Source organism: Blennius ocellaris (genome assembly GCF_963422515.1).
Source record: "Blennius ocellaris genome assembly, chromosome: 10".
NCBI classification, from domain to species: domain Eukaryota; kingdom Metazoa; phylum Chordata; class Actinopteri; order Blenniiformes; family Blenniidae; genus Blennius; species Blennius ocellaris.
In genome coordinates, this window is record NC_137659.1 from 12065750 (window position 1) to 12209928 (window position 144179).

Sequence of the window (144179 nt, forward strand, 5' to 3'; positions counted from 1 at the left end):
TCAGTATTAACCCCCAATATGCTTTACTGCTTTCACACCAGTAAAATAAAAGAGGTGATACCCCTTTAAAACTTTTTTTTTTCTTCAGCATTACCATACCAGTGAGGAATGTTTTACACTTTTCCCCTCCAGGTTGTTTTGATTTAGGTTGAAAGCTCACCTCAGGTAGTCATGGCGTTGACATGTTAAGGGCTTTGAAAAGCCTGGTCACATTGTTACAGTGTGCTGCAGTGGTTGTTATGTTTGTGTCCCCCTTTTGTCATTGGCTCGCAGAACAAGATGGAGCGTCAACCCCTTATTAACTTCCAATAAAATTGTAGTACATGGCAAAAGGAAACATTTCAATGAATATAAATTGTCGAGAGTACAAAATGTCTCTCACATCGACAATTACAATGAAGTACAAGGAAAATCTTCACTCTCCGGACCCTTAAAACAGGCGTTATACTTCATCCACCCCCATATCCTACCTCTGTGTATTGCTCTATTCAGTAGAAAACATGGTCCTGGTAAGTAAGTTGATTAAAAAAAAGAAAAGAAGTCACATAAATGGCTTTGCAAGTACATGCTCATATCACAAGATTTTTAATATATAATCCACAACATATATTATATTATATCTACAATTCACGAGATGCTGAGCATTCCTGTCAAGGCGGTGGCAACCCGTCTTCATGACAAATGCACAAACATCTTTCAGTGACTGGTCGTCATAAATCTGATGACAGGGATGGAAGTTCCTGAAAGTTGATGGAAAACTGAAGCAGAAGATTTGATCCCAGTGAGCAATAACAGCTTGTGTCTCTGGAGCACTGTGTGATTAAAGATAGACTTAAGGCAGTTGGAAATCTTTCCCACCTCTTCCTATGAATTTTCACCTGAAAGGTTGCAACACATGTTGTAATCACAAGGTTCTCCCACAATCAGAGGGCTTGGAGCTGCTGCGGTTGTCATTAGAGAATCACCGGTTGCAAATAAAAAGTGTCCTATCCCCTCTTTCTCTGCCTGGCCTGCTTCTTCTCTCCCTGCCTCTGACTTTTCTCTTGGCTCTGTATTTCACCCCCTCTAACCATATCCAGGATTTGATTTCCCCTTTCTGCTGAGGGACAAAAGGAGGGAGACTGTGTCCCTCTGTCACTCCTCACATCAACATTGGGCACCAATGAAATGACTAAACTACAGCCCTCAGGCTACCCCAACACCCAGGATGCAGCGCATGTGCTTGTCTGTGTATGCATGTTGTTGCATCTGCAAGATGTGATCGTGCGCTTGTTTTGTCTCCCCTTAGGCTATTTTCCTCTCTCTCTCTCTCTCTCTCTCTCTCTCTCTCTCTCTCTCTCTCTCTCTCTCTCTCTCTCTCTCTCTCTCTCTCTCTCTCTCTCTCTCTCTCTCTCTCTCTCTCTCTCTCTCTCTCTCTCTCTCTCTCTCTCTCTCAAATGGTCCTTCTTGACATCAGCACAATGCACTCTTATGTGTGTGTGTCTGCTGTTTGAAGGTCTCATGCATCAGTAATAGAACACACAGCTAACACTGAGGAAAAACCACTGATTTTGAAGCGCCACACTCTGAAGAAAAAGAGGGAGTTTTTTTTTTTTTTTTTTTTACTGAAGTTTGTGGCATGTACCGGGAATAAAATTCTGTTGGAACAATGTTTTTTTCCTCATTAGCAGATGTTTGGGCGCCAAGCTGGAAATATCCACATATTGCACATGAAAGGATGACGCTGGCTGACAAACGCAGGCTGCTGCAAATGCACACATGTGAAGATTGGACAGAAGCAATAAACTGAGGCACAGAATTAAAACAATTCATTGAAGGCTCACGTACCACACTGTTGGTGTTCACATGATCGGTGCTGCGCCCGTGTGCAAGTGCTTTGGGTGACACTTTGCAGGCGTTGAATGTTGATGTGACCATTTTTAAACTGTCGGTAGGAATTTTTAGGATTCTACCGAGACGTCGCCCCGTCTTTTCTCCCCTCTTGCTCATCTCCTCCTCACATGACCTCTTGCACTTTATATATTTCCTCAGACATCTTCTAGTCTCCTTCATCATAAAGATATCGCACTGCCTGCCTCCCTTGTGAGTATGTCACGCTTCTTCACTCCCTCCCTCGGAGTTAGAGAAGATTCATCTTTACAGTCTCTGCTGCGCTCCATTCTCCTCCCAAGAAAGCAGCTGTGTTTATTTGACACATGGCCCTGGCTCACACAGCACAAAGAGCGTTTCAATCGCTGTAAGACATTCTTTCACCTTGAATGGGGTCAGGAACCCCGTGGAAGGTAATAATATAAAGTGTTAGAGGGCATTAGCACAGGTATGCTTCAGTATCAGCATGTTTTCTAAGCCAAACAGTCTGTGGAGAAGAGGTCAGAAAGGATTGGCTCTGAATGTGAATATAAATGTGACATTTCCCAATGCCAGTCCTCTTACTGTTTCCCTCAATGTCACTTGTCCTTTAATAAAACCCTCACAGTAATTTGACCTGTGAAGAAGTAATTATTGCAGCATTCAGTCCCTCAGCAGTGAAAGTTAACACATGATAGTGTTCACATGGAATAAGAAGTGGTAGAGAAGCTTAGAGCATGTAAAATGGCACAAAAGAGCCTCTCTCTCTTTCTCTCTCTCGCTCTTGCTCTCTCTCTTTCTCTCTTCATAGTTTTTCATTCATTTGGTACAGTCAGGCTCACTTCTGTTTGCAGAACTGTGGAGTACTTGGGATTGATAAAGAACAATATTTCCTACGTTAGTGCAATATATATATATATATGTATATATATATATATATGTGTGTATATATATATATGTATATGTATATGTATATATATATATGTATATATATATATGTGTGTGTATATATATATATATATATATTATATAGTGACATCTAGTGGTGATAGCAATTATGACAGAAGCCACATAGGAATGCAGAAAATCAAGAGAAAAGCATGCTTAAGTTCTGCAAGACAAACAACACAGTTTGTAATTCAACAAGCGAATACATGCTCCTTTGATTCTTATTGTAATTCTTCTGTAATGTTAATGTTTGGTGCCAAATCAACCACAGCAAAAGTCTTTGACAGGACCATGTTTTTATAATTACAACCAGAGCAACAAACATTGTCTTTTATAAAACACAATACTGTTTTGGTAGTAAAGTGCAACCATATGATAATAGCTTCATTTGATTTAAAAATAGATGTCTGATACTCCCATTGCATATTTTTTCCATTCATTCATAAAAGTCATTAAGACCAGCAAAGCTCACTAGCAAGTGGAAGTGGATTATGTGGAATCTCATAATTTAATTGGAAATTGGGATTAGACAATGTTTTTTAAAAATGTTTTCCACATATTGCCTAATAGATGCACCAATAGTCCATATCTGTTCTCAAAATTAAACCCTTTCAACTTAATAGTCTGTTTAAAAAAAATGCTCTTGTGTTGTATTATTCTATTATTTATTTGAGAATTATTTACATTGGTTAGTCACCAGTCTGAGAACATTTTGATCACGGTGATGGAAGAAAATTTGAACAAGTGATCTTTCATTTCTTTCTGGAAATATTGAAATATCTTATTCTGGACCAAAACAGTGAACTGGACAATTGAGCGAGAGTATTGCCTTGACTGCATTGCCTTGGTTGTGCTGACCTGTTGTCTTCCTATTTATTTTTAGAGAGACACTGACATCCTTCGCCAGGCCACTAGAATGGAAACATATGTCAGGTGAGGAATTATATAGGTTTCTGCATTGCACCACACACATTGCGCTACGGTCCTGTCAGCGGTCCGGTTTTATTTCATGCCTGGGTGGGTGAAGAGGAGATAGTGAGCCTGAGACAGACCTGCACATGGGAATCCTTTGGAGCTAAGAAATACGAACCAAATGTTGGTACATTTTCTGCATTCCTTTTGGGAGAGTTTATTATGCTGAATGCATAAAGTATCAGAAACGGCCTTCTGATATTGATTTTCTTGTGATAAAAGTTTCTGTGACGCAGTTGTTTTGATGTTTAAAAAGCTGTGTTTGTCCACTGTGGCCCTCCCCCCTATCTCATGTCCTTCTCTGGGATCATTCCACATTTTAAAAAAAGTGAAGTAAATTATCTTTGTAGATGTAATCTGACATGCCTGTGTGCATGATAAAATTGTGTGTATTGCGAAAACCATTTTGTTGATCTGGAGGTATGGGGAACAGACTTTCAAAGAAGTTACTTAAGACCTCAAAAATGTTTCACATTAGATGGAAATGACTGTCATTATACCGTCTGGATGTTTTTCATTGAGTCCCGATGAATTTCATGGTGTAGCTGTTGACCTAGTTGACCTCGGAGTCTTACTCTTTTTAATCATCTGTCATTTTACATGTTCACGGAGCTGCTGTTTCATTCAGGCATTTAAAATACTTGATTGTCTGTAAAAACTCATATGTTTTGCTCTAAGCACTATGCTCATGAAAAAGAAAAGAAGACTTGAATATTTTGTCTTGGAGTCATCTTCCACTTCAACCTGTTATTTTTTTGTTTTGTTACTATTTCACCATGATTACCAAGGCACTCCTCCAATTATCCAGTTATAACCTGTTTGCTATTTGTTGGTCTGGTTAACTAAAGTAATGCCAATCATTTACTTGACCTTATGTTTTACTTTGTTCCTGCAATCATGATCATGGCTACTGGGATGCGAAACCACAAAGACATGTGGGAAAAAAAACAAAAAAAACTTGCTTGCCAAAATAGTCACAAAACCAGAGTCCGTCTCCAGACTTCATATTTATTGGGCAGATTTTGGCCTGATCACAGAGCCAGATAAAGAGTGAAAGGATCACCAGAGTCAGCTGGATGTCATGCTTGTACCACAACTATCTTTATAAAATGTCATGGCAGTCTATCCTTCAAGCGTTGATGCCTGAAGCAACGCAATATGTTCCTGACTGACCAAGAGCTTTTAATTGCTGTGACTGTTTCTTCATTCTTGTTCTGTTTCTCTCCTCTACAATGTGCTCTTCTTGTGTATTACGCTCTGCAGCCTGGGAAAGTGAGGCTGTCAAATCCTGGATGTTTGAACAGGCAGTGTAGACCCTTTCACCGATGGGTTGCAGGTTAATCAGTGCATTAATGAAATCAATATTTAGATGTGACAAAATTTTCTACAACTAAACTGGGAAATAACTGAGATAGTTTGGGTTTGTTTTTTTTTACCTAAAAGAGCAAAGATCAAATGTTCACTTTAAATCCCTGACACCAAAGCCTGCATAACAAACCACAAGTCTGGATGTGATTAAGCCTAAATTCAAAAGCCACATATTGACAATGACTGAATGAACTTACTACCAGCTTTAGGTTATTTCAAGATTTAAAGGGTTTCTGTCTAAAGAAGATACAGAAAAATGTATTCATGCTTTCTTTTTTCAGCAAGCTGGACAATTGTAACACTGTCTTCTCTCATCTGAGTAGAAAAGAGCCATCAGATTCATGCCGAAAGCTGTTCCCAGGCTAGTATGACCAACACCAAGTAGAACACATTTCGCTAGTTCCTCATATTGAAAGTACTGGCTCCCTGTCAATAGTCTTGGGCTGAAACATTCTGGCTGACTGGTACATTATGGAGCCCAAACCTCAGATTATCTGGAACAGGTTGTCTGTCTCAAAACTAAGCAAAGCAAAGCAGCTTTTAGTTTCTCTGCTCTCCATGTGTTGAACAAACTTCTCCAATATGTGAGGTTGGCTGAATTCCTTACTACCTTTAAGTCCAATCAAGGCCTAAAACACTGTTTATTGCAGCTTTCAAACTGAATTAAATAAGTAACAACTTTTATTTTCATCTGAATCTATTATTTTTACATTTGTGTATTATATTTGTCTGCTTTCATGGATTTCTTTTGAGTTTGATTTCTGCTTATTTTTATTCACATTTTCTATGCAATTATCTGAAGCCTAATTCTGATGTTCCTTCAATGTTGCATCTTGTTGTATATCGAGTTACCCACTTCCTCAGTGATGTAATGCCAAATCACGATGATAATTGTTCATACTTACGTGCAAAACAGGTGCTATGGTTCAGGCTCTTAAGAAAATACAAATAGGACTTTGGTGTGTGTCTTTTCTCAGCAAAGTCTGTGTCACTCTGATCTGATCAGACTGCAAGCGGGAAATGATGAACAAACATTGGGTCTTTTAACACTGGAATGGAGTTTTAATACCAAGATTGGTGATGCATGCCTTCCATTACAGCTCCTCTCCACAGGGACAAGACAACACCATATGGGAGTGAATCTATGTGTTAGCAGTCCGTGTAATACTGATGTTGTGGGGACATCAATCTGTTTACACGCATAATGGGGAGGAGTTTTTTTTTTCGTCTGGGGTCTAAGAAGAAGGTCCTCATAACAAATATAAGTCAGGATTTTGAGTCATGCAAAGTTCATGCGATGTCGGCTAAATGAACAGTGAAGAAGATACAGAGCCAGCAGTGCGGTGAAGGAGTTTTATCAGTATTACTGGACCGATGCCTGCGTTTGTGTCTGTGTCTTGAATACAAAGTTGCAGGGGCAAAAACAAAATTAAAGCTGACCTTTGTCAGACTGTTTCAAGCCCTGAAGAGATTTCTTCCCTCCTAACTCAATGGAGTCTCCCAACCTCTGCTGCCTTAATGTTGTTTTTCTTATTTTCTCTATATCCCAGCTGTTGTGTGGACAGCGATTCCATGAATATTTAGTGTCTAAGCCAATAAAAAAGCATGTGCTCATGGAGACATCTTACATCAAACCCAGATTTTATGAAGATATGGAAAAAAATAAACAGATAATTTGCACTAAATGAAACATAAAATACCACATAGTTGTTTTCAGTTTAATAAAAAAAAAAAAATATACAGATAAAGAATAAAAATGTTCTTTTATCTAAATCCTGTTCGACTGAATGATACTGTTTTTAATCAGTCTCATCAAAGCAGAATTAAATTAGAGGCAGAACAGTGAAAGTTGAGATGTTTCCTATTTGTTCAAGGGTATAAAACAAGAACAGTGTAATCAGAAAACAGAGAATAAAGAATAAAGGGGAGTGTGAAACAAAAATATGGATGACATTTAAGATACATCACATTTACATTCACCGTGTGTTTGACCCACGTAAGCTGCTGGGCGGCTTTGGAATTTAAAGTTGGCGGTTCACTCTCCCCGTCTCACCCTGTTCATATTTGAAAGTGTCCTTGGTCAGTGAATCCCAAGTCGCACTTAATGGTGAGCAAGTACCTTGCATGGCAGCTGTCAGCATTGGTCTGTCAGTGATTCTGTGCGAACGGGTAAATGTGATGGATCATGTAAAATGCATTCAGACGGCTGCAACGCTAAAGTGCCGTTAATAAGTAAAGTCCATTTGCCATTTCTAAATGGAACCAACTGAGATTTGTTGCCTTAGCATCCCAATGCCATTAAATGACATTCAGTTTTTTTTCATCGTGAAGATTAAGATCAAGCTCATGTATTGCATACTAGTGATAAGTATGCAATACATTATCTTTTGGCTGCTATTGTAACATGTGAATTTCCCACATGTGGGATAAATAAACGTCTATTCTATTCTATTCAATAAGGGTTTTCAGAGAGGACGAAGTTGGTCCTACTAGTTTTTCACAGGCTTTTATCTGGTCTGATTCAATTTAATGTTGTTTTTTTTTTTTAAATATTGGTAGGTATTGTCAAAAAAAAAAAAAAAAAAAATAAGAATGAAAATAAAATTAAGGATTTCCCCACTAAATGTGTATTTGCTGGACTTGAAAAAGGTGATATGTTGTTACCTTGTCCATGTGTCTTCGAGCATAATACCAGTTAATCAAGCTCTGAAATGTAATTGGGACTTGTAGATGGTAATGATATTGTGCACAACTTGACAGACACACTGAGGTATACAAATCAGGGATTTCCTTTGGACCGAGTAACATAAGTTACGCTTCATTTAGCTTAGTATCCAGCTTAAACATTAACACATCACACACACTATCTAGGAATGTGTGTGTGTGTGTGTGTGTGTGTGTGTGTGTGTGTGTGTGTGTGTGTGTGTGTGTGTGTGTGTGTGTGTGTGTGTGTGTGTGTGTGTGTGTGTCTTTACAACTCAACCTTTTTGGCCAATACAGTGATCCCTCTGTGTGAGCAAAGATCAGACGACCGAGCTTGTTAAAGACATGCTCGTGCCTCTTTAATTGGTGTTGTGACCTTATTGGCAAAACAGTTTCAATAAATCTGATTGCTGTCTGCGTTTATGTGTTTCTGCATGAATTGAAGTGTCAAGAATTTAGGACTTTTTAATTCATTTTCATTGAAGGTCTTGTATGTTGTTGTTTTTTTTTGTGTGTGTGTGTGTGTGTTGTTTTTTTTTTTTTTTTTATAAAAATAAAAAATAAAATGTTATGTCGCTCCTACACATCAGATTGTCTATTTGTTGCATCAATTTCTTTTCCTTAGTTTGACATTACTGCTGGTATTTACACAGATAACACAGAGACACAAAGTCAGTGTGCAATAAGTAGGTTATCTGGAGTGTGATCACAATATGCTTTCCTGAGATCACACTTGGGCTCGTTCTTTGAAATGTGCGCTTCCTGTCACAGGTTGTGTCACACCGCACCTGTGGAGCAGAGCGAGCAGCACAGAGAGGGCGTGATGGGCCTCTCACCTCTGACAGTTTGCAACAACAGTAGTGTGATTGTTCCCTCAGCAGCATTACTGTGCGTGATAAAAAGCCTCATGCCCTCACAAGGCATGTGACTCTTATTTGGGCTGGAATAGGAAAAGAGTCACACAGTGTTTATATCCCCCCCCACCCCACTTTCGTCTCCACACTGTGTGTTATTACTGGAGCCCTATAGTGCCTCTCCTGTTGGGCTCATTTGACATGGTGAGGTGAACTCATGGTCATCTCTTATCAAGCTTTGCAAGGGTGAAATTTACCGCACAAATAAGCTCTGATACTCGTTGAAAAAGACAGCAGCTGATCCATGACAGCGTTTTTCTAGGAACGCGAGGTGACAGCAAAAGTGCAGTTTGAGTTGCACTTAAATGGAAATGAAAGGCTCTGATGGAAAATAAAGGCTTTCGTACCTCAACGTCTAAATCAAATCCTGTTTTGTGATGCGACTGTTGAGTCGGGAAGTAAAGGAGTTCGAGTTAAAGTGAGCATTCACTATGACCCTAGAGGTGGAAGATAAAAATAAGAGATTGTATTCATCCACAAGCACTTCACCTCGCTTGCGGCACACGGGTTAGTTTCTGTGATGCGCAAGGGTTAAGCAAATGTGCACGACTCCAGAGCCAAGTTATTGACTACTCTCTGCTCCTTATATCTATAGAACAGCTGTGACCACTCACATCGTTTTTAATTGCCTTCTGATTAATAGTCACTACAAGCAGTTGAGTGTAACATTGCTGCTTCTTTATATTCTAACCAATGTTAACTAGTATGTAAACAACAAAGAAAAGGAACATCAGTGCCGAGAAATGTGTTTTCTTCCATAAAACTACGTGATATCATCTCTGTTAACAATATAACTGAACTGAAGTGAAGGCATATATGCAAAGCAGCTGTTTGGCCACATGAACTTTTGGGCATGATAAAAGCAATTGACAGAGACGGTTATGGCTACTTAAAGAGAGAAAGTCCATCAGTATTTGTCAGTTGTCAGGATTTGTTCTTGGAAGAGTCCTTTGTGGAGGCGACATTGTCAAAATTTGCTGGAAAAACTAAAAAAATTTAGGAATCCTTCCAAGTGCCCTTCAGATAATCCACTCTGCATGTACGAGAATGTGCATATTCAGTAATTTATTCACAACACGGCCGAGGAAGTTAACAGTAATATATGGTTCCCTGCCCTTTGGATATTTTCCTCTTTTTAATTTTTAAATTTCTAAAGAGAATTATGGTCAATAAGTGTTCAAAGTGATCCCGGGTTTGCTTTTGACTGCGTTCCAGATGACAAGATATTCCTCATGCTGAATTAACTGACTGTAGAGCGAGAGTGTCACCGGTGGGTCCAAGAACTCAAACACTGCCCGCCAGGTAATTTTCACACTTCATGTTCGTGCACACTTTCTTCTTCTGTTGCCACTTTGTGCTCCACTCCACTCATCTCACTGGCCGGACAAACTCTCTGCAGCCATGTTTCATGTCTCTGTGTGGCCTCATCAGACCCAGCGTGATGCTACCTATTGAAGAGAGACCAATTAGTCAAACACTACACCTGTTATCAATTATGGTCTCTCTCTCTCTCTCTCTCTCTCTCTCTCTCTCTCTCTCTCTCTCTCTCTCTCTCTCTCTCTCTCTCTCTCTCTCTCTGGCTCTGTTCCATGAGAAGCTCCCTCGCTCACCTATCACAAAGAGGAAACCAGCTCCACATTACAGTCCCTCACTGCTAATACTGCTGGACTCTTCTGTTCTGTTCTGTTCTGTTCTGTTCTGTTCTGTTCTGTTCTGTTCTCCAGACTTTATCATTTTGTGGTTGTTCGGGGCTTAATGAGTTATGGGTCATGGTCACCAGCAGAAGTGGCTCTACCATGTAGATCTGTATGTGTCAGACTCACAGTCACCTCTTTTTTTTTATTTTGTTTTACCAATTAACAAAGTACTCTGCACAAAGAGAGTAATCACTGCTGTAATTATTGCCTTTTTTCTTTTGTTAGATTTTGATTTTGAATGTAAATATTCCTTTTGCAGGTAATTTCTGACTATTTAAAAAGAAAAAGAAAATCACTGAGTTTTTCAGACTGCTCTCTAGTCAAATAATATCAGAAGTAATAACCCTTTGTTTTGCAGCCCATTTGTATCTTGGGTCCTTGGCACTGCAGTTGACAACCACTGTCTAAAAGGCTTCATATGGATGATAATTGGAGCACAGCAGAGAATCGGGACATGTGCTGCGTCCTCTTACCGATCCCATTGCTCTTGTCATCTTCTATTCTCTTTCTTCGTGGATTCGTCCTTCCACGTCAGCTGAGTTCCAATAAAGTTCTGCACCACATATCCCTGTTGTCTTCATCCAACGTCTTATTCCATCAGTTTATTTTTATCCCTTTCCCCAACAGAGTATTTCACCTTTTCTTCTCACCCCATCCCACCTTATCCTCCATCCCCTCCACTGTTCTTTTTTTTTTTTTTAAAGGTGAGATCCTCGAGGTAAACAGAAGTGGAGAACAGCAGTTTCACACTTTTGAATGTATGTAAGAAAGCCTTCGGTGTTAGTGAGCAAGCCCACTAATGCCACCAGCACACATCAGAAGCCCCCTGTGTGTGTGTGTGTGTGTGTGTGTGTGTGTGTGTGTGTGTGTGTGTGTGTGTGTGTGTGTGTGTGTGTGTGTGTGTGTGTGTGTGTGTGTGTGTGTGTGTGTGTGTGTGTGTGTGTGTGTGTGTGGTGCATGCTGTGCCTGAGGGCAAGGAATTTCAAATCAGGCGTCCAAGGAAAAATGATACCACCGAATATTTGAATATTTTATTTCTTATCAGAAGCTGGGATATTAATGAGGGAGCTGTGACTGAGCGGGTTATGGAAAGGGAGGCAGAGTCTGGTGGTAGGGGACAGGCAGATGGTGTGTTTATGCCTCTGTCTGCATGTGCAATTGAGGGAATAAAGCTCAGGAGCTCTTCCTAGTGTTTATCCTCTGGAATTACATAAGACACAACACATCTGACATGGGGTTTGCTGATGTTCTGCTGACAGTTTCCCCTCCTTATTCAACGTTCAGCTTAATGTGAACCTGAGCCCAGTGTGTGATTGCACTTGTTTGAATTAAGACCTGACAATTGGCTGAGCCAAAGATGCAAATCCCTCCAAAACAGGGAAACATCTAATGTTCCATTGTTCTGCTTTTTATTGTGTTTTTTTGTTTTGGCTACATGTTACAGGTAGCCAGTACATCACAGGGTGGGAGCAGGCACACACACACACACACACACACACACACACACACACACACACACACACACACACACACACACACACACACACACACACACACACACACACACACACACACACACACACACACACACACACACACAGGGGGCTTCTGTTGTGTGCTGGTGGCATTAGTGGGATTGCTCACTAACACCGAAGAATATATATATATATATATATATATATATATATACTATACTCTATACTCTATATACTATACTCCAACTATATATAAATAGTTGGAGTGGTTTTTAATTCAAGTAAATCTTTGGTCTTTTCCACACCTGCATCCTCTGGTTTTCATCAGCATATTGAGCCAATGATCATCAGGGTGTATAGGAGGTCTATCGATTTTTCTATCGAACTCTCATGTCAAACAGCTCCCATCAAAACGACTGCAGATGTCAAAGTCAAGGAACGAGGCATCATAAGTGACACAACTTAACTTTTGTTGACTCTTCGAGCCAAAGAGTCAAAGAAATGCAGCGTGTGGAACAAATCTCCTCTCATTTTTATCTCCTTCAACATTCACTCTGTTGGCCTGTTCCCATCTTAATGGAACAATGGAGCAGCATTACCAGCGGCTCATCCTTGTGATCCTGTCTCCCTGGGGTCCCGGTCCCCTTCCAGTGGTGTGTAAATGTAGGTCGACTATACTGTGATTTGGAGGGCCTGTTGTTTGTTTGCATGAGGAGTTTTTAAGGCAGCGCGAATCGTCAGCTCAGGCACTTGAGCATGTTTATGAGTGTATCAGGCAACAACGGGAGGCACCTTTTTCTGCAAAGTTTGGGTTGATGCTAACTCTGAAAAATGTTCATGTACAGCAGAGGCATGTAATGATAATTTCTGCATGGTTTGTATTTCTTTTTCCAACATGTAAATGTATCATTGTTCAGGGACATAAAAAAAGCATTTGAAATGGATCGCAAACCACAGATCTCTTACACGTGATTGTCTAAAGCTCATTTCATTGACAACCTGTTGGATCTTCAGAGTGATGCCAAATTGACTGAAATTCATATTTCATGGAAATTAGAAGCCCTTAAATAAAAGCCCATAGAAGTGATTTGAATTTCCACATGCCAGGGTTTGAACAGCTTCATGTATCACACAATGTAAACCAATCAATTATTGTTTTATCACTGTTTTAACTTGCAGGTTATATCCTAAACTAACCAGTGTCTGGCCACAGCGGAATGTCATTATCATTTTCAAGGTTTCATTGAAGCAACTTTGAGAATTTTCGTCCATAATTATATTCTACAATTATACTTATTTTTTGTGGGGAAAGCAGTTATTTCAATATTATTTGGCACAATCTATTGGCTTCCCATGTTTGAAATCCTCACTTTGTCAGCTTGTTCTTAACAAGCCAGCCACAGCTGTGCAATTTATCAACAATATTCACTGCAGGCACAAGCTCAAATTACAGAGAGCTGCAGTTTGTTCTCCAGGAGAGGGATGTTTGAGACAGCCTCCTGAGCAAAGTATCTTGATATTGTGTCGAAGCTGCCGCCTGTAAACAATGTATTTCCAGGAGGGGATATCATTTATTTTACTCAAACTGAACATCCAGTCATTTTCTGGGCATCAAGAAAAACCTTTATGTTCCATATCACAACTGCAACTCGGGGGTTGGAAACGGGCCTGTGAATTCTTTCTTTGTCAGCACAGTAGAGCCCAGCACACGTCTTCCAAATGGATAGACAGACTACAATAAATTTGTCTCCTCGTCCACATTTCCATTTGTTTGTCCCATATCCATTCATTTACTCGCCTGTATGTTGCTGCATTTTCATCTGAGGAATGGATGAAAGAACAAATAAAAAATAAATAAAAAAAAGGATGCGAGAGAAAAGGGGTAGGGTGTTTGGAGCAGGGCAGAGCCTTATCCCTCTGACACAAGCTCACTCTGATCCCTGGAATACAATGGAAGCAGCCCTGGGCACCCTTGGGCCAGGCAGCAAATAATACCCATAATGTAGCATGTCTGTGACTGGTGGAATCCCCTGTGGTCATACTTGTCCAGCTTGTAGAGGACTGTGCCAGGGACGTGATGCCAGGCTGCTGACTGTATTGCCAATTTATAGATGCCAAATCCTGGCGCAAAGCCGCACATTATTCCTATTCCCATCTTTACCTCGTTGCCTTGTGGACACAGAGATGTATTCTCCCCTTGATTTGACACAGATGTCAACTGATTGTGCAAAAAACAGGCACCTGTCAGCTTTATTCCACACGTGCTGAGCACAAGTGAAAAGCAGCTCTTCTGTCACTGTATATGACATACTTTAGAGTTTTCTTCCATGCAGGACATACATAATAATAACGTACCAGAGCAACACATGGAGGCCTCTTAGATGAAGATACAGCATCCTCACACAAGTAATAAATCCCATGTTGATGCTCTCTAAATTAAACAGTGAGGCACAGATCCACACAGGCTCTGCCAGTTCACTGCATGCACTTCCCTCTTCCCTCCCTGGAGCTCCCATTGTCTTCTTCAACTGCTCTGATGAGGGAACACTGGGAATTTACCCACAGAAATAAAACGACTGCATCTCAACCCTCCCCTGAAAAATGTATTGGTTTGCGGTGTGCTGCACGAGTATGTCGGTTTGAAGAAAAACGCCGGGCGGTCCCTGAGAAATGTGACTGTGCTAGATTTTGTCGCCTCAAAGTTCAGAATGGGAATTCAAAGCAACTCATGAACAAGCTATTGACAGTTTCAACTGGGTCGAGCTGTGACGGGAGACTGGAAAGCTCAACAGCGCCACACTGTGGTGCCCACAAAGCATAGCATTGACACGTAAACTTTCTCTGGTTTTTTTTATTTCAAATATACAGGACTGGAGAAGCTTTCACATTTAAAAAAAATAAAAAGAATGCAAATATGACAAAAACAACAGAGGCGGACACTTTGGCAGCAGCCACAGCTTACACTAGCAGCCAGCATCAAGTTCGCTCCTTATAATGAGAGCTCACAGATAAACAGTGTGCAAATACAGAATATGATGTGCAGCCATTTTTCATGCCCTTGCAAAGTAAAACAATGAACCTAATCTGTACTAATGGTCTAAAGCTTGGTGTGTGTGTGTGCTATAATATACAGGGTTACATAATGTTGGTATGTCTAATAACTTTTCCTGCAGGCTCAAACATTAAAGAAGATCCCTGGGCGGGTAGTGTATGTCTGTCTGTCTGTCTGTCTGTCTCCCCCCCCCCCAGCAGCTGCCTGAGGTTATATTTACCATCTCCTCTTGGTGGTATGAGGGACCTTTAGCCTCGCCACATACAGCCATGTGGCTGTGCAACCTGCTTCAGTGCCCACATTGGTTTCAGGCCGTTTATGCAACAGTCATTTATTACTGTGCACCAGCATGCCTTCCTGGCCTGTCGCTCCACAAATTCGTCAGGACACTTCAGTAATAAAAATGTGATGTTCTGCACAGCTGTTTTTGGAATTTTATCAACACTTATTTCTATTAAAAAAAAAAAAAAGGAGAAAAAAAAACCCACTTTTTTGTCCAACTGTATTGACACATGCATACAAATCGTCTTTCTGAAAAGAGGAAGGATGACAGCAACATCCAGTCCTTCAGCAGATCAGGTCAAAACAGCCTGAATTAAGGCACTCAGTTTGCACATTTCAAGAGTAAGACCCTGAAAACCTGCATTTGTCTCTCGTGACACTTTTTGAATAAGCTTCTGAGTGGCATCCCGACCGAACATTCTCTTGAGTAAAAAGGAGGTGAGAGCAGAAATCGCAGCGGCGAAAATGAAGTTGGCATGAGTGGTTAACCCAAAATTTGTATTTGAGCGAGTGTAAAAACGACAAAATATAAGCGTCACGGTAGCTCCGACACTTGCCACAGACTTGAGGAGACACACAGCCCAAACAACAATCAGGCAAATTCTCTCCGAGCGCCTGAACACGGGCGCACGTGGTACACATGTTCCCCCTGTTGGTTCCATCGTGGATCCATCACTATGCAGCAATTCCCGACTTTGGTCCCTTCGGAAACGAACGCTCACACTTGTCCCTCCGCCATTCACACGTCGATATTCTTCAGCTGCTCGTACGTGAGGAAGAACTGAGGGCAGAGTGAAGGAACGCAGACAGAAAGGAGGAATGGACCAGAGGCACACTTGAGGACTTTTGGCTATTTTGGACTTCAGCTCAACGTCTCCCTTGTGAGGCCACTGTAACAAACCGGCAATCTCCGTACATCCTCCAAGGTCTGGGTGGAGTCAGATGACCATCTGCTTATCATACTTCACCCTGCTCAGTCATCTTCAACACTGGCTTACTCTGTTATGCAACTTTGAAACTGCCTCGTTACCCCACTGCCCATGGTGAGAGGGGGCACAAGAGGTCCTCGGAGTTGAAGCAAGTGAAACAAGCTTTTCTGCAAAGACTAAGCTCTGATTAGATTAAGCTTTCGTCAAAGAAAGAATGTAATAAATGAGTGAAGGCGTAACAGAGCCTACAATCACACACTTGCCGAGTTCCCCCACTCAGGCGGCATTGCATCACAGTGGCTATATGTAAACAGACCGGTTCATTAATGAGATGGTTGAAAGGATACGATGATGTTCCATGGTCCCAAACGAAGCCAGTTGGGAAAGAAACCCTTGTAGAGAGCCATAAAGCCCTCAGAGCGCCATGTCTGAAAGAAGAAAAACAAACACGCTAAAAACCCATTTTTATCTTATTACTCTCTAATGATGATCCTCTCTGGGCTTTTTTGTAACTGGGAAATCGGTGACACTGAGGTTTGCTCGAGATATTTAACAGGAATTATTCACATACAACAGTGAGGCACAAATTGAGACACACACACACGGGGGTACTTTTACAAAACTTAAACAATGCTTTCAGCCTATACCCACGGGCCTATCCTTTTCCAGAATGAATCTTTTTCATCATACTCGCCTCACCTTTCATTAACACTTTAATCGGCATTTATTTTTCTCCTATCGGAGGAACGATGACACGCACACACTCAAATTCTGGCTCACAACAATGAGTGCAAATGTGCTTTTCTGACTAAGTGCCTAAAGTTTACACAACTTGTTGGCTGAATGCTGTGATGACTTGTTCCAGCTTCAGACGGATGCAGCCAAATGTCAACCAAGATTCAAATCGTAGCCCAAGGCACTGAGTGCTAATGTGATAATCAGTCAACTTTTAAGAAGGAACATCACTGTAAAAACAAAATAAAAAAAAAAACATTTGATTTATTCGGGTGTTTGGGCTGACCTGCAGCAGACAGTCCACTGTCCCCTGGTACAGTGCTCCTCCTCTCTGGTTCATCATGCGTGTCCGCACGACGTCCACAGGATTCGACGCCAGAGCTCCAGCCAGGCCACAAACAAAGCTGGACCTGGGAAGCACACGGTGATGACGAGTTAGTTGTACCCACACAGCAAGATTGTCTAAAATCCAATGCAACACTCCCAGGAATAGTAATGTAGGATTTTAAACTTTACAGATCGGGCATAAAAAAAAATTAAAAAAATACTGCAGTTGATTTGAATCAAGTTCAAACAGACAAACAGTTTAAACCATTTGAATGAACTCAGACTAAATTTGTCACGTCAAACGATGTCCCCACAAGGCTCGTGCCACTCAAACTCACAGGAAATGTGTGTAGACTGTGTCGCCCATGTAACCTGAGAGGATCAGATGCTTCTTGGTAATGTCATAGACTGGCAGCTCCACTCCGACCACGATAGCTGCTCTCTGAGCCGTCAGAGAAACCCCCTGAAGCAGAAACATTTGGTTAATCGAGTTTTGTGTGTGTTCAAAATAAATAAATTAACAAGACATATTTCCTGAAGGTTTGCATACTTTCCACAGTCCTCTTGTTCCCTCTTCTTGGTAGATATTGATGAAATTACCCATCATACTGCCCTGGATCACACTTCCCTGCGCCTGCATGCGGATCTGTAAGAACAGAACCAGAGACAATGGAAGGTTACACAAGTAGTGCAAGTTCATCGCAGCCAACTGTACAGTGCATTATTTTTATGGCGTAATCGGCGGAATGCAAAAGCAAAAATAAAAGGAGGGGTCTTTAAGCAAGCTTGATTTCATGGAAAATGAGAATCCTGGAACTTCCTGTCCATACTTGTCCTGTTTTCATTTATTCTGGCTGCTGTGAGAAAATCGGGTTGGCTGCGTGTCCAGACTCTGGGAGGATTTGGCTCCCAGAGTTGGGTTCTTTTGCACACAGTCATGAAAACTCAATGTTCCCAATGTGGAGGAGTTGCTCTTTTAAAACGTTATCACAGGCTGGACAGCGGTGCACCGACCACTGACATGACTGAAGATTACAAGCACAGATAAGTGAACATATCATTTACAGAACACTATGTTAGGCCTTTCAGCAGTTTAGTCTATAAATAATCCGCGGGTGGGATCTTGATAGCACCAAGACGTCCACCACGCGAGTTACCAAAAGATCACACTCGGGAGCCGTAGCAGGGCTCCAGCTTAAGATTAAACAAGCCAGTATTAGTTGAGGAAGTCCAAGTTGCGACTCCACTTGAACAGTGAAGCGGTGAAAGATATTAGCATATTTACATGAAAACTACCAGAACCTGTTCTACTGCTCGCAGCTATAAAAAGATATGCGCATTGACTTTACACGAACAAAAGCATACCTTCAACACATCAGTTGGATTGGCAATGGAGGAGGAGATGACTCCAGAGAGAACGCCACACGCAACATTAGTCAGCAGAGTTTCATCTGAAACAGGAGAAGAGTGGGAGGCACGGTGTAACTGAGCAAGCAGCATTTGATATGAACATGAGACGTTTCAGCACAGATCACGCTTTATAAAAGGTTTTCCTGACGATCCAACAGTGTCGGTGGTCTCTTGGTGCAAGAACATGAGCAGACATGTCAAAATAAGACAAGCACAACCACACTGCTGTGTCTAATCTGTGACCTTGGACAGGAATGTGTATGGCTTGATGGTTGGGCTACAAAGTGCGTAGTTCAGAAAAAGAGAAACTCACCTTCTGGTCTGTCAACAAGAAGTCGCTTGAAGCTCTGGTATGTGCCAATTTTTATGGTGCCATACGAGGCCTGTCGCAGCATAGCAGGGGCAATTCTGCAGGGATTGAACAAACACTTTTAAACAGTTTGCATAAAATCTAAATCTAGGTTTTCTAGTGAAGTGACGGGACATACACTGGATCCAATACACTGATCCAGACATATAAAAAGGACAAAATCCTTTAATGAAATGATGTGCAAACAGGCTGGAGGTGTTGCAGAATGTACAAGCACCGAGAATTATGTTAAGATGCATTGACCTAAAATAGATGTCTCTGTTCAGAGCCTGCATACCGACCCTGAATACAAAGCCCTGAGCCCCTCTTCTCTTGCTATCCTCATCATGGCATGGAGCATGCCTCTGTAGCGGATCTCTCGGTACTTCACGTCTCCCACTTGGCCCTGCACCTGAAGACGCGTCTTGGCCAGGTCGATTGGAAAGGTGCCTGCAGCAAGGGGGAGAAAAAAGAAAGAAAAAAAAAGATCATGCACCTTTGATAAAACTGCTAATTATCTGCGGGTAGTAGAGCTCCTCACGCCGCTCGGCCTCGCTGCCTACCCGCTCATCACTCACCGCATTCCGCCGTCACAGAGGCGAGCCCGCCGAACACGAACGGCTTCCAGTTCACGGTAGACATGTTTCCCGAGTGACCGTGAACGCGTCCCGGCGAAAAGCGGACTACGAGGTGGGAATAAAAAGTCAGCAGCTCAGACGAGAGAATGGAAGCCGCCTTTCAATCCCCGCCGGTGTTGCACTAGGCCAGCCCCCCACGTTCTTCCTTGAGCGGCCGGCGGATTTACAAGAAGCTCCGCCCTGCTGCTCCCCCCCCCGGTAGCTCCCCCCTCCGGCTACAACTGCTCCCACCACTGGCCCCGCCCACCGCCTGTTGCCTAGCAACTGAGTTGGCCTGTGAAGGAAGCCGACGAACCTGAAAGTTGCATCATCTTTAGATAGATAGATAGTTAATAAATGGAATAATAATAATAGAAAAATAAAGTGTAAGAAAAATTAAATGTCAAGCAAAGTCCAATACATATGAGGATAACAGCAGTTGGCACAAAACGCCAACAATCTGGCTGGTATTTATGTGTGGGCTACAGGGTTGTAATTGGAGCTTGTATTTATAGTAAATAACGTGTGATCAAAATAAGGTCGCACATGAAGTACAAAAAGTGAAACCTGGCGCCAGGACAAACACCTGGTTGAGGCTGTGATACTTCCCTCCATAAACAATTTAATTATTACCTAAAACATGTCCATTACCATGTCGAGTCTGTCTGTAGAGACAATAAACCAATATGTTCAGTTTTTTTAGTTTTTTATCACAGTAAGGCTGCTGTACTTGTCTCATGATACACTGAAATTTGAATTTTTACTCGTATGGTTTATGGTTTGATTCAGCTTATTTGTACATTTTATGACAATATGTTTTGTTGATTAAGTTTTACTCATTTTCTGTATTCTGAGTGACATTATAGATGGTGGTGCTTTCTTTCGTGTTTGGTTTCAGATTTTCTTTGTTTTTAATCACTTCATCCGAAAAGAAACAGTTCACCGAACTCATAAAAAGAGGGGGTGGACATACCCTGCATGTCCTACAGTACAACCAACTTTAGATGGGATAATATATCACTGCGCGTGAGCTCCTAACCTTTTCAAGGTCGCTGTGCTATGCCTGGTTAATGTGAAGTCTGATCCCGTGGGCAAGTACAACTTTTCTTCTGCCCACTGATAAGGATCAGAAGATCACATGTGATCAACTTACTTTAAAAGTTAAAGTTAACTATAATGCAGAGCTCCTCCCATGGATCATTAAAAAAATGGCAATTTGTTCTTGAACAAAAAGGGGGAAAAAAGAAATGACATAGTGAAAACCATATATCTCAATGCTAAGAAAGTAGATTAGTATTTCAAATGATTGCTGCTTTGTGTCTTTGAAGAGGTTTAGAACCCATGTGTGAAACAGGGTCAAAAGGCATGCCACCACGTTGCTATAGTTTGCTTCAGTGTTGTATTTATCAGAGGAACGTGAACGGAGCTGAGGGGAAGCACTGACCCTTAACACCATTTGTCTTGGGCTGTAAATATTCAACACAGACGTGCACGTGAAACTCCCGTTTTATAGCTCATCATCACTGAGTCACAGTGTTCACGGTCAGAGCTCCGTTAATAAATGCTGTTGTGGGTTGATGTTTTGTGCATAACAGTTTTGTGAAAAGCTATCCTGCAATGAGTGTTTTACATACTTACACCGAACCTGAAAAATGTACCAAGTGTTTAATATATTTGCTTTAGCCAATGTTCTATTGTAGTTCCAGATATTTGCCGCTAGATGTCAGCGCATCACCATTGCTTAGTATTCCTCCAAACTCTTGACTAGTAAATACAGCAGAAAGTTTCTATCTGTCTTCAAAGGTGATTAAGACCCACGTGTACATTTAAATGATGTGGCCAACATCATAGAGAGGAGGTCGCTGCGATCTCATATTGTATTACTGACACGGCGATTGGCGTATAATAAATTCATGGCTGTCAGAATTGAAATTTCTACACAAGGAATGTGTTTGTTGTGGAAATATCACAGCTTCATCTTATCAATTTTCTATCACATTTGTCCTTCTCGTCTTGGCTTCTGGGGAGCATTTGGTCCATCTCAATGACTCCAACACATTCATCTGGAGCTTATTTATTGTGATCATATGCTCGTTGTATTGTTTGATTAATGGGTTAGCTATGGGTCAGTAACCTCAGTACTGCCAACAGTACATTATTAACGACCAAGGAGACAGAGGAAGTGTGTGTACTGTGCACAATCCAGTATCCGTGTGCTGTTGTGTGTGATGCGTGCACAGTAGAATATCATGCGCAACATTTAGGAACGGAAATAGATGAATGGAAATATTGCAGCTTTATCTGAAAGCAATAAGCACAGGGAAGCACACGCCACTTGGAAATGGTCTCATATAGTACAGTGATTTGTCAAAAGGAGCCCGAGTACAGACCTGGGGGACGAGGAGGAGATATATCTGTTTGGAAGGGGCACAAAAGTAAGAAAGGGGGATACAGTTGTGCTATTTAGAAGAAAGAAGTGAGAGCAGGCCTCGACTGCATTATTTATTTTACTTGCATGCTGGAATAGATATCTCCATGTCGGGATTGTTATCATACATGTGGGGCCTAAACCGTGACACTTGTGTAAACCATTAGATGCAAACTTTCATTTGTGTTGGTGTTGTGGTTTGCACTTTCATGCATGGATTTTTAACTTCCAAAAGCAACACAAAAACATGCATTTGAGGTGAGCTGGTGACTATAAACTGGCCATATTTGTGCATGTCTGTTCATTCTGAATTTGTCCTGTGATGTCAAGGCGAGCTTTCCAGGGTTCTGCGGCCCATTGTAAACTAGGACTAGCTCCAGTGACCCGTGAAGCTGAACAGGAAGGAGCATTATAGAAGATGGATGGAAAAGTGTTTCGCCTTCTAGTTCAGACTGCATTCTATAGTTACTATGCCAGTGTTTTCTACTTGGCATGGCTGACTGCAGGAACATCGCACTCATGTCACTGTGCATCATTTCAATGTTGCTATATAGACAAACGTGCAAGTGTGTGTAACGTGACGGTAAGCTCAAATGATTTGTGCCCACAAGACAGTATGGTACAGAGTGTGACTGAGGATGTATGCAAAGGCCTTACATAAGCCCTCGCAAAACAACCAACCATGTCTTTGAAAAACAACAACGTGATAGCACCACTCCTCTATTGTGCTCACATAATAGTTTTAGAATCAATACCTACTATTTCACTCCTGCTTTTTCAATTATTTCTTTTCTTTCTATAACAAATCAACAGAGAAACAATGACTTTTTTTTTTTTTTGTCCTTCGTCATGGCAGTCTGATGCCACCCCACTAAAGGTGAGACCCACACTTTGCAAAACCCCTCCCGACTGCGTTCGATCAATCAGCACAGCATTTGTATCTGGCTTGATATTTACTGTACAGATATCAGTTGTGTTTGTCAGTGCGACCAGATACGAAGCAAGTTAACTTCATAGAAGTGAGAATAGGAAATGTTGTGATGCATGTCTGAAATCCAGGAGGAGTGCTGAGGCACAAGTAGCCTTTTCATGCTGAAGGGCTTAAACACCCACACATGTCCCAGATAGAAGAAATCACAATTACTTGGGTGCACAAACACCATGATGACTCATCCCGATTAGAAAATCATAACTGAACTCAGATGTGGTTAATATACTGTAACCAGAGAGATTACATGATCAAATGAATGTGCGTTCATAAGCGTTTCACCATTATTCCATATTTTTCCTCGCTTTGTCACACAAAAATTAACATACCATTCCTCCTATGCCACAATTTGATCCGATTATTATTATAATAACAATTATTATGTTATTTCCCCCCCAAAATCCTCAGCAATAAGATTAGTGATGTGTGTTGCTTTGCGCACACACACACACACACACACACACACACACACACACACACACACACACACACACACACACACACACACACACACACACACACACACACACACACACACACCGATGGGGGGTTTTGTGGTGGAGTATTTTTACCCTTACCTCAGGGCAACATTGAACTTAATGGGAAGCGAAGGCTTGTCCACTATTGTTAGAGTGTGTTTGTGTGTGTCTTCATGTGTGTATGTGTGCATGGCTGTCCTAGTTGTTTACCATGCTCCTTCTCACTGTGCTCCTCACGTCCTCCAGCTCCCAGAGCCTGGACCAATCAGACATCCTGCATGACGATTGGCTGGAAGTGAGCCGTGGCTCCGCAGGTTCCTCCAACCAACGTCCAGACTGGAGAGGAGGAATGTGAGATCATCATGACACAAATACAGTCGGAATTTTCCAGGCCCGTATTTTTCGCACTGATTTTTTTCCCCTCGAAATCCATGCTTTGGATTTAGACTCTGACACCATATAAGGAACTCGCATAAGACGTCATCGCAAATCCCCCATTTATCAATGAGTTTCTACCTGTGAATCGTCTTGGTGTCCAAGGGATTCAGAAGTTGAATACGTGCCGACACTGCAAAATACACACTTTCCTCTGCGTGTTATTGTACATGTTAGATATTGTAGAGAAATACCTACAATCACACTGTAGTGGATCTTCACCAGGTCAGCATTGTCTTCAATAAATGAACAAGACACACATTTATTGTAGATGCGATTTCCAACCATCAGCTCAAGTGAAGTCTGCTGTGGTTGACATTATGACATTGTGACATTATTTGGTATGCAAGATAGATGGTCTCTCTCTCTATGTATATAATCAATCATCGGAATACGTGCTCCAACTGCAACAAAAGAGTGAGGATCTACATGATTAACCCAAACACAAACAGTCTATACTTGAATGTTTAGACACCATACCATCTCCCACATAGAGGTATGTGAATTTGTTACTTTTGTACTGACAATGTAATGGTTAAAATCCTCGCCTCATAGTTAAAAGATACCCAGTTGAGTTGGGCTTGAGGTGCCTTTCTTTGTTTGTTTTCCTCTATGTAATTCAGTTTCTTCTCATAGTCCAAAAACATACATTTGAGGCTACATGTTTACTCCAAATTGTACATAGGCGTAAATGGACTGTCTCTTTGATTACCCTGTAATTTACTGGTGACATGTCCAGTGTGTATCCCGCTTAAAGTGACTAATATTATATAGTAGATGTGTTATAAAAGTAAAGATATTGTATAAGATTATTTGAATCATTTCTATGACTTTTATTTAAAACTACTAAATGCCACTGTATCACACGAAAACAGTTGGAGGATTTGCCTCCCTGTAGTGTATTGCCTTCAGCGTGTTGTGTATGTGTGTTGCTGAGGTTTGGAAGTGCCTTATTGTCCACTTTGTGTGTATCTTCCTCTGGGTTATTGCCATGTCAGCAGGACTACTCTATCAAGGCCTTAAAGAGCTGACGAATTTTCAGCTACAGAAACTTCATAGAAATAGTCGCAGTGGAGAAATTATGAGAAACTCAGATAAATTGAGCTTTACTTTCCCAAGGACGTTGACCTCAGTGAGAACAGCTGACGTGCTGTTGTGTGAACTGTTTGCAGGAACACCTTTTTGCTCTTGCCATGAGGGAGGAGAAGGGCTGTCAGTGACAGCGAGGCCAGCATTTTGAACCGTTATGTGAAATGTAAAGAAGTAAAGGGGCTCAACTAACCACCAACAACTGCCATTGCTTGTGGACGTTTGGGAATATTCTGAACAATAGAAACAGCAAAGGCTACTGTTTTAAAAGTCATCAGAAGGCAGTATTTATCACAATATTATTGCACAGGAGTCTACAAGGGCTTCTGGTGATTGGCTACTCTATGACTGAATATTTAAATTAAATGTGAGCAAGTTTCCAAGTGCAGAGCTAATGTACTCTAAATTCATTTAAAGTCTTGATTCACGCAAAAACAAGTTTGTAACTTGTATCACCACTAACCGTGAAAGTCCAGGGAGTTTACATCCAGGAAGAGGCTCACATAAATGAAAATAATCAAATACAAGACTTAAGGTAAAGTCAGCCACCTACAAAAAGCAACAGTGCAAGAACATATCTGATGGAGACCACCACATTATATACTGATAGTCAATAACTACTTATAGATGCACATCTGCTTTTTTTTTTGAGGATTTTCTCACAATATATTATTTTATATGAAGTTTGTTTGCCAGCTCACTTGACATTTCTTTTTCAGCAAGTGAGCATGTGAAGTATTGCCCCACCTATGACAGCAGCTAAAGACCAATGAAATTTAAAATATGTTACAACCATTATCTCCTAGTATGTAAGAAGCTGGAGGGCTCAAACCTCAAGTGGCTCATTTAACCTGATGGCTCAATTTTGCTGATGTCACCTTTTCAATGCTGCTGCTACATTCAAAGCCACCCTGAACAAATGTACACAATGCTAATTAAACCTCCCCTGCCAGGAAAACCCCTCTATTTTTTTTCCCCTAGTCCACAGACTTTTAACAATCTGTTGTCTGCTGACACATTTCCGTGCTTTTGCAAGCCGGGACAGAAAACTTTCGCTTGGCTCTTTGCCTGATGGTGTTAAAATAACTCACAGCTTTTGTAGTCATCATCAGACTGAATGATCAAATTCTGACAATAAAACCTGTTATTGGTGAGGTTGTAATGCATTTTATAGAGCATTTTACAGCCAAAACAGCAGCAATCAAGTGGACTGACATGAAGTAGACGAAAAAAAAGTACATCTCAACAGCGAATCTTACTGACTGGCTCAAACGAGATAAAATACATAGATACCTAAAATATTTACATAGATAAATATATATACACAGTAAATTATTTGCATATATATGTATGCACATATTTTACTGACCTATTTTCAAACTTATTATACACCTCCTTCTGGCCTTCTCCCATTGTTTAGGGTTATAATTGTGTCATTTATGCAGATTTTAATGTTAATGCAAGACAGCCTTGCACACAAGTTAAGTTATCTTTCATTTCTTTTTCTTATGTTGAGGAGCTTTTATTGTCACGAGCATGCAAGAGACATGCTAATAGTGTATAATGTTGGCTGTGCAAAACATTCTCAATCATACTAAAAACTATTTAAACAAATCACACCAAAATAATACAGTTTTAAACTGACATTTGATGTATTTTATGACACAGTTGACATGGATGAGTTCTTGTTTTTGTGTTTTTCTGTCCTCACTGTAAAGACAAGGCCTTCCATCTATATCAAACGTGGCCTTTTCTTCTATACAAATAACATTCCGTTAGGTTTTCCTCCACATTTTCTTCTCTTCAGATGAACTGCAGAGGGGGAATTAATGGCATTAGAATTAGGCGACAGCTCAATTAGAGTGTTTTCAGTTGAGAGTGTGTTAATAGGTGAATGTGCAGATTTGTTTGAGCTGTCTGTTGTAGAAATTGGCCATATAGGGAGGACGAACATGCATCATGGTCCATAGTAATCGCCAGTGCAGAAGACTCATGATTCCTAGTGACGCCCCCGGGTACATTTATAATAATCTCTAACAGTCCTGCGCTCCGTTTAGGTCTGTATTTAGAGCCATTAACCCACCGTATGTATCCCTTCTCCCACACTCCTTCACTCCACTTCCTAATAGCCTGGATTAGCTGCTGCTTTAATAGACTCATCCATCTCCTCTGTTTATTCACTGTTTTTCTTCATCCTCTCTCTCTCTTTCGCTCTCTCGCTCTCTCTCTCTCTCTCTCTCTCTCTCTCTCTCTCCGTCTGTCTGTCTGTCTGTCTGTCTGTCTGTCTGTCTCTCTTTTGCTCTCTCTGTCTCTCTGTCTCTCTGTCTTGCTCTCTCTCTCTCTCTCTCTCTCTCTCTCTCTCTCTCACACACACACACACACACACACAATTTCCCTCCACTTTTTCTCCCTCCATCTTCCCCGCTCATGGGCAATTACACAAACAAATGCCGTTTGTTTTGCACTCAATCTGACTGGAAGGCAAATGAATAGATTTATCAGGCCATTACGTTTTTAGCTGAAGGTCAGCTGTTATATTATACTGCCATAGAGAAAAGGTGAAGTCCCACTGTCACTCCTTCAATCTGCACAGGACATTAGTCATGCAGATGTATGCAAATTCCTGCTGCACAGCTTGGTATCTGATTGGCCAGAGCTTTACGCCCCTGCACAGAGTTCAAATCCGAATTAGCATAGCTTGACGGGAAAGCAAAGGGTAAGCAGAGGAGAAGGTGTTTCACAATTGAGATGACGTGGTCAGAATGTCAGTCGTCAGCCGTACGTAAGATACCCACGCACAATTCTGCTGTATGCATGTATGGGCAGCAGTCTTTGATGCCAAACTATGGATTTTCTGAAGGACAAAACAAGGACATTCCATCAAACTTTTTAATGTTTTAGCTTCTTTAATTGAGATTGAAAGAGTTGTCTTTAAATCTTTAAACTGTTTAGCCCAAATGAGACTGGAAGCTTGTCGTGATGCTGTTTTCACTTAAATTTAACATGTACATCTTCCCGGTTGATTTGACCACAGTCAAGGCTTCAGCATCAAAACTACCAGTGTGGAATAAGTGTTTTCTGAACTAAGGTCACTGTAGCGAGGTACCATCCTGATAAACCCAGAAGAGTCGCCAGCGATTTGTTTGTGTGTGTGTGTGTGTCGGAGGGTGGGGGGGGGGGGGGGGGGGGGGGGGGGGGTCTACATGTGGTTTATTGATTAGCTGCCATTTGCCTAAACCAGCTTGTAAAACACAAATGCACCCTAAAGCAGATAACCACACACACACACACACACACACACACACACACACACACACACACACACACACACACACACACACACACACACACACACACACACAATGCATTAATTTCTTACAGAATGAATACCTCACCCGAACCTTAACCTTAAATGTGATGACCAGGTTCCTGTCGTCATCAGCAGAGAAGTAAAAGACGACACATGCGCACACACGAAACATAGTGCTTGACTCAGTGTTTCTGTAAGTGATGACACAAATGCCATTCACGTACACATTTCAACTTTCAACCGTCAAACGCCCACAGCTTTTTGCTCCCCCACTCACCAACCCCTCACTCTTCATCTCCTTCCGTTGTGTTTTCCTTGTGCTTGATTCCCTGGGGGGAGGAAAAGTCCTCTTATCAGCTCCAACCAGATGCAGCAGTGCGCGTGCGTGCAAATGTGTGTTTGAGGATAATCCCTTGCCTTTCATTGGCTCGGCAGTAACCCATTTTGGTGTGGCAGATGACTTGGGGTTTTATTTTAGAGACAGCGAGTTTCATTTATTTTTTTTAAAGGTTGTGTCTGTTAAATGGCACAGCAGTAATTACAACGTGAAGCATCTTACACTGGCATTTCAGAAAATCCATTATAAACTGCTAACTCTTGGTTCATCAGATTACATTTGCAACCTCCATTGAGAGCATACTTGTGTGTCTCTGTATTGGTCTGTGTGTGTTGTGTGTGTGTGTGTTTGTGTGTGTTGTTGTGTATTAGTGTACCGTGAATCACTGCGCTTGCCTCAGAACATTAGTTTCAGTTCAGCTCAGTCTTACCAGCATGTGTGTATGTGTGTGTTTTTACTGCTTGTGGAATCGAATACCTTCTACTCAGGCACGGCTTTTCAGTTTTCAAGTGACCATCATCGGAGAGTCAACACCCGTTGGCGTCAGGTGTCGAGCTGGTTTTTGATTCAAGCCTCCATTCAGTCCCTGTGTCATGTTCACACGACGGTGACCGCGACTGTGTATGTGTGTGTTTGTCTATGTGTGTGTGTGCAGCCCTATTGCCAGAATTGAGGGGGGGGGGGGGGGGGGACGAAAAACTCTCCCCCTTGTAGTTGCCATAGTAACCAGCGATTCACCGCATCTGGCAAATTATAGGGCTGTATTGAAGGGCGAGAGTGTAAAGTGTGTTTGATCGGAGGAGGGAGAACGAACCTCCCCTGCATACAAAAACTGATGATGTTCAGGTAGAATTGAAAAAGGCAAAATGGATCCCCGTCTATTTCTTAATCAATAAGGGACAAGGCAGACCCCCTCACACACATACACACACACACAAAAGGAGACACACAATATGGGTCATTGACACAAGCTATTAGACTCTAAAACTCAGAGTGTGTTGAGATGTTGTCCCTCGAGAGGGCATCTCTTCACGCTGAAGTTTTATAACCTAGTGTCAGATGACTGGATGTAAAGATGCGGGGGGGGGGGGGGGGGGGGGGGGGGTCAAGGGGGTGATTCCAGTGACCTCTTTCATTGAGGAAGGGTGTTCAGGTATGGAGAGAAATCAGCAGTAGGGTTCTGATACCAAATCCCTTGCAGAGATACAGCAGGGATCATGGCAATTTTAAACACAAACACCCTGCTCCTCCTCCTCCTCCTCGTCCTCTTCTCTCTTACGTAAACCCACCAAAAGAAGGTCAGTAGGAAACAATTGAGCCCTCATGCTGGGAAACAGACTCCAGTGTTACACCAACTTTGAACTTTATATGCACATAAATAGAAATCATTATGAATCTTCATGTACAAACTACACTACAAGTGACAGTTTCATAATGATCAACAAGGCAATCATAGGTGAGCCCAGGAGAGCCGGAAGCTGGAAGGATATTCCTGGCAATTGATTTCCCTGTCGACTAAACAAAATAAATCACAAGAGAAATAAAAAAAAAAAGAAAAGTCAACCAGTCCTAAAAGGAAAATGCACAGAAAACAGTGAACAAATTAGCCCAGTGTATTCAGACACAATGTATTTCATCAACTTCCTGAAGTCTTCACTTTTAAGGACGGTAAGTGGAAGCATATCTTGTTGTCGAGCTGCATTGTGACCTCCAGTGTCTCCAGGTGAATTATTCTTCAGTTGAATGTGGGAGCATTATTGTTCCAGTCCATTGCTAATAGTCCACTTTTTCTGACACAGAATACATGCTACCTTTCTTCATTTTCTAGATGAAAGTATACCAGCAAACTGCTCTCATTTTGCTAGAGGACATCTTTACTTTCACATGTTACTGTTTAGAAACTCCAGTCCACTTGACCACTGCCACAGAGAGGACTTCTGACTGTAACTGACTGTAACTTAGAGAAGTGTTGGCTGACAGTTAAGTGTCCTTGTACATAAATAAACCACAAAGGGTCTGATCTCCAAATGGTCTTTGCATATAAGAACATTGATATTGTAAAAGCTGATTTACTGACGGGATGCATTGAGGATTGCATTTGACAGAAGTGGCATGTCCAGGAAAATCACACAAAATACTACTAGTAGTTCATGCTAATATAATATTTTTTGCATTGTGATTTACATCTAAAAACATTTGCATTGTTTATGATTTTATCAGTTTTTGAAATAACAAACAAATTGACTCAGTCTTAAACAGAGATGCCGTTGTTATTATCTTGAGAGGCAATTACCTCAGCTGGCCCCTCACAACGTTTATTTGTAAACTACATTATGAGATATTTTCTGTTTTGTATCACTTTTAAGGTCTTATAATCTGTCATGAATCTCCTCTGTTGATTTCTGCACACAGTAATGACTTTGTGGGTAGTTATCTATCATATTATGTTATGTCTAGTTGTTCCACCCCCCTCCATGTTTTGTTCTGCCAACTTCAGATTTGACTCTGTTATGTTTGATATCTTTCTCCACCAACACATCCAACTGCATAGATTCCACTTTCTACTCAGTGCTACAACCAATCACCCCATGCTAAACACAAGCAATAATCCATGCAAAACCTCATTTAAAGACTCCTGTTTGTACATGATGTACCCCATGCTATTATTCTTTGTTCATCAGCTGCAAAACATATGCAAACTGAAAGCGAAATCAATTTGCACGAGCATGTAAGTGAACACACTCTTACCAAGAACTGTGGGATTTTATTAAATCAAGCCATAATTGGTTTTACTGAATAATCTGCCTGTTGGCTAGTGACAAAGTTTGTTTTCTTGTGCAGATTCCAAGTTTTGTATTAAAGCAAATCAATTTTCATAAAGAAATTAATATAAGCATACAACTAATGAGAAGTTTTTCTCATTAAACTTCAAAACCTGTTTAACTGTAGAAAATGCAGCAAATAGTTCTGAGTTAGCTCTCTCTTTGTCTCTCTCTCTCTCTCTCTCTCTCTCTCTCTCTCTCTCTCTCTCTCTCACACACACACACACACACACACACACACACACACACACACACACACACACACACACACACACACACACACACACACACACACACACACACACACACACACACACACACACACACACACACACACAGTTAGCAAGCTAACCCTACTTTCTTAAAACCCCAGACCCACCGAGAACAAGTCCAGTCAGAGTTTTCTGAGTCAAAGCCAAATAAGCTGAAGCAGCTTTTAGTTTTTCTGCTATGTACCTTAGAATAAACTTCTAGAATATCTGAGATCAACTGTCATCTCATTTGTATCAGATCTCATAACACTGTTTACTGCTGCTTACCTGTGAAGACAAATTAAACTTTGTTTTATTACCTCACCTATACATTGCAATGTTTCAATATCATTTCAATTTAGTGCATTTCCAAATTCTTGTAAAGCAATATGAATCAATTTGTGTCTTTACAGATGAAGAGGCACTGTTGTATTTGTTAGAGTAATTTACTTTTGTATATTTCATGACTGTCTGTCCAAGTTTACTCCTCTGATGCTTGACTGTCATGATTTAAAGGTTCTTCCTGGTGGCGAGCCATTTAGTAATATTATCATTTTAGTCAACTTTAAAGACACTCTGAACATTTTCCCTGAAGCATCCTTATGCACTCCCGAATTAAAATAGTTTTGTTGTGATTTACCCTACACAGGAGCATGTCCGTGGTTTAACGGCTGGTCAGAATTGGACTGTGCGACTGCATCACTTCACCATAAATCACATGGGTAAATGGTCTGTGTTTAAGGTTTAACCATTTCCCATTTAGAGAGTCATGTATGGCTGTCAACATGCTGTTTATTGCAAGCATTTAGCTATTTATAAAATCACATACAGTGTAAACCCTCTCTTCCTTTTCAACGGACAGGACCCAGACTTCACTCTTAAGATGATATATGCTGCTGAAAATCTCATCTTCTCCCCCTGTCCAGGCTTTGACGTCTTTATTTTCTCTATACTTTCAATTAAAAGAGAGGAGTCTGAGAGATTGAAGGAGAGAAATGAGAAGTGGTGTGGAGATGATGTGAGGTGGACAGCAGATAGAAGAAAGATGGAGATGAGTCGGGGGAAACAGAGGAAGATGAAGGAAAATGATGGATGGATGGATGTGTGTTTGTGTGTCAGTGCAGGAGGGGAAAGCGGTATTTGGAGAAAGGGAGAGAGAGTGGTGTGTGAGGGCACCATTAAAGCCTTGTACCATAAATCTCTGACAGTGTGTGTGTGTGTGGAGATAACAGAGGGATGTCTCTCGCCATTCTGGCTCTGTCAGAATGATGCATGCGTCCCTTTCTTCCTCCCTGTGAAATATTAGACGGGCGCCCTGTGTGTGTGATCTCAGCCAGCATGTGGCCGGCATGTTTAGTAATTCCTCACCTCTTATCAGCGTTCACATGAGGTATTGTAGGTGGGAGACTTGAGGCCACCTGGGAAAAGAGGCGAAATGACCCAGAAACACACTCAAACACACACGCACACACTCACAAACATGCAGACAGCGACAAGACATACGGAAAGGAAAGAAAGTCAGACGAAGGAGAAACAGCCAACAGCTGACAGTGACAGCTTTCTTGATCAAGGACCGCAAGCCTGACAGGTGTGATTGATTACATATTGGGGAGCACATTTTGGTGCTCTGCTCCTCATTTAGCTGACAGCATTTTCTTTATGGCACCTTGTGTTATGGTATCATAATCATGCCAGTGCCGCTGGAGCGCCCGAGGAATAAATCTTTATAATCTTCCCCCGCTGCATGACACGCCAGGAGATGCGGCTGAGTTGCCGCCGCGGCTCCGGCCTGTCTGTCTCCTTCACGCTGTTTCGAATGGCCGCCTCGGCTGTCAGTCAGACTGCATCATCGTACACCTGCAATATGGACAGAGGGGGGGGGGGGGGGGGAGACGGGCAGGAAAGGAGGGGTGGGGGGGGGGGATATGATGGAGAATGGGTTCCTCCTCAGGTGAGACATCACCATTTCTCATGTCAGCCTGTGGGGACTCCTGAGTGATGGTGTGCTGGGGACTAATGTAAAGATTTTTAAAGTGCCAGAAAATGTTGTTAGTCTATTAATATTTCTCAAATAAATACTTTGAGATTAAAATGGTAGAAAAACAAAATGATTATGTGACGTGAAATGGATCATTCGGTGACTAAATAGCAGTCAATTATTGCAAAACTTTGCAGTTCCCCTCTGTTCCACTGGGCCTTTTGGCTTCACTTTTCTTTTTTGGGGGGGGGGGTTTGTTGTTTTAGCTTAGTCGTAATTCCCTGTTCTGAAATATTGTAGGTGGTTGTATTATGAGAAAAAGTTCCCAAGATACTATTTCAGGTCAGTGCTATTGTTTTTCAGATTTTTCCACATTTGTAAGCAATATGATCAGGGATTAAAATAGGAAATATTATAATACCTCATACCTGGAGGTAAAAGGTTTTAAATCCTTTCCTGCAAAGGTGCCGCTTCCTTGTGTGTTCCTGATAATCGATGTACTTAAGATGTTATTTTACAAGCTGTAAGCTTATATAATAATAATAATAATAATAATAATAATAATAATAATAATAATAATAATAATAATAATAATAATAATAATAATAATAATAATAATAATAATAATAATAATAATAATACAAAAATCAGTGTTATTATTTTTTTTAATTTTTATCATTGATTCAAGATTTCTGGGGGCAAATTCACATCAGTAAAGGTTAGGGTTAGGTTTGCAAATACTGTGCAAATGTTGGAAACCCTGCTGTGCCACCAGAAAAGGTGGCACAGCAGGGTGGATGCTCTATAAAGCAGACCTTTACGTACTGATAATGTTAGAACTGTTTTATGAAGCATCCTCACTTTCAGATGGCGAGAATATGATTAATTCCTGTGGTAATAGCTTTTTAATATCTTTATTTTAAAAAAAAGTCCCATATCAAGTTTTTTGGGTGTATTTTGGAATCATAATCACAAATTAATTCATCAGTAACATTTGCTGACGTTCCTCAGTTTTTGGATGATTTTCATTTCATTCTGGCCAGCAGCCCTTCTAATGGGCTGCTTCTTTGATCAAATGAGCCCACATTAGGGGCTCAATGACTGCACATACAGCGAGCTCATCTGTGAAAATGTCTTCCTCAATGGATGAACAAACAGCAGAAGCGAGAGGTCAGAAATGAAGGGAAAAAGGCGCACACAGGCAAAAGCAGGAGGCAGATGGATGGAACGGAAGGAAGAAGGGGAAATGAACCCCCCCCCCCCCCCATGAAATGGGTGACGAGTGAGGGAGAGACAAAGATGAAGAGAGGCAAGAAAATGAAGGAATAGAGTGAAGGAATGATGAATGAGCTGAGAGAGAGAGACAGATGGGCCGACTCCGTCACTGGGTCTTGTGGCAGAGAAATGGAAGTAAGTGAAAGAGACACTTAGAAAGTCAAATATGATGATTATTATCATTATGGTACACACACACACACACACACACACACACACACACACACACACACACACACACACACACACACACACACACACACACACACACACACACACACACACACACACACACACACACACACACACACACTCGACAGAGAACCCAGAGGCTGGGCTCTTCCTCCTAAATAGTTCTCACATTAAAAGCTAAGCCTGTATATCAGTGAAACCCTTTGGCTCATGCTATATTGACAGGAGAGCAATAAGCTGACATGTAAGTTAAATATATATGGGGGTCGCGGTGGGGCTGAGCTACTGTGTCATCCTCATGCCCCTCAGATCCTCAACTACACCTTTTCTTGTTCTGAACGGTCAGTTGACTGAGCAAAAATGATATCTGCAATGTTCTTCTGTGCTGATTTTCTATTTAAAAAAAAGAAAAAGAACGACAGATTGATGTCTTCTGCACTTTCTCCTGTGGATTGTTATGATTTTGTATCTAACTCTTAGAACTGATGACCTGTAGATTTAGGGATGACGCATTTTTAACGAGTCACCAACCATCAACAAAGATGTTGTTCTCTTGACTGAATGTCAACGGGTGTTTTGTTTTTGACTCTAGAGGACAACGTTTCAGAATAAAATGAACCACTGGAGCACTTGTGTACAAAATGACCCGATACTTAATCACAGAAAAGTGAAGTCATATTATTGGGCAGCTGATGATTTTAAAGGATACATGCACTTACTGTAAGAGTCGAACCCCCTCCATCCATTTGACACTACTTCACTCAACCTTGTTTAATATAATGTGTAACATCTCTTTATTTTCACATGACCAGTGCAATCTTTAATGATGTTTGTGGTAAAATATTACAAACACCTGAACTCACCACTCCATGCTTTATGACACTTTACTGCAGAGCCATCCTGTATAAGTCTTTAGACAGAACAACCGTCTGGAGTTTTCCAGGACATCCAGATGGTCAGCCTGGTCGAAAAGAAAGATTCAGCAAACAAATTAGAGACATTCAAATGTCCAGGTGGGAAGTTTTTCTCCTACGTCATGTACTGTTTGTTTATTCCTCCCTGTGGTTTGATAGTGCTTTAAGAATATTACTAATCCATAAACAAATATCTGGCTATTTCAGCATGGAGTTTAAACAAGGGAAGCAATTTTACACAAAAGCCACATACATGTGAGTGGGTTGAATGCTGATGACAAAAAAGCTTTTTGACTAATGGGGCAACTGGAGAGCTTAATTAAAACACACTGGCCTCCATACACTATTTATAGTTTTGTATCAAGTACTTGATCAGTCTGGGGTTGTGTGTAATCTCCATCCCCATTTATTTATTTATGTGGTGTTTTGCTGTTATATCACAGACTTTAATTAGCCTTACTTGGCCTCATACTGAACAACTGGATATTTTCCAACGAGCAAATCAATAGCTGGACTCATTTGTCCCATTAACGGTCTGTTTGTGACGTCACGACCGGGCATTTGGCACCTGTCACACTCACTGTCCTATCTCCTACACCAGCTACACACAACCTCACACACACACAGCCATAATGGTGCAATTATCCACTCCAGCTCCGATCTGCTCCTCTGATTGTAATTTGCATTTATTATTAGCCTTCAGCCTGCCAGAGGCTGTGAGGCATGAGGATTGCTCGTCATACACCACATCACCCTGATGGACCCGCACAGATGCCTCATAAACACGTGAGCCCGAGGACACAGTAACATAAGCGTTGGTGTGTCACATATATGTAAAATGCCACACGCATGCTCCACATATGAAGACAACGTGATGTTGCTTTGCATTGTTAATGTTAATCCCGGTGATTAAAGCTACGGCAGCAGCAGTGTGTTCAGCGGTGCTCCATCTCCTGAACACATGCTTTACGTTGCGTCGTGAGTCCCCCCCCCCCCCTTTGCTTGGCCTGTGTTCACTGTCGGGGCGGCCTCAGGGCTCATCGTGTGGAAATTTGTGAGAAGCGGAGTCTCTCATGGCACATACAGTACGACCTGCCAGCTCACTAATAGATGTGCATGCTGCTGCTTTCGTTCACACACTCACAGAAAGAGAATGTGCAGAGGGTCACTCAAGTGTGAAATGAGTCTGTTATCATGTCGCCTGTGTGGAATATATTTTCCCATCAACCCGCCATGGCAGGTGTGGCTGTGTGCACCTCGTATGGAGCTTCTGCTGCTGCTGTTGTGTTTGTGTGTGTGTGTGTGTCTGTGTGTGTGTGCAATTGGTTGTTGCCTCTGTCAATAAGATAGAGGTCGGAGTTGATGTGGTGTTGATGAAGACAGTTGAACACCATGAGAGCAGCTTCACTGTGGCTCGTGTTGCACCCTGATGTTTTACCGTTTGGCAGCAGAAAACTCCAAAGTACAATAAAACTATAACATACAGGATTGATTGAGCTGAGAAACTTTGCTGAGTGAAATCCTCAGTTGTCGCTGGAAGAGTTGCCAGTGTTATTTTCACGACTTCGAAATGAGCTTGATTTGTAAACTGTGTCACTTTGGTCAAGAGTGTTTGTGTTTTTTTAACTCTGCTAAATCTTGTTTCCTCCCACAGTCTAAAAACACGCACTCAAAGTTATTATTGGCTTTATGAACTGTAACTGTGAATATTGTCTCTCTTTCAATCTGTATTTGTACTGAGATGGACTGGTGATCTGACCGGAATGTACTCTGTGGATCAAAACATTCATCAGTTTACAGTCTGTAAGAATTTTCTGCAATCATTTGTTGTTAAATGGGATTTAATGCTTATTTATAATGACCAAGGGTCATTAAACTTTCTAATTTTGTATTGAATTTGAAAATATCTTGTCAATGAATGTGCCGTGATTACCAAAGATTTTAATTCTGTTTGATCGGAAATGGAAAAAGATTTTCAATGTAAAATAAACAGTAAAACTCCCGGACAACAGAAAATCCAGGCAAAGTCTTTACACAGCAACATAAAATCAGCGTTGCTTCGTGTTTTTCATATTTATTCCTTTGTCCTAGGGTATATTTTAGCAAATCATCCTGAATATACTCTAGAAATACAATTGTTTGTTATTAATGGTAATATTTATAATGAAAGACAACATGTTTTATTGAATTCATTTCAGATTCTCAACATTTCAGGCACATGGCAAGAGGCACAACTTTACCCATCTCAAGACTGAAGGGGCCAGAAATTTCAACATGCGGTGTGTAGAAAACACTAAATACAGATGTTCACGGTTCGATGGCGTGTCGGCGTGTTTGAGAGGAGTCCCGGGGGAGAACTCCAGCCCCGGCAACTTCATTGCACTCCCTGATTGATGTGTGAACACTTAACTGCCCAAACTAACCTCACCTTGCCCCAAACAGTGATTCAAACTCTGGCATGAGATGAGCCGTCCTGTCAATCACCAGCTAATTTGGGCTCTGTCGGACGTCTGAGTCTTCAACCTGTCAGTCTGCAAGAATCTAAGACAACCGTGAAACAATACAGCAAAGTGCAGGAGAGACCTGAACCTATTAACCACACACACATGCACGCACGCACACGCACAATACACATTTTATCACACACAGTCTAGACTGGGGGCAGCTCTTTCGATGTATGCGCAGCTAATGTAGCAGTTACAGCCACTTATTGAATGAAAAATGGCTGACATGCAGGGTGGACAGAAACAGTAATGTGTTAGAAAGACTATGAAAGAAGCATTTGGGAGATCTATATGAGAGCGTGTGTACCATAAATATCACTTTCTCTCTATTCAAATGGAATATGGAATATTTAGCGATGTTGTTTAAGATGAAACACGCTGTATTAAATAATCTACAAAAGTATACAGACCTAAGTTCAGCTCATGACATTACTACATTGTGTGTTTACTGTAGTTTGGAACTTTTTAATTGATGGCGAAGGCAATTTTCCAGCAGTCCTCCGATGTTGTTTCACTTTATGTGAACTCTTTCTGATTATGATTAAGAATATCTTGACATCATCAAATAGAATTGCTGATTGAAGATTCATTGATGACATTTTGAGGATCTCACTTTCTTTGCTATTCAACCAACTGATAGTCGTTTGAAATCTACCCAGCATCACTTCATGATGATAAAATACAATTCAGAGGTTCAAATAACACTGCCCACTCTCTGATTACATTTTGATCCTTCATAAATAATCTGGAATCTCTAATGTGTTTTGTTTTTGTTTTTTGGGGTGTCTGTTCTTACATATGGCGATAAACTTTGTTTTATTTATCAAGATCAAAAAAGTGAAGGCAAAATGCTTTTATGCAGATATTTCGTGTATATTATTTGTTCAACAGGTTTACATTTATTTTATTTTTTTTAACCTATTTCCTATTATGATACTTATAGTGGGGGTTCTTGCAGCTGAGAAAATGAAACGTTACATAAATACCTCATTCACACTTTATTTCAGTATGTAATGTGATCACATACCCACATTTTTAAAACCATGCAACATGCAGAAAACGTATCATCAAAACTGTGACGGAGCAGTAACAGGGCGGTGAGGAACAGAACAAGTGAGGAAAAAATTAAATCACACCATCTAAAACACCTGGTATCTAAATTTCCGGAAACCGCGAAGGTCACACTGTTAAGGGGCGTGTCTGCGTTGCTGTGGCAACGACTGTTTACTTCCTTTGTTTTGAAGCGATCGTGTTTAACGTACGAACAAAAAATAGAAAATATTTACGTTTTGAGCAAGAATCCGTCGGATTTTCATACAGTGGTACTTACATTTTTTTTCTTTACATCCAAAATGAGCAAGTGAGTGATGCATTGGCGTGATAATTGTGTGAATGCTGAAATCTTCAATATTCTCCCTTGCTGAGCTATTTCCCCTGCAACCTTTAACCGAATTGAACCATTCAAATATTAAAATGTGTGGCTTTTTCATGAGACAAGTGCTGTGCTGTGTGTTTTTTTTTTGTTTGTTTTTTTTACAGAAGACCCCTTGACCCCAGTTGTTGCTTCCAGACGGCAATGGGTGAGTCTGTAAGAAAATAAATAAAAGCAAAGCAAACAAAGTGGAAAAAAGAAATGGATGGTGATGATGCTCATCATCATTTGCAGAAGAATCAACGCCTGTTCCCCCACCAGATGGGTCCCACCCCTTGCATGGTGTTAATGGGGGAATAGAAGAGACAGAAGAAAGCAATATTGAAGAAGTCAAGGCCCCATTGCAGCTGAAAATGGAGGTATAGCAATGGATTATTGCTATATACACACACATATATATATATATATATATATATATATATAAACTCAAGTGAAGTTCAATTTCTTGTTTTAATTTTCAGTTTCTCAGAGCTCTGAAGGACAAAGAACTTCAACTTGCCTGTCAACTTTGTCAGATAAGTGAGTATTCTTTGGTTGTGCCCATTGGTCAATGATATGGATGTCAGTGAAATTTACTGATTAAGCCATTTCCATTCTCTTTGCAGTTCTCGTCTATGAACCAGACAATCCAGAGGCTTCTGAGTTCCTTCCACTGATCAAGAACAAGCTGCTGAAAGGTGACATGAGTATTCAAATAAAAGGGTATTCATTTGGTTTCTCCCGACTCCATGTAAAACTACAACCCGCTTTCTTATTTTAGAGCAAGGGGCAGAAGACAGCAGTGAAGGTGAGAGCAATGGTGAGGATGACCCTGGAAGTAGTGAAGAATCTCAAAGCTCCAGCACCTCCCCATCATCAGATGATGATGATGATGATGATGAAAATGGTGTGTGAAAAAAACAAAAACAAAGGGCCAATCCAGAAGACCCTGTGACCCTTTTGTTTTTTTTAGCATACCTTTTAGAAAGCTGCATTCTAAAAAGTTCATACTGCTACATTGTTGCAGTTTTTATTATAAACAAGTGATGGTGATGTATTCATTGAGAGTATACCTGTAAATAAACTATTTATTGTGCTAATCTGATGTGCTTGCATCCTGAAAATGATGTTGGAGGAACACATTTACTGTATTGTTGACTGTGTGACTTCCTCTTCCAAAGTTCTGTTCTTAACTCCCTTAATATTAATCTGTTTTGTTTTATTCCATAATTATATAACAGCTAAGAGTTAAAGTTGTTATCTGTACTATTGGTTTTAATATTAATTTATGTGAAGCAAGAGAGACAGCAGACATACATTTTTCACTTTTTTTTTGAAAATATGTAAATAAACTGCATAAAAAAACAATACTTGCTTAGACTTTGTGACTGTGCCAAATTCAATTACCCATCAAATGTAATGTGTTTTCAAAGATTTATGTTGGGTTTTTTGTTTATTTTTAGTTTGTAGAGGATTCCCGTGCGAGTCAAAAGGCTTAAGGCAGAGATAAAGTACAGACAAACTCAATGATCTTATATCACCCACACTAAAAGGCACCATTCTCCAGGAGACACACATAACAAAACACCATACCACTGTTGATGGAAGGTTGTAATAGCAGCGTGAGCGGCAGCCGTCCATTGAATGTTGTTGATTAAACTTCAGTTCTCCATCTATAAGGATGTCTTGACCACCATTGGAGCTTATTGTTCTGTACCTACAAACAAACTATCTTTCTCCATGTCATAATTCAAGGACAACTTTTCTTTTTTTTTAGGTACAAATGAAATATATACTGTGTCATTGGGATGAAATGAACAAGGCTAAATATGAGAGCACCCCTTCATTTATAAGCTTGGTACAGCATCATGGTCTTACCTGGAACACCTGCATTGGAAACACTCAAAAGATTAGGCACAGGCTTGGTTCTTCTTGAATTTGCTGGCCGCATATTTAATTGTTGAATAAATTAAAGAGAAATTACACATTCAGAAAACCTTAATTCCGGCTTTTCCAACTTGGATCTGTTTGGGTGTTTTTTAGGCTGGACCTTCAAAAAGTGTTAGGTGTGAAGCAAGATCAAAAGTGTTCAATTAAAAGTAATGATCAACAGTTAATCTCTGTGCAGTTGTCTTATCAATGTTTACAGGCAAAATGTAGCATTTTTGTGAGTTCTCCATCACTCTTTCATATAGATTTAAGTAATGAAATCATGAAGGTGAAGGGAGTAAAGTGATTATTATAGAAACGTTGTAATTTGCACTATCCCTTTTAAAACATGTACACAATTACAAAAGTGTCACTTATAGTGGATTTTTGCATTATTTTACACATTGTACAAGTTAAAGTAATAAAACTAAGATAAATTATCCACTACCACAATGGTATAAAATGCACCTTTGAAACGTGTTCTACTGATAAAGAGGTTCTACTTCGAGACCTAGATACCACACACTAAAACTGTAAAATAACTACTAAGTAATGCTAAGATAATGTTAAGTGTCAAATCAGTGAGCGAAACTTTCCACTGAACTATGACAGATAATGTAGAATTCTGCCCCCCTCCAGCTATGCCAGCTTTGTTGAATATGATGTGTTGTTGAAGTATTATTAAATCTTTGTTTCTTCCCTGAGACTGACTCGTGAATAGAAAAAGTATGACGGCCATGTGTAATTTGCAGCGGCTGAACAAATCTATTGACCAGGCTCGGTCCATTCACTGGACCAAGACACAAGGACACTAAGTCAAAAGCCAACAAGCTGGTTTCCTTTTGATGCCTCTGCGTGTTATTGTCCGTGTCAAGGTTATAAAGAATGGTGCAGGTCAAAAATGATGATGCGCACTGTGTTGTGATCTCGTGAAGGTGACTATTACAGGCAGTACTTGTCTGGATGGATGGATCATGGATCGTTCGCCCCGCTCTATGAATCACTTGGTGCATTTATGATGTACATCTCCATTCAGTGTTGAAGAATCTGACAGCATAAAAAGCCTCCACAGGTCCCATAAAACCTAATCAATCCGCAGATAAAGACACGGACAGGGTAGTGTGTGGATCTGTTGCTGCCTGGAATATATGAAAACTGTGTTTTTCTTCCCAAGGTCAATTCCAATGCAAGAAAATCCGAGCATATTTGACATTCATGTCTCCACCCTCCATCCTCTGACATCCACACCTGGAGACACACTGGCACGCGCACTCTGGGGTGGGTAGACGTCACTGGTGTTTTTCCTTTCGCTTTTTTGGTGGGGGCTTCTTAAAGTGGATTGTAGCTGTCAGGAGCACTCAGGGAAGCTTCATTAGTCGTCAGAGGAAAGCAAGGCTGTGACTCATGCCTGCGTGAAGAGACCAATGGGCTGCCAGAGCCACAGATATAAATAACGAATAATAAAAAAAAAAAAACATTCTTGAGGGAGAAAGGGTCACTTGCGCGCCACTGGATGGGATTTTATTAGTGCGCTCTGTTGGTATTCCGCCGTCGCGTCCACTGGACTGTGTCTCGTCGCGCCTTTGGGTGGCAATTGTTACATTTACTTGTAGTTTCTCTCACCTCGACAACCTGTGCGTCCGTGAGCTGGTAAGATTCATCCTCCATTCATTCCAGCTGCGCCCTTGGTTCGTACCGACGGGCTTTACGTCTTTTAACAAGTAGACAGGTGCCGCTAAACGCTTGTCTTATCGAATTTCAGGTAGACTGTTTCAAGTCATAACGGGCGAGAAAGGACCTCTGTTGTTTGGAGGATTTGGGATTTCATAAGTGAATTGTTGATATTAAAAATGGATGACATGAGCTTGTTCAAAGCGCAACTTAACTGAAACGTCAATGACAGTCGATAAGCGATTGACGTTTCTTATTTATGTGGACATAAAGTACGCCGCTTGAAACTACTCGTGGATGCTATTCATCTTTATTCGTTCATTCTAACAATGCGCGACATTATTGTTCGATTTTTATTCAATAAAATACAATCTATAACAGGTATGATCGATGTTTTTTTTTACAATATGCTGCTGATTTCCTGAAAAGGGACACCTATACGAAAAACAAACACTGTTTTCTTTTGTTTTGATATATTAAAATTCTTTGAAAAATAAATGTTATACTTTATAAGGACAGTGTCCAGAACACAACCAAATATGAATGCATAATCCGGTATAAATAATATTTATGTGCATTACTCATACAAAAAAAACAACATAGAGGAGTTTAAGTAAAGTGACAAATCAATTCGCGTCACAGTATTTCCAAAGTATGCTGATGTGCGTCGACCTTGTGCGCCATTGGCTCCATATTGCGCGGCTTGATTCGTCGCCTTTTGGGAATTCATCGCTCCAGGCGGCTCACAGCGGAAACCATCATTTTCTTATCAAATCCTGGCCCTGCCACCTCAACTCAACTTCGAATTTATGTGTTCTACCATAATGCTTGACCGTTTTGTTTGCAGCTAAATTATTTCCCAACTGGAGATCAGATAACGCAGGACCGATGGCCACGTCTGAACCGAGTGTCACCGGCGGGGACCAGGACCCCAACTCGGCTAATTTAAGACCTCCGTCCGGAAGTAGGTCCCTCACACTTCTGTCTGTGTTAATAGCAGCAGTGATCCCGTATTGATCCCTCAGGGTGAATTGTCGTTAAGGCTGTTCCTCCCTGTTGCGCTCAGACGCTGCTCACACGGTGCCTTGCTCAGAGACACTTCTGCACTGAGATATATTGCCAGCAGAGGAGAATAAGCCCCCCCCCACACACACACACACACACACACACACCTCTGTCTGCCTCACCCCTCCACCCCCAACCCCTCTCTCCCATCCTTCCCAGCCTGATAAAAGCGAGTCTCGCCCGGGCCATTTGCTGTGTGGGCTCCATCGTTAATCATTCCGGTTAAAAACAGAGCCATCACAGCTGCCTGTCGCTGTCTGGCCGATCAGCAGTGCGAGCCGAGCAGTGGACCCGGCAGAAATAATGCACCATTAAAGCTCTGCTATTTTTTTTTAATGACCCAAGAGCATCTCTTTGAATTTTCCAATCGAAAATATATTCCTTACAAGTCCCACTTTTTTTTTTTACAAGGAGCCTTACCCACATTAAAGATTGGATTGTCTTTCTGATGATACATCGAACGGTATTTTTGAAATAACATTTTGCTTGTTCTTGGAAATTAGTTTTTCCATGGAAAAAGCCAAAACCTGTGCATTAACCCCAAGGGTTAATTAATCATTTTAAGCCTTTTCTCAGACAAAAAAAAATCGACCAGAGCGCATTAGAGCAGCCATTTGCACTGCAACGAAGGGACATAATTACAGGTTTCCGTCTACAGTCAAATATTGAACAGTATGATCCTTAAGGCCAGTGTATTCTTTTTTTTCTTTCGTTTTCTATGTAATAATATATTCCTGAATATTAAATGTGTGAACCTTGTGGGTGGGGTTGGGGGGGGGGGGGGGGGGGGGGGTCTTTTCTTGAAATTGTACTTATTTCATTGTGAACTACCCTTCCTAAGAAATTCTATTAAAACAATATTTGCTTTGTTCGTACACTGCTGCTACTGGATGTTGCCATTATCTCTCTGCCACGCTCCATCTCACGCTTGGTGGCTTGTGGTGTCTGCGCCTGCGTGCGTGCGCTACGTGGGTGTCTGTGTGTCTGCGCGCGCGCGCGCTCACGCTTTGGCCTCGTCGCCTCGGGCTGTTCCTTCGAATGAGATTGCATCTGTAAATTTAAATACATGTTTTTGTTTGTGAAAGTTTTCCATCAGGTGCACTTGCTTCTCACTCCGCAGCCGTGCGCTCTGCATTGTATCCTCTCTGGCGCGCGCCAGTGTGTGTGCGTGTGTGCATGTATCCACTATACTTATAAGTTTCTGACTAGATAGACCAGACCACAGACATTACCAGCTCGCTCCAGTCACATACTGTGTTTCACTCAATTAATTTCTGCCCTCCTCCGTGAGCTCATTTCACGGGTGTTAATTCCCGTCCGCCCCTTGGCTGGGTGTGTGTGTGCCGGTGTGGTTTTGCCGTGCGGGCCACTGTCTGTATTGATTGAACTCAAATCGGAAGTGTTATAAGTATCATCCCTTTGTGATCAGAGAGCTGAGTTAAGCCCAAGCCAACAAAAGCAAATAAGGACACTGACAGGTTTAAAAAAATACAAAATAAAATAAAATAATAATAATAATAATAAAATCAACACACAAAAAATAACCAGAGTTTTCCAAACCGCACACCTGGCCAAGAGCCGTCCGCACCACGCTTCCACTGTGCTCACTGTGCTCCATCATCCGCCTCCGTACATTTCCCGCGGCCTGCAGCTCAGAAACTCAAACGTTCATTCTGTTTTAGCCTACGAATACGCGTGGATGCACGGATGCACACGGAAACTGGGGATGAAGATTTGTGGTAAGTTTTTTGCTCGGGCTCACTCCAGTGTGGGGAATTCCATCATTAATTCGTCAACTTCGAAAGGCTATTTTGGAACAACCAGATATTTTCATATTTATGGTCCCGTATTGGCAATAATCTTAATAGTAATGGTTTGGATTATTCAGCAGCTGTGATGTTAATTCTTCCTACATGTTCTGTATTTTTGTTATTAGCTCTGCATTCGTTTTATTATAGCCGTTATGGTTATTTTTCCATTTCAAGGCCTGCTGAATCAGGCCATAATATAGGCTTTTACAGCAGAGCCATCCTCGACTGTCACTGTGCGTTTTCATCTTCCAAAGGTCAGTGGACATTAGCCTGTAGGTCTGGTGATGAGAGCCTCCCCGACCACCCCTGAACCCCCCGCGTCTTTTCCTATTTCACCGCCATGACAAAAATCCTCAGGACAAGCCTGAAAAAAAATATGCCAGTCTGAGGCTTGGATCTAACAGGATCTGTTAACATGTAAACAGATCCTGTATTTCTTGAGTCGACAAAACAATGACGTGATGGCGCACGTTACGTTACAGTGAATGTATTTATTTTATAATTTGAAGGTTTTCTTTTTCAGGAAGCAAAAAAAAAAAAAAAAAAAAAATGCAATAGATTACATGTTGTTTTTTCTCTCCCTTTGAGCTGTGCAATACGAATGTCATGCAGATACCGTCACCAATACACGTGTATAAGATCGACCCGTTTGTTGCAGATCCAATCAGATTGAAGGACTGAGAAAGTCTGGTGCCATTTTTTTAAAAATTGACCATAAGACTTTGATTGGTTAAATGACGTTTTAATGGACAAGGATGGAAATGGAGTGGAAATATTTCTAGAGCCACCCAGCCTCAACTATTGATTAATAATGTTCCAATTTGAGATTGACTGCGCAATATGTGATATGTTTCCACTGCAAGAAATTTGAGACATAATATTTTATATGTGACGTCCACGGGTTTTACGCACAATTAGACCTACATGTTATTCTGGTGATACGAAGGGCCTTTGCAAGACAAACGGATAAATCACAGAGTGTAAAACATACAGCCAGGCAAACTGCCTCGGGTCTCTGTGCATCCCTCATTAACCTCTCTTTATAGGGTGTGTATTTATTGGCTGTGTGGGTTAGGACTGTCCTGTTCGCTCAGGCGATCTACGCACGTGGACACGAGGGACCGGGAGCTTCCTGTCGGGGTGTGGTTGTGATGTCACAGGGTGAGAATGCCTGCATAAGTTCGGCTTCCACCAGGGGAGGACTTCAGATTCAATTGCGAGCTGATGAATATAAACATAATTTATTCCGAATTTCCTGCAACTTTTGAACATCACTTATTTCTCTTTCTTCCATCTCTCCTTTTGTTTTGTCAATAAACCCCGTCGTCTCCCGTTTAGTGAGTGGAATGGAGGTGTTTGGTGATAACTCCTTCTCCTCACCGTGTAACACCTTAGGGTTCCTGCAGAAGAACAACAGCCTGGACGAGAAAGGGAGGCTGACGGGCCAGAAGAACCTGCTCTCATGCGACAACAGTGACCGGGACGCGTGCTTCCGGCGCACCGAGACCGACTTCTCCAACCTTTTCGCCAGAGGTGAGAGCTCTCACCTGCATCCAGCACGCAATTTCCACAATAGATAAGCATGTTTTTTCGTTCTAGAAAATTGTTAAAGGGGCGCACTATACTGACTCATTAATCACATCCCTCTGACATCAGATGAGAAGGCCTCAGCCAGAAAAAGTAAAAGCTAAATTCACATTTTTCACGTCTCTGTGGTTAAGTTTGATATTGTGTGATTAAATTATTGACACCCAGTTATAATCAGACATTGACCAAAATTGCAGGCGTCATCATACTGATATTAGGGTATAAACGGGCTGTTGATTGACTGTTGTATCTCTTCTTTTTTTTTATCTCATTTTTATTTCTGGATAAGGTTGATTTAACTATTTTACTTCAAAAAAACATGTTGAATTTACTCTGAATAAAGATATGACTGTTGTAAGGCCAATGTGTTTTCGCTGTAGATATGATATAACCGAAACAACGCCTAATAAGGGAAATGAAACCAAACACGGGCTCGATATTTATTATGGATTTAAAATATCAGAAATACTATATAGGCTTGTAATCTTAACACAATGTGCCGATTTGCACTTCACGACCTACATATTCATCGTCTTATTTCCCTAGACTTACTTCCAGCAAAAAATGGAGAAGAGCCTACCATACAATTTCTGTTGGAAGTGGTTGAAATCCTCACGAACTACGTCAAGAAGACTTTCGAGCGCTCCACCAAAGTGCTGGACTTCCACCACCCCCACCAGCTGCTGGAGGGCATGGAGGGCTTCAATCTGGAGCTGTCTGACCAGCCAGAGTCCCTGGAGCAGATCCTGGTGGACTGCAGGGACACGCTCAAATATGGAGTGCGAACAGGTAGGCCTGGGCAGAGAGGAGTAAAATAACACGAGCAGGGGACTATTGAATAATTCATACATGGGGAGTGTGTTATTATAATGATGTTCGGGTGGCACACATCACACTCGTAGATATCGCCACTATAACTTACTCGCACATATATGGCGCGATAAGGATTTTCTGTTTCACTTCACCGTTCATAAATTAACCAGTCTGACCTCCACCAAATTTTAAAAGGACATCATGTTCAGCGTGCATACGTGAATGCATCTCAAATTATTAGAGAAGGGGGTGTTTGGCAGATAGTGTACAGCCTATTAGGATGACTGCCTTATTTATTGTCCTCCTGGTAATTCAGTTGACATCCTCCTTTTCTTCCCTCCCCGACGTATTAAAGCAAGTGTCGCCTGAGGGCATCCTAACACGGGCTGTTTCAAGCTGTTAAAAACGACAACCCTAAAACAGTCCCTCGGGTTTAATACATCACACAGTTGTCCACCGTGTCTAAAACTCAGTCCTCAGTTTTCTTTTCCTTTCGGAACATTTTTGTGGTTGACTTATTTTTTTAAAGGTACGGCCGAAGGAACTGTCCATGGTGCTGAAATGCATATCTGCGTTTCCATCCTCTTCCCTGTCTGCCTTTACTATAAAATTAATCCTATGGCTCAGCTTATTGTGTCAGCTTTGTAACCACATATCAAGATGATCGGTGCATACCACACTGCCTGGCTTCAGGCCTATTTAGGCTGAATGTGCGTGCAAGCACCTTAGAGTCTAAATGGCTGTCAAAGAGCTGTTCTGCCACACTGATCACAGCTATGTCAGATCCCCTAGATAATAAGGCTGACCAAAGGAAAAGACATTTAACTTTCTGAATACTGAATTTAAGAAATCTTTTTATCAGGATTAGGCTTTTTGTATTTTTGTACTTTTCTTTTAATAAAGTCATTACCACCAAATGCATGTTTAAATGTATCACAGTAGTTAAATAGTTGAACACCCTTCATGCACTTGAGGTAATGTATGGTTTGTATGCGCTTTTAATTGTTTAGGTCATCCACGCTTCTTCAACCAGCTATCTTCTGGCCTGGATATCATCGGTCTGGCTGGAGAATGGCTCACCTCCACTGCCAACACCAACATGTAAGATATACAGTAATGCCAAAGTGTCTTTCTTTGTTTTATGTGCTCATCCATGACACAGTTATCTATGCAGGGAAATACCCTAATTTATTATGACAGCACAACCAAGACTTCCTGTTTGTAGGCCAATGGAAACAGCCTCTGGGGGTCATCATACCCTGGCATGGCAGAGGTGCTCATAGAGTTCCCTTGAGCTCAATCCACCGCTTCTTTCAACAGCGAGCCTCTGAGGCCAGTTATATAAAGTGTTTGTTTTGTCCTGTTGAGACTGTGTATTGACAGATTGGCGCCTGCCGCTGTGCTGTACTGTATATCGGAGGCAGTCAAGCCCCAGGCATGGTTAGATTACATATTGATCTCAGGTCACAGTTACATGGTGGCCCAGTCTGATAAAGGCCATGAACCGCATCAACTTCACACCCTTTCAGCACACGTACATGCACACACAACCCCGGACCCATGCAGTAAATGTGATAACATCAAAGCAATGAGGAACATGATTGAAATAGTTATTTGAAGTATGAGGATACAAGCAGTGCACACACATCTGCGCAATAAAGCACACGCACGTTTCTAATGGGAATAATTTGTTAATGCATGGGGATACTTAATGTGCTCCGTTTACTTAAATGACAGATTGCAAATTCTCAACCTGAAGATAATATTTGTGTATTCACCGTAACAATCACAGCCATATATGACAATTATTTTGACAATAAATGTATTATAGCATATTATGAATAGAAGAAAAAGCCTAAATTGAGGGACTCCTCTCACTTTCCAAAAGGCTTGGTGCTTTATAAGAGGACATTTGTGTAAAACTGTCTGCTCAAGATCAACAACTAATCAATGTGCTGCGACATGGCATGAAGGCAAGCAGAAAATGATCTCATATTGAAAATTGAAATCATAAATGATATGAAATAACCCAAAAAAAAATCTATGATAAATTTGCTGCTTCAATACTTTTTCATCTTGACCATCTTTTTATGTTCAGATGGCTGAGCTCTGAATAGAATAAAATTCCAAAGTGAGAAGAGTGACACAGAATCGACCAATTGACTCCAGTGCAAAACCATCAACTCCATTGGAAAATATCAGGTCACCGTTCAGAAACACGGGGGTTTAAGGCTGCATGCTGACATGTTGCACACATGGCCACGGCTATTCACTCGAGCTCAGCAGTTGTGTCTTTTATCTTTTCTTCAGATTTATTGCTCAATTGAAATGAAATATGATTATCATAAAGTTCAAGCTAAAAAAAAGGAAAAAAGAAGAAGGGAAAAAAAAGACAGAAACACTTAATCTATCGCAAAACAAGAAAAGAAAAAATCCCTCTCTTAGGAAACCACTCCTTAGAAAAACTTGCATCTCTTGGTTGGAAGAATGCCTCCAGAGAAGGGGCCATTGACTTCCCACACTCGAACACACGCTTGCACACACTTTCTTAATGATACGCGCACACACCAGCGCTGGCTGTCCCAGATCCAGCAGCAAGGGTTTCCAGTCCATTGACTGCAGGCTCATTGTGAGCTGGTCTTAGCAGATAGGCCAGCTGGGCCCCACACTGACACACAATGTCCTCCGGCTGCACAGAAAACCCTGTTACATTGTAGAAACTGGCTGCTGCAGTTCCCTGTGGAGTGCTCATTCTGGCTCTATTGTCCCTGAGGATACAGACTGACTCAGTGGTCCTTTGAGGGGGTGCAGAGTGTGGTTGGGGGTCAGAGGGTTACTCACATAGAGACGTACACACACGTATTTAAAAAAAAAAAAAAAAAAAAGAGTCATTGAGTGCCCTTGATGATGATAATAAGGGCATTTAGGGGCCGTCCCTGGAGACAGGCAGGTGACTGAGGGGTAATTTTCACCCTGAAAAGACCAATGATTGGCTCTGATTGTGATAATGATCACCATTATTGTCATTATAGCATGAAATGACTCAGAGAGAAGGACAATTTTAAAAAGGTGTGTGGTGTTGTTCGTGTTTTGTGCTTTGGGTTAGATCAGTTTTAAGGGGTAAAAAAAGAGAATGGAGATTTCTAAGATGACAAATATATGGACTTATATTTATCATAATTTCTGTATACCAAAGGACTATATATTTTTGACAATAGTTACAGTGAAAGGCTAGAGGATGAGTCATTTTGTCGTCTTGGCGATTTCGTCTTTTGTTGTTGCAGATCAAAACCCAGGAGTCACAGTTTGTTCTGCCATAATGACAAGAAGCTAATGTTCTTATCAAATCTCACTCATTGCTGAGCCACCACAAGAAATAATTGCACATAAAAATGCCATCTTCTTCTTATTTTTGCTCATCTTCTAAATTCAAACCTGCTCTTTGTCATCTGTGGTCCTCACTCTATTTTCTAGTTGCATCATTTTGCCTTGTTTTTACATGTTTAGTTGGGTTGGGTTCTTTTTTTAACGGCTTCCTCTGTTCACTCTGCATCCATATCATCCCCTCCTCTTCCTTTGTTATCCTCTGTCACAGTTCCCTTCAGTGCACTGTCTCCCCGACAACCCCCTCTTCTCACAGCCTTTGCTTTCCCTCACTGGCCAAATTGCAAAATGGTTCTGTCCTTGTTCCCATAGTCTTTGTGAAGAGAACAGGGAGGTGGAGTTATTGTTGATGTATATGATGCTGGTGCAGCTGAAGACATAGAGGAGCGTTGTATAACTGACCTTGTTAGCAGCAGAGTAAACAGGGATCAGTCCTGAGGATCTGTGTGGGAGGTGGTGAGAGGGCTTGTCAGTTTGCAAAGAATACACACGCTCGTGTCCCACTGGAAGAGCTGGCTTTCTGTGGCGTATTTAACCTACTTTTGCTTCTCCAGGAGTTTTGTTTCTTTATCGGCCAGTGAGCCGCCAGACCCTCTCTTCTTTTTTTTCTTTTTTCTTTTATGGAGTTACAGTGAGGTCAGACACACATGATGCATTCAAAGCACAAGCCAAGGATTCTTCTGTTATTATGATTACTTTTATATTTGTTTCTTGTCTCTTTTCATTAAATGAATATACAGGCACAAGCCTGTCTTCTTTTTTCTGTGTTTTGTTGCTAACTGAGGCTGTTATCTCTATAAAACACACACACACACACAGACACACACACACACAGACACACACACACACACACACACACACACACACACACACACACACACACACACACACACACACACACACACACACACACACACACACACACACACACAGACACACACACACACACACACACACACACACACACACACACACACATACTTGTACACGTCTTCTCAGGCATCGGGAATCAGCCCCTCTCAGACTTGCTGCAGAGATTGGCAGGATTGACAGATAGCCATCAGAGCTTTGTGTGCTTTAATTAAACCACTGAGTGATTTTTAGAAGGCATTTGAATATGAATGTTTGCAGGACGACTCCTATCAGACACTTTTTTTAATTAGCCTAGTCAGCACAAGCTCCACTGTGTGCTCAGTGGATGGAATTGTAGTAAGGCTAATGAAAAATTCTTGTGTTGCATGTGCCTTTGTTTGGACTCTCTAATCTACATAAATGCAATTCTGTATAAGAACCTCTGTCTCTGTGCTTCAAATGTTGCCGTGATGGCAAACGATACACTTCTTCAGAGATAAATTGATGGTGTTGATTGGCAGGTTCACGTATGAGATCGCGCCAGTGTTTGTCTTGATGGAGCAGCTGACTCTGAAGAAGATGAGAGAGATGATTGGCTGGCCTGATGGGGAGGGAGATGGCCTCTTTTCACCAGGTGAGTGTATAGGAGTGCACGTTCACAATCCAAACAAAACGTGTGAACGCCTTTACAAAGAGAAATAAATAACTTTGCTGACAAAATATAAACACACAATCTTAATAAATGAAATGTTTGTTTCACTCCAGTAGTGTAGGTGGCAGTGGCAGCCTTCGCTTTTATCACTGTTGGTTGTCTTGATGCTCCTTGTTCTTCCTTAAATATGATCTGGATCATTTATAAAAATTTTTGACCTCACATATCCCAGTAGATACCATTGTTGTGCAAGTTATTGACATTCTGTTGGAGAAAATACATCATGACCGCCATACCAAAAGATTGTTGCTTGCGTAAAAACAAACTAATATTCATGTAAAAGTCCAAGTTAACATTAGATCTTAGATTTTTACTCCCATAAATATGAGCACTAAGGTGTTATTTGGATTTTTATGCGGTGTTCATGGCGCGGATGTGACTGTGTCGTTTGACAGGCGGTGCCATCTCCAACATGTACAGTGTGATGATTGCACGTTACAAGTATTTCCCTGAAGTCAAGACCAAAGGCATGTCCGCTGCTCCACGACTCGTCCTTTTCACGTCGGAGCATGTACGTGATCACAAACACATCCCTCATGCTTTTATGCAATGCATGTTGTGCGTCACAGCTTGTAGAACAATTGAATTAAAGAAACATTCTGTCGGTCTTTCTTTTACATCAGAACGACATTGAGAGTTCTTATTTCTGTTCTCCCTGTCTTTGTCACATTTACTCTTGTCTTCAAACAATTACACAGTTGACAGGTTGACACCAAACAAGATAAAGCTTAAGAAGCAATTAGCTCGAGACATTTTTTTTTTTAACCTCCTTGAAAGTAGATGTCATTTCACTGACTCATCAAATATTTGCCTGCACAGAGCCACTACTCCATAAAGAAGGCTGGAGCTGCTCTGGGCTTCGGAACTGAGAATGTGATCCTGCTGAGCACAGACGAGAGGTGTGTGGAGGATTTTCTGTTTGGAGAATTGTTTGATTATTATTGTAAATGTAAAACAGAAAAGTTGCGATTCATGCTGATGAGACTTTTATTCACATTTTTAGAGGACGAGTGATTCCAGCAGATCTCGAGGCCAAGATTATTGATGCCAAACAAAAGGTCGGCATCTTTTCTGTTTGTGCATTTTTCTAGTATTTGCTTTTTTCACGGTTCGTGTCACTGAAGGTTTTGTCTTCCTCTCCTGTGGGCTGATTCTGCAGGGTTATGTGCCGTTGTTTGTGAATGCCACCGGGGGTTCGACTGTGTACGGTGCATTTGACCCGATCAATGAGCTCGCTGACATATGCGAGAAGTACAACCTCTGGCTTCATGTTGACGTGAGTAGTTGACACTGGATCGGTTACTGGATTGCGTTTTTGCCTGCATATCTGTGTGCAACCATTCCATTGTGGCTTCTCAGGGTGCATGGGGCGGTGGACTGCTGATGTCAAGGAAGCATCGCCATAAGCTTAATGGGATTGAGAGGTAAGGAATGCGTTCCCGTTTATTGGCTTTTTTTTTTTTTTTTTTATGGTTAAATAACAATAATACATTGTCATGCATATTGAAACTTCACAGGGCCAACTCTGTCACATGGAACCCTCATAAGATGATGGGCGTCCCTCTGCAGTGTTCAGCTATTCTGGTCAGAGAGAAGGTACTGGAACACAAACAGTTTCCATGAGAACGTTACACTGACTTGCAATAATTTCATGTTACAACCTTATAACAAAGAATTGACCTCAAGGTTTCTCGATTGACAATACAAGGTTGCTTTTGATCCATAAGGCCAACTGTGTTCCTGTGATGTGATAATGAAGCCACTTTCAATACCATTACATTAGATCTAATCCCCTTTACACAACCATATTCATAAGCTTTTTGATAGATCATCTGCCAAAATCTGTTTACAATGTTAAGACTAAAAGCAATTTTGTACACAACACTGGCTTTAAAGTTACCTATGTGCATTTATATGATTACATCATATTTAGTACTCTCAAATGATAATTTGCATTATTATTTACAGGGGACACATACACAAATGTAGAAGTATGTTGCGTCCAGTTCTGCAGGAAATAACACAAAACAATCAAACCAGCTGTAAAACGAGAGATGCAAATATTGCTATTGGTCATATTGGGTTTGTACAATGTATAATGGGCTCTTTTTTCTTAGTTTTATTTTTTTTTTATTGTGTTGGGTGTTCTCTGTAAAAGTGCCCTAAAATGGCTTTGTTGTATTGAGCACTGTTTAAGTATAAGTTGTTTTTGTTGCTTGTAGGGAATCCTGGCCGGCTGTAACTCCATGTGCGCTGGGTACCTGTTCCAACCAGACAAGCAGTACGATGTTACCTATGACACTGGGGACAAGGCAATCCAGTGTGGCCGACACGTAGACATCTTTAAGTTTTGGCTCATGTGGAAAGCCAAAGTGAGAAATAGCATCGCTGTAACTCAAACATCTTCACTCCAATCATTTTTCTCCCTTCTAATTATCGCTTGACTGACTGTCGTCCTTGCAGGGCACCATTGGCTTTGAGCAGCACATCGACAAGTGCTTGGAACTGTCTCAGTATCTGTACAACAAGATCAAAAACAGGGAGGGATATCAGATGGTGTTCGATGGAGAGGTAAGCATCCTAAACCTTTTATTTTTTCCATCTTATTTTGATGAACCATAAAAAAGCAGGGATTTCTTATAAAAAGAAAAAAATGCAAAGAAAATTTAAAAAGTCAAGTACCGGTAACTGTATTTAATGTTTGGTAACTACATTTTGTTTCTGCAGCCCCAACACACCAATGTTTGCTTCTGGTACATTCCACCGAGCCTCAGAGGAATGCCTGATGGTGACGAGAGGCGAGAAAAACTTCACAGGGTACAACTGATGCATTCTTATCAATTTCAGATTTGTATTCACACAACCAACATTTTCACTGTTTATGACTGATTTCATGTTTGGTTTTTGTTTTTTTTTACTCCATCAGGTGGCACCAAAGATCAAGGCTATGATGATGGAGTCAGGGACCACCATGGTGGGCTACCAGCCTCAAGGTAATAAAGTGAACTTCTTCCGGATGGTCGTCTCCAATCTTGCGGCCACACAGTCTGACATCGACTTCCTCATCGACGAGATCGAGAGGCTGGGACACGACCTGTAGACCACTCAGTCGGGTTTCCCACCAGAGGGTGAAGCTCTGGTCATTTATCTGTTGGCTTTCACTGGCGAACACCGCTGCGGTGAAACATTCACAGTGCTGCAGACAGAAAAATAACACTAATGTTTTAGGTTCTTTCTCTCTGAAGCACTCTAAATCTTTCCACAGCTGGGGAGAATGAGCATCGGTAGAGACTCTGAGTTTCTCACTCGCTCGGATCCACATTGTTCCTTCTGTAGATGAAATATAAACACAGTATCTGAAGTTTCCAGGTACAGCTAACAATATGTGCTGTTAAATCCTATATGTGTGCGTGTGTGTGTGTGAGTGTGTGTGTGTGTGTGTGTGTATCTAGTTTCTAGTCCAATGTTGTCTTTTAATGTGTGTGAGCACCAGATTGTGTGAAATGCAGTAAAATATTAAAAGGGAAGAGGGGGCAGATAAAAATATTAAGAGTATCATTCTGCTCTACCAGACGTTCATAGTTGAATCAGTGGTGCTTTCAGATGTACATATATTTAATCTCAGTGCACCAACCTGTTTGTCCTGAACCAGTGTCGGAGCCCCAAAGCGTGTGTGTGGGTGTGCAGGTGTGCATGTAGCACACTGAGTGTATCCTGTCATGTATTTTAGGCTAGCACTGTGTTATAAATAAGCTAATGTGTACAGCATAGGTACAAAGCGTGTTCAACTGAGAGGATTTAGAGTCCTCCAGAAGCTACAGTCTGCAATATTTTCCCTTATAGAAGATTAAGATTTCAAAGTGTCCTCACATATTCCATGTATGTAACAACCTTTACCTTGTAAAACGCTGGCTCGTTGTCTGTTCCATGCAATCATGTGATATCTATATGCGTTTATGACATTGTTAAATTACTAATGTCATTATATATAAAGAAATATTTATTGCATTTCCACTGTTTGAAGATTCAGGTATTTTATTGTACACGTATGTATTTTTATGTGTATTACTTGGTAATACATTAGTAAATGTAATCACGGAAGTTGAGTAAATTTTATTTATAGTGATTTTGTCAGCCAAAGAAAGATAATCTGGAACAGAACAATCCATAGTCCTTCATGTATAACTTCTTCAAGATTATAGATGTTTGTATAATGTTACCTATTGACCTTTGACGGTGATGCAATTTCTATATTGTGTTTCTTTCTGTGATTGTGAGTCTTTTTGACTGAATGTTTCAAGATGACTGGTTGGCCTTCTGATGAGATGAAGAATGAAGTCTATATAATCCAATAACCACTATGCCGGGTTTTTATTTTAGTAAGAAGCACAAGGGTGTGAGAATGTACTCTCTTCTTGAGACTGGAAAGAAAATATTGCAGTGTTTGTCCAAATTCTAATGCATTTACTGTAATATAGTATATTAATTGTAATGCATATTACTGTATTCTCAGTGTTACGGGAGCTTAATCGAATATCTTGTACAAAAGTTCCTGTTTGTGTCTTTGCACAATGTTCACCTTTTTTCTTCCATTGTAAATGGATGTGTATTATATATATAAAGAGTTACATTGACAAAGTATTTATGGTAATTAGGGACCATATGTGAATGGCACGATTGCGTAAATCATATTTAAGGTCATCTGTGTACTGTGTGTGGCCAGCTCTTGTACATGACCAGTGTGGTTTCTGAGGAAGCCAGCTGCAAGGGAACGTTCATCCGCGAGGTTTTCAGCAGGCACTTTAACTGAATTTTACCATCATAACAAAAGATATTTAATAAAGTCTATCAAATGGAAATCTATGTCTGGCTTATTTAAACACTGAAACACAGAAATAGATACCTAACCCTAACCCTTGGCATATTGATGGGGGTACACTAGTAAATCCATAGAAAATTGACATTTCCTCATCTCGTGTTTATAACGTCCCATAGTCAACACGAGATGCCTCTGGCAGCAATAGACACACACACACACACACACACACACACACACACACACACACACACACACACACACACACACACACACACACACACACACACACACACACACACACACACACACACACACACACACACACACAGTCTTTGAGAGTCTTTGTTTGGACCCCAGCTGTGGAATAGAATAGAATAGAATAGAATAGAATAGAATAGAATAGAATAGAATAGAAATGTATATATAATAGCACCTTTCACAGAAATTAGTCACGGGATGCTATACAGCACTACAAAACAGAAAAAATAAAGCAGAGATAAGATCAGAAGCAAGAGTAACGTACATAGTTATACACAGTTATACTGTGTGTCAGACTGATTGTTTTCCAGCCGCCATCTCCTTCCTGCCTTTATTGCTTCCCATATCTGATCACCTCATCTACCTCTTTTTTTTCTCTCTACACACTCAAATGCTTTCTTTATCTTTCATTTTTCATCATTTCTTTCACATTTCGGACCACTTAACCCTGAGAGTAATGTGGGGCATGTTTTATTAAAACATTATTTTAATGGGGAAACGGGATGGTGACATGTTTCATAATGTTTCAATAAAGAGCATGTAAATGTCATACGAGCGGTATGGAGTTGTCTTGTCTGTCTGTAGGTACGCCACCGCCATCTGCTGGTGAGTTTTAGCCTGCACACCTATCCCAGGGTGATCCAGCTATCTTTCCTGTACCATTAACTATGAATATGACGAGTCAAAGCAGAGAGATTTACTCACGAATTTTGAGATGTAATGACTTCTCACTTGTCTATTGTTGGTTTACTCCTGTATACTTTTCATTCTGTGTTGACAATTCCCCATTGACAGCTGTAAATTGCCAATCTTTATCTTGAAGTTTCTTCAAAGAAATATTCGGAAAATAGGTCATATTTGGATGTTGCTGGGTATCAGAGAACAGATTAAAGAGAACATCGGTTAAGATCTGTGGGACACCAGATTAATTAAAAACAACTTAGCATATATATTTTCATGTAAAGCTGAACAACAATACAGATCACGATTATTTATCACTGATTTTAAAGTTTTATGTTTCACTTCCAAAGCAGGCCTGTAAACTGATATCCATCTATCTTTCATGCACTACTTTATCCAACTTAAGAGTCCAGGGTGCCTCTCACTCACACACGCACACACACGCGTGCGTGCGTGCAAATATGTGTTTTTTAATTGTGGAAGGAAATTGGTAAGTAAGTAAGACAAGTTTATTTATACAGTGCTTTTCACAGACAAAAATCCCCAAATGCTGTACATAAAATGGGTGTAATAGATTGATCCAGTCTGAGTTCAATCAACTTCCTGTCTCAAAATTATAATAGTTGGAAATGTTGATAAGATGCTGTTTGCCTCTGCCTTTACCTAACAGAGAAAACATTATAGCATGTAAATATTAAACTACTTGTAAGAAACCAAACGTTATTTACTGGCTAATCTGGTCACCAAGGCACATTTTCAGGACTTACAGTTCCAATGAGAGGATTTAGACTACAAAGCCAACTGGTCTGACAACATCACACATACCTTATCTCCGCTGCATTTTCAGGCATTTCTGGTTCTAAAAAGAATGTCACATATGTGAAGTTTAAGTATGTGACTGGGGTAACAGTGTACAGGCAACTACAGTATCTGTTGAAAATGTAAAGCACTCTTTGCTAATGCTCTTAAAAGCTTTGCCCTCTGGCTCTCATGGGTCCTGAGTGAAAAGAAAAGCTACATTACACACACCCCACCCTTCAGTACCACAAGAGTTAAATAGCTTTGAGTGTAAAAGACGCCTATTGGCAGCCAACTGTACATTGCATACAAGTAGATCCACTAGATATTATGTAGGAAAAATCCCAGTGGAAAATGTATAATAAACATTAACCTGGTGTTATTTTTGTGTCCAATCAATTAATAACTCAACTGTGCATAGACTTTGGTATTGATTTACTTTGCATATATGCTATGTGTTTGGCCTGGCACACAGAGTCAGCAAGGCTCCAACGAGCATTCAGCTGTTGTTATTCATTGAAATTAATAATTTGTGAAGGAATCTAAATATAGTTACATTATGTGTGAGTTTATACATTTGAAGATTCTACGTTGAAGAGAAAAATGTGAAACTTGTGTAAACAGTTTGATTGCATGTATACTTCATGCTTAATTGACAACCTCTAACATTTATTTTCAGGTTGCAACTTGACTACTAATTTACACAACGTATAATTAATGCAACTATGAAAACAAAAGTTTCTGAAACAAAGCATAGTGTCAAACCAGTTGTGCCTGACTCACGCAGTTACTTCTTGAGATTGTACGACTAGCTTGAGTCAGTAAGACAGCATATTTTAACCACAAAAATTATATATATTTTTAATTGAACCCTGATAACTAAAAAAGGGTAGTAGCAGAAACAGTTGATTCAAGTTGTGCAAAGTTAGTTCTAACAGTGTCCTGACACAACTTTCCCCATGTTTTCTCATTTCTAATGTTACATTCCTGTGTTTTAACATAGCATCTTTTAAGATAGCATCTCTTCTTTTTGATAATACACAAATGACGACATGTGATACCACTCCGGAAATAAATCCTATTTTATTTTTATGTTTTGGATAATGTTAATGTTCTTTATGATAACAATATCAGGTGTATGAAAATGTTCACCCCCCTGATTTTTTGGTGTGGTCACTTTTGTTTTGACAATGTTCGCGATTTTCTACTATTAATTCTTTGTATTGGGTGTTCAATTCCACAGCGGACGGGTCACCACTGGGAGTCCCTGAACAAGATCGTGGACCCCCATCATTGACCTGATGTGACTGCCCACCACTTCCTTGAAATAAATGTGGCAAAAAGGAAGTTCTCCTATTCTATTCTATTCTATTCTATTCTATTCATTTGACATTTCTATTCTGTTAATAATTATAATAAATCCATGTGCATTGACACTGTTCTGTTTGATAGTATTTTATATTTTGTGTGTCTTGACGTGTCTGTGCGGTTAAAACTGCACAATCAGTGCCGGTTGTGACCTTATTTTTGATAAAAGTGATCTTTTGGAGAAGCGTCAGGAATGTGAAGGTCTGGGAAAAGGCGTTATTTCCTGCCACGTAACAGCGCATGCGCACCGGCCTGCTCGTCATCTGGCGACGTGTACCCGGTGTGTTCAGGTGACTCTGCTCTCCAGAGGGACGAGTAAGGCCGTTAAAAAACCCAAAGGGCTGAAGAAGCGCGACACCATGGGTGGCTCGCAGAGTGTGGAGATACCGGGAGGAGGCTCCGAGGGCTACCACGTCCTCCGGGTAAGCATTTAGCCCCGGCAGACTGTTTGTTAGCGTTAGCATAGCTGAGCCGGGCTCTGTGGACGAGAGGCCGGGGATGCCCGCAACTGGAGGCCGGGGATGCCCGGTCTGGCCTCCGGGAGAGCCTGTGATGAGCTGGATGTTTCTGGCATGACTGTAGCGTTGTACCTGCGTTTTTGGCCAGCGGCGGGTTATGCCTGTCTGCAGCCGAGCAGCAGTAGCACTGGTGTTGCTAGCTGGAGCTACTTAACTGAATGACAGCTGCTCAGCCTGTTCACTTACCTCCATTACCAGGCTGTGATGGTGCTCCTTTTGGTCCTGCTTAATCACATTCATCTGGGAAACGGTCGATTATTGGTAACCACTATAAATAATAATCTGAGTATCTTTTGAAAGCTTTTGAATATTGATTGACTGACTGACATTCAGTCTTAGTACTGCAAATGTGTGCTACTACTGTTATATATGAATTGCACTTGATCACAACAAGTACTGTTTTTAAAAACACTGAGCAAGCAAAACCATTAAAAACCACTGGTGCATATTTAATTTATTGTTGTAATGTATCGAGACTCAAAGGACTTTATCAGACAAACCAGTACGTTCATATAGAAATGACATAGCAAACAGGTTTAGGTATAAATTAAGTATTTTTCTTGTTCTGATAGTTAGTAAGCAGGTGGTTTTGATATTAATTCAAACTATAGTTGCACGCAGTAGAAGTAAAAGATAGAGGGTTGAGTTGTGTAATTATGTGTAAAATTGCATACAGTGGAATAGAATACCCTAAAAATGAAGAACTCGGTTACAGCAATGTGTTTTGTAATTGTTACCCTGACATTCCTGCTTTGGAAAAGCTTAACTCTCCAAACTCCATTCTGACATGCCATCAGTGAAACCTTCAAAAGCATCAATCACCAAATGTCTCTTGGCTATCTCTCTTCTTCATGCAGGTTCAGGAGAACTCGCCTGGACACCGAGCCGGACTGGAGCCTTTTTTTGACTTCATCGTCTCCATCAACAACACCAGGCTGGTGAGTAGTGGGCTAAATAGAACCAGACATGATGGCTGAAGATATTACTTGGCGACAATGTTGAGAATTGCTATCAGGATATAATGATGATGTTTTCTCCAAATTACTGTGCTCTTTCTCTTATTGGGCTGAATTTCATCCAGACGTTTATTATGAATGTTGATGTCATATTACAGTGAAGGCAGCTTTGTTTCTTGATCTCATCCCCTGCTTTTATCGCTTTCTCAGAATAAGGACAATGACACTTTGAAGGACTTGCTCAAGGCCAGCGTGGAGAAACCAGTCAAGATGCTGGTTTACTCCTCGAAGACCCTGGAGCTGCGGGAGTCCACGGTCACGCCCAGTACCATGTGGGGGGGGCAGGGCTTGCTTGGTGTCTCAATTCGCTTCTGCAGTTTTGAGGGAGCCAATGAGAACGTTTGGCACGTGCTGGTAGGTAGCCAAACAGGAGCACCGGCAGCCTCTCGTCTTTATTCGTGTGATCCAGCAGTGGTTTGTTCACTCTGTGCCACAGGAGGTGGAGTCCAACTCCCCAGCAGCCCTCGCAGGCCTGCGGCCGCACACCGACTACATCATCGGAGCGGACACTGTGATGAATGAGGCGAGTTATCGGCTCTTCTGGATGCTGCCACTGTTTACTTCACCCGATGTTAATGGCCTTCTTCATTCTGATCATCCACAGTCCGAGGACCTGTTCTCTCTGATCGAGAGCCACGAGGGGAAGGGCCTGAAGCTCTACGTGTACAACACTGACACAGACAACTGCAGAGAAGTGGTCATTACACCCAACAGTGCCTGGGGAGGAGAGGGCAGGTAATTCTCACACCTTATTTTCCTCTGAACGACAGCAGTGTGAAGCAGGTATGAAAGAAATTGTTTACATCATCATTATGACTGGAGAAGGTTTGCATTTTGTTTATTTAGAATCGAACTACATCAGTGTTTTCCATATATATATATATATATATATAGTTTGTTTATTTTTTCCAAATCCTGGCAGATAAAAATCACATTGCCAGACCTATGTGAAGAAGTATTAGAAGAATTAATTTATTCAGAAGTAAAATGTTAGTGGTGTAGAATCGGGAATAAATGGTCAGTTTGTATTTTTTTTGTTTAGATATTTGAAATTGTATGTGTGTGTGTTTTGTTTTCTCCTTCTTCTAGTCTCGGGTGCGGGATTGGATATGGATACCTCCACAGGATTCCCACCCGGCCTTTTGAGGAAGGAAAGAAGATCATCTTCCCTGGAAACTCTTGCAGTGAGCCCATCAGTCCACTGAAGGACGGATTCACAGAGGTAAGGACAGACGCACACTCTGTATACTTATTAAATACCATCCCTTCACGTCACTGCCCAACTCACAGTAAACTAATGATCACCAAATAGTCCTTAAATGCTGCTTGAATGTGAATATATTTTCTGAACATGATAATTAGTAGTCTTGCAGCCGGTTCTCACTCTGCGACCCTGAAAACTTGAGTCTTTTGTTCTGAACACACACTGCATCTGCCTAACTTTACTATCAGTATGCAAAGTGTGAGTTGACATGGCATTGAAGAAAGTTTTAGTCTTGTGTTTTTTTTTTTCTTTTTTCTCGCTATTCACATTCTTCATGAGTGCAAAGATCCTCATTATGTATGCAGCAAAGCCTGCTGTGGAGACATGGGGGAATGTTTTTTTTTTTTACCATGACTTAATTGCACATTCCAATGAATTCCAATGACCTTGTCCATTTGATACCATCATCTTTTCTTTTTTTCTCCCCCCCCCCCACCTCTCTCCCACTTGTGCAGGTGCAGCTCTCAGCAGTGACCCCGCCCCCTTCCGCCCCCGCTGGCCTTGAAGATACACTTGCTAACCTGTCAATCAGCTCTGCCGCGCCCGCTATGCCCAGTGAGCTGCAGACTGGTACGTGTCCTTAATATTCAGAATGTGTGATCCCAGTGTCTGTGTTCAGGAAGAGGATCCTCACTTTGAACATGTCATGTTTTCCTCCCTCCTCTCCAGGATTGCCCACAGTACCACTGCTCCCATCCTCCATCAGTCCTTCTCTCGCCCCCCTCACTCCACTGAATCCGGCCGCCGCTGTCTTCAACCCGGCCACTACGATACCTGGTGGGGGGAGTTTTCTCATTGGTCCAGCAAATGCCATTGATTTGTTGACTGAGCCAATCAGCTTTAAGCAAAATACACGAGGAAACACCTCAGTAGTGACACAGCTAAGTCTCTACGGATTTCCGTGGCTTGATTTAAATAAATACTTGACACAAGGCCAAACATGTCAGTAATGAGTATTTATGTACTGTACACTCTTTAACCTGTGTTGCCATGTACTGCTGACAACCTTTGTTCTCTAATTAATACATGCATACTTTCTTTCCTACGCTGTGTGTAAACTGCACAGAAGTTGCAAGCTTTCCAGCGATTGTTTAAAAAAAACAAAAAAAAAAACAAGACTGTGGCACGAACGTTAAATTTGTACGTGTTCTGTGTGCTTTCAGGTCTGATGCCCCTCCCAGCGAGATTACCTCCACTCCCCAACCTTCCCAACCTGAACCTGCCACTCCCAGACCTCAGTGCTGTGTCATTAGCAGGAACCGGCGTTCTCCCACCAGGCATAGGAACAGGTGAGCCACACACCAGTCCGGTGTACAACACATTACTGCATACTGGGGTTCGGGCTACACGTAGAAATGATCACATACGAGGAACCAACTCGTGACGACACCCAGTAGTCTTCATTTGCATGGACTCAAGAGAAACCCGAGCCTTCAAACTTTTGGCAAATGATGGTGAATGAAAGTTCCGCTGCTGTTTTCTTCTAACTTGTGTGCCTCTCGTCACCAGTTCCTCCTCTGGTCTCACTCCCGCCTCTGAACCTGCCTGGCCTGGCGCCGTTGCCCCCCCTGCCCACCATGCTGCCTCTCCTCCCCCAGGCGATGGATCCCCTCCTGCCCGCCTCCACCGCTGCCCCTCAGGCATCAGTCACAGTGGCGGCGGTCGCCAACGCGGCGGCAGCCGAGGACGCCACTGTGACCCCGACCGAAGCCGCCTCCACAAACGTCAGCGACTCGGCGGCCACGACGGAAACGTCACTAACGTCCTCCTAACGCGGGGAGGGAAGAGTCCTCTGGCCATTAAACTACAACAAACCCGGTTTCTCTCTTTCCTCCCCCATCTGTCTTTCTGTGTTTTTCTATTTATTTGGCCAAGAGGGACACGCAGACAGACGCATCAATCCAGAGGTGAGCATGCTCTAGATGATGCAGCGCGTACGCGGCGATGAAGACTGGAGGACGGACGTGTCTGTGATGTCAGATTGTCACACCGCAGAGGAACTGGCAGCACTGCAGCTTGCCCAAGCTACTGTATGAGGAAGACGAGTTCTACTCTTCCACCTCTAGTTTGCTTCACACTTCTGCAGAGACCTTTCTTAGGATATTCCCCTTTCTGATCTGGAAAACGTCTGTTTCAGTTTTTTTTTTTTTTTACATTTATAAAGCCAGTGTATGTAAACCGATCTGGATGACAAAATTTCTAGAATCCCCCGGTCAAACTGAGGATCAGAAAGTCTGCGCAGAAGTCTTTTTGAGGTTGTACTGGAAGACGTTATAGACCAGATGTCTTTACAGATGAAAAAAAAATTGCACTTCTTCTGTATTGGGAGTTAAAACATGAAATCATTCTGTTTTTGTTTGGTTTTTTTTAAGCTTCATCATGTACCTTTTATTAGTTAATAGGCTTGCCTTGACCAATAGATTGATTTACTTGTATAGATTTCTGTTGAAGTTCGTGTATGAGCGTTTCCACCCAATGAATGATTTGACATTTTGCACCACCTTTTGTGTTTTGAGAGGATTAGTCCCTTTGTACGTCTCCATGTGTATCCAGAACTCGTATCATAAACGGCAGCCAGAAGAAATGGGAGGTTTACATGTTGAGCTACTGAGCAGAGGGCGCGCTCGCTGTCGTGGGAAGAAGAAATGGGTGCGAGGTTATGAAAGACACCGCACATGTTCTGGCAGAGTCGAACTGAAAGCGTCTGAGCTGCAGTTCAGCCACAAGGTGTCAGAGTAACAGTATGCATAGCGAGAGCAATAAAGCCAAATTAATTTTACATGCTGCCTCTGTGTAGTCTGTTTTACAGTACATTTTTATCTTTTTTTTATGACCATTTTAGCAAGGAGTCTTCCTGAAAATAAGCCAGGTATACAAATATAACTGCTACATATAATTTTCAGAGCTCCCGGTGCTGCCAAAACACTGGCAGAAGATGACAAGCTGCACCTTCTAAAACATTTCAAACGGCTGCAATTTCAGTCAAATTCTGACTGCACTAAAAAAAAAAAATTGCTACTGTTGAAACATTTTGGCTTTCACTCACACCACAGCCGGCAGGAAAGTGATCCTGTCCTGGTTAAACATTAAACGAGTAAAATATAACGTAAACTGCAGTTGGGGAAAATAAGTCACGACTGCAGCGTGTTCGACTCATTAAAGCGTCCCGTGTGTTCGTCACCACACTCGTCTGTTTCACACTCCTGTAAACGTTGCATAACCCTCAGTGGGACGTATGGGTCACACTGCACAAATTAATCCCTGTAAAGCAATCTTTACCGAGCTCAAGGCGCCCTCGCCGACGCCTCCGCTTACTTTTCATACCATTTTCCTGCTTATTGTGATTCACTTAAGTGCTGAGCAAAAAGATATCAAAATATAGTCGCGACAGCAATTTCGTCCCTTCCTCGATATACTGCAACTGCATCCTGGCTCAAAGCATTTCGTTATTGCGCCACAACAAAATCAAACATGGCTTATGTTTTTAAGCAGCTGAGGTTGCGATGCCTTCCCGCGAGTTTTGTTTCTTTTAAAATGAGACGGCTCGGTGGAGGAATGTTTACTTGCAGTCCTGGCCCACAATCGAGCTCCTAAAAGGGCTTAAAATGTCACAACAGCATACAGGTAAGTGGTTTATTTACAGGATGACAACATTAGGATTTAGCATTTGACTTCTAGGTGCAGTAAAATCACGCTGCATAAACCCACTTCTACTGGCAGGGAGACCGATCCTCACTAAACAGCGCTGGGACTTTGCCCCGCATCATATTTGTTAAGACTTTTCCACAAACATAAACAAATAAAGCTTATTAAAAAAAGAAAAAAAAAACAAACCCAACACAGACAAAAGAAGGTGGTGAAAGAAGAATGTGTTGCATTGCCTTGGACAGCACAGCACGCGTCGTCGTCCCCCCCCCCCCCCAAACAAACAAAAAAAAAAAAGATGCTCTGAGAGTTGAAGCACACACGCAGGCGAGGTGAGAATCATTCACAAACTAAAAGCAACATTTATAGCAGCAAACTGAGATCAGCTTTCAGGGGGAGACACAAATAAATGAATCAGAGACACAGAGGAGCAAGGAAAAGCCTTGTCATTATATATTTGCTAATGTAATGTCTCCTGCACATATGAATGTACAATGAATCCTGCACCCCAAAGAAGGCGTATGCACTACAGTAACAGCTGATGGCGCTTCTAATAGTTAAAAGTCCTCTTCTCCTCCGGCGGGATAATGGAAACATCAATGGCAGCGTGGCACTGCAACATCCTGAACCTCACCAACGATGGATTAAGACAGACGGGCAGATCCACCTTCTGGAGACCTGAATTGCTTTGTAATCTAACCAAAAAAAAAAAAAAAAGTGAGGAGAAGAAGGAGCCCACACTGGTACTTCATGCTAAAACTCTGGGACCGTGTGGATGTCATCTGGATCAGAAGTGCAAATCAACCCCAGAAATTTCTATCTGGGGGTTTTTTTTCTTTTTTTTTTTCCTTTTTTCAAACCAAGTCTATTCAAGGTTACCAGATCACTTTTAAGTTAAACGAGAGGCTACAACAGTGACCTCTTATGAGTTGTACCCATCACTTCCTTGCCTTCGGACTTCAGGTAGTCACTATGTGATGCAGAGACACGCGTCCGTCCTCTGCGTCTCTACCGCTCGCCGCCGGCTTCTCTCCATGAAGGCTTTTTGTTTAGACGATCTCTCATCGGCCCGTGAGGCGCCCGACGTGTTCATGTGGATGTGGATGAATGTGGAGCTACAAGGGGCGGGCTTGGACAGAGCAACTAGGAGGTTCTAGACTGCTGTAATGTCTCCTAAGAAGTTAATTAAGTCCAAAAAGCACATCCAGCCTCTTACATCATTTTCTTTTCTCCGCACCCATTTCTCTTCAGGCTTCTCCTTCCACATCATTTTCCTGCTTTTCCTTTTTTTTTTTTTTTTTTTTTAACTCTGCTCTGCTGCTAACTGATCCAACCATTTTGGGAGCAACTCAGGTCAAAGGAAGAAAAAGGAAAAAAAAAAAAAAGAAGAAGAAAAATCCACATCTATATTCCTCTGATTTGAGTAATTCCTGCGACGGGGTTGCGTCGGTCCCGTCAGTCAATAGGCGGGCAGGGACGAGGCGGAAGGCTGCAGGGAGCCGGCGGAGTTTGAACGTCTCATGTGAGGGAGGAGGTAGGTGTCCGAGCACAGCTGGTGAACGTCGAACCTGTCCTCCTTCCGGTAGGCCAGACAGCGCCGGATAAACGCCTGCAGAGCGGCAGAGAGAGACAGAATTGAAGTCGGTTCAGGTCATGGACTACGCTGCATTTTCACCAGCTCAGCAGTCTCCCGTGTCCTCCTGCAGGACTCATCGCAGGCCGGCGGCGTTCGAAAAGTGCATGGCCGCCACTGGGAGCGGCTCTTCTGTGTCTGTTACACTTGGATACATGGACCAAAGCCTGCCTTACAGCTGACCTGGCTGGTTGAGTCAGTGTGGAGTTCCGTCAACTCCAACTCACCAAAAATGCAATAAATGAGTGACCGAGACAATTATTTCACTCCTTCCATTGATAAACAGTCTGCAGAAATTACATGCATTATTTTAGGGAAGATCACATGTGAGAAAGGATAGGATATCACGGCTTGAGGTGAATAATTGTGGAATAACATGAAATGTAATGTTTAACCCCACTTTTTGCTTGAATTTGACCACGTTTTGATTACATATAAATACTAAAAGCTCCCGTTTGGCTTTAAAACTTATTATTGCTTGTATCAGGATGAATCGGGCAGAACAGCTTAATGTGATTGCTTAAGTTACGGGATGTGGCACGAGTGTTGAAAAGCCAAAATGCATTCAGGTATCGAGTTACCTGTGCCCAAAACAGACTTGAGGAATCAATAAATATTGATGTTAAATTTCGAGAGCGTTTACTGCATGAGGATATTTATATAGAAGGTTATATCCATTTTACCCCACCGTTACTTTTTTTTGAATCACCTACTTCTGTTTTCCCGCAGCGGCAGCACAAATTGCTGGTTCCGCTGTCTGTTTTATATAGTGTGTTTTAAATTCAGACTAGTATCTCTGTGTAACCGACACCGTAGCATCAGTTTTACTGTCAAAATTCTACTTGATTGATTGGAGAAGTTGGAAACGCACACACATCCTGCCTGAGAGAACGCGTTACCTTGGCCTCTGTGCTGGCCTGTGGCTTTGCTGGGAACTGGACCTCTGTGGCTTTGAGGATGGTGTTTTCCTGGAGGATGTCCTGCTGCGACTGATTGTGACCAAACGGCTGCAAAAAAAAAACCCAAACAAAACACAAAATCACTTTATGTCTGTTGTCTTAATTGCTGCAGTCATAAATGAGAGGGAAAACATTTGTATCCATCTCGTGTGTCTCCTTTTGCATTTTGTACCTTGCGTCCATAGAGGCACTGGAAAAAGATCACTCCCACAGACCAGACATCCACCTTGTTGGAGATCTTTGGTGGCTCCTTTCCCACCACAAAACACTCCGGAGGGAGATACCTGGACACACACACACACACACACACACACACACACACCTTTGTTAAAAACGACTCTGACGTTTCTGTGCTCGTTTCACGGGGAACAATGTTTGGATCATCTGTAAATCTCACCAGTAGGTGCCTGCTCCCTGTGATGTGAGGTCCATCCCGTCCACACCGTAGTTATCGTCGTCCATTATCTTGGACAGGCCAAAGTCTGTGATTTTGATTTCTCCACAGGCAGTACCGTCCACCAATAGGATGTTACCTGTGAGAGCCAGTGACACAAATGTTTAGACGCGTGACAACGGTTTTTAACTCTGGGGAAGGTGAATCAAGATTCCCACCCGGTTTGAGGTCGTAATGGATGATGGGAGGTTTGATTTCGTTGAGGTAGCGCAAGGCGCTGACAATCTGCATGACAATAGAGCGGGCCTCTTTCTCCGACATCAACTTATTTTGCTTCAGGTAGAAGTCCAGATCATTTCCTTCACAAAACTCCAGCACTGTGCAAAACCTGGCAAGAGACACAAACGGTTACATACAGCAAAGCCAATTCAGCAGATGAATTTAAACTGTATCTGCAACCTGTGCAACACATGTTGAATCTGCTTCTGCTTCAATATAATGCAGTTTTCTTCAGCGCTGGAGAGACCAAACGCCTAAAGCGGGACATTTTCTTCCCCCTCCCCTACATGTAAAGTCAGGGTCAGGACCTTCTCCTACCGAGTGAACCTCAGGAAAGCATTTAAGGAAAAGCTTTGCTAAATAGTGTAACATGAGGAGAGTCCAAGGTGTTTACACTTCACCAACAGTTAGATGAGTTTACTTGAACAAATATGCACTATTGTGCGACTTGGGTGTGTCATAATTGCCGCCATTCCCTTGAACTCACTGTCAGGTCGGAGTGGCTGCAGCTTCTATGCAACGTTTAAGACAAGCGGCGCAGTGAGAGAAAAATAAATCAGGATATGTGAACCCAGCAAGCCATCAGCTGGCAGAGGTCAGAGGCCACTCACGTGTCAGTATCCAGAGAAAAATAGTCATACAGTTTGACTATTCTGGGATGATCCAGCTGCTTGTGTATCCGGTACTCCCTGCATGCATGCCTGAAAGGGAAGTCGTGTCATGGCAGAGTGGAAGCCGGGAAAACATCTCGTTTATGTGCATCTAAAGGTATATTTTTGAATGTGTGTGTGTGTGTGTGTGTGTGTGTGTGTGAGATGAGACCTACTTGTGGTAGTTCTCTTTTTTCTCCTCTCTCCAGTTCTTGTTGAGCTGGTGGATTTTAACAGCTGCGTAACGCTGCTCAAAAAGGTCAAAAGCCTGCAGTTGAATAGAAAAGCGTACATACAGTTTGTTACCTTTGCCCAAAGAACAAGAAAGACAATAGAAAATAGAAGCAGACATCCAGACGTTACCTTGTAAACTTCACTGAAGCCGCCCCTGCCCAACAGGTGCAGCAGGAGGTACCGCTCATTCAGAGTCGGATGGTCTTTAAATCTGTCAGTATCACACATCGAAAATCAGAGACGCTCAGTTTTCAATTAAGAACCGGTGTTTGGTTCATTTCTTAAAAGGCCTTGAGCTGCACTCTCTGTCTGTTTTTATGAATATTGTTTATGTCATGCCCACTTTGCTGCTATAACTGCTGTTGGATTATCTCCTTCCAGGGCGTGGTGTGGAGGAATTTCAAGTTGGCATTTGAGTCATGCCGGCCTGTTTTACAACCCAAATGACCAGATTCCTGAACGCCAATTCACGCCAACGCTGATAATCACGAAGACGTGAACTTGAGTGTGGCCCACAAGGCCTTGTTAGAGAAGAGGGCTGTCCTCGAGAAAACACCCAGAAAGATTTGACCTCAAAATTATGACAGTGCAATTGATTTGTCTGAGAAGGTTAAGTGAAGTGCACTCACGCTGAGCTGTCCTCATTGTTTATCCTCTTCAGCTCTCTGATGTGGAGGTTCCTCACCCGCTCCAACCGCTCCAGCTCGGCTTGGATCTCAGCCTCCTCCTGGATAAAACGCCACAACAAGGAGAGTCCATGATACCATTTTCACATAGAAACCGATGGGTCGGCCGATATTTGAAGCAGTTCGGAGTTTGTGATGCACTGGCGTTTGACAATTTTCACGTGAATAGAAATGACTGGGTTGCCAGGTTGGAGTGGGGGGGGGGGGGAAACCCACTTCGCTTGTGAGTTCTGACATCCCACTGAAGTAAAGCTTGTGATCTCGCATCGGAAGTCACTGCTTTGTTTCCCCCACTCACCTTTTTCAGGTGGCCGAGGCGAAGCTTGAAGATTTCCTCCTGCTCGTGATACTCAGCGAGGGTCAGCCTGACAAAACACGGGCGAGTGAGCTTCCTTTCAAACAAAATTTAAGAGCTCTCTTCCCACTGACGACGTGTATCCCTGTCACTTCACTCACAGCTGGGGCAAAGACGGCTTGAGGAAGGGGTCGGAGTCATTTCCGTTGACCACCTTGGTTTTGCGCTGCTTGGGTTCGGACGTGGAGGCCACGGAGAGAGAGGGAGAGGCGGGATTCGGAGGCTTCCTCTTCGCCAGCAGCTTCCTCTGTCGCTCTATGTCCTCCCTCTGCTGGTTGATGCCTTCCTGTTGCCTGCAGAGCGCGAGGCACGAACAAGGAGATCGAACGGATGATACGGCAAATAATAAAAAGCAGACAATAAGCACCCTATCGCTCATTTTCCAGTGTCCAAAGACATTTCCCTTTGCGCCGTTGTCTGTCTGACGCCTTAACGCATTTCGACACGGCGTCGGCAGTACATGGCAGAGGACGGCGTTAGTTTAGTTTGATCTATGAATGTGTTGGGAATATCTCACTTGATCAGGTTTTGGAATGCGTATCCGTCAGTCCACTGCTCCGTGTATGACGCTCCATGTCGGACGGTGGTGAAGTGGCCGAGACGAAGGCGATCCTGCATGCTCTTTTCACGACAGGACTGCTTCTCCTGTGTGCTCTGTGGGCACAACCAAGTAGGACAAAGGCGTGAGCGTTGTTGAAAGAAAAAAGAAAAATCCACTAACAAGCCCAAATCTATGACCCGATTGAGTGCAGAAAAATGGAAAAACATCGTCTGCTTTATACGTGCATAATTAAACAAGAAGAAAGGTCCGGGAGCGTCCACCATGAATACTGTGATGCAGTACATAACCCATATCAGTGGAGACCAAAAGAAAACGGGCAGCTGGTGAATAGATTCAAAATCATACCAACCAAAAGTGAGTTTTTTTCTATGGGCCGCAGTGCATGAGAGCAAAGCTAAAACACGAGAAGATATTGGTTCGTATTATTGCAAAGAAATGCCCGTCGAGTTTAACTCAGACCAGACATACGTTCTTGAAAACTTCATTAACTGCTCTGTCCCTTCTTCCCTTTGCTCAATAGAAGCTCAACAATCACTTGAAGCGGCTCGGAATTTCTGGTGACTTCGAAAAGAAACAGGAGGTTTGATATCTACTGTGAAGTCACACAGACAGCCACATGAAAACAACAACAGTGTTTGAAGTGAGACTGACAAATGAAAAAATTCTCGGCTTACTTTCCAATTAGTTTAGGTTGTGTGACGGCGATGTAAATCAGTGAATTTATTCTAAATGTGACACAATGCTATACATTTATTTACTTAATAGCCCCTTTGTTCACACTCTTGTTTAATTCGAGGAAGCTCTGACTGCTGTTTACCGCAGACATGATGCCGACTAATGATAAATATGCATTTCTGTCTATCCCCGAAATTTACCACATGCGGCACATATGAAACCACACCTTCTCTATGAGCAGTTTCTTGCTCATGGTGATGCACTTGTTGAGTCTCTCCTTGTATTTCTCCAGGAGCTTCTGCTGCTCGTCGATTTGTCTCCGCAGGTCACAGTTAGCCTGATAAACACGACAATACACAGAATCGAACTTGTAAGGTGCCCTGTGCTACAATTGCAATGTGTCCTTTAAAGCACCTTCTTGACTCACCCTGAGCAGGTCATCTATGCGTCCTTCTTTCTTTTCCAGGTCCAGACTCTTATTGCTCTCCAGGGCAGCGAGCTTCAGGCCGGTCAGTTCCGTCTAGGAAATCCAGAGAGGCACGTGTTACTTAAGAGACGCACACGTTGAAGTACAAGGATAGAATTTGAATGTCGAGCAAAGGGTCTTCTTCAGTGTGAAATGCTACCTGGACACATTTGCTGGAGGAGGCTTTGGGGTTGTGATCCCCGAAACACAGGCTGGTGGGAGAGGAGCTGTTCTGCCGGATCTATGAACACAAATAAAGGCGCGGGGGACAAACGTTTACTCGATGCCAATAAACTCTCAAAAATCCCAGAGAAACGTTTAGCCAAGTCTGTGTCTTACGATTGAGCCGGGGGCGGAGTGAGAGTTCTGCGGAGAGCGACGAGCTGTCGGGAGGCCTCGGACTGGACTGGAACCATTTCCACCCTGGAACTTGGAGCGCATAACAATCGTCAGTACATATTTCAATGTGGCGGGTATCATAAAACACTGGAGCAGCTGTGGTTCCTGTAATGCTCACATCAAAGTAGTCGCTGATCTTCGGTCCACGTGTAGAAGTTTTTCCTATAAAAAAAAAAAAAGGACAATATGTTTTAATAGCTATTATCAGTAATTTATGTTTTCCCGAATCAAACTTTTTAACATAGATGCCTACGTTACCTTGACTACTCTCTGAATAGGTATCAGCTTTCCTCTTCCTCCCTCTGGACGACTCAGAGTGCTTCTTCTCTGGGGTCTGACAATCGATATGAAATGAGAGAGAGGGGGGAAAAAAGAGAGAAGCATAACTCCCTTGTGTTTTACCTAACAAAGCAGGTTTCAGTTGTGGTGTTCAGCAGGAAAGAGCAGCAGGGAGAGAGAGTACATACTGAGTAGGCAGGGGAGCTCCCTCTTTTCAAATCAGAGTTCTAGGAAGAGAAGAGAGGGAGAGGTGGAGGTAGAGGCAACAAGAAGAGTGGGCCGTGCAAGGAACAGTGCACACAATATGACATGCTTCTATGTGTAGAGAAGCGTTGCCTATCTGTGTAACAATAGCTGCTTTTGACCCGCTTTCCGAAAACAAATGAAAATAACATGGAGGTTTTACCTCTGACTCTTTGTCACTTGATGAGCCCAGGCTTCCGTAGCTGTGGTTGGAGGACTCATTGGCCAGACCCTAAACAACGTAGAGAGGACAAATGAAATCAGGAATAAGGCCAGCACGGGTGTGTGGCGCTATTCGAGTGCGGTGACATGACACAGCGTAAATCGGCAGGCCTCTTGTCTGCCACGTTTGATAGGAATCCTGACTTTCAGTTTAAAGGTGTGTCACTTGGCCCTTTTCCACGACCCAAACATTCCCAAGGGCTCTAGATCCTTTTCAGGAAAACACTAAATTACCCTTTCAGTCTATTTTTTATTCTATTTGTACATATTCCCGGCCTCAAAACGATCCTGCTCAGTCACTCCTGTACCTACAAACCTGTTTTGTGAATCAGTCACACGAAGCTAAATGTCGCTTTCTAATTATTGAAATTTAAAACAACCTGAAGTGTAATTAATGGGGGGGAAAAAAAGAGTTCACGAGGCCTTTTAACTCCTGGATCAACCGTCTCTGTGTTTGACGTCTCGCAAAATGGAGGCTGTAGTTTGTGTGGGCTGTGTTACCTTAGCACCTCCACTGGTGCTCCCAGTGCTGCCTCCCGTGTTGCCGCTGACAGCTCCGGTGAACCTGGCCTCCAGCAGCTCCTGCCTCCTGGGGTCGAGGCTGTGCAGCTCCTCCATGGGGCCTGGTGTGACGGATTTCAGCATAGTGAATTAGCCAGCTTTAGAGTATCGCCGCTACGTCTGGCAGACACGTACAGGGAGTTCGAGCAAAATGACTTCCTGTAGGAAGAATGACTGGAAAACATCTTAATGAGTGTAAGAAAAAGGGAACAGAGGACGTGTCAGGGAGAAGATTAAAGAGTAAAAATAGAAATATAGATTTAACTGGAAAGTGAGCTTCAAAGGGAAACTTCATAGAGAGATTAATGATGCTGCACTCCAAACTGAGAAAAAAAATGTCTTAGGCCTGTTAATGTGGAAATCTCAAGTTGTCCAGTCATTAAACAGTGGCCTCACAGACGGAGAACAAAAACAACTTTGACCTCGGGGAAATCTTTCACCATTATCATGAAACAAAAAAATAGATGCAGTGTGTCTGATTTCAACGCAATTCAATGTCAATACCCCTCATACAGGATGTGTATAGCCCGGTTTTACATGTAAATTACATTCATACATAACCATATTTTTCACATATCTGAGTGGCGAACCTCTCACTTGTGACTCAGATCCATAATGTGCATAAAACGACACTCGCACAGAATTACACAAACATACCGACCAACGAGACCTTGGCAAACAGCTTCCAGAGAGAGATCAACACAAGGTCCTCCGCTCCCTGCTGCGAGTGTTTGTTTCCTTATTGGACATTTCCTGACTGTCATCTTTACATAGCTTCTGGCAAGGGGGCTTAGCCTTAAAAGGCATAATGGCCATTATAAAAACCCTGGAGCAGAGGAAGAGTGAGCACAGCACCAGGCCTTGTGAGAGGTTATCTCAGGACAGCGGCCAAAGTGATTTGGGTTAATTTATCATTACAGCAGGGACCTCACATTACTGTGTTATTCTTGTCTATTACCATATCGCTGCTGTGAATCACAAGAAGGAAATTAATTCCTAAAAGATGCCATCTGTGCAGTAATCACATCGCAGTTTTAAGCTGGAGCAACCAAGTAAACACCATAGCTGCGTGGATATTTCAATATAATGTTGTGTGTAGTACAACTAACGCACTTGGGTGGGATTATATCAACTGCTGCCACTTATCATCACTGTTTCGTCACATGACATGCAGAATACAAGAGGAGTAAAATCCTGGAAGACGCATGCAAAGAAAAAAGAAAAAGAAAATAAAGTATCGGAATAAAGCCAACGGCCTGTGAATTACAATGCATTCACGGATGCATGCACGGGTGTTTTAAATACCCCCATCCACGGGCTGCCGTTGACACGAAATGTCACAAACTGACACAAAAACAAAATGTTATCGCGGCGAGCAGCAACAAATCTCCCGTGTGAAAGTGCCAGCGAGACGAAAGAAAAACAAGACGCTCGCGCTGCCTTTGTGCAAAACATGATAGCTCCGCTGCTACTTAGACTGGCCATCAACTGAACTGACAGCTGACGTTTGGCTTCGATTCACGGCATCACTGAACTTGACATCCATTTTTTACTTCAACAAGCGTTCGCTCGACACGGCCCGGGCAATCCGCGGAGGAACCGAGACGAGCCGCGGCGGCGGAGGCGGCGTCGGGGGTCGCGCACTCGGCGGCGGGGCTGATATGTACCTTCCTTGCTCTTTGCGGTCGCCGTTATGTGTTGTTGAGAAATCGTTGGGGACGAGGAGAGCTGCGACCAAGATGGCGTCGCCTCCAAACTTCCACCACCACTTCCACTGTTACTTTGGACACTCATGAAGCCACTTTACCGCCGAGAGGAGCCAGCGCGCACACCGCCCACCGCGGAAATCCCGAGCCTGCCTTCATCGTTTGACACCTGCCAAACGGAGTCGACCAAAACAGTCCGTGTTGTTGTTGTTTTTGGTTGTTGCTGTTGTTGTTGTCCGTTTGCGTCGCTACACGCCGGGCACGTCGCGAGCCGCGCGGGTCTCGCGGAGGAGCGGCTTCAGTGGAGACTCGCGGCTGAAACGGATACGATGTAACCTTTGCATGATGACCGCACCGCGCGCTTGTTGTCAGCAGCATCCAGTTCGCGAGCGGAGCTTTGATTCTGGTAGGCGAGGCTATCGCGAGGCTGGAGGGAGGAAGAGGAGGGAGGAGGAGGAGGAGGAGGATGGCATGACACTGACACAGACACTGATCTGCGATCATTTCACTCTCCTGCACACTAGCTCCGGGTTCACGGGGAGGCACCGCGCGCAGTCGACCTCAGAACAGCGGCTCATCCGGGTGAAAACAACAAACGCCTCCAAAAAATGGCCGAAAGTTCTTGTGTCTGCTCAAGGAGAAAGAAATGGAAAAACTCAAAACACGTGTGCATCTTACATGCGCCTGCATTTAAACAAATGCGTGTATAAGTGCACGGCGTGCACACGTGCACGCGCAGCCGTCAGTGCGTTTAGGGCAGTGCGCGCGGCGTCTTGTCGTAAGTTTGGTAGACCGTATCAGTTGTGTATAGAGGTGGTCTTGATCGGCTGTTTTTCAGTCTTGGAGGGAGGGGGAGGGGTGCAGGTGGGAGGATAGTGATGTGGTCTGGGCTATAAGGTCTTTTGTTCCAAATTTGGTGCAGTGCATCAAAATGCCTCTGCTGTCTTGTAGGGCAACACACACAGACGCGCGCACAAATGTACACCCACAAAATGCCTTAAGGGGACAATGCCTTGACATTCAGCAGTTCAATTCCAGCAGACTTACACTAACCCTTACCCTGAATTTAACCTAACCACAAAACATGTCTTCACCACGATGTATTGATTTCTTAAAATTAAGACCTCCATTCTGTTCCCCACAGGTTATTGTGCAATCAGATGTATGTGTCCCCATCAGTACAGAAGAACAAGCCAACACACGCTTAACAGTCAACTGTCTGGCCTAGATCTTTCTAATTTTGCTTCAGAATGCATTTAACTTTCTCTATCCTGACCACTTAAACTCAATGGAAGAGGTGCCACACTCCTACATGGACCAAATACATTATCTTCTAATATTGTGGGGGAAAAGTTCCCTCTACTGTAAGGTGATTAGAATGCAAAGCAATAGTAAACACACATTGAAAGGTGTTTTGTCTGTCAAACTTCAACTGCCCTTGCAGCTACATTGCATCAGACAACAGACGGAGGCACAAACGATCACATTGCACCTCATATGCACCTGCCCATGGTAACCTGATTTTTTTTCTCTTTTTTTGTCACATGGTTTCCATGGTAACAGCAATAGACTTGACAGGCAAAGAGGAGGGTTGTATAAGCAGTCTACTACATTTCCACTACTACAATCCCACACACACACACACACACACACAAACACACACACGCCGGTTGTGATTTAGCTTCAGGTGTGGAGCTTTTATGAGGAAAGAGGCCGACGGCTACTGATATTCAAGAAGCAGTCAGAACATTCCAGGAGCATCAAATGCCCGGCAGAGGGTTGGCTGACCTTTTAAAAACTGCCTCTGGCTCGTGTGCAAGTCCTAAAACAATAACGGCTTTTCAGATAATCACAAAAGTTTACAAATCCTTGTGGAAGTATTAAGGAAAACATGTTGCGCAATTGCAATAGTATGACATCTCATAATTGTCTGAACTGAGTTTGATTTTCTTTTACAGCGTTAAGAACACTGTAGTAATTCAAGCCTTGGAGATGAAGTGCAAAAGTGAAACAAAGTACCAATTTTCAAATAAAATAACTTTATGTACTTGAAAGTGCAAGAAAAAAAATGGTTTTACATAGTGCACTGAAGTAAGCAGTGGAAAAATGTACTTCTTGTAGTGTTATCACTGTGTCGTAACCCATTTTTCCCTTCCAAAGATCTGACTAATCATTACTAACATATACTACATGTTCTCCCTGGGCTTTTGTATACAAGCACACATTAAAATACAAATAGGTGGGAATACAGAAATACAGACAGAAAAAAGGAAATGTGTTGAATGCTGCAGTTGATGAAATCTGAGAAACCGGGATAAATCGTTTTGCTCACAGCAACTAATCACATCTTGTTTTAATAACAATAAAACATTTTTTATTCATGAACAATCTGACACACTTCCACTCGAGCAACCTTAAGTTTCAAATTGCAATCAAGAATATACATTCATTGAGGATGAAGTCTGAATAGAATATTCTTCAGTTCAGTCGAAGCAAACCGTTGGTCTTTTGTTGTTCAAACCATTCAAATACATTAACGCAGTCGTGTAAAATGGCTCAGTCTAGAAATTCAGCTTCAGGAAAATCTCTGGCCTCTCGGCTGAAAGGACTGTGCCTGAGCCTCGTACATGCTGACGTATGATCGGAGAAGGTCCTCTATTGCATAAGCCTGAAAAAAATAAGAAGAATGCACGTCCTTGTTAGAAAATGTTTTCCCAAGGCTTGTTAGCCACTTTGCTCGAGGTAACAGCCTGAGCTGATCAGCCTTTTATTTAAGAAGACAGTCATACGCCCACCTGTGGAGTTTCACAGACGAACGTGTCCCCTTTCACCAGGGTGCTGATGATCATCTGGAAGGAGTTGCCTTTGCTGTTGTACTGGGTGATGCGGTTGAATGGGTGCATGACCACCAGCTCCTAATTGGTTTTTTTTAGTACACAATAAAGCTTCAGTATGATAGAAACCATAACGGGAAAACATACAAGGCCTAAGAGTCAATCTTTCTGATGTTCATGATTTGGCCAAACTTTAAAGTGAGCAGTGAGTATATGAATCTTAAAGGCTGGTTACACGTACCTTTGTTCTTGGGTCGATTAAAATGACACCTTTCTTGTTGATGGCAAATAATAGTGTGCCCGGGTAGCTGGATTCACTCATTTGCTGCAGATGAATGAATGAGACAAAACAGTTAACTTAACTAAATTTGTTTTTGTGGCGGTGACCTCTTGTCGAACTGTTGACTCACTTTAACTTCGAAGAAAGCGCAACCGAATGTTGGCCAACCTGAAATGGCTTTCAAGAAGGCCAATTTGGCCTCGTCCACAGTGATGCCACTCTGCTCTTTGTAAGAGGCGATGATGTGCTGCAAGTAAGAGCGGAATCACGGGAGACAAAGTCAGTGTATGTCCCTGATAGTTAAGTCTCTTTTATCTGAAACTTTCATTAACCGATGGTCAATTATTTTCTTTTACCTTCTTCCAACTTTCAGGCGACATGAGTTTTATCTGGTCCGCAGGAACCAGGTCCTTCAGCATTTTGGGGATCATGACAAACTGCGACCTGTCTGAGTCCACTTTGGCTCTGAACAGGAGCCCACCAAGCTCAATCATGTCTTCTTTGGTGCAGTCATGGTATCCACGCAGATACTTTGGCATCTCCTACATGAAGCCAGATGTGTTTTATGTGTTTTGACAAAACATCTTCTCGGTCACGAATGAAATCCAGCAGAATACAAAAGCATGAATGAAAGCCAGATACCTGCGGGAAATGGAAAATGAGATCTGCAACCAAGTCCTTCCCCGGGCTCACATTGAACCAGAGCCTCCTCTTAAAGATCACCAGAAACCGCATATTGGCCTGATTGGCTGGGTGAACAGTTGAACTCATGAATACCAAAATACAGCATCGAATTAAAGCAGATGAAGTCAGCAAAATGCATTACTTTCTTTGACTTTTTTCCCTTTTTTAGTAGCGTCTGGTGTCGGTCTCAGGCTGTCGAAGAAATATTGTTGCTCATCCACGCCTACGACCTGAGAAATAAAAGATTTCATGTAGCGAAGAAGGAAAAATAGTGGATAAGTTATTGAGTTTGCATGAGGGTGTGAAAATGAGAGATGTGTGACAGATCATTGTACAACTGTGGGTTGTGCCGAGTTTGCAGATTATTATACAACCGACATTCTGATTGTTTTTCCATCTTGTTGCAGATTTAATATTGGCTTCACAACAACAACTGATAGTCTGCAGAAAAAAGACCAGCCTCCACCTTGTTAGTAGTTTTTATGTAAAGGCCATATCCTTCAGCAGAGTTCAGTTTGAGTTGAGAGGCAATCCTGACACACAGGTCTTTGTTTGTGGTCGCCGATGTCACCTCGAATATCTGCACAGCAATTAGGAGAAGAAATGACTGAGAAACATTGATCCGTGTAGTAAGCTTCATTTACTCTTTGAAAGCAAATATAGTTGTTGATGATATTCACAGAGTGAGTCGAGTCTTACTTCATTTGTGTCATTTGGGAAGTGGATTCTGTGGTACATCTTAGTGCTGTTCTGTTGAATGGCATCCAGTTCTGCCATATGAGGAGGAAGTTTCCTTGGCTCCTTTCTGAGGACACAAACCACCCACTGATTCATTTCACACGATCAACTTACAAAACAAACCTGTACACAAATAACTGTGTACAGGATTTTGACCTCCCTACTAAAATGTCACAGTTAGATTTCCACATCATACTGTGAGCAGCCAATAATAATATCAAGCAATCATAGGAGCAACAATCTCAGATCAGAAATGATACTTTGGTCTGTCACTTGAGTGTACAGCAACTTCAACCTAATTTCAAATTACCTGGAAAAGGTAAATGTCTAATCATAAATCCATATATAAGTTAGCTGTCACACTATAACATTTAAAGAATAGATGAAAATACAATAAGATATTTAAATGTTAATCTGGAATCTGTCAATGTTTTGAGACTAGATTGCTGACTGATTCACTAAAAAGATCATGTGATCGAAATGGATAGTCTTTGAAGCCCTTGCTCCCGTGTTAAAAAAAAACAAAGAAAAACAGTTATTCTGACCTGGACATCTCCTGCATCCGCTGCAGACAACCAGCAGACATCAGCTCTCTGGGCCGCGACTCGAGGAAGCGTTGAGCGTGTTTCATCAAATTGTGACTGGGCGGGAACAAGCCTGAACACAACCACATCAGCTGCCACCCACGCTCTAAACTCATCCTAGGAGTGAGGGAAAGAAAGTAAACGGATATGTTGGCCACTGATACAATTTTTCTCCCCCCACTGTACAACTGCCCACACTGAGAGAGAACCTGCTGGTGTTGTTGGTCATTTGTTTCATAATCTGACAGTAGATTTCATCCCGGAGAGCTTCATGCCGAGTTGCTGCACCAAAGATCTGATCCGTTAACTCCAGAGGGCTGCGAGCATGCTTGATGGGGTAGTCGCCCATGTACTTCAAGATAGGTAGCAGCCAAAATTAAGGATCCATACAACATGTGTTACACAATGTTATCACTTTATCTTGTCCAGAGATGAGGCACTTTTTCCTTGAAACTACAGATCAGCATTTAAGAAGTTATTTTATAGTGATAAATGATCTAAACGACCCGGCTGTGCCACAGATGTATGTTTCCCAAAGGATATCAATGAAGGCATTGCAGGCAAGGGAGCCGAGCTCAGACTTGTGGACCAGGTTCTTCATGAGCGGCTGTTTGAGAGGTTCCTTGGAGGAGACCCATAGTTTCTCCTTGCTGGCCCCTTTGGACGCAGCCTGCCGACCAACATATTTACTTTCGGGCCTGTGAAACCACAGGAAAAGATCCGTTACAGTTGTTTCTCTTGACGTGCTTTATATCTCCACAAGAATTAAACAAGCATCCATGTTGTATCTCAAATCTAAATCTCCTGTGGGATTATTTATTACCTGAAGTTCTCAATGGCAAACTCTTTCAAAGACACAGGGACCACCACGGCTTCATCTCCTGCTGCAGTAGTTTTTGTGGATGAACTTTTATTCTGCTTCGGACTGAGCAGTTTCTGAAAGGCCAGAAATAGTTTATCAGTTATACTGGCAGGGCCCACATATAACTGGGAAAACAAACAAACATAAAAACCCAACCAGCATAGACCTGAGGACTTACAGTGTGTATTGCACAAAGAAGTGAATAAATAATTGGCTGTACATGCAACAATCTGATTCTAAATGTCATTTCCATTACATTACTTTTACAGAAATTATCTTCCATAAGAAATAAAGATTGTCTTCCGGCTTCTCCCATCATCTCCACCTCACCCTATCCCATATCTCCTCTGCCGTCACATCTAAAACCTCCACGTCTTCTTTCACGACATGACTCTTCAGAAGCTCCACCCTCAACATCTTTTGTCCAACATATCATACTATCTCATCACTATATCCGCGCAACATAACTCTTATGCAATTAGGGAGCATGCGAGGTAAGGATGATGTTACCAGCATGTCATCAGAGGGCCTGCTGAGCGTTGGCAGGAACTGGAGCACGTCTTTATAGACTGCACCGGTGGCGTTGGTACGTTGGTTGGTTGCTCTGATCCAGTTCTGATCAGGTGAGGATTCCTCATTTTTATCCAGCAGCAGGAGATCACCTCGTTTACAAACCAGCCACATGGGGTTGTCTGCAAACGCAGACAAAGAGGGTTTAGTGTGTGGGTGTCTATAAAGGTGCAGGCGAAGCTGTACACTCTTACCTTGTTTACTGACTTCATTCTGAACAAGCGCGTAGACCGAGCGCCGTCTCAGACCTTCTAGATTTTCCTCTATCAGGGCTGCCATGTCTGTGGCGCTCAGAGACTTCAGGACGCACTCTTCATTGACTGTGGTCAAACTCATAGACCGGGTGCTGTAATGGCTTTCACTGGATGGATCACAAAAATTATCATTGTTGTTGTGTTTTTATCAAACTGAGACAAACAATCTAAAATAATGGATGTATACCTGTTCATATTGACATTTTTTACTTCTATGTAGGGAATCTCCAGGAGTATCCTGTCTCTCCCCTCCATAAAGAAGATGCCGCTCCAGTTCACAGCCACAACAAATCTGTTTCTGGGTAAAGGAGGTCCTGCAGACAGATGTGGAAAAACAATGTTGTGATTCCAAAGCGGTACACTCTGTCATTTCTGAAATGGAAACTGACGAGTGAGATTTAGGAAGGGTTGCAGAGGAGGTATCAACCAAACTGTATTAATGTCACATGATTCCTGCGGCTGCACTTTTGTAATGAAGCATAAAATGAGATTCCGATACAGAAATAAAGAGATCAACATCTCTGCCGCTGGGGGCAGGAATACATTGTGATAGCCAATAAGAAAAGCTGATGACTGACCTGACATCATTGTCACTTCATAAAACTTTGAGAAGTGGAGTGGCCATTTCAGTCGGGCGAGGTCGACCAATTGTCCTTTGACTTTTTCTTTGCTCAGTCTGTTGATGTCCGAACTCTGCAAGATCAGGACGTGAGAGTTATTCTGAGGTGCCTCAACTGCAGAGTAAGTAGGTTATTAACAAGTAAGTAATGCTGTAAAATACTTCAACCTTGACACATACGGTATCATTTTGCCCTCCTTTACCTGCAGGAGCTCTGAGCTGATGAGTTCGATCCATCTGGTCATCGATCTTCTCTCAATTAGTGTGGTAGAAATACACGCCTGAACCACCTTCTGGACGTTCTCTCTGCTGTGCTCTGAGCCAAACTGGATGAAGTAGTGCATTGCTGCCAGTTGGATATATTCATCTTCCTAAGAAACAGTTCCACAAAATCGATAAGTTGTTTTTATGGACTGCATAGTGATTTGTTAAAAGAAGGAGAGTGTTTATATCTATAGCCGATTAGAAAACAAAAATCAGTGTAATGTTTGGTCTACGAGAGGAGAAAGTTGTGCAAAAGATGAAGTCATTGAACCTCTCAATATGTTTACTTGAATTTAGTTTTTTACATAAAACAAAAGAACACAAATTCCTCATTAAAAAAAAACCCAAAATTGAATAAGCAATAAAAACATTACTAAACCCTTTAATATTGAATTTCTATTTAATCAATAATCTTAGAGAATTTACAAAAATAAAAAAATGGTAATAATAATAAAAATAAAAATGAGCAAAACTCAAAAAGGAATAAGGTGTGTGTGTGTGGGTGCTGCATGTATGTGTTTTTGTGTAAAAGCAAAAAACGAGGCCAACACAGTAAGAAAGAGGAAAATGCTGCATAACAACCACTTAACTATAATAAGACTTTTTGTTAAAAACCATGGTGGAAACGCTTGCTCTCCTTTCAGTTAATCTTGCAGTAAAGCCTGTCAGCAGGTAACTATTATTTGAATATGGAACAAGCAAAACAAGATTATCCTGATGTGTTTGATTTTCTTTTTAAACCCTTGGAGACAGAAACCAACATTAAACACAAGAGTAGCACATTTTGAAATGTTGTGGCAAGGTTGTTAGAAAATAGTTTGTTTACATATTCAGCAGGCGTAAAAATGCCCCGTCTCTAAGAACAGCTGTGAAGCAGGGTCATAATTTGTCACCACACGCAACACTTTTACACAAAATATAATCATTTGTTCTCAAGTTGAAATAAAAATAGAGATTATAAGCACTTGTAGTTTGTTAAGGCTTCACTATCCATGTAAGAATTTCAGGCTTTCGAGCAAAACTCAAGCATTCCACGTGGGATTCAAACTCAATTCAGACTGCAATACAGAACAGGACCTTTTTCCATTTTTGTTGTGACATTGAACACGATCGTTTGAAAAGCACACAAATCCTCTCACCTTCTCACTAATATAGTCTCCAGACTTGATTCCCTGGATGACCTGATTGTAGATGAGGTCTGTGCTGACTGGATCCAGGTGGCAGTCGTGCCATGGTGTGAACAATTCCTTGCGAATGGAGAGCTTCCAGACTGTGTCTTTCTCCTCCTTCTCTTGCCGTTTCATCTCCTGCTCGCACTGAGACACCGCATCAAACACGTGTTTCCCACTGCTACCGAGCGACCACATCTGGAGATGAAACAATGTTTGAATGTCCGACGCCGCTTACAGTCAGACCAACATTCAGAAGAGTGAGAACTTGAAGGGGGACGTCATCACTCACCTTGTCCTGGAAGCTGATGTACAAAGAGAAGCCATAGATGTCTTTGAGGTCAATCCTTTCTGCCACAGCTTGACAGATTTCAGCGGAGGTGGAGGTTGATTCCAGCTCTAGACTGACCATGCGCCCGTCGACGAGAGCCACAGACACGTCTATGGGCTCCTTGGTTGTGGCCGCCTGTCGTTATAGAGAATGAAAACCAGTTGTGAAAACAGTCACGGAAAAGAGAGAGAAAAAGATTCCTGTTGCCATTCCCACAAAAACAGCTAAAGTAAAACGTGACCTCATGTGATTCTGCGTTTTTACCTGGAGCTCGATCCAACAAGGAAACTCATGTCTTTCCCCAGTGGCGATTATACGAGGCAGGCGCTTCATGCAATATTCTCTGTAACCATGCGGCCCTTTGCAGACAAAACTCTCCAGATACTGTGCAAGAGAGGAGGGGAAAGAAACCCACCTTAAATATGGCAATATACGTTGAAATTTGAAACCAGGAGGATCAGCCCTGCGTGTCAGCTTTGAAGAAGCAAGTTAGACAGAAAACGCAGCAGTAGTTCAGCACAGGCCCTGATCGGATGGATGTTTCTGTTACAGGAGGAATGATTTCATCTTCTCAGGTAAAACTTATTGATGTTTTATTGTTCAAGATCTAGTGTTTGGTTTTTACAGGTTATTAAAGTTATGTGATGTGTTATTAATTGTTTATTTATTGCAAGAGTCATCAACAAATGGTAGCGACTGAATAGAGAATACTTATGTGTTCAATCTTTTTATATATATATATATATATATATATATATATATATATATATATATATATATATATATATATATATATATATATATATATATATATATATATATATATATATATATATATATATATAATGTAATTAACTGTTTCAAACTCCATCTCAACTTGTGATATTTTGACCATTTAAAGAGTTATGAATGACCAGTTTCTTTTAGCAGCAAACTTTAGGCTTCCTGTTGTTGGGATCTGCAGGACCACAGAAAGTTTGTTCATTTCTGGGGAGAGACAATATTCATTTGTCATGAGACGCAGTCATGACATGAATTCTGACCCAGGAATGTGATGGCCTTTCACACCTAGAGTGGGGAAGGGGGGGACATTCTCCAGGACCTTCCACGCCCCCTTTCTGCTCCCAAGACTCTTCCCCCATGCAATCAGCCAGTCACTGATTGGTTGAAGCTCTCAGGCTTTGACACCTCTGAAGCCACACGTGGAACAAAGAGCCTGCAAAGCCAGGCTTCAGAGACTCTTGCAAAAGCAAACTCCAAGGAGGTGGGTTGCTGCAGAGCAGCTCATCCAGTGTTAGCACACAGCTAACACGAGAGGCCGGCAACCAGAGGCCTTCACTCCTCAACTCATCTGCTGACCCACCACGAGGGTCAGACCTTCCCCTGATCCAGAGACCAGCACCCAGAGTCTGCTCTCCAGGGAAACCAACCGGTTCCTCCAGGACGGACCAGGGACCCTCACAGAACTTCTTTGTGTTTTTCCTGAACAAGCAGGAAAACCATCACAGACCTGAGCGACCAGCTCCTCAGTCTGGACAAAGGGACAGCCAGGCGCTGCAAAGAAGGACAGCTCCTGAAACACCAACTCCACCTTCTTCTTCTCAGCCTGCAGAACCAGCAACCACAGTTAGCAGGAGGTGCTAACTACAGGAGAAGGCACCAGCTTCCCTCCAGCACGACAACTGAACTCTTCCAAGGAAGTGGTAACAACTGGGCATTACCTGAGATTAGTTAAACTTGATGCTATGCATAGAACTGTTTAACTTTCATGAAGATGTGTTGATTCTGTTACAGTGATCGCGTTCTGTTGATAATGATATTAGGCACCGTTATCAACTTGTAAACCACTGTTAGCTCTGCCACAGACACAGGGTCTGCATGCTAATCTGCTTTACTAACTTGTTAACTCGCAATCCTACACATATCACATCAAAGACAACATCACACAGTAACTGAACACCATCTGACGACTCCTGACGTTTTACAAGACAAATCGCATTCACATCAACTCATTCTAGAAATGGTCCCTTAGCAGAGACACACAGAAGCAGATGCTGTGGCTAGCTTCTATTTTTCTTTTGCTATCAGCACATGGCCGAGCTGTAAAGGACAGACCTCCTGTTCTCTGACAACCTCCATTTGGAATGTAGTTTCTTGTGATCCGCCATCTTGTTTTGTAGTTCCATCACACGTCTCACACACACACACTCCCTCCAACTCTCTCTCTCTTTCTCTCTCCACACACACACACATGCACCTACACACACCCAGCTGTATATAGGTAGTTAGAATCTGTGTTTTATTTGTTTTCATTGTTAATAAATATATTTTTGGAATCATACTTGCTGTTTTATTAATGAGCACAAAGGTGAATGAAATGTCGACCTCTTCTGTGTTAAGAACTCCAAAATCCTTCAAGCTTTACTGTTAATTCTGGTAATTGTAATTAATTTAACTATTAATTCAAATTCCTGATTAACTGTTTAGTATATCTTATGAGACTGATATAACTGAATTGGCTATCATTTCCTGTTAAGACAGGTGGTGCTCCGAGGTATCTGATGCAGATCAGATTAAATTTCAACATTATTAATAACTATCTTTGATAATTATTAATCATTATCGATAGCCAACCAAAACATAAATAGTGATCCATATGAGGACATAATGGTCCCAACACTGTTAACTGACCTTAATGAAGAGGTCAGTTGGAGGGAAGATGCCAAGGCAGACAGAGAGAAGGGTCCATCCCAGCATTCGGCTCTTTGTGTTCTGGTTTTTCACCAGCTGCTTGCAGATCTGACAGTAAATCTCATCCCTGCACAGGCAGAGGGACATCCAAGCAACAAAGAAAAAAAAAGAAAGAAAGAAAGAAAAGAAAACAACAAAACAGGAAAAGTAGAGACATAAATCTCCATTGCATGCAAGAAAAATGTCTTTTTGTTAGTTCTTCTATTGTTACATAAGACCATAACATTGTTACCGTATGTCTGGCCTCGACAGACCAAATCCAATAATAATGTGGAGTTTTTCCAAGGGTGTGAGTGGACGATCCAGAGTTGGACCCTCTCCGACCATAATGCTCTCATTCTCTGTCAGGTTCTCTGGCTGATTAAGACAATGAGGATTAAAAAACAAAAAACAAAAAAGATGTTAGAGTTAAAAAAAAAATAACGGTGATTCAATAGAAAATAAATGACGTTTTGATGAACACTGTAGGAACCTCTTCAGGAATCACTGAGCCTTTTCTGATTCCACCTCCAAGTTTTTTCTTGTTCTTCCGCAGTATTTTCTGTGCAGAATACGTAGCGTCGTTACCGCTTTAGCTTTGGATATTTATGTACATCACCAGAGGGTGAGATGCTCTGAACAGCTTACCTGGTCCAGCCCCACCAGTGTGCTCAGCTTCCTGCCCTGCTGAGCAGGCAAGTGATGAGAGATGCTCGATGCTACAGAAACCAAACCAAACTGTTCTGGTATGTCCCCCGTGAAACGCAGAATAATCCACGAGACAGTCAAACAAGCCTGCAGGAGTGGGACGAGAAACCTCAGTGCGAAATCGACATGCCTGCTGTTCAGCGGATAAAAAGGCCTTCTGTCCGCTCACCTTTTCATCACCTTCGTCGTCGTGGGGCAGAAGGGGCTTCTTGAGTCTTTGGCTGACATGTGTGTGGGTGGCATTGTTCTGGAAGTAACGGAGGCTGAACTTGTAGAAAGAAAACGGGTCGCTGTCATCATCAAAGCCCTCGTCCTCCTCCCGGGCAGGGGGTGGTGTTGGTGGGTTTGAAGCCGGATTGACGACTTCGGGGGTTATCGAAGCCGATTCTTTTGAATGTTCAGTCTTCATCACAACAAAGCAGATTTTTACACGAGATGGTACATGACTATATTGACAAATGAAAGTTATTATGGCAGAATTTTCAGCAGACCTCAAATTCTGACGTTTTCTCCTTAGAGGTGTTCAGACTGAGTCTCTTTACACTTTCTGCCGCCTCAGCAATAACCTCTTCAAGTCGCTGATGAAGCTCCAAGGCCATCGACTCATGGCTGTCTCTCTCCAGGTGGAAAGCCTCCCTCGTTTGCTTGTATTCCTTCCTTGCCAAGTAGCCTCGTACCTACACACAATTACAGGATCAGTTAAACTTCCAATACATTTCAACACACTGGCTTTTTTTTTGTTGTTGTTGTTGTTGTTGTTTTTTTAATGAAGTTTGCAGCGGGTCATGTGTATATAGAAAAACAAAAAAGATGTTACATACACTGGCAGAATAAGATGAAGAGCCTGACAAACTAGTTATATCAAGAACAAGTGAAAGAAAATGCCAAATAATAACATGCAGAGAAAACACAGAACTCATCTGTGAAATCTTTTAAATTATGATTGAAATGTAAACCTCTGAGTATTATATCAGAGAATTTGAAGCCGACAGTGCATATCCCACAATTTGTTTTCTGTTCTGGACAGAGCAAAATTCTTAAAAATGTTTTTTTTAACTTGCCTGAGACTGGATGGTGACTGCAGCTGCTCGCTGTCTCTTCAACTGCAGCTGGAGCCTCCGACTACGGATCAGTGACACCAGTCGCTCATAGCCACAGCGTATCTTGATGGAACACAAGTGCATGAAAGTAGACAAGATTATGAAGAAGAGATTAGCCTCTCAAAAACAATGAAGTGGAAACAAAAAGCTTGTTGCCAGTTTTACAAAAGCTCATAAAGCATCAGACCTTTTTCCACTCTTTGTTTGCAATGTAAGCTCTCCAGCTCCTCTGCAGCACCATGACCGCTGCCCGCTTCCTCAGAAAAGACTTTCTACAGAAAAAATTGAGGAAGGAAAAAATGTTTTATTCAAATGGCGAAAACAACAGTGTGACAGGGGAATTAATTTAATTAAGTCTTTTGATGGAAGTCACAAAACATTAGGAGACCTTCAGTAAAAAGAGACTACACTAAGACATTCATTCCATTCAGAGACATCATCGTAGTGCAAGATCACACACGCCATTGTTGCTCAGAACTGGGCGATTACCAAAATGGGTTGGTCTGTGATAAGTCATCTACTATACGGCTGTATTTGGCATCTTTCAGCTGCTGAAGCTGCAAAGGGGCGGCCTCGGTACATTGTTCCCAATTCAAAGACTTGGATCAATTTAAATCTGCTCTAAAGTCTGGCATCTCAAATGATTCATAAAATGAATGTGTTCAAAATGAAGGTAAATTTGTTGTGCTGAAGTTGAATCATGTTTCTTTGAAGTGTACATTAAAAAAAAAATTCAAAGTGAGGACTTTGCTATTTATTCTACGCCTGTAAGCACATGAGGTAGTAGCGCGGTTCTTGCTAGTGGACAGAGTGGAAATAATGTTAACAGAGACGATCACAAATCTCAGTTCAGGATATTTTTCACTCCTTTTAATGAGCACACCTGTGTGTGTGACCAAGTATGACTCTCTGGATCACCACAGCTTTCCTGTTGAGTTCATGTTCCCTCAGGCTTTCCAGAATGGCATCATGGGCATCCTGAAAAACAAAAAGAAAAGAAAGATGTTCTCAAGACACAGTCCAAATTATTCATGGTTACTGGAACAAAGAGAAAGAACAGAGTACAGAGGTTCAGTTGTGTCACGATGCTCATTTGTGTCAATCTGATTGGCTGTTAATGTGCAGTGAATCGTTACATTTTCCTTTATGAATAAAAGCTAATAAACAACATAGTGAGGGTGAAGTTTTCTGCACCTTCAGGAAAATCTTCGTCTTGCCTATTTTCCACTCATCCGTCTTTCGAATGGCAGTTCTGCAGACGGCTTCACAACAAGCCACGGGTGTAACCTGGGGAGACAGCGCATTAACTCTATGAAGGCTGAGGATTGGCTGATGCAAAATTCCATAGAAAGAATTACAAAAGAAGGGTTTAGGTCACTTCATTTAGTTTTGGCGATATCATTTGCAGCTTGAATTTATTTAAAACAGTTAGTGAATTACAGGACTGAATCAAATGGTGACTTAACAGTTTTGCCGTCAAAGTCGCTCATCTTTAGGAGCACTCTGTAGCGCTTCAGAAACTCTGCGAAGGTGTGCCGAATGGGATATCCAAGCTTTCGGATACGGATGGTATCCATCATGCCGGAGTATCTCAGCTGACGAATACACAGCTCTCTGTCAAACACCTGCAGGGGAAAATGTTCAAGCGGTTTTGAATGTTTTCACTGCATTCTTACATCACATTAACCATCATCCTTTTATTATGTTAACTGTAAATATGATCTGACAAGACATTGTTGTATATTGGTCAATATTCTGGAGCAACATCATCAGGGCAATAGGGACAAAAACAAATGATGCATAATAATACAATAACAGCAATATCATGGATAAATAATATCAGTTCAGGAGAACTATTTGCACTCTAGATTAAAAGGACGAATAAAAGCTCGCCTAGGGAAAATTCAGCACAGTATGTTGTGTTAGTAGGTCACAATTCAACAGAACATGTCCTCAATTAGTTTTATAGCACTTATCAGGAAGAAGGTTGTATTCATTTTTTGAGGGGAACAAGTAGATGAAAAACCCTCTTTTTCAGCCATAAAAAATATCTAACAAAAAAAAAACCCTAAGTAAAGTAGTAACGGCAACGTGGTAATAGTTTTAGTATGCCACATAGTTTTAAGGCGGAGTCATCCTTCAAACTAACCTAATTTCATCTGCTCATCACATCTGTTTGCAAATCAAAGTAAATATGTCTACTCCAGATGAGTTGTTCAATCACCTTAGGCTGCTTGTCATTGTTGGGTTTGAAGCAGCGGATGAAGAAAGGATGGCAGGCAGACAAAGTCCTCATGAGGGAGTCCAGAGATTGACGGAACTGGCCGCTCAGTGTCGGTACTTGTTTCTGCCTGTCTGTCTGTGTCTGCAACAATAACAAAGAAGTGTCATTATTAATGCATGTTCACAGTATCGCACTGCAGTATACATGTCTCTGGCAATCACTGGGATCAGGAATGAGGAATCCTCTTGTTAGTGTGCAGCTGCTTCATTGAGGTTGCAGGGAGCTGAAGCCGATCCCCGGCAACACAAAGCAAAATGTATTTAGCTATAAAACTCAATGATGGAGACGTTTATTGCACATTGCAGCTTGTTGAGGATATTTTCTCGTACCCGTACAGAGCCGCAGGGTGTCACGGTGACCTTCTTGTTGTTGGTAGTCTTCGCTGCATTTGCAGAAAGCTCGGTCTCAAATATTTGACAGAGTAGCTTATTGGTGGACGTGTTCATCATCTTAATGATGTCCGAACTGACAGCATCTCGATTCTTTTCCAAGAAACCTTCAGTGACAAAAACACAACATTGTCACGGCATATCAAAACACGTCGTGTCATGGTTGAAATCAGCTGGAGGTTGTTTGTACCATTGGAGTCGTAGTGAACAGCTCCAGAGAAGTGGCGTATACCAAAGTCAGTATCATAGTTACTCCTGGATGCAATGTAGGACTTGTTTTGTCTGTGTTGCTCATCCATCTTGTTCAGCATGGTGATGTCTGAGCCCTGCGAGAGGAAATTTAAAATCACATAAGAATATGTTTATTCCATCAAGGTTTGTAGATGACGATAAAGCACCACTGTGGAGCCTCACCTTTGGAAAGAGGCTTTCTTCGTCAATCAGAGACAGCACGTTGCAGGGCTTTCCAGCAAGAAGGTCCAGGATCTCCTGATTGTCACTGAATCTGATGTTTTTCCACACAATGTCCTCTTTCAGGTATTCCTTTTGCTCGAGCTTGAAGATGTGTCCCACAAAGAACTGCTGCAGCTTCTCGTTAGCAAAATTAATGCAAAGCTGCTCAAAACTGCAAAGGCGAGGAGAGAAATGGACGACTCACAACAAAGATAACGGAACGATATTTTCATGGTGATGCGCTGACAAATCTCCTGACCTGTTCGTTTTGAAGTTCTCAAAGCCGAAGATGTCGAGCAGTCCGATGGACAGGTAGGAGGATTTTGAGTCGTTTGTCAGTGTCTTGTCGATAACACCGTTTAATTTCCCAACAATCCATATGAACAGTCTGTTGTAGATTGCCTGAGAAAACATTGTTTTAATTGCTTGATTGTTTTAACTGCCAAGGCTGATCTGTTACATACATACATACAGTACTTTTATGTGTTGCAAGACATTTTAGATCCAATTGATATCGAATGTCCGTGTAACTGAGTATCAGATGAGCAATTAGACAGAACAAACAGACAGACATTTTCTAAATCAAAAGGTTGAGGAACACCTCCTGCCTTTATGCAGCTTGACTGTTTATAGCCACCACAAACAAGGTGTTATTTATTGACTGCTGGGACCTGATCCAACAAGGAAGCAAATATTGCTTTGATTTAACGTCACGGGCTTGACCTCATTACCTTGACAAAGGCATCTCTGCAGTCTGCTGCCTGCTCAGAGCTGAGTGGCTTGGTGACGCTCTCTCTGTTGGTCTTGAAGGAACGATGCGTCAAACTGCTTGCCAGTACAGTTGTCGGCACCTGTAGAAAGCAGAAAAACAGACAAAGTTCATCAGCGATATAGAAGATTTTGTCTTATCTGCTGGTCGAGAAGGAAACCCACCTGCAGAAGAGATGCTGCGATACTGAAATGTTGTGATTTGCTGACATCACTGGTCTCCAAGTTGTTTTGAGTGTTGGCTAATGGAAAAAACAACAACAACAAAAAAACAACAACAAAACAAATCAATATAACACACTAAAAGAGCCATCCAAGATGTAATATTACTGTGAGTTTTAAATTTGTCTGTATATGCATCACATATAATATGTTTCAAGCTTTTACACTCTCAGCTCCAAAATGAAATTCAGTGTACTCATCAACACAAGTCACATTCAGACACAAACACCACATAAAATTATGGATAACATTAACAGGTGATATTTTTGTAAGTAGATGCTGCTTGTTGTAAAACTTCTACTTTTACATTAGATTTTTTTTTTTATTTATCATCTTGAGTTTTAAATCTGAACAATGACTAAAATCACAGTGCTTTATTGAACTCTAAATGTATCGAATAATGAATTTTTTTTTTAATTGTCAAAAATTCATGGTTGTGTAAAGTAGCTGTTATTTGAAGACAAATGGACAAAGTCAAAAATAGTCAACCTTTTTATAGCCCTGAAGCAACATACATGTGATTCTCCTTTGTGATGATGCCGCAAAGATACAGTTAAAAAAAAACAAAAAAACCCTGAAGTTACTGAAGTACATTTTAAGTAATACATCTGGGAAATGAATCATGAGATCCATCCAAGCGGACACCACCTGCTGAGGGAGCTGAGGTCATCCGGCCTCTGAAGGAGACATTTCATGAAGCTGTGTAGTATCAGCTATCTTTTATGCAGCAGTATGCTGGCGTTTTTTCAGACCACAAAGGGACAGAAACAGGCTGATCAGATTGATCAGCAAGGCCAGCTCGGAGCCGGGGACCCCCCTAGAGACCACCGAGGAGGTGGGTTGGAAGAGGAATTTTTAGCCAAGCTGAAATCCCTCAGCTCCTCCATCACACTGTTTGAAGCCGAACCAGCTCCTCCAGTGGGAGAATGCTGCAGCCTCCATACAAGAAGGAGCTCTAATGCAGAGTTTACAGTTTGTATGATTCTTTATTCTTTATATAAATACTTTGCATTCATTCTAATTTAAATGTTTGTTCATCTACACAGTCAAAAAGCCACTCCCTGGCTGGTTTTTTATAACCCAATTAAAACAGACGTAAATGTCCCTTGCCTTCCCAAACACAACTATTTGAAGAAACCATTACACAGGCCCACATAAAGAAGTGCTTACCTTCAAAATAGACATTTCCCAAGTGCAGTATGGCTGCCAGCAGCTTGAGGATTTCCTGACACTGGTTTTCTGAGAATGTCAAGACTTTCAAAGCAGACCGAATATGGTTAAAGTCTTTGGCATCGTCCCTGCTTTCACACATGATGCAGTCTCCCTGGAAGACACAATAGACATTCAGCGCAAGGTGGACAACGTGCGAGTTGTTTTGATTAATGTGCCAAAATGACTCGCAGGGAGGAATTGTACCTTTGACAAGAAATTGTACTCCTCTGCATTTCCAAGGCTCAGAGCTTTCCTCTCCTCTGTGGTCATTCCTGCCAGCATGCAGTAAAATATGTGGTAGTTTCTCTCCTCCACAGCCTGAGGTTGTGCAGAAGAAGAAATAAAAAGACTGTTAACACCACAAAAACAAAAAACTGAAGAAGGTTAACGCTTGTCTGACAAGTGGGTGTAACTAAACACAGGTGGCGTCTGTATTTTCACTCATCAGTTCTAGTAATGATTAGACTGGCAAACCACTTTCAAACAAACAGTGAAATTATTGAAAGGGTTTTGTGTTTGTATATGTTGACGGTTTACAGAATGCAGTGATAAGAATCAGTTTTGTTTGGATGGAGCTGGTACCTGATGGCAGACACGAGATTTCTCCAGAAGATACTGCTCGATGCGAGCGCCTTCAATCACCCCGTGCTTGTTGAAAAAGATCTCCAAATATTTTCCGAAGCGACTGGAGTTGTCATTGCGGATCGTTTTAGCATTTCCAAAAGCTGTAGATGGGCAGCAATGTCAGTCGGTTGCTTGTCTGGTACGAAAACCTGCATTTCATGGAGTGTGACTGAAGCGTTTTGTGACGGCGGTGCAGCTCCACGGTGTGCTGATGTGTTACCTTCAAGGATTGGGTTGGACTCCAGGATTTGCTTTTCAATCTGCTGTACAGAAAGCTCGCCGCTGATTGCTGCCAAGTACTGCAGGATAACTTTGGTGCTTTCTGTCTTCCCTGCTCCAGACTCCCCACTGACATAGAGAGACATACCCAGCCAATGAGTTCCTGTCAAGCGCGGCTAAACTTTACATCCAAACTGGTCGACACGTCCTTCAGATCTGACCTGATGATGCAGCACTGGTTTTTCAAATGTCGTTTCATGTTAAAGTAGCAGGATTCAGCGATGGCAAAGATGTGCGGCGGGAGTTCACCGAGCTTTCGACCGTGGTATAATCTCACCTGAGGAGCAAAATGCATAAAGTCATCACCGTGGTGCATACTCGAAGTATTGAGTTTGATTTCAGCACATGGTCCGAGGGCTAACAATCTAAATCTGACACAACAAGCTTGATACACTCTTTTTTTTTTTTTTGTTCTGCTTTGAGCCTTACCTGCTCGCTGGAGTATATTGGAATATCCTGGTATGGATTCACTGCCACAAGCACCAAGCCCGTGTAGGTCTGCAATAAATCGGAAAACTTTGCATCAGAAATATGACATTTCAAGTCCAGACATGTCCACATTATGTCATTTTATATAGTGTGATATCTGACCCCCTGAGATCGTGACGCTTAAAACTGCGAAACTGAAACCAACCACACCATTTTAATGAACCGATGAACCCAAGAAGTTGTAAAAGTTTGGTTGTACAAATGTACAGAAGCATAAAAGCAAACTGAAATAAGTTTTACAATATTTAGGAAATAAATGAAATTAATGATCTCTTTAAACACAAGTAATTGATGACAAGATAACAAGGTGGTGGTGAATGGATGTTTTTGTGAATGTCAGAACGTATGGCACTGCATGGTTTGCTACGCAAATAAAAGAATAAAAGGTGTCAATAATTTGAAACATTATTGTGGTTAAAGATCGTAATGCCGCGACGAATTGTTACCTTATGAAAAAGAGAGAATATGTTAGAGTTTGATTGAGGACGATTTTATTGTGAGTTTAACTTTGAACTATTATTCACAAATAGTTAGTGATTTATTGTGAAACTACGTGACAGTTTAGACCACCTCTGCATTCGCATGTTTCAAAGCAATCAGCCTCAACCACGAATCCATTGTGATTCAAAACTGTAATAATTCAAAACTCACCGAAAAACTGCCAAATCTGCATCAGTAACACACAAAACCTTATCACGACCACATCTTTTCTCGATTGTGTGCGTGCTCTGTGGCTCACATAAATCTGTCCTTGTCTGTGTCGGAGCAGCAGGTTTCTGAGAAGGCCGGCTTCATTCATGTCCCCCAGCTTGATCATATCGTCCACCCCCTCCACTGAGGTTGGATGCATGACCCGGAGGGAGGCTTCCAGCTCCGGAGACAGACGGTGCTCCTGACCAAGACCAAAAACAGGAAACATATTTGAAATGTCTTAAACACGTGGAGCGGGTTTTCCAGTCCTTAATTTGCACCCCACAAATTTGTACGTTTTTCTCATCGTCCACCAGTGAGCGCTGACCCGACGCCGTCTCTTTGACCTTGGCTCCGATGGGGATCCCGATGTCCGAGTCCAGCCACACCCAATCCCCCTTATTCAAAGACAAAACATACTTAATAAAGCTTTGAATATATTCATGTGTTCTTATTATCTGAGCGTCTCCAACTTTAGATTGGATCACTTTATTTTTCACCATATTTCCTTGAAAGAAGCCCTACAGGAACCTCTGTCAAGAGAATCTGAGTAATAAAATGATCACTCATGACTGTTAAATATGAAGGGATTGATTTTTTTTAATATATATATATATATATATATCAGCCTTACCTTCCTCAACATCACCGCCACAATTCTTTATTTTCTAAAGAAAGAAACGCGTAACATGAGATAGATTACCATTTCCTGACGGTAAACTGACAGTAATTTAAATCCATTAGACATGAAACACTTGCTGTAATACACATTTCCACTGAATGGAATTAACACAGGTGATGAAAGAAAGCTGATAACATTTAAAAAAACAAAAACAAAAAAAAAACCAGTATCAAATTAAATACCTGTCAATTAGTTTCTCTGTGATCCTCATTCCAAACCGTCCCTTCTCCTCATTGAACGTCTCAGTCTGCGCTCACCTGTGACGGACAGATATTTTATGGCACTTGGACTTGGACCCGGCTGTGACACAAAAGGAAGAGGAAGAGAAGCTGGCGACTTACGCGAAGGTGAAACTCCATCTTGTGAGTTGAGAGGGGCTGAGCACCGTTTGCTTTGGCCTCCTACCAAAGCCAAGATTTCATCTCGTCTTTCGCTACAGTTTTAAGTGCAACTATTTTTGTTTTCTATGGTTGTATTTCTTTATTTACATTTCTTTTGCAATTGTCCGTGTTCTTTTGCACTCTTAAGTCTCAATGAAACGTGAACAGTTTTGTCTTGTTGGCAACATTGATGTGATCGTTGGAAAAGATTCCCCCACTATTTGGAACCACAGTCGCAGATAAGCACATCACAATAAACCACAGTTAAACGTAAAGCTTTGCTGGGTCAGCGCATGTCTTGTAATACATTTATGCACGGCCTTTGGACCATGCATGTAAACTCGAGGAGACAGCTGAGAATCTTCCCGACTGTAACCATAATAAAGATGCAAGTATGAGATAAACTCTTTATACTTTTGACCTGCAGGAGGAGGTCTTTCGGGTTGTAGTCCATCGAGATCAGTGGTGAAATTCTATGAAACATCACTTCACTCCAGCAGGGAGGTGGCGCGCATGGGCAGACTTGGCCGAGATGGGAGTCACTGCTGATTACTCAGTGGCGTCAGCGTGCTGAGCTCTGATAAGGAGCAAGGAAGTCCGAGTGAAAATGAAAACCCCTCGTAAACAACACTTCCTTACTGCTGTTGCAGGCGCCAATAGCCAAGATCTATAAGCAGTTAAACTCTGCTCCAGTGCCGACGTTTTCTATTTTTCTTCATGATGTTGAATAGGATCAGATCACTGACAAACTTTAAATGACTCGACAACCTGCAGTGACGGCAACTTAAAATGATCCTGGACGTAAAAGTTAATTGAGAAAAAAATCCTTTTAACTTTTGCATTTCTTTATGTCTCCCCCTGAGATTTATTTAAATATTGATCATGTAACTATGTTTAACACCGACAAAACGATAATTGTGAAATAGAAAATAGTGACAATACCACCATCACTTTTCTGAGCCCAATAGTCCTAGCTGGGTATTTGTATATTTATTTAGACATATAAACAAGTAATATGAGTTTCCAAATTTTCCACAAAAAAAAAAAAGAGTAGGAACTTATTTGGCCCTACCACTTAATGTTACAGCACTTGTGCTCAGTAATGGATTGAAGGTAATCCATTGACAAATACATGAATTATCCATGATTTTAGAGCAAAAAATGTTTCATTTATTTTACTTTGGTAAATTTAATGCTCATTAGTATATATTTTTTTTACATACAAGCAGGGCACACTGTACATTTGCATACATCAACATACTCTTCACAATGGGATGATAAATTACTGAGTTTTTTGATTCAGGAAGCGCTGATGTCGTTTTGACAGAATTAAGTTACAATATGCTAATGTGTGAGAGGGTATCGCTCAAGCAAATAAGGTTATAATGTATATTGATTTTTAAGGATAAAGATTCTTTTTTTGGTTTTGATCAACATTACAAAAGAATACTTTGACGAGCTCTATCATAATTGAGTCAAATCAATAAATAGGTGGCCTATATGCAAATCATTACCGGTAAATGTTCTGAGCCGTATCAGTATGTGCCGAATCAAAAGACACTCCTTAGTGATTGAAAAACACAGAGGATATCTTGTTTACATGCTATATAAATCAAACAGTGTTGATTAGAGGTCAGTTTAGCCAAATCATCTTTTAGTAAAAACAGTACAGCTTCTTTAAAAAAAAAATGAATGAACTAAAGAATATTTGAAAATAATCTTGTCCAGTGATTTAGACTAAATGAACAGTATTTTGCATACTAAATGATCTGACGTGTTCAGTTCTTCAGCGATACGCAGAAAAGACTCCCTGATCCAAACACAGACTGACTTTCTCGGGCACGGCGAGACCTTTAAAAACTTCAGAACCCCGACCAAAATAACCTCCAAGAATGAAAACACGAGGACAAAAAGACACAGTTTGGATTTCATGTATTTTCCTGCAAGCAAAGACAATGGTGTTTGGCTTTGAGTGAAGTAAAACAATAAAATGGGTGTTTGTACCGACCATAATCCAGAATACACACACAATAAAACTAATCTGCAAAGACTCTGGGGCATTTATCTTAAATGTCCTTTTGCGTGAATAGTATTGGGAAGGTTGTTGGATGGGACGAATCACTTCTTAAATGTGTCAATAATACGAGCAGGGTTTGGAAAAACAAAAAAAAACAAAACAACTAATACAATCAGTCAGTGAATCTGTCAAAAAAAAAACTGTTACGAGACATCCAACAACCTGAGTATGAACAAAAGATTTATTGTGGAGATCACATCAACTGAAAGACGTTGTGTTAAACGAGATAGATCCGATTTACTGAAGTCATATCGCTTCCAGTAAATCAAGACTAAAATAGCTAGGTTTGTTGTATGTGTGTGCTGAAAACAAATCTGAACACTTAACATCTTAAGTTTTTTGGAGTTTGTAACAAAAAAAAAAAAAAAATATGACTTAAAAATACACAACAAAAAACAGCAGCTGGAAGCACTTTGTTGCTCAAGTAAACATAAAAACCATTAAGATCTGAAGGCCACCACCAATTTTCAGCAGCAATTCACATTCAAGTCTTTTGTTTTTTAAATTAAAAACAATAAGAAGCTGATAGAGTCACAAGTTTTGGCTTAACTTGCACATTAAATCCAGAATGGATGTACATGGGTTTGTACCTCAATAAATTAGATCAACACAAGCAGACAGGAACCTGTTACTGAAAATCTAAGTTAAAAAAAAAAAAAAAAAAAAAGTTGTGATTTGACTTGAAGCCAGTAAAAAATCTAAACTGTAAAACAATGTTACAAACACATTATGTGTTGTGGCTGCGTTTCCTCCGAGAATGTGTGAAGGTTTACATCTTATTATTGCCGCTACCATTCACCAGCTTCTCTGCAAAAATTGACCGCTGACTTTTTTCATTCCCTTGGGAAAATTTGTTCTACCGCATTGATCAATCCCATTTGTAGGACTGCGCGGAGGTGCAGCCACATTATGGCGCTACAGGGAGCCGACTGAAGTCAAGGGTTGAAAAAAAAAAAAAAAAAAGAAACTTGTCGAGACAAAAGTTACAACTTCCAGACGAAGCCCAAGATGTATGGAATGATATTAATGTACTATCCTGAGCAGGCATTGTGAAAATGTGTGTAAAGGGGAAAAAAAAAAAAAAAAAATTATTTGAGTGAAAGTTTCACACTGCACTCAGGATTGTGGCACAAATATAATTCCATAAGATATGAGGCCAAATATTTAAGACACCAATACCTCTCCTCCACTTATAAATAGCTGAAATCCAGGAATATTAAAAAGAAAGTAGTTAAAAATCTGTTTACGCACACATTAGACTGTGTATAACGAAACTGACCTTAACAGATCAATAAATCAAAAGCCAAAAGAAATAATATTTTCACCATCAGATCAGAGTCAAACTCCACTTTGAATTCCTTTCAAACTTAAAAAACTAAATTACAAGACGTTAAATTCAATCATTTTAACATACTCCTAAAGACTGCTGTCTGCACAACTTGAAAACTCTAACACTTCCGAGTACAGACAGTTACAGACTGTGAATCCACAAAGACATGTATAATGCCCCAGAAAATAAGCATCGGACCTGGATAAATGTGTGCACGACTTAAAATAAGCATTTTAAAAACAGCAAAAATTATAATACAAATCAAAAAGGGAATCTCTCCTGAAATCTGACTCTGACCTGATTGGCGATTGCCACCACAGTAATACTGCTTCACTACATGTCAGGAGGAGTCAATCATGAATTGACAAAAAGGAAATGTGCAAGTTCTTGAACACACGTTTGTTTGCTTGACGACACGTTTCACTTCTGAGCGTGCGAGGCTTCAGGTTGTTTGAGCTCTGCACTGTATTTCATAGGCGCGCCGTCTGCTTTGAGCTGCACGTCCACTAAGGTGAAGATTGAAATGACCTGCGGACACAGACAAAACACCAAGATCCATTTACTTTAAGGTGACGGTTTGGAGCCATTCAAATATAAGAAAACAGCGCTACGTTTCAGAGGAAAAACCTCATTCAAGTTCTTTAACATTATGCAACAACTAATTTAGAAGCAGTAGTGTGAAATCTAGTACAATGCTGAGGGATTTCTATTTTTTTTTTTTTTAAACAGTTCCAGTGTATGACTACACAACTGTAACATCATGTCAGGTGTACATTTTAAAACTTTTTCAGTGTTTGTGAGTCTCACCTGCTCCGCCCGTGGATTCTCCAGGTTTTCTGGGGTCCACAACAAAGTCAGCTCCGATTTCTTTCCCACCTTATGATGGCGGAATGAGTCCAGGCCCACAATGGACTGAAGGTGGAAAACAAATGTTTTTCAACCGTTTTTGAATGAAAATCGATTTTGACACTGGTTCGTCTCAATGTTTTGTAATTTGTCATTTTTTTTTTCTTGAATCAACTTTAGTGTAAAACAGCAGCGAGATGATTGAGTTACTAAACGTAGAACGGTGTCAAAGGACAACAAAACATGAAATGGTGAGTCCACTCAAGCATGTCTGGATATAAGAGAAGCAGTTGTTTGGAATTTGATGCAGACCTTGCAGTAGATCCGTTTCTGGACTCCGTATCGGAGAACCAGCACGTCGAAGGACTGATCCAAAACCCCCATCACCATGGCCTCGGAGTCCAGCGGGCCACACTCCTGAGAAGAACAAAAAAAAAAAAAAAAAAAAAAAAAAAAAAAACATTTGGTTACTGGTGCATCAAGAATCCAACACCGATAAGCTGAAGTTATCACCGACCCTTTATAACAGTGAAGCCTTGACATTCAACCAAAACAACAGGAATGTCAATTCTTCTTGCTTCGTTGTAAACTGGGATTATTTACCTTCACAAACACGCCGAAGAAGAGCTCAGAGCTGAGCTCCTGGACTCGCTTCGACACGGTCTTCTTGTCATTACAATGCGATGCCTGTTTTTCCACTTCCGCTGTTGACAGCTGCAAATGTGGCCCGCAGTCTGTATGCAAACAACGCGAAGACACACAAACATAAATATGGATTGGAGCCAATGGAGCTCGCTCACGCACGTTACAGAAAACAACGAGACGGTCCATGTAAAACGTCAACGCGAGGGCTGGGTTTTGTTTATTCCACCCGTTTCGAAACCTGTGGCTCAGATACATCTCACCACACAAGCTTCAAAGTACATACTCAGCGAGGAAGCCAGGAGCCGGTGGACGATGACGTCGGCATAGCGTCTGATGGGTGAGGTGAAGTGAGTGTAGAGAGGGACGTTGAGGGCGTAGTGTTTGAAAAGCTTTTCGTCATCCACTAAGCCTGTGCAGAAGTACTGCGCCATCTACAACACCAACACAAAGCCAATAAAAACCACTGGACAGGATACGCGACACCATCTTTTTTTTCACCAATTCTAAATGAAGTTTCGATACAACACGAGCTTGATAAAACAGATCCAAGTTCAAACAGATCTAACCTGCATTGGTCTGGAGCACATGTGAGTGAGGACTTCTTTCCGGGCACTGGAATACTCGTCGTCGCCAAGAGTGGTGTTAAGAGTCTTCTGCATGTTGAAAAAGTGAAGGGGAGGATTCACTCATATGCACATTTCAGATGAACTGCAAGTAATTGAAAACATATTTAATTGTTTCCCCGACTAATCAGATCCGAAATGTGTTTGGTCAGTGTGAGAGGATCCCGTTTACATGGCCAGAGAAACGTGACAACTGGGAGTAATCGGATTATTGTAGTTTAAAAACTCTTCAGTTGATGAAGCCCAGCTTACATTTTTTTCCCCAATTTAATGTGAACGCTTTCGGACTATATGCCTCGCGACGAAGGTCTACTTCCTGTTATTTTCAAAACATTCAGGCTCATCTTGTTGGACTTGGCAACACCTTTGATCTTAATGATGGTTGTGTTGAGGACTTTTCATTCGATTCATTCTATTTGTTTGCCAGTCATGTTGCAACAATGTCACTTTGTTTTCTTTAACGACTCAGCAGATGTACAAGAACAAAATATGTCAGATGAAAAGATGGGAGGAAAACTCTTAGTGTTGCAAAACGGATAACTAACAGCATCTGTTAAAACGATCAACATGTCGTTTACGTAAACGACGACCAGATTTTTACTGTGCATGTAAACAAGCTGTGGCTCTTATTAGAGTAACCTATAAAAAAAAAAAACACACACAAATGTGTTCAAAGTATTTCTGGAGATTGAGACATTGTGCTGCATGCGCGGCGCAGGTACTGACATGCAGCGCTCCCGAAGAGGACAGGTCGATGTCGATGCCGAGCTGGTCACACAGCTCCTGCAGCTCGTCCACCATCTTGGCTCTGGGCGGGGGATGCCGTCTGAGCAGAGCCAACGCCGGGAATTTGCGTCGGATGTGGTGAGCTGTGGCAATGTTGGCAAGTAGCATGAACTCCTCCACCAACCTAGAGAAGAGTTTGGTTGTGATGAATAATCAGATGAACAATCCCTGGAATTCTGACAATTGAGAAACGAGAGATTTCATGGACTGGAAACATTTTGAGTGAATAAAAGAAGCATGTGCATCGATTATAAGGAAAAGGATTTAGTGCTCACTTGTTACTGTCTCTGTACTGGTAAACAAAGCAGCCTTGCGGCATCATCGTCTCTTTGTCCAGAGTGAATGAAAGTTTTAACTGCGTAAACAAAAAAAAGGGAGAGAGGTAAAAAAAGTAAGAATACAAAAGAAAACCCTCTGGGACAGCTGTGAAACAAACATGTAACTGGGTCACGGCGCCACGATATTCCCCTTTATGTACAGGCATGAGACCTGCCGACATGTAAATGAGGACGAACCTGGTCCAGTCTGAGGGCTCCTCCGGAAAAGCGCTGAGCTCTTAGGTTTTTGGCAATGGTGTGCAGATTGAGCACAGCTTGATGTATCTCATCAATCGGGTGCACGGGGTCCACAGGTGGCAGCTCCTCAGCGGAGAAAAGCTTCTCGGGGGCTTCGATCATGCTCTGAGCGTGGTCATAACTCAACTTCACACAGGAGCGGATGACGGAGCGCCCGAACCACTCACTCAGGATCTGAGGGGGATTAGAGGACTCCGGCTCAATCAATCATCAGCTAAAGCCTTTTCTCCCACTGCGAACTCTTGCCGCTGAATGCGGCTTTCAGAAATTCATGAATTTTAGATGAACACACCTTTCCCTCGGGAGTGATTTTCCAAATGACGGAGAAAGTGAGTCTGTCGACGAGCGGGTTCAGACTGCAGAGCTCCTCACACAGCAGCCGGGGCAACATGGGGATCACCTGCAGAGCAACACAAGTGTGAGAACCAGCGGCCAGAGTTAAACGGGTCAGCCCGCGATGAACTGAGAAATCATGACTCGGGATTAATGAGAGCAACACCAACCTTTTGAACCAGGTAAACGCTAGTAGCTCTCTGGCTGGCCAGAGCATCCAAAGCGTTACCCTGCTCCACAAAGTAACTCACATCAGCGATGTGAACGCCAACCTCAAAGTTGCCTGTGTCAGAAAAAAACAACAACAAAGAAACATAATTCAAAACAAGGTACACATTCCGAGAGACATTGGGAACATGACATGTAACGAGTAACCACTTTAAAGATCTTTATTTGGATTAATATGTTAGAATTTTTTTTTCAAATCGATTTGATTTAATGTTGACTTATTAGACGCTCGTCTTTGTCTCCATCTGGTGCGGGGAAACAAACTACACAGTCCCCGATCTTGATAGTAAAAGTTCAAAAATATATCTCGCATAAAGACTCCTAACTTCACAATTTCCACATGCAGCCATACGAACAGCATCAGTATAATAATAAAGTTGTTTTTTGAAAATCGGGGACAGTGAGCAGGAGACAGCAGTTTACCGTCTGAGAGTTGTTTACAGGACATGGCATCGTCCAGGTCTCTGGCAGTCGAAGGGTCGATTGTGAAGATGCACTCTTCCCTGAAAATCATAAACGGCGTTTTGGTGAAATTTTCGGCAGAATAACATTTATTCTGTTGGCTGATATAGGTTCCAGGTGGTTGAAGAGTCAAAGTCCTACCTCAGGTCTCTCCTCTTCATTATCTCCTCAGGCGGGATGGTCCAGGGAAGGTTCCTGGGGAGGCAGCCCAACACCTCATCGGAGAACTCGGAGAAATCAACGTCGTACTCCGTCAGGATGCCCTCCGTCTCCGGCTCGATTTCTCCAGCTTGACCCAGCGTTTTAGAGAGCCGACTGAAACATCGGGAGGATAAGCACGCTTTACAACCCAGGGCATTTAAGTTACCCGTGTCGTATTCCAGACGCGAGACGAACCCGTCTGCAAAGCTGCTGTCAGCGGCCCAGTTGGTGATGCGACAGATGAACAAGGTGCCGGCGAAGTCGTCTGGTCGAAAGCGGAAGTTGTCGGGACAGTCGCTGAGGGGAACGTTAATCCGTGGGACGCGGTGGTCGACAGGGGAGAACTTGGCGAAGGGTTTGTCTGGTAGAAACTTCAGGAAGCCAGTAACCGCTCTCGAGTGTTTCTTCTCAACAATGTACACCACCTGGTAGACAAGAGGTTACGAGATAAAAATGCTGTATGCCTTCATTTGTTTCTTTTCCAGCAGAAGAGCAAGAATTTTCTGCTAAAAATAAACTTTTCCAAATGCTTATAATGCAAGCTTCACTTTCTCAAGTGAGCTCAGGTTTTAGCTGTACTTAATCAAGTTGTTTCACTTTGCTGACTCCCAACTTATCCTCAGAAAATCCTTTTTGCAAAGGACTTGATAAACTTGCACTTCTTGCAGCCCAAAACACACAAGACATTTCTGCAATTTTGCACTTATGGTTTCATTTTGAACAGGAAAAAAACTTTGCATTAGCGTGGCTGGATTCATTTCCAGAAATATTTGGGTAAAAAGAAAGAGTTGTGACATGTAAGGCATGAATCTTACCTTAGCAGTCTTCTGCAGTATTTCCCCATTGTGTTGAGGGACTGAGGGGTCTTCCAATGACGTCCTTGCTGTTGACAGAATGATAAAAAACATATATATATATATATATATATATATATATATATATATAAAATGAATAACAATGAAGCCTTCATAAGACTATCCTAATATTGATGATGGTTTGCATCATAGTTATTGTTTACCTGCATTAGTGAGGGTGAGATTCTGACATCTGCTGACGGGTTCATCGTTGCCGCGACACTGACCTACTGCGTTAACGTCAGAGCCCTGTGGACGCTCCGCCTTCCTGTGTTCAGTCTGGTTCTCTGACTCGCTGACCTCTTCACAGTCCGACTTCACAACCTGGAGAGACCGCCGTTCACCATCTACAGATACACTCACTTTGTGTGCAATTTGCTGTAAACTGGAGCATCAGTGGAGAGACTCTGAAACCCAAACGACTCCCGCTGGATGAACAGTGGGCCTTGCAGCCCCATCTGTTTGATTAAGGAATTTCTCTCCTGGGATAAATAAAGCATTTCTATTCTATTCTATTATCGACAAGGAACAGGGACACCACGATCTAGATGAGTGAGAGACTGGGATTGATTGACAAAGTGGCAGAACTGATGGAGCCACTCCAGTTACCTTTTGAAAACAGGAAAGTGAGAAGAGTTTACCTTCCACTGCTCTCGAGGGAGTAGCTGCACCACCACTACGTCTCCATTCAACGCTCTGTTACGAGCTTCAATCCCTTCAAGAAATATATCCTGAGTGTCATCCTGAAAAAAATAAATAAAAAAAATAACGGTCTGATCATTCAGAAGTGAAAACAAAACACTGAAGGCAGCTTTTCCGAACTTACAGGAGATGGAATGAAAGCCTCTTGGTACTTCTTAGGGTTGATTCTGAGTTGACCCTGTAGAGGAACCATGCAGGTGTCACAAGTGATCTGACAGTTTGATCACTGCTACTGTATTAGGTGTTCATACCTGAATGAGTTCTCCTCTTTTGAGACCATGAGACACCTCCTCGGCAGTCATGTAGGACTCAAACAGTTGTTTTTTTGACCCTCGGCCCCCTTTGTTCTTATTCTTGTCTGCAGGAGAATTGGCAGGTAAAAGAAAAAAAAAGAAAATCACAGATTTATGCCATCATAATTATAGTTATACAACGCTGATTGTAAATACACTCCCCAATACTAACCGACAACTTACCACTGGGCTGCTGCAGTTTACCATCTGCACTCTTTTGTTCGGCAGTGTGATTCAGGGGTAGTTTGTTCTTCGCCTTGGACTTTTCTTGTTCCGGCCCAGTTGTCGGTGTCCACACACCGACAAGTGAGTCTGGCTCTTTAGAGGCAATATCCCTGTGAGAGTCCTTGGGTTTCTTTTGTTGCTTCGGGTGTTTTTTTGCATTCGTAGGCGTCAAAGTGCCAAGCTCCTCACCAGACTCGATGTCTCCATCATGGCTGGTGGTGGTGTCTCTTCTCGGTCCCCGTCTCTGCCTGTCAGTCACACCCTGCTTCCTCTCACAGTCGTCCAGGGCGCCTTGAAGGCTTATCTTATCCATGTACAGACAGAGTAAGTTGTCCTCTTCTCTGTTCTTCATGGAGGATGGAGAGAAGTCGCTGGAGTCAGAGAAATCATAAAACACTTGGTCCCTCTGCCGCTGCGGTATGTTCAGCCTTTCACTTTGGGTTTTGAGTCCTGGACCTGGTCCGTTTCCCTCCCGCTGCAATGGCTCCTTAGCACACTGCTCCAGATAGGAGGTGAACCTGCTGCTGCAGTGTTGGCTAAGAAGTCTGGCATAGGCATCTTTCTGAGGAGGATGAGCACTCAGTTTATTCTGACTGTGCTTCGGATCTCGATTCTTTGGATTGACCCTCTTAGGCTGCTGTGGAGAATCCATAAGGGGGGAAGGTGCGTCCTCTGAGAAGAAAGAATATATATCCCCCGTCATTCAAGCATGAATCAACAATAAGTGGCACTTAACCCAACATCACTGAATACTGAAACAGGGCAGAAACAACCTCGAACATGTAACATGGGGCAACTGAAAGAGACATGGATTATTGTTATGAATGCGCCTCTTAAAGATGATCGATTTAAATAATTTATTAAAAACAGACATAATCGGGTTGTCGCCGTCATCAGGTTGTGTTTGTTGATTACCGTCGCAGAATATAAAAGCTAAATCAAGATATTTGTCGTAATGTCACAATAAGCCGCGAGTGTTAGCAACGGCTAAAGGCTAGCTGACGTCAACTGACAATTATTAGCTGATGCTAAGCTAACGGTACCTTAAACACAGCAGGTGCTCATTTAACCTCTGCCAGCTACTTTCCTGAAAAACAGACCACGACGCCGATCACATCAAACAATTCGGTGGTGAACATAAGGACTGTCAAAGTACCATTTTTGAACATTACCTTTAAAACTGCGATGCAAGTTATATAGCGTCGAACTTAGCTGGTGCGTTCATGTGCTCTGTCTGTCGTCGCGAAAGCTTCAAGTCATGTTGCATTTGGGTGCTATCGGAAATTCTCACTTTAAATGAAAATCAAAAACCTAAAACTTTATTTAACAAACATGAAAATCGAAGAACAAGACGTAAACTTATGCAAGATAAAAATATATTTTTAAAAGAATGTACGTAAACGCTGATTATAAAAGATTGAAAAGATAAATACACATTTTCTTCAACATTCAAGAGCTTTATGCATTGTTTGTTTGCTCTAGTTTTTTTTTTTTTAGGTATATGCAATACTACTTAATACTTAAAAATACTTAATAATACTTACAACACACAACAGTATACAGTGGCGAAACAGGATGGTTTTCCGCCCTGGGTAATAGAATAGAGTAGAATAGAATAGAATAGAATAGAATAGAATAGAATAGTTTATTTGTCCTTATGCGTGCAATGTAATGAAATTGCAGGTACAATAGATCGATAAAGTGCACAAAAGTACACTTAACCTCAGTAGTCCATGTAATATTACATACTCTTATAGTAATGAGTTAAAACTTAAATAATACTTAATAATAATGTACTTGGGCTATTTGATAATGATAATGATGATGACGATGACGACGACAACAACAACAACAATAATAATAACAATAATAATGATTATAATAATAATGATGATAATAATAATAATAATAATAATAATAATTATTATTATTATTATTATTATTATTATTATTATTATTATTATTATGATTATTATTATTATTATTATTATGATTATTATTATTATTATATCTTTTTTATAAATGCTTAAAATAATGCTTTAAACATAATTGATGGCTCAGACCTTCCATTGGACAATGTTTTACTTGTTGTTATTTTGCTATGTTTATCTTAATAAAGCTTTTACATTTTTGTTCTTCTTTTTATGCCATTCTTAGTTGCTCTCTTTTAGTATTTTTCATAATCTTAATCACTTAAGATGAGATCTTTATTACCTTAATTGCCTTGTTTGAGTGTGTTCCCTTTATTTCCTTATAAAGAAATGCCTGAGTGCTTTTATACAAATATATTTGCCTTGCCTACCAATTAAAACTGGATGTAAATGAATTACCAGTATATTTGGGCTATTTGACTTAACTAAGCCCTGGGTCTTAAAAAGCTATGGGCATCAACTGGAGCGAGTCAGTAATTTTCTATCACTAAAATGAGTGCAAAAATCAGCATGCACTTAAATGCTTTAATAGTGTTGCACCTCTAGATGGCAGCAAATACAATATATTGCTATTTAATTAAATGGCGACATTCAGCTTGTGTTAGTGGTTCAAGTTAAATAAACATATCATCATTTATATAAGGTATAGCATAATCCCAGTCAAAACAGTCCAGTCTATGTCATGGAAATAAGAGATAGAAGCTCAAGCAGAGAGAGAGAGAGAGAGAGATGTTTGCTTGATGTTTGTTTGTGAATGTGTGCAGGCAGTAATTTACAAGATGAACAGATCTAAGAGATCTGGATAAAAATATAAGCTGGAGATTCTCGTCTTCTATATGACAAGAGGATTTCACACCTGTCTGTTCACGCTTCCCTTCCCGTCTCTTCTACAAGACGTCTTATGAAGGCTTTTCCCCGTGCGTGCGCGCGCGCACACACACACACACACACACACACACACACACACACACACACACACACACACACACACACACACACACACACACACACACACACACACACACACACACACACACACACACACATTTCTCAGTACAATTCCCCTGGGAGTGCTTTTTGAGACAACACAAGCTGGATGTGTATGCGTGCAGTCAGAGGAGGCTTTCAGATCTCTGTGGGTATAATGTAAATGAGGCTGTCATGCCTCAGCTTGATGGGGGCCCTGGATGTTTCACGGCACCTATACGTTTACATGTACACAAATACCTTTAGTGGTGGGTGTAATTTAGTTTAGTAAGAAATTTGCATGATTAAACAGCTACAGTCTCTCTTCAATTGTCACCAAACATCACGACAACTTCAGTTGTAAAGGATCACTAAACAGTGACACACGATAGCACATTTTTTCTCAGCTTCTACCCCGACTTCAAGCCTCTTTTCTAAGTGATAACAACACAGTGCACATATTTTCTGATGTTTCAAAGAGACTATGTAGACTGAAACATCTGGTTGCTATATATATCTAATCCACCTGTGCAGTATTGTTTGCAAAACAGAGAGGATGCGATTCATTATATGAATTAATTAAGTCTCACCTGCTGTTGCACTGTTAGTCATTACTCATAGTCTGCTTTCCTTCTTACAGATGGGTGTTTTGGGGATAACAGTTGTTAGACCACTGTCATTAAATCAGTTTTCCCCTGAGCTAAAAGAAAGCGTACATATTTAGTCAACCAGCCATGAGAAATACCAGTTACTGCAGGGCTCATAAGCATGTGTGGGCTTTTTCTAAATTGTATGTATTTGGTTTGTGACACGAAAAAAAAAAAAAAAAAGGAAGAATACGCTGAAAAAAAAATCACATATTTCATCAACACTTGGCAAGCTATATTATCACACTATGCACTTGAGCAATAGATCTGAAACATTATGATGATATATACTGATTTAAAAAAAGTTTTTTTGAATAGCATCACTGGAGAAATTGTCTCATTCTTGGCAGACTGTACCTTGGGAAATTAACACAGCAACAGTTTTCTGCAGCCCTTTTCATCTTTATCAGGTGGCTGCTGTTGATCTGCCAGCCAGAGCATTGGCATTTAGTTGTGACTGATTCTACGGGGAGGAAAGAGGGTCTCTTCACTAAAGATAGAACTTTAGCAGAATCGTTATGTTTGTGAATTTGCATTTCGAAGGCCTGCTTCAATTTCACACATCCAGAAAACTGTTTGCTTTGACTCAGAATTAGACCCATTGGGAAACAGAACACGAGCATCACAGATTTCCTATATCCCTACTGCTCCATCTGAGGCAGCCTGTCAAAACGTGAGTTCATCTCCACATCAAACACATCTTGAAGACGTTCTTAACCGACACATTTCAGCAATTCTCACTGTGTAGCTATTTACTACACAGCAAACAAAGTCCCAAAGAGTTTGGAGTCTTTCGTAAACAACTGCTCTAAGTCAAAGGTGTCCGAACTCTGCAAGTCCTGCGGCTCCTGGTTAATTTTAATTGACATGCAGCAAACATTATTAGCAAGGTAACCACTCAGTAAAAAACAGATTAAGTCATTCGTTTAAGAGAGTGATCATTTCCCACTCAGAGAGCTCTGATGTTCCTTGGTGTCAGTGGTTAGTGTTGTGGAGAAAACCGATGAGGTGAAGTGACTGACAATCAAAGATGATGGAGATCACATATATTACACAGAAATGTTGAATGAAATCAACACGAGCTCAGAGAAATACTTCAATGTTCATGACCTGTGATGCAACTTCAATTATGAGGTTTTTTTCAAAGTCTATTCATCCATCTACCAGTATTGTGACTATCTCATTTGTACATGTTGTATATTAGCAGCAGTTGTTTGGTCAGCCATACAGAAGTGTACTCTTCTTATAACTGGAGAGTGCTCAGTGAGCCCATTACTGAGGGGCAGATATCAGTCTGGTTTCAAAGCTTCTAATAGGAGAGTCAGATTAACATGATGTAAACTGGAAAAAAAAAAAAAAAAATCATCGACACTGAGCACACATGGAAATATGTGTCAAAAAGCCTGTGGTATTAGGCAATGTGATTATAACAACACACTGCTTCTCTGCAAATTGTACATATAATCCATGATATATGTGCACAAATATTGAAATAGGAGTGATGTGGAGCATCATTTGAGATGTTGCATATGACCTCTTAAGCCTTTGAAAATCATCTTCGAGTCTGGTAACTCCAAGACTTCCTGTTGAGTTTCAGGAGATAAAACACATGTATCGATGCCTTTCCCAATACTTTTCCAGCTCGTATTTGATAGAACATCTTTATTAAAACACAACCTTTAAAAGCACGACATTTCATGGGTTAAAGCAACATCTATTTCAGCTCTGGTCAGCAGCCCACTGACAGCACCTCTGAACTTCACTCGGTTTAGTTCAAAAGCAGCTCACTGCATGAATGCAGCGACAAAACAGACTCCTGCGACTGGGGAGAGAAAGCATTAGAGCATATACCCTTTTGCTCCTCAGCCTTGTTTCCTCTTCTGCTCTCTTCTGAGGAAATTTATATATATATATATTTGTGGAAAAAAGTAACACAACCTCTGGGAGAACAGAGAGCGTGGGTAAAAGAACGGCTGGTACGCGGCTTCTCCTAATGTTGTGGTTGTATGGACCCAATTTGTAAAGCATGCAGATGAAGCAGCAAATGCCTATCAAATATTCATCAGAACAGGGGAGGCAGTACAGCTTGTAAAAGAAGATGAAATAAGAGGCAGGAACAGTCACTTTGCGCAGTCTCATGTCTCTTTCACTCCGATTCTCTCTCTCTCGACTTGATACTTTCTCTTTTTCTTGGTCTAACCACATGCACAGTTTGTCACTTTGGAGCCTGGAGGCTGCTCAGACATCTAAGCAAATAAGGGAAATGAGGGAAAGCATTAATGATGATGTATTTGATCTGAATATATTTGTTTGTCTTCAAACTGCATCATCTTTGGATTGTGTTAAGATCGGAGTCTTGAGGAATTTATAAGAGGTGCATACACTATAGTTCTAGTTGTAGATGGTGCAGGACCAGACGGGCTGCCATCGTCGTCGCCGAGTGCAGCGGGCAGCTCAGGGAGGTCTGCGCCTTGTCACCTTTCACTGCCATGGCAACGGCCTGTGAGTCACCCCGAGCAAACTACACTCTGCATTCACACGGACGTCTGATCCTGGGAAACAAATGCAGGGAAATGAGGGACATATATACAAACATAGTGACACATGAGAATACTCAACCCTTTTGGATTCTTAATCATTGGCAGTGAAGCACCGTAAAAATCGAAAGGTCAAGTTGAAACAAAGATACCAAAGTAAAAACTATCCATTCCCTCTTTTCCACACTGTTAATAAAGACTTTTGACACATGAATTACATGAATTCTATTATTGATGATGACCTATTTTTATATGTCATGTTTATATTTGTTTAACTGTCCCCATATGTAGTCTATGAAACTTTCCCCCATGTTTTTACTGAAAATATCTTTTGAATCTTTCCTTTCATTCTTTGGAATCTTTCAATCCTTATTTCAAATATCCAAACATAAAAAAGAAAGAAAAAAAATACATGAATACAAGACTAAGACAAAAAACAAAACATTGTTAAAGTGGTGCTTTTGGCCGGAGGATTTCTGACATTACTAAAATAAAAATAAAAACATAAATAAACTTAGACTGTGATGCTAAGTTATATGTGAAAATGTACAGCTCCTAGTAAAAAAGAGCTTCACAGTGAACTATGGGATATATTGTATCGATCAGTAAAGCTTTAGTAATAAGTGATATGATGCATGTTAAGATGGGTTTTTTTCAGGACAGATACACGTATGCACTTTTAATTGTTGGTATCTGCATCACAAACGTCTTCATAAACACCTATGAGCCTTAACATTATACGACACTAAGAGGTCAAGTGAGTAACACTGATTATTGCTTTTTCTAGCATTTGTTGGTTGGCTTACCAATGTGTCACCAATGTGCGGTCAGCTGATTTGGCAGAAGCTTGTCCTACTGCCTCTGCAGTTGGCAGGGGGGTGTACTTCTAAAAAAAAAAAAAAAATACTCACTCTTACATCGCTGATAATTTTGTATCTTGCTGGCAATTTCACCGGCACTTTACAAAGCCATTCACGTTTTGTGGCGATAATATGTATTGCCAGACTTAGCAGGTACAGCTTGGGTTGTATCAGTGCACACGGGAATGGTGTATGATGGGAAGAATATACCATGGAACGTGACAGAATGAGTGTCGTATCTTTTCTATTTTAAGCCATTCCTTGAAAACCTGGAGATAGCAGTTTATGAGAAAAGACTCACTTAAATCATCAACTTTCACATTCCCAAACTTGACCATGTGCACATACCTGAATACAATTGAGTTGCTGCCATGTGTGAAGCTGATCAGTCATTTGGATCAATGAGGAGTTGAACAGGAGTACATAATCAAGTCCCAGTATAGATTAGATCTTCGGGGGTCTGGAGTGGTTCAGTTGAAGTTATCAAAGCTCTTGAATGCATGATGGGGTGCAAAGTCTGGTCCATTTGGTCTGGTCTAACACGTGAGCATTTGCTGACACCAGACAGGTGGTTATGCTGACATGCTGTTATTAATCGGAATTTTCCGGAGACGAAATGAATAGAATTGCACAATCATGCAGTCCATCATCTGAATGTGTTGGTTATTCTGGTGGCGTCTCACTCACTCTTTTCTCGTTTTGCTCTATTTGTAGATGTAGTCGAAATGCGAGGTTACTCCTGCATCGCATCACCACCTCCATCCTAGCTCTTCTTCCCACCGGCGCTACTTTCAGCACCGGACAGCTCTCAGCGTCCCCCCCCCCCCACGCTCCGCCCACCTCCGGCAGACTGGCAGCAAGAAACAGCCACACACGTCGGTGGGCGACACTTGAGGTGGCCTATTGGGGATCATTTTTTTTTTTTTTTTTTTTTGGGAGGGGCTGAACTTCAAGAGCAATTTGCCCCTTCCCTTGTCATGCTGCTCCTCTCCTCTCTCACTCGCATTTCTCCGTGCAAGAGTGAAAAGCGAGTAGGAGTTCGCTTCTTGAATGGACCAGTCCGCGTTGTTTCTGAGATGAGTTACTAGTCTGATCCAGCTTTCTTTTTTTTTTTTTTTTTTTTTGGGAGGAGAGGGGGGGGATCAGATCACGGAATGAGGGGGCATCTTGTATTGTGTTCAGTCGGACTATGGGTGTCAAAATGCAGGATACCCTGTGAAGTGTCTCTGATCCGCTGAAGGCGCAAAAGAAAGAGAGTGTGTTTAGTATAATGCTCAGCGCCCCGTGCCAAGTGTCCACCGAGTGACCGGGAAACCATGGCTCTCCTGGTGGTCCCGCTGCTCCTGCAAACGGGGCTCGTTTTCGGGTCAAACTACGGTTACGTAGAGTGGTCGGACAACGACAGAGATGACAAGCACCCGCCGATTTTCAGCACCCAAAACATTCACCGGGAGCCGCCCCACCACCACCCGACGTACCCGGTGCCGTCCACGGAGCGCACGGTGGTGGCGCATAAGATCGAGGAGGACTTGCCAAGAGTGGTGACCGCTTTCCTACACACCGGGGACTCCTCTGCGCTCAGGCAGGTCAACTGTTCACGGAGGTACGAGCTGAGCAGCCTGCGAGGCGGCCTGCACGTCGCCTCCCACTACTCCCTGCACGGCATCCTGGACACCGTGGCGCACGCCACAAACTTCCTCAACATGATACTGCAGGCCAACAGGTCCCGGGAGCAAACCCTACGTCGGGACGTCCACTGGTACCACGCGCTGGTTCAGAGCATCCTGGAGGGGGACCCCAAAATCCACCGGGCGGTGGTGACCCTGCACACGGACACGCAGACGCCAGGGCCCCACGTCTTCCTGCAGGCGACGAGAACCGAGAAAGAGGTCGTGTTGCAGGACTTGTCCGGCTCCGCGCACCGTTACCTGAAGAGCAGGGGTCCGGAGGCGGACTGGTTCAACGACTTCAGGGACGGCAAGAGACCACATGTGCACAGGAGAGGTCAGGATTTACGAGGATCCGCGAGTGGAAGTTATCTCCTGGACAAAAATCAGATCAAGTGGTCTGCGCCCTACCTGGAGTGTGAACACGGGGCGTTTGTGCCGTACTGGCTGCTCACTTTGTCTGCTGGTTTCTATGGACTGAAGAGCAACTCTGCACCAGAGTTCAGGTGAGAAGTGACAAAAGTCAAAGGAACACGGCATTTCTGCCCCTAAAAGCACGCTCCCGTTTCGGTTTCAATTTACATTTATTAATCACACACTCCTTTTTGTCTGCGCTGCGTAACGAAACCCCCAATGTCAAATTATTGTACATGACACGACAATAAGATGTAATTCTCAAAATGTCCTCACCTCAACAACTCCGATCGAAATTTGCATATGAAGAATGAAGAGTGTGTTCAATTGTTAGTTGCATAAAAAAAGCAAGATGTCATATTTTAAGACTCCAGACCAACATTGTCTTTAAAAGATCAATTGAATCATAAATATGTAATGAAACTTCAACAACTACACTTTATCTTTCGGTCAGGCATAATTGAGAGCTACATCAATACACTTAAAACAGATCCAGTATGTTAGATTATGTCTGACAACTCATTGTGTTACATTCAGAACAATAAAATGGTTAAAAAGTTGTTGCCTTGAACATTTTACTGCTTGAGCGCCCCTAAATCGAACAAGTTTGTCATAGTGAAACTCTACAAAAAGTCTTCTAATGAGCCCCTCATTAAAATCAGATATGTTGAAGCAGGGACATGTCAAAATATGGCAGGGCTAAGGCCCACCAGGACATAATTACCAACATTCTGATAAACATGCCGATTAAATTGATTCCCTCACACATGCTCTCACAAATTGCCAAACTCCAATCATTACCATATCTTCAACTGAAAAAAAGTTTCCATATGAAAATGTATGGATCTGAAGGATGAGTGAATTCTGTTTGACTTGCAAGTGCAGAGAAAATAAGACAAATCAGACACTGAGACAAAATACTGCTCTGTAGTTCATAGGTACAAGTTTATTGTGAATTGACTCTCTCCTGGGTAAGCATCTCTTTGATTGATATGTTCTTTAGTGTTCCTTCCTCACCTGCTTCAGTGACTATATCTCCAAAACTGTCATGTGGCCAAAGGCTCAGCTGGAGTTCATAGAAAATCGGATTGCACACGTCTTATGTCTGCACAAGATTTGGTTATGGCAACATTCACTGAAGATGTTCGCACTGAATCAGTTTTATCAGATAGCTTTCATCGCAATTTTCCATCTTCAGTTCCACAAAAGTTGATCATCTTGTTTTTGTTGTTGTACAGAACACTCTGAGTTTGCTGTGATGACTCAGTCAGTCTGATGCATTGTTCATCCCCTGAAATGATTTCTTGCTTGTCTGAGACACAGCCCTTGTATCAACACACAGAAATGGCGATGATGTTTAAACTGGTTGAAAGAAGATGACGGTCTGCTCGTGTCTGTTGCCTCAGGCTTCGGAAATGTTAAGTGTGATTACAATATATTCATGAATGAATTCATAATTTAATCAATTGCCTATTCCAGCCCAGCAAACAGGGACTTTGAGTGCGTTTAAACGATTGTGACATTTAACAAGTGACTGTGATTTGTGGCATTTAGAAGAAAAAAAAAAGTCACATGCTTTAGCTCATGCATTTAATCCTATTTGTGAAGCAGCAGAGAAATATAGAGCGGGCACTGGATTACAGCTATTTCAGTCTGAACTGATATTTTTAGTAGCTATTTTTTGAGTGTGATAATGCTTGGGGGGGGGGGTTCTGTTGGGAAATATCTCACAAAGTTGAAGTTTGAAATTCACGAGCACTTTAAGTTGGTGCTTTCCACTTGTCCTCTTGCATGCAAAATTGATAGCTGTTTTGATCCAACTAACATGAAAGTGCATTCACAGGGTTTGATGTTCTTTCTTCGTGGTTCTGAATAGGACTGAATAACAATACTGATTGTTATAGGCTCAGTATTTAATGTAAACAAATGCAGCAAATTAATAAATTATGATGAGGTAAAAAGAGAGCATTCTACTGGACGGATCCTTCCCAGTACAGTTTGAATCTAAATGAGATTGGAATTAAATCCAGCACTCTCCTGCACAATATTTGATAGTAGTTTTTCACCTGACTAACTACTCCATCAAATTCCTTTGGTACTTCAAGTGATTTAAATTGATAACAAAATATAAAAAGCCATCTTTTCCAGAAAGTGTTTTTTATTTGAAGGGTATAAAGCCACTGAAACTCTATAAACTATACATCAAAGTGTCCTCAACACAGACTAAAATAAGCATAGTGGGCTTTAGAGCCATTCGGTTTTGCTGTCCTATTCTGCAAGCGAACCTTAAATTTGTCTCTCAAGATGAGAGGAAGATAAGTCATTGTTTACTAGTCGTAGCCTTCCAGAATTACTCACAAAATTATGTTTGTGCTGACTCTAGCTTTCTCTAACATTGCTTATAAAATATCTAATCTTTGCAGATTTGCATTACAATACTTATATCTCTGGTTCGATTTAGTGCTTGGAGGCCTTTATATGTGTAGTTCATATTATCTTCCGGTGCATGGCCTTTCCCCCGGAGAATTTGGTTTCTGGTTGTTGAACGACGCACATAATGTGACCTACTGAATGTGCAAGTGTGTGTGTGTGTGTGTGTGTGTGTGTGTGTGTGTGTGTGTGTGTGTGTGTGTGTGTGTGTGTGTGTGTGTGTGTGTGTGTGTGTGTGTGTGTGTGTGTGTGTGTGCGCGCGCATTTGTGTTTTCCAGTCTTTCCATGTTATCCCTGTTGTCCAGGGTGTGACCTGTTGTTGTACACTGTCAGCTGGGATTGGTTGCAGCTCCCTGCAACCTTAAACTATATAAAATGGAATATAAAATACATGTTTGCAATTTGAATCTGAGTAATTTTCTCACATTTTATATGAATTATTTCTTTTTAAATTGTTTAGCTTTCTCTCTGTGCTTGACTTCGAGCCAGCACATATGACTTTTCCTCATATTGCTCTTATGAAAAAGACAAAACACAACTGAATGAATCTCGCAGGGCAGCGCGCCAAAGCCTATATATGAATGAAAGTCATTAAAAGTAGTACAGCAGTTGTTGGCAATATCTAGTAAGGGGTCCGTTAGTTGGCATTGTTTTATTAAAGTATGATTTCAAGACGACAGAGAACTCTATAATCTTCTGTAATCTCCTTTGATATTTGTCTGGACTGGCTGTGGAGTCAGCAGAGGGAGCCAAGTGAGAATTCAAGGTAGCAGCGAACACAATATAGTGGCTATATGATAGCAGCGTGTGTCTTTTTCGACCACTTTCTGAAAATGAGTTGTGTTTTTCAGTTTCTCCTGCTCATCTCAGTCTTGTGTTGACATTTCTAAAAATAGAAAGTTGGTCTGCTCTGGCCAGAAAATCATAAGCTGGTGGATATGATGGAGTCAGTTCCACCATGTCTTCTGCAGTTTATGTCAACGTCTTTCCTTTTACTTGTCCTCTTCCACACGGTCTTTCAAGGCCAAATATAAACCCACTTAGTCGACATTAAAATAAATGGCAGGGAGTGTTGTAAACCCGATCACAATGTGAGGTGGGAGATGTCATGTTGCATGAGGTGGGGAGGCAGACTGCTAAGAGGCACGTCAACATCCTATGTCATTTTCATTCGGTGCTGTTCTGAAAGGTGAGGAGATTATTTCAGTCTCGGTCAGGTTTGTTTCTGGCTGTAAAATGTGCAACAAGCCACATTCTGTTATAATAAGCCCTACATTGAAGCTGAGACATATTTACATGTGGACACCCTTAGCATGACATGAATTCAGAAGATATAAGTAAATGCTAAGTCTATAATGCTGATTATTGAATTAGGTGTTTCATAGAAAAGCTGTTTCATGTTTCTACTTGTAAAGATGCAATGTGGAAAATCCTTCGAATCAATAATTTGTAAAATGATTTTCACCAATACATTTCATGTGTTGAAGTGTATAGGGACACTTGCGTTATGCACTACAAAGACAGGGAATGTTAAATCTCCCGATCTTGTCACAGAAAGCTTGAAATACCACTTATGAACACCATGAATGAGTCATTTCTTAGCCTGAAAGGGGCTGCGGAAGTGAGCCAGACAAGTGTGGCAGAAAATGACCTCATTTTAAAATCAGCACAAGAAGAGGGTTCAAAATCTAAAACACACTGGATAAAATGATGGCTGACACTCTCAGCAAGCGACCATTATCTCTGCCACCCCAACCAAGTGTGGGAAAGAAAGCTTTCAGCTGCTGTTGTTGCAACAAGAGGTGATGTTCCGTAGGAGGACCAAATAGACTATGGCAGAAGTGACTTGTGCTTATGGTGCAGATCGCCAGTAGCTTGTGCATTTAAAACACACCTGGCAAGCTTATTTTTGCACTTGCTTGTAGTTATTTTTAAATCATGAGTCAAATCAACACTTTTTCAAGCATTGCACAAATACACAATGCGATTTTAATGCTACACAGTAATTCGTCCAACTACGTTACGACAAAATGCAACAAACTAACGTCTTTATCTTGGTTTTTAAAAAAAAATTTTTTTACTTTAAATCATGCACAGGTTCTCTATTATAAATGCTGTAAAAGTATCAGGACATTCAGTGTGGAAGCAAATGTGCACTGCTTGAACTTAATCAGCAGCTGTTCATAAATGAGTCATATGGCCATCCATAAGTATTGTGCCAAGGAGGAAAAGTGGCAGTCTTTTTCAGCTCCAACCACATGCGGCTCTGCAGTGTGGTATAGATGGATGGAAAAAGCAGCGGACGTCGGAGAGAATACACCCCCTTTTGAGAAACAAAACTCTTTCCACTGTGATGGGAAATGTTAAGAGCGCGATATCTTTTTATTCTTAGCGGCTCTGAGCATGATCAGCGTCTCAACATTTATCTCAAAGCCTTACTCAAGATCAGAGGTTTCAACTCTGGTCCTCGAGATGTCCTGTTCTGTATGTTCGAGGTGCAAAGAAAAATAAGCTATATCCTTTCAACCATTTTTTTTTTCTCCAGAAATTTCAAAAATGGCTCAAAAGTGTATTTTTTGATGTTGCAAATCTGTACCTGGTCGATTTTAGGTTGAATAATATCCCGCACATTTCTGTTACTTCTACTGCTTTTTGCTTCTGCCAAGCTACCAAACATTTAACCTGTAAACACAGGCTAGTGTGTGGAACGACATGCACACAAACGCTTTTTTTTTTTTTTTGTCACTCATGTGAGTGCAGCTGCATATCCCTCTTTTTGTGTGCTGAGGAGCTGAAGAGTGGCGGTGCCACACACCTCTCCTCCTGGCTGTTTGTTTCCAGCAGCAGGCACATACAGATGGAAGTAACAGGTGTCAGGCTCCCCATCACAACAAGGCTGAGAGTGACTGTATGTGAGTGTGTGGACGGCTTTTTCTGGTGGAGAAATGGAACAGAGCGGGTCATCAAAGATGAACAAATGTTCTTTTTGTGTGTTAGTGTGATGAAAGAGAGCTGTGCCGAGACATACACTTGGACAGGCTTCACGAACAGGCTGCACTCACAGCCCAGTTCATTGGGTACACTTGTACAATAAATTCTGCCTTTAAAAAAAGCTGTAATTTTCAGTTGAAATTATTAACAGAATTTGTTTGAGAGCTTTTATTTTGAGTAATTTTCAGCTGGACTGCACTTTGTTCACTCTATTTACACACATAAGGAAGGTGAATCAAATGATGCAGTTTAGCCCAGCCACGTCTGGGAAATACAATATGTGAAACTAAAAAGGAGCTGAATTGAAACCTCTCTGATGATCTCAGGCAAAACTAGAATGACTACTGCTGTTTAAATTCCAGGCAATTTTCCTCCGCTTTCATTCCTCAGCAGTTAAAGCATTAGAATCCTCTATTGCTGTTAAAACCTCAACCTGTATTCAGTGCAGAAGCAGCTCATGACAACAATAACAATGTATTTAACACTTTTTTATTGAAAAAGAAAAGATGAAGTGAAGACAATCTACCAAAATCAGATTAAACTTAATCTGATATTGAAGTAAACAATGACTGTGTTTTCAGTATCTTTTGATTTTATTCTAATGTTGTTGTTTATTCTTCTTCTTCTTCTTCTTCTAATGTTTACAATAGATATCTTTTAATCATATTGTGTGTGATGAATTTGGGTTCGCAGTGGCAGGATGTGCATTTGTGTTAAATAGGGGAAAAAGTCTACAGTGCAAATTGCACAAGTGTGAACGACATAGAAAGAAAAATGAAAAGCGTGAAGGTGATGCAAAGTCATAAGACGATGTTAAGTCTGTAATAGATCAGTGATGTAATAATAAATCAGCTGTTCTGATGCTCAACTGTCAATACATTTAATGTTTCAGTTGATGTATTGTTTTATTGACAATGAAAAATCAGCTAGGGCTCACAGGATATCTCTGGGAGATATTTGACATTCATGTTTTCACCAACAGAAAAGCAGTTTGGTAAATCAAACAGATTCAAGTTAAATATTTGAAATAATAATGAACCTGGGGCTGTGATACCAAAAATTCATATTTGTGAAGTGGCAGGACAATTAACCTATTATGCCAAAAGCACTTCTCATTGTCATTACTGGCATGTAACTTAAGCATAATTGCATAATAGCATAATTGAATAATATTTCAACCTTGTGTCTCTTTCTTTTGTTCTTCACTCTCGGCTCCCTCATTATTCACCCCCGTCGGTCTTAATTTCTTTTCAGTGCCCAATCTATTTTATTCTTTCCTCTCTATTGCCACCCTCTCCTCCGCTGCTTCCTCCACCTTTGACCTTTACCTTCCCCCAAGCACTGCTCCTCCTGTTCTTTTTGATTAACCTCTCCTTCATTCTCTGCCTCTGCGCCTTCCTCCTCACTCCTCTCCCTCATGTGATTTTCTTGACCTCGAGCAAATTTATTTCCTCCTTCCTTCTCTCTCCTGTTTTGTCTTTCCCTATCTGTATAACAATTAAGCCCATTTTCACTTCTCTCTCTCTCTCTCTCTCTCTCTCTCTCTCTCTCTCTCTCTCTCTCTCTCTCTCTCTCCCTCTCTCTCCTTCCTTTCAGTTCACTTTCACTCCTTTTATGTTCCCTTGTGCTGTACCTCATTTTTTTCCTCCTCTCTGATAACATCTGTCCGATTCCTACAGTCTCCATGTTTCTTTTTAAATTTCCAGTCCTTCAATTATTCACTATTTTCAATCCACACTCATCTCTGTCTCTTACCGCTTCCCCACCTTATCTTCCCTTCTTTCTGTCTCTGACAGGGGTGTTGTTCGGGTGGATGTGAACCTGCAGGATGTCGACATTGATCAATGCTCTAACAGTGGCTGGTTTGCTGGGACTCATCGCTGTAATCTCACTAGTATGGAGGTAAGTCTGATCCTTAGTGCAATCATAACCTTCAACGGTACAGTAACAAAAACACTCTCTTTCCACTTCATTGAAATCAGTGAATTTCACAGTTATACTCGAACCATTTGTTCATCATATGCAATCCATTCTGTTCACTTTGACTATAAAACCCACTCAAATGCTGTGACTCCAGGGTCTTTAAAAATTGCAGCAATAAAAGCTTGAAAGAAGGATGGGATTGGATGAGTGTCCCGCTGGGCTGTATTGTTGTTTACCTATTCCTTCTACCACCAAGGTCGTTATCTAACACTCATTCACCGTTTGACTTTCATGAGAATATCCACTCGGTGATCAAAACTGAAAGAGTAAAGTTCAGCCGGATTATGTGAAAAGAGTCACATGTAAAATATGATCATTTTAAATAATTTGTAGGGTCTACAGCAGACCTTGGCTACCAGTGGCCGTCTCAAATTGGACTTTAGATCTTGCTTACTTAGCACATTTCTCCACACTTTGCACGATTCATCACATTTACACAGCAACTGTGACTGCTACCCTGCGGGGTGTCCCACATTTGAACCTGATACTATTGCATAAGCAACAATACACAAGTAATGTATTGACAAACTAAGTTTAGCATAAAATTAGTTGCTTGCATTTCCACATCATGTGCTGCACTCACAATTTGACAAATCAATCATATTAACATTAGAAGCTTTTACCAAACTCAACATTAATCTAAGACAACATTGAATGGCAATAGCGATTATGGACAGAAGCAATGTTAAGAAATCAAATGTATGAAGACAAAGGTTTTATCAGTAGGGTTTGGGTTGGGGGTTTGGAAGTCATTTGATGGATAAAATATTATAAGGTCTCAGTTTACTATTGGTATCAGTGAATGAAACATTAAAATAAGCTAACCTTTGCTTCTTAACGTCACACAAAAGAGCTGCACGACAATGTGATTTCACATTATTTCATTACTGCTCTTTGCTATTTGTTCTTCATACAGAACATAAAATCTTTACTCTTCCAATTCATCCAGGAGCTTCTCTGACTCAGTACGCTTTACCTTTTGGGTATACACACAGGCCCCCGGTGTTTGACGACTGCAGGGTTCTAGTCTAATAAGACAACTTTTTTCAGGAGACAAGCACTTGCGTGTGTCTTCTCTGCTGCATTGTGTTTTTTATATCCAGTTGACCACTATGATGTAACTGGCGGCAGACATACAGCGTGTTCAGTCTCTTTCTGTGGTGACAGAGTGACACCAAACCAGAAGCAGATTCTGTGTTTATGTCTGAAGAGCATTTGCATGTGAGCGGACCCCGCCTGTGAGTTCACCTGCGCGCTCCTGTCGGTGCCACCGTGTTAGTTTTATGTGATGTCTTGCGGGGAGCCGCTATGACTTCGGCAGGGGAGAGAGGCTGCTCGGGCGCGCGTTGCATGTTGTTGGCCATATGATGTATAATAAATGCGGTGTAATGGATTGCAGCAAGATGAGATGAATAATAGACTATGCTCTTTGTCTGTGTGCCTCTCGTCTTCTTTGGGTGTGTGGAAAGAAGGGAACTACAGATGAGGCACATGAGGGGTCTCCATGTTTGTCCCGATTTGGTTTGCGGTGTGTTTTTGTGTTACTCCCTTTTAATAAGCAAACACCTCATAGCTGTGAGCTGGAGAGAGCTGATTAGTATGGCTGGATGTACTGTAACATACCAGTGGTATGCAGAGATACATTTGTTACCAAGGCCAGTCTAAGACGGTTTATGTCAGAGCATTATCGCTGGTATGCTTCCATTCACTGTATACATGGTCTGTGTGTTTGTATTAGTGAAGCCTGTAGTGCATTTATCAAACTTTTGTCTTTTTATAAACATTTGCTTTTGTAATACATTACATAAACATCAACTGAGCCATTTCAGATGATCATCACAGGCTTTACCACACATTGCTCTCCACTGGTGATTCATTTCCCTCACACACCATGTTTGGCCAAGCAGTTGCCAATGATTGAGTGCCGCCTTGAAGAGAGTCGAGCTATTTGTCTTTTTGCCTTCAAAATGTTGCACGGAGCACAGGAATCAAAACACCGAAAAACAGCATGAAATTAAAACTTTCTATACATTCATCACAAGTGTTTTGTTCGAGGGCACAAATATTGACCGTGAAAGCAGTGCAGCATTTGTAACCATGTCATTAATCTTGTTCTTTTATCGATTTTTTCCCCTCACAAAATAGAAATAGTAAACAATTGGAATGGACTTTCAGTGCAATATCTAGTTGACATATTGCAGCTGCTCATTATTTGAACTGCCAGTTTTTCTGAGTTTTGAAATGAGGTCAATTTAGCCAACGTTACAGACACCAATAGATATGAGGGTTTTTTTTCTGTTTTATTCAACTCATTTTTCATAAACTGTCCCATTTTGACGTCTCGGATAAAGGATAAGCACTTCTGACAATATCTTTGATTATGGCTCTCTGCTCTTTTGTGGTACACTGAGAGAGGTTCACAGAAAAAGCAGCAGAAAATGTGATGTAATATCAAAGCGGAGCTGTATTTAAGAGAATAACTAAGGTAAAATGCTGGACCATGTCTACATTCTCAGTCTAATTCACTGTTGATCTTTTTCCTAACCAGTTAAATGCTAAACGCACAATACTTTTTTTTAACAGCTAATTTATTTCTTGATGGCACTCTTGGCATATGGAGATGGTATACAGTATACTACTGGTATACAGTATAATACTGTTATTTGCATGTATTAAAGTATGCTGTAGTGGTCTTCACCTCCAATTTAGTGGACAGTAACATGCAGTCTAACTTCATGAAATCTATGTCACTGTGTAGCAGCCCATAAAAAAATCCCATAGTCTGAAGGAGCCTTAACCTTAACCGGTCATTGCTGGTTGTTATCAGGGGTAAAAGATCCCACCTTCACCTCTGACTCAGGCTGAAAAGGCTGTTATCAAGAACTTATAAACGTTTGTTTGTCATCATGATAGGTTTAAACAAGAACATTCAATAGGCTTCATACTAAACCAAGTTAGTTTTAGGAAAAAGTTTACATTCAGGTAAAATACATTTTCTCACTTTACTAATAGTTATTTTCAGAGTGGAAGTGATGACCTTAATCCAATCCTCCAACTCAATTTTCCTATGAACTCAGACTTTCTCTGTGAATCCTCCTGGACCTTATGGCCTTTTGGGAACATTTTATTGAAATAATCAATACTTTGTCGTGAAATATTGCAATGAGGTATAATTGTTGCATCTGTAAATAACCTTTTTGCAGGAAATAGAGGGAAGTTTGTAAAAACCGTGACACTGTGGAGCAGCAGGCATGAATCACTCGATGGGTTCAGGAGAAGATATTCAAAGTCTAAAAACAGGCATGTTGGCAACGGGAAGAGGTTGAGTTAGCGGTCCTGCATGTTTCCATTGTCTTCCTGTTCTAGCGCACCACAATCATCATGAATGTGTCATCATGAATGTGTCATCATGAATCGCAGCAGAAAGCCTAAAGACATCCCCCACACATTGCAATCAGGAGTGTTAAAGTGAGGCCGCATCATCGGCACAGAGGCTGAATTGGCTGAATTGATTGCGGAGGTAACAACACCTGAAACAAGAGGGAGTGAACAAATCAAGCATGATAATACATAAAACTGAACTGATTGGAAGTTCACTCAGAGGGAAGTATAGCAGTTTTAGATTATTGCTGCTGAAATGAAGTCATAATCGGTTTTAGAGGATGATTTGCAGGGCTTTTCATGTGTTTTTTTTTTTTTTTTTGGCAGAAGAGAACGTCTTTTAATATTGTAACATTATCTCGGTATTATGACACTGCATATTGCAGAGTTTAATTGAATTTGGGATTATACAATCGCAATTCTCTGGAGGGAGTGACCTTTCTATACTTTCTTTCTTCCCTGCATGGACTGAATAGCTGTTGCCACAGATTCATGTAACTGAGGAGGCAGCAGTGTTGGCATGGCTTTCTTTGTGTAACTGTTTTGTTAATGACTGAATACAAGTACAGTAGAATTGTACAGAGAATAGTGTTTTTGTTTTTATGCCAACAGAGATTTAGGAATGGGGGATTTAAGTGGAAGTGAAACAGAGCTGTCATAGTATAAAGCTGCAGTTTAAAGTTTGGGAGGAGGAGCTCCCCCTCCCAGAGGTCAAACAAATTTCTGCCTATTTTTTGTACATGCTTGGGTGAATGCTGGACTTCCTCCTGGTTTTCACACTATAAGATTTCATTGTTAACATTTCGTGGGCCATGCAATGAAATGCCAGTGAAGGTTAAGAATATACAGTTTAAGTTAGTGTAAAAACATCGTTTTGTACATTTTACACAACAGAATACATTGAAAAACACAATCCTTAACCAAATCACGCTATTTCTCACTGTAAAAATCCTTAAATTTGAAGAATTTCTTTCTAGATTTTCTGTATGAGTTTGGCTACAGATGACTGCGAACCGACTGTCCTACTATGTAATGTATTATCAAGTTCTCTTAGTGCAACTTATTGAAAAATTGAAAGACACCCATTGTAAAAACCTTTCAAAGTCTACTGTACAAGGCAAGATTCAATGACTGCAGTGTGGTAACCGTTAAAGAGCAGCCAATTAGAATCAACCTTTATGTAGAATACTATACTGTATTACTCTTACAATGAATTCATCTCTAAATATGTGAGTTTGATAGAATAATTACTTCTTTTACCCTCTACTAATTTATTGTTTTCATGGTGCCATCTCAGTTTTCAATGGTAAAAAAAAATTAAAGATCTGAAAATCAATGCACCTTGAGTGCAATTCATCAGTAACCTGTGTAACTTCACAATCACAAATAACAAAATATGCAGTTTGCCTTGGCTGTAAAATTGTTTTATTAAAACGATTGTTGGTTCACTATTAGTTTTAACCTGTCACTTTGTTTAGTGTCCTCCAACATTTGAATGACTTTCCCTGCACGTTTTGGTTTGGTAAGTTCAAATGGTTATTTTTTTAATTGTTCATTCAAACCATCACTCACACTTGGTCTCGTTCAACATGAACGTTTCCTCCGTTTCTGTCCTGAAGTCAAAGCCTGACAACATTGAATTTGAAAGCTTTCAGGGAAAAACTAAACCAAAACAAAAAAACAAAGCAGCCAAAATAGTATCCCTTTGCACAACAGACACCATAGAGACCAACAAAGAAAAAACAAAACAACAACAGATATTTGTCCAAATGTCCTCGTTAAGCAACAGCTAAATTGTAAATCTCTCTAAATAGTTTTTTTGGGGGGAAATGGGCTGTGGTGAGGCAATTCGAGGCTCATTGCTTTCCCTATCCAGTACATACATACCTCCAGGCTCCGTCTCAGACAGAGTGATAATAATGAGACAGTCTCTCGTAAAGTGATGGAGTATCATGTACGAGTAAGGAGGGAGTAATACCATAAATCTTCGCTTCTCATCATCACTATGATGTAATGCTTCACTCAAGTTATAGTTTAAAAAGTTTTAAGTTAAGACTCAGTTGAGAGTGTTTAAAAAAAAAAAACATTTTTCAGGGTACAGGTCTTCTTGCTGAAGTGGCTGTTCAGAAAAATTGTAATCCCAAGGTGATTTATTGTGATAGTATATCTGATCAAACTGATTCACTGTAGAGTTACCCTCTGAATAATTAAAATATAGACCGGCTACTTTAAACATGCTGAGGATTATTAATGATGCACTTGCGAAAAGGAATGCATTTATTGTGCAAAAAAAATAAAAAAACAAGCTGTAAACACAAACAACATCCAAATCTACAACACTTCAAGCAGACATATGGCAAAGTTATTATTTTTTCAAGAGAAAATGTGTTTTTTGCTACCCTATAGTGCTAATGGCAAGACCTTTAGAAGGCTGGCTGACATTGACAATTGTAACAGCTCTTTATAAAACAGTCTTGTTGTGTGGTTTTAACTCCAAAAGCTCTTATTTTATGAAAAAGTATTAAAAAAAAACACAATAACAAAGCCTTAGTACAGTGGATGAAACTATCACCATCAGTCACCTTGTAAAAAATCAGTTCTTTTAAATAATTAATCCGGTTTTGCATATTAGTTCTCTCTTCAGGTTTTGTTTCTCTGGATCGTTTAATTCCATTGGTATTGTGAATAAATATAACCTTCATTCAGTTCCTCTTCAGTTCTGCCACAAATACATCAACTATTATGTATTAATCCATTGGAGCCTTTTTAGTGATTTTAAAGATATTTGACTTTTCGGATGTATTCTGAAATCATTTGCAGGTGTTTCATTGTTATTTTGACTTTGCATTAAATTGACAAAAATTACCATCAATCAGCTCCTGCCTAAATTATGCCTTGTCATCGCTTACTATTGCAAAAATACTGGACAATGTACTGGAATATCTCTTCTAAACACACCACGGTGATGACATTTCTTTCACGCTGGCCATGCCGGAGCAATAGGATCCTTTTATGGAGGATCTGAGAGAAAAGTGGCTTCTCAGAGATAAATCCTTTTCATATTGTTTATTAGGTATTATATGTTGTATATGACGAATGTTTCCTCATGTTCTGAGACTTTTTCGGTGGTGTTTTTTAAAACGCAAGTGACACAACAGGCCAATAAAGTTGTATATGTTTACATGTACTAAAAGTATCAAGCCACTGATCCTCTGATGTTGGTTTTGGTTTTCATTTTGGTTTTCTTCTTTTTCTTGGTTGATCTGCCCAGATACCGTGAAACTGGGGAAGAAGGTGGGATATGTCACCATGAACCAAATGCAAGTCCTCATGCATTATGGATGGTCAGTCGAAGGGGAAACATCTTACATAAGGAGCCAGTGCTTATATAATTAGATGAAGACCTATGAGGATAATTAGTGTGGGTGATTTGAGTCTGCATAATAATGTGTATTTTTTGTGAGAGAGTGTGTTTTAGTCAAACGTATGTGAAGTATGTTTGCATATTTTTGCCTGGAAGTGTGTGTGAGTGTGTCGTCTTTTTTTTTTTTTTTTTGGTCTCCCTGCCCGTCCTGTGAAACGTGCCACTGGAGATAAAGGGCTTCAAAGGCAGAGCTCTTGCTAATGAGTGTAAACTGCTGTGACAGCCAAAGAGGGTTATCCCCTCTGTCTCTCCTCTGGCTCTCTCTTCTCCGTCGGCCACACTTCCACCTCTCTTTATCTGTTTTCACACTCTCTCTTTCAGTGGCTCCTCATTTTCTCTCCAGCTCTCTCTCTCTTCTGTTTCCTTGTTTTCCATTAACTCTTCCCCAATTCAAATCCACCGAAGGCGGAAAGGCTGCAAATTATCCCTCCATCTGTCAACGTCAACATGTGGAAAAAAAACCCAGCGTGGACTTATTTGTTCATAATTGAGAGATCTGTTACTTTCCCACCACTTTATATGCTGATGCAGGATCCATTTGGGAATAAATTGTTGACCCTGCCTGTTAATGTTACAATTTCTTTTCATGGAGACATGTAAAATATGCATTCCTGCTGCTGTGTTAAAAAGAACAATGCTATAATTTCTGTTTATGGGGATGTATGAAACTTCTGAAAGTTTAATTACCTGGACATGTGTGACTCTTGCAGATGACAAGGGGTGAAAAAGGGACAGGAGTACAAGGATTTGTTTTGCTATTCTTAGTATTGGACACATTGTGGATCAAGAAGAGAATTTAAGGCTCAGAAGTATTGAAGTCATATATATACTGTATGTAAGAGGATACAAAGCCACAGCAAATTTGAAAGTATATTCGGGGATAGAGTATGCCGGCTTCTTCCATTGCGTATCAGACTGTATTTGTCAGAAGCGCACACAATCAAAAGTCAGGTTTTTTTCTTTTCTTTTTCTTATCAGTGTTATCTATAGCATGCAAGACAGGTTAACTTGGGGCGTGGAGGAGACAAAAAAAAATTACTTACTCTGCTCTGTCTTTTCCCGTTTCACTCTCCTTTGTCTGTTTTGTTCTGCCAGAGGCTCGCCACCTGTCCTGCAGGGAGTGTGAAGTTAAAGTGAGGTTGAAATGTTTCAAGAGCCGGCACATCTGTGGATCCATTCAGCAATATGCACACATGATTTTTTTTTTTTCTTATTTAGCTTCTGTTCAGAGCTTTCATCATCAAAGAAATGATTAGTATCTGTCCTCAAAGCTGTGTTGAACAAGTTCAAACTGAGGTCAATATCCCTGCTATTTAATCAGTGGGGGCACCACTACGCTCAAATTATATCTATATATTTTAGAAAATGCTTTCTCTGCAGGGACTGAACATAACAAAGCAGTGAGTTACCCTAAAGCCTTTTCAGCCCAATGGACTTTCTCAGGAAAAACATCTGTAACTGCTGCACCTTATAATATGGTTGATATTGTTGAATAGTATTATATGGTTGAATGGAAAGAATCGGGTGAATAATGTCCGGTGAAATATTGTCAATCACATGAGCAATGGCAACAAACTAAACCATTAACACAGTGATATTTATTTGTGTATTATTATCAATCTTTATCAATACATGGTTATACATTGGCTCAGACTTTCAAGGTATGCTAAATACTTGTGTAGTGTAAGCACTGTAATACATTTTAAGTGATTGTTTTTTTCTTCACTCTGATGTCTTAGTACTTTAATCTCTTGGTATTTACCTCATTTGAAGTCACATCCTTAACGCATCAAACCTATTAAGTCTTTCAGTCTGAAAACCTTTGACAGTCTAGGCTGGCATATGTTAACAAGGGTTGAGTTTAAAGGCTACATTAAGAACATCAACGGTGTTAGTGATTTACTGAATATCTATATACTTGTATTTGTAATGAGATAAATGTGCCTGTCGGTGGATTGAAATGACAAGATTAGCAGTGATATTTGAGAAGATGTACTTTCTTATATAATCATTTATATCAGGTGTATTCCCACCGTAGTCTGACTGATGCCACGAGATAGAAACTATTGACAATGAATTTTTAATTTTAAGTCTCAAAATTCCACAAAAAAGTTAGTGCTGTTTCAAATGTATCCAATTGCATTGTTAAAGTAAATGTAGTGTACATAACACAAGAGTGAGGCCATAGACTCAGGTGAGTTTATAAAAACATACATGCATAAGGCTACTAAGTGTCACAATTGGATGTTGGGGAATGTTAAAAGGGGCTTATACACCTGATATCGGAGATCGTATTTAAAAACCAAATCTCTGGTTCACCTTCACACGGATCTTAATCTCAAATGGTCTGGGTCTAAATTGAAGTCTTGATGTTTGAAAGACAGAGTGTTTGAACTGAATAAATACATTATGAGAGAAGTATAGGATCCGATGGTTTTGAGCCTTGCTCACTTACTACTCTTTGTCCCTCTATGACAGCCACTAGGAGCTGCATCTATTGTTCTCCCTATTTGGCAACGTGTTGCCTCCTCCCCAAAATTGGGCTCATCTTGGCTCGGTCATCATCCATCAGTGGTCTGTTCCAGCTCTGTTCTGGCATTTCAGGGTTTTTTTTTTGTTTTGTTTTTGTTTGAAGCCGATCTCAGTCGGGTATGATATGTCTCCATTCAAAACACACAGTTGAGCCATCACTTTCTCCTCGACCTGACTTTGTGGTTGATACTTATATGCTTGGTTTTTTTTCTTTCTATTTTCTGTGTAATTTCAAGGTAGTGATCTCTGGAGGATACCACATAGCTTTTCCAGACATCCATTGTACGACCTGTCAGGCCTTTTCAGCTTTAGCCGAGTTGATGTTGCTGTTACACAGCTGTGTTTTTAAAGATGAGTTCCCTGAATGTTTGGATGTCTCAGCGTTGAATCAGCCCTTGTCTTCATGTCCTAATTAACGCTGCTATCATTTCCTAAACTTGAAAAAAAGAGTGGATTTATTGAGTTGCTTTTACTAATTGTATTAGCCTTAACAAATTCACTTTAGTTGACAATATTCATTATTCTGTCAAGGTGTTTCGAGCCCTTGCTATTCTGGTAAGATTGTCACAGTTGTTTTTAAATCTTTAATTGGGCTTACAACACATAGCTTCAGGTGAGGAAGAGTAGCAAGGGGAAAGGGCACACATAGATAATGGTGAGGAGGATGATATGGGGAAGAAGGGATGAGGAGTGACAGCAAAAAAGAGTGACAGTCATCAGGGAAGATTCATCCTCCACAGAGAAACACCATTCACTCTCTAATCTGCTGCCTGCAGCTCAGCAGCTGCCATGGCAAAATGCAAGAGCCTGTCAAGTCGGCGGCAGCAGTTGGATCTTAATTGAGCGAGGCCTCCCAGTCGGGTCCATGTGGGGAGCTGGGGACCACCCACCCAGATGTCTGTGCGGGAAAACTGAGGGTTTCATCTCACAAGTCTTAAAACGTCAACAGAGAGTTGCATTTCGCTTCCTGACACGTTTCCTGCGGCCTCTCAACCAATCAGGGCTACAATTATGAAGAGTCTGCTCCTGTAACTAACCTGAAAACAAATCACGGTCCTCTACATATGCAGACTGACACATAATTTCTGCGATGTCCTTTAAAGAAGCCAAACTCGTGGCTCTGCACAGCCCTCTTGGTGACTCGGTCTCTTGTCACAGCACTGTAACCACGACAAGCCTCCAATCGATAACCCGCTTTATCTCAGTTAAACTGATGGAGGAATTCCAGACAGGCTTAAGATCAAGGTCTCCTCTCCTCAGACATCCAGTGTTTCACTCGTTGGAAGTCTCGTGAAACAACAGCAGGCAGCTTCTCTACCCAGGGGACACAGTGATTGTAATGCTTTTAGGGTTTAATGCTTTCAGTGTATTTATAGATCTCTGAGGACTCTGAGTGCTCTCTCTCTCTCTCTCTCCTTCTCTCTCTCCTTCTCTCTCTCTCTCTCTCTCTCTCTCTGTCTCTCTCTCTCTCTCTCTCTCTCTCTCTCTCTCTCTCTCTCTCTCTCTCTCTCTCTCTCTCCTCTCTTGCCAGCTCCCATCTTGGTGTCATGTTCGCAGCTTTTCATCAACTTGCACGGTGAGAAAACAGAAACAGGTACCACAGTGTACAGTCCAAACACGGGGGAACTCGGTGTGAAACTTTCCGATGATTTATTTTCACGATTCGGGCAGCTTCCAGTGAGGAGCATTTGCAAGTGTTGCACTGTATGTTTAACACGTCGCACCAAGCCTATCAAGTGACTGTGCCTGAATGTCTCTCACAGGAATGTGCTACGGCTTGTGGTGTTGTTAGTTGGGTGGATTATCAGACACTCAGTGAGTTATTGAGGGCTGTTACTGTTATGATCGATATCTATATAATGCCTTATTGGAGAGGTTTAAACATGCACTTCCCAAGATACCTCCTAAGACAATTGAATATTTTAGCAACCACATCTAATATATGGTGTGTATTCAAATTTACGAGATATATAAGGTAATAACCAGCTCTTAAAGATCAGATAGAACACTCCTTGTGACTCAATGACTACGTGGTGTTGTTGGCTGTAAGTTGCAGCGCAGTTTGTCTTCTGAGGGCACTATTTTTATTCTAGTGCCAAGACAGCATTATGCAAATGCAGGTGCAAGGCAAAGCTCACCCAAGCTTTCTTCCAGACCCTCAGAATAACATCACTGGTTTATTACAGCCCATTCTATCACCGAAACAAGTTCAAACTCAACGGAATTGACTTCAATTCCGTCGTCACAAAAGTTAATCGTTTATTTTTATCATCGACAGCTCCTCTGTTTCAAACTCACATCGATAACATTGCTCAGTCTGTATATTTCCACTTCATCTTTCCGGCTCATTCAGCTGCACCTCCACACTGGTCTATACCCGTCACCTCCTGACTGGATGATTAAGATTCACTTCTCTCTGGTCTCTTCAAATTCAACCATGAACTTCAACTGGTTCAAACTGCTGCCACCCCATTTACCAGAACGCCATTACATAACACCCTCCAATTCCAAATGGTCACATCCATAACGCCGCTGCTCCATACCTGACTGACCTCTGACACTTGGGTTTCTCTCCTCTCTTATTCCCACTGTCTCTACGGCTTTTATGACCACCAGAGCCTTCAGTTGGTCTGTCCCAGCCTCCGGAGACTCTTTCCACCTGACGTCTGAAACATTCAATCTCTAGACACTTTACAAACTTCTAAATATTTCTTTTTGCGATGATTTGATTTTTAAATGTATTTATGTGCAGTTACTTTGAGTGTGTCGGAAGGGGCTTATTATTATTATTATTATTTCCACTTGGGGTCCAAAATGACAGACACATTCCTGAAGATAACACATACTGACACCGAAATGACAGTAGTTACCACTGGAGATTTTCAACTCCAAGTCTACTGAGTAAGTGACAGTGTCAGGCATCTACAGTATGACTTTCACACTAGTTTACAGAGATTTAAGACTCAGAACAGCACTTTGAAATGAAAGATCATGTCAAACAAAGAGACTGAATTGTAAGCAGGATTTCTTATAGTATGGTATTCCATATTGCAGCATGTACATGTCCCTCTAAACGCTTCCACATCAGGTAGGAACAGACAAATCCAAAACAAAAAAGCCAATATTTGGTTTATCCATTCTGGGTTGTTGTTTATGGTCAAATACAATTGATCTTAAGGGACTTGGGTAAAAGATCCTCCCCCCGAGGTGCTGGTCATAATATAAATGTCTCATTCACTTTTCGTCACTGAAAATGCAACCTTGAACTCTGCCAGATGAGTGTTAGAGAAAGCAATGGGAAATAAAAGACCCTCCACTGCATCCAAAGTAAGATGCAATTACAGAATACTTTCTCACTTTCAGGCCTCGGTCTGATGAAGGTGATCCATCAAACTGAGACAAGTCAAACGACCATTTCATAGCCCTTTCATAGTGGCGCAGGAAAAATGAGGCTGGCCTGGGTATGGTTACATTACTTGCCTTCAGTTATAGTGTGCGTGTGTGTGTGTGTGTGTGTGTGTGTGTGTGTGTGTGTGTGTGTGTGTGTGTGTGTGTGTGTGTGTGTGTGTGTGTGTGTGTGTGTGTGTGTGTGTGTGTGTGTGTGTGTGTGTGTGTGTGTGTGTGTGTGTGTGTGTGTGTGTGTTTTTGCTGGCATACATATTTCTGCTGGCAAATAGCAGTGCTGGTGATGAAGGACATGGAGCGGCATGCTTGTGAAACAATTCACAGGTGCTTGGCTGCATTATTCTAGAATTAATGGCTTGTGTCAGTCTCCCATGTGACATGCTTGTTTTATTAGCCTCTTAAGAACCATGCTTGAACTCGTTTTGAAAGAAAAAAAAATATGACTTCTCTCACAAGATTTATTTATTTCACACACATTTGCTGCGCTTTGCAATGCTCTTGGGGAAGCAGGCACAGCTTCTGCTGCGATAGCAAAGATAGAATTATTAAATGCAACAATTTGGATGCTGGGGGTTCAATAAAGGGCCTGAAATAACGATCATATTTCATTCTTGACCAACGCATCTTTCCCTGGGTATGTGTTATCTTAATGAGTCCTTGGGGTAAGCAGAAAACAAATTCATAAAAACATTCCTTCCTTCCTTCCTGGAAAGTTTGAGAGTAGGGCGACCCCCAGGGAGGCCTCCGCCTGTCAAGGGAGAGAGGTTAAAACATTTTGGCTAAAGCTCACATTAATTATTTTATGGTGGGCTGGGGAAAAAAAGGAGGAATTTATCTGTGCCCTTTCCAGTTTTCAGAGACTTTAATTTCACAGGTAAGCTTATCTCCTGAGCGTGAAAATACACAAACAAACACATACAGATTTGCCCCAGCTTTAGACGAATTGCAGCTCTGACTCCGTTTAATATTTGCAGGTTTCCACTCATGCTGCGTATGCAGATTGTGAGTCCACCCCCAGCTTGCAGCATGCAAATGACTTAGTTTGAGTAAATATCAAAATTGTGGTGACGGATCAAAGCAGCAGAACATATTTAGCTCCGTTTTTTTGGGAAGTTTGAAGGTTGAATCTCAAAAATATATTATAATATAATATAAATATATGTAAGTCAGCCTATTAATGTTACTAATGACTGAGCTTGGGTACCGTGTTGGTTTCATTATTGATTATTTCATGAAATAATCGATTATCTGACCTTTTTTTTTCTTTTTACAATCACTTCTTGTGAAAAACTAGTAAAATCATGAATATTTGTACTTGATCAGTGATTGTGATACTCTGAAATCAGCTGTCAAATCTGACTAATTCAAACATGCATATATTTTAATCTGTTGTTACAGCTGCAGAACAGAGTAGCTGAAAGACAATATAGTGGCAATAACATTGTAAAGAGAATAATGAGTCAGAGAGGTTTGATAAAAATACAAAAGGTCTGAAACATGTTAGTTGCGACACACCGTTTATTATCTACACTTTTTTTTTTGGCCGGCTTTTCAATTTTTGTTTTTCCCTTTTATATCAACCACTACATCTAAAATGTCTCTAAATATTCCCATTTGACACCATTTATGTTTTGAGGCAGTTTTGGCACAGTTCTGTCAGTCTGAACCTCAGGAGAAAAATGTGGAAAAAGAAGAAGTTTGTCTCTGAGGTGCGGCGCTCATGTAAAAAGTGAAAACATGGAAACCCCATAACTCCCAGGTCTATTTGTCTTTACTTGTGCAACTCTGAAGCCATGATTCACTGTATCTGTTGGTTCTGTCAGCTGTTTGCGCTTCATTTCCGACATTGATACCTTCCTCAGCCCATCCCTCCTGCGTGCTGCTTTCCCAGTTTGGAGATTTGGGGCTGTTTGTCAGCTTTGAAAAACAACTGATCTCTGTAGAAGTTCAGCAGTGAGCTTATCATCCCACATGAAAATAAATATTTTCCAAACTGGCATGTTATTAAAGGCGAGTACCTCTGAATTATCCCTCAGCTACTTCTACTCTGGAATGTCTGTGCCCCCTCAGCAAAAATATACATTTCACCGAAGCATTGAGGAAATTAATTGCCAATTGATGTGTTACTTTCATGCGTAATAATAATAACAATCAGGTAGAGGTAGAAATCTGCAAAATTTGATGAGGCAGGTGTATATTTGGAGCGTCAGTTTTTTTGTGTTGCAGCTGAGTGGTGAGTCTTGCCATCTGGACATTGTAATCAGTGTAGGAAACCAATCCATCTTCTTTACCCCTTTATCCTTTTTTTCAGGGCTGCAGGGAACTCGAGCAGATCTTAGCAAAAGACGTCATCACCATCATGTCTATATATTGTGTGAGGAAGCTCAAGCAACCAAACCCGAATGGCTATGAGCCAAGTATTAATCTCAGTGATAGCCACTTTAACACCCCGCAGCCTCTCTACGATTCCCCCTAAATATAGATCCTACCTTTTTATTTGTGTATATGTTACTCAGTTACTCATACTTCTACACGTGGCTCCAATATTATCCCCTTCATCTATTTTTACTACATCATGCCACTACCAGCCTCCCTCACTTGCACCTTCTTTAATGAGTACAGCCACGAGCAGGTGAAACATGTGTTTATATGGATTTTATTTATTAGTAACATAATCAGGCTCTGTGGTTGAATTTCATGGGAGGTCAGCTTGAACGATCCATAGAAGCATAACACCCTATTTTTTCCTTAATTACCAAGATAATTATCTCAATGTAGAACAATACAGCAAACCTTTTAAATGTAAACAATTAATTTCTATAAAGATGAATAATACTTAAGTCTTTTTCTTCAAGAACAGTTTGGAAAAAAAAGGCCTAATTTTTTCTAACTTAGCATAAAGTGCAAAAATGAGCCATCACACCAGGAGAATATTTGACAGTGTATATCCACCATACAGTCTTAAGTGTAGTATGCTCTCCATCGGAAGGTTGCCAGTTTGATTTTTTTAAGTTTTCTTGAGAAAAAACACTGAACGTCAAATTCCTCTCAATTGATGGATTGTCTATTTCAGATGAGACAACTTTATTTATCCCACAAAGGGAAAATCATTTATTTGCAGCTTCCCTGTGTACATTCACAGCCAATGTGTATGAATGTACACAGGGAATGTTTTGCCAGTGCAAAGTGCTCAAGCAGTAGAAAAGTCTTACATTAGTGAAATCCATTTACCAAAGACAGGTAACATAACTGTCCAACCCAAAATGTTTTTTTTCTCACACAAGAAGAGCAAAAAGAACAGCTTCTGAAGCAATTGGGAGCGGTGTTAATCAGCCTGAGAGAGGAGCACAAGACCATACGCACAAGAACGAAGGATAGAGAGGGAAACTTGTCGCAGGTGTGACATATAGAGACAGAAAAAGAAACACTCAAAAGAATATGACAAAACAAATGGCAATATAAAGCAAAGAAAGCAAGAAAACATAGCTGACCAGGACATGTCTGAAGAAGACGTCAGAAGATTTTCAGATTGCAGGATAGCAGAAATGATGAAGGAAAAGAGCAGTGGGATGTAACTGAACCTGTGAATTGTTACTGAATTTGCACATGAGATTCAATAACTAGTTAGCTTTACAGCTGCTGTCAGGTGAGTCCTTGAACTCAGGAGATTGCTGTACCTATATCAGATTCCTTCTTCTAAAATACATTCAATCAACACGTTTCTGGAATTGTCTACCAAAATGTTTATAACATGAATGCTTTGGATGTGAGTAAAAATAAGAGGACTTTCTCAGTGGCTGTCACTGAGTCGTGTGATATAAATACAGTGCTGCTGTTCGCCACTGTGACTGTCTCAGAGGAGAAACAGTTTTCTCCAAGCATGCAATGTGATGTACTATTTATGGACATTCATGTGGAATTTATTGCGGCTTTATTTAGTGCCCGTATGTGCATTCACATGAGTGTGCAGAATCCATACGGGGACCTGTGCGGCTCTGCACTCGTGTCTTTTGTCTGTTTGTGTATGTGTTTTCGCTCCAGATGGCCCGTAAGCCCTTGTCGCACCCATAGTTATCAATTCAAGCAAGAATTATGCAGG

General features: G+C 41.3%; 7 protein-coding genes across 9 annotated transcripts in view; 3 read left to right on the plus strand and 4 right to left on the minus strand.

The window, feature by feature from the left end:
* Positions 1 to 14774: 14774 nt before the first annotated feature.
* LOC308135746 (kidney mitochondrial carrier protein 1) lies at positions 14775 to 19789 on the minus strand. Its single transcript, XM_080503850.1, has 9 exons — positions 19588 to 19789; positions 19312 to 19459; positions 18974 to 19068; positions 18616 to 18701; positions 17801 to 17896; positions 17589 to 17713; positions 17210 to 17333; positions 16536 to 16616; positions 14775 to 16040 (listed from the first exon to the last, which is right to left on the minus strand). Exons 1-9 carry the CDS (start codon positions 19649 to 19651, stop codon positions 15999 to 16001), a joined length of 861 nt encoding a protein of 286 aa, XP_080359976.1. The 5' UTR covers positions 19652 to 19789; the 3' UTR covers positions 14775 to 15998.
* Positions 19790 to 44527: 24738 nt separating this feature from the next.
* LOC308135201 (glutamate decarboxylase 1-like) lies at positions 44528 to 56963 on the plus strand (the record flags this gene model as incomplete). Its single annotated transcript, XM_080503077.1, has 16 exons — positions 44528 to 44603; positions 46387 to 46443; positions 47911 to 48048; positions 48649 to 48891; positions 49926 to 50016; positions 53673 to 53785; positions 54259 to 54374; positions 54683 to 54762; positions 54867 to 54921; positions 55023 to 55139; positions 55223 to 55287; positions 55381 to 55459; positions 56086 to 56235; positions 56327 to 56434; positions 56591 to 56680; positions 56790 to 56963. 16 exons carry the CDS (start codon positions 44528 to 44530, stop codon positions 56961 to 56963), a joined length of 1752 nt encoding a protein of 583 aa, XP_080359203.1.
* A 5100-nt stretch (positions 56964 to 62063) lies between these two features.
* Positions 62064 to 67364, plus strand: LOC308135750 (Golgi reassembly-stacking protein 2-like). The gene is made up of 10 exons (XM_080503854.1): positions 62064 to 62209; positions 63163 to 63243; positions 63472 to 63675; positions 63758 to 63844; positions 63926 to 64056; positions 64411 to 64543; positions 65041 to 65155; positions 65255 to 65362; positions 65749 to 65874; positions 66095 to 67364. Exons 1-10 carry the CDS (start codon positions 62147 to 62149, stop codon positions 66355 to 66357), a joined length of 1311 nt encoding a protein of 436 aa, XP_080359980.1. The 5' UTR covers positions 62064 to 62146; the 3' UTR covers positions 66358 to 67364.
* Positions 67365 to 68204: 840 nt separating this feature from the next.
* LOC308135436 (serine/threonine-protein kinase tousled-like 1-B) lies at positions 68205 to 78865 on the minus strand. 3 transcript variants are annotated; one of them, XM_080503431.1, is made up of 22 exons: positions 78495 to 78865; positions 76768 to 76889; positions 76208 to 76276; positions 75990 to 76028; positions 75781 to 75856; positions 75641 to 75684; positions 75463 to 75546; positions 75284 to 75364; positions 75085 to 75177; positions 74884 to 74994; positions 73938 to 74074; positions 73522 to 73713; positions 73364 to 73430; positions 73009 to 73106; positions 72509 to 72590; positions 72322 to 72413; positions 72107 to 72196; positions 71435 to 71604; positions 71220 to 71355; positions 70995 to 71106; positions 70763 to 70870; positions 68205 to 69839 (listed from the first exon to the last, which is right to left on the minus strand). In XM_080503431.1, the coding sequence occupies exons 1-22, from the start codon at positions 78619 to 78621 to the stop codon at positions 69690 to 69692; spliced, it is 2280 nt and encodes a 759-aa protein (XP_080359557.1). In that variant the 5' UTR covers positions 78622 to 78865; the 3' UTR covers positions 68205 to 69689. The 3 variants fall into 3 exon arrangements, with proteins under 3 accessions (XP_080359557.1, XP_080359556.1, XP_080359558.1); XM_080503430.1 differs by having other exon boundaries at positions 75463 to 75552; XM_080503432.1 differs by lacking the exon at positions 75990 to 76028 and having other exon boundaries at positions 75463 to 75552.
* Positions 78866 to 81108: 2243 nt separating this feature from the next.
* LOC308135158 (unconventional myosin-VIIb-like) lies at positions 81109 to 99830 on the minus strand (the record flags this gene model as incomplete). The annotated part of the gene is made up of 47 exons (XM_080503033.1): positions 81109 to 81201; positions 81329 to 81448; positions 81609 to 81692; positions 81778 to 81894; positions 82004 to 82189; positions 82290 to 82396; positions 82474 to 82561; positions 82798 to 82911; positions 83031 to 83136; positions 83615 to 83759; positions 83852 to 84016; positions 84173 to 84351; positions 84477 to 84589; positions 84846 to 84932; positions 85026 to 85207; positions 85280 to 85446; positions 85527 to 85653; positions 85918 to 86032; positions 86162 to 86329; positions 87362 to 87589; positions 87684 to 87857; positions 87987 to 88106; positions 90414 to 90540; positions 90706 to 90830; positions 90946 to 91014; positions 91101 to 91247; positions 91330 to 91563; positions 91652 to 91837; positions 92222 to 92323; positions 92448 to 92532; positions 93144 to 93238; positions 93455 to 93547; positions 93727 to 93885; positions 94485 to 94625; positions 94874 to 95040; positions 95124 to 95259; positions 95348 to 95558; positions 95646 to 95788; positions 96118 to 96237; positions 96320 to 96396; positions 97547 to 97700; positions 97793 to 97906; positions 98171 to 98313; positions 98433 to 98560; positions 98653 to 98768; positions 98921 to 98989; positions 99720 to 99830. The coding sequence occupies 47 exons, from the start codon at positions 99828 to 99830 to the stop codon at positions 81109 to 81111; spliced, it is 6237 nt and encodes a 2078-aa protein (XP_080359159.1).
* A 2817-nt stretch (positions 99831 to 102647) lies between these two features.
* Positions 102648 to 112132, minus strand: dis3l2 (DIS3 like 3'-5' exoribonuclease 2). Its single transcript, XM_080502846.1, has 21 exons — positions 112085 to 112132; positions 110871 to 111584; positions 110646 to 110752; positions 110519 to 110572; positions 110334 to 110435; positions 109857 to 110016; positions 109654 to 109721; positions 109034 to 109263; positions 108779 to 108952; positions 108599 to 108678; positions 108118 to 108230; positions 107907 to 108014; positions 107555 to 107788; positions 107315 to 107394; positions 106980 to 107163; positions 106197 to 106283; positions 105914 to 106061; positions 105589 to 105719; positions 105298 to 105402; positions 104947 to 105051; positions 102648 to 104667 (listed from the first exon to the last, which is right to left on the minus strand). The coding sequence occupies exons 2-21, from the start codon at positions 111562 to 111564 to the stop codon at positions 104560 to 104562; spliced, it is 3072 nt and encodes a 1023-aa protein (XP_080358972.1). The 5' UTR covers positions 111565 to 111584; positions 112085 to 112132; the 3' UTR covers positions 102648 to 104559.
* Positions 112133 to 119169: 7037 nt separating this feature from the next.
* Positions 119170 to 144179, plus strand: part of gpr158b (G protein-coupled receptor 158b) — a gene marked incomplete at both ends in the record, with an annotated part of 61488 nt that continues 36478 nt past the window's right edge. Inside the window, 2 exons of the mRNA XM_080504133.1 lie at positions 119170 to 120026; positions 127152 to 127257. Coding sequence (XP_080360259.1) covers positions 119170 to 120026; positions 127152 to 127257 — 963 coding nt within the window. The remainder of the gene's footprint in view (positions 120027 to 127151; positions 127258 to 144179) is intronic.

Coding starts and splice junctions, on each gene's coding strand:
- LOC308135436 (XM_080503430.1), bottom strand. CDS start 78,621: ATGAGTGTCCAAAGTAACAGTGGAAGTGGTGGTGGAAGTTTGGAGGCG. Junction 76,890..78,494: donor GACCGCAAAGAGCAAGGAAG/GTACATATCAGC, acceptor CCGTCACACCAG/GCCCCATGGAGGAGCTGCAC. Junction 71,107..71,219: donor CAGGGAGCAGGCACCTACTG/GTGAGATTTACA, acceptor GTGTGTGTCCAG/GTATCTCCCTCCGGAGTGTT.
- LOC308135746 (XM_080503850.1), bottom strand. CDS start 19,651: ATGTCTACCGTGAACTGGAAGCCGTTCGTGTTCGGCGGGCTCGCCTCT. Junction 17,714..17,800: donor GAACAAGAGGACTGTGGAAA/GTATGCAAACCT, acceptor TTTCTGCTTCAG/GGGGTTTCTCTGACGGCTCA. Junction 16,617..17,209: donor CAGTGGACTGTCTGCTGCAG/GTCAGCCCAAAC, acceptor TTCTTCTTTCAG/ACATGGCGCTCTGAGGGCTT.
- LOC308135750 (XM_080503854.1), top strand. CDS start 62,147: ATGGGTGGCTCGCAGAGTGTGGAGATACCGGGAGGAGGCTCCGAGGGC. Junction 63,244..63,471: donor CCATCAACAACACCAGGCTG/GTGAGTAGTGGG, acceptor TCGCTTTCTCAG/AATAAGGACAATGACACTTT. Junction 65,363..65,748: donor CCCGGCCACTACGATACCTG/GTGGGGGGAGTT, acceptor GTGTGCTTTCAG/GTCTGATGCCCCTCCCAGCG.
- dis3l2 (XM_080502846.1), bottom strand. CDS start 111,564: ATGGATTCTCCACAGCAGCCTAAGAGGGTCAATCCAAAGAATCGAGAT. Junction 110,436..110,518: donor AGGCTTTCATTCCATCTCCT/GTAAGTTCGGAA, acceptor TATTTTTTTCAG/GATGACACTCAGGATATATT. Junction 108,953..109,033: donor GACAGCAGCTTTGCAGACGG/GTTCGTCTCGCG, acceptor CCGATGTTTCAG/TCGGCTCTCTAAAACGCTGG.